Genomic DNA, 121,706 nt, shown 5'->3' on the forward strand with positions numbered 1-121,706 from the left:
GTAACTTGTTAAAAAATCTCTTTTACTGTCGCTATCAATATAAATAATTGAACAAAAAAATTAATCAAAACCTGTTGAATACTTTCTTAAAAACTCCAACCCTACTTTGTTTATTTTTATTTTTGGTACCTATCAAACTTCATTATTTTTTCGACCTACCGGCCTGAATTATTTGCCACGAATGCTGAACCTCCCAAGAAGGCTGGCCTTGCTAGATCAGTATCGTACTGATATATGTATCACGTCCATATCAAGCTCCAGCTCCCACATTATTAGTTGTGAGTGAGTGAGTGAGTGAGTGAGTGAGTGAGTGAGTGAGTTGAGTTTAACACTTGGTACAGTATTTCACCCAGTATATTTGCTGGATGTTGGGGGGAAAATGCCATGTTATTCAGGTCACAAGAACGGGTATGGTGCTGACATATCGGAAACATGTTAGGGTGAATCTGGGATCTGAAGCCATGATCATAGGTTCCTGGCGAACCAAGGGGACACAACTCTGCTCAATATTTTTCAGCTGAGCCCCCATTTCCCCCGACATATTAGAAGTACATACACCATGACACTGTGACACGACCCAATGCTTGTGTAGGTCATTAGATGGCGTCAAGGAGTTGCACTCTGTCTTGAGTTATGACATAATGTGTCGCAGACAGCCATAAGAGGCTACAAGTGATCACACCTCCAGTTTTTAAGTGAATGTTTTTATGATTAGAATCATGAAGTTTTCCTGTCTGTCAGGATGAGATATGACTACAAAGAAGAAACCACTTGCTCTCCAACTGGATTATATTTTCCCCCGACTTAGAACACTTGCCAGTAGCTGTTTCCAGTGTTTGTTGTGACTTGGAGCCCGACTTAGAACACTTGACAGTAGCTGTTTCCAGTGTTTGTTGTGACTCGGAGCCCAGTAAGCTCCAGAGGCTCATGCCACACATTGGGTTATTCGTTGAGTTTTATTTATGTCTTCCGATAAGACCTGAACTGTACTGTTTATGATTTAGTCAAGGTTTAAACTACTTGGTGCAAACATTCACAGTTCAAACTTGTAGCTCATTTGTGTGTGAAGGAAACAAGCCTTGGTGTTCAGTGGGCATTCTCTCTGTTGTGGAGGCCAGGTGGTGGTCAGGTATACAAAACATTCAGCAGGTGGCTGAGATCCAGGTGGTGGTCAGGTATACAAAACATTCAGCAGGTGGCTGAGATCCAGGTGGTGGTCAGGTATACAAAACATTCAGCAGGTGCCTGAGATCCAGGTGGTGGTCAGGTATACAAAACATTCAGCAGGTGCCTGAGATCCAGGTGGTGGTCAGGTATACAAAACATTCAGCAGGTGCCTGAGATCCAGGTGGTGGTCAGGTATACAAAACATTCAGCAGGTGCCTGAGATCCAGGTGGTGGTCAGGTATACAAAACATTCAGCAGGTGGCTGAGATCCAGGTGGTGGTCAGGTATACAAAACATTCAGCAGGTGGCTGAGATCCAGGAAGTTCAGGTGGGTGGGATAGAGGTGGATGAGAATAATTCCTATCCATTCCTCTGACAAGCTATGACATTCCTCTGCATTCCTCTGACATGCTATATGACATTCCTCTGACATGATATGCCATTCCTCTGACAAGATATGACATTCCTCTCTATTCCTTACACAAGCTATGCCATTCCTCTGCATTCCCCTGACATGCTATATGACATTCCTCTGACATGATATGCCATCCCTCTGACAAGATATGACATTCCTCTCAATTCCTTACACAAGCTATGCCATTCCTCTGCATTCCTCTGACATGCTATATGACATTCCTCTGACATGATATGCCATCCCCCTGACAAGATATGACATTCCTCTCTATTCCTTACACAAGCTATGCCATTCCTCTGCATTCCTCTGACATGCTATATGACATTCCTCTGACATGATATGCCATCCCTCTGACAAGATATGACATTCCTCTCCATTCCTCTGACAAGCTATGCCATTCCTCCCCATTCCTCCTACAAGCCATGCTATTCCTCCCCAGGTGGACTGGTCACTTCAGACTTACACACCAGTCTGACATGCAATGATAAAACTGAATCACTTAAGAACTCATTTAAATATTCTTGTGTTTATGGAAGTGAAAAGCTGTGTGCATCCTGTGTACATCCTCGTTTACATTTATACTCCGTTAACAGAAGAACATATTGAAATCAGTTCTTATAAATAGGTGAGTTAACAATGATGGCTTCACAGACTGTTTGTTTCATAATTAACACACAAAGTACTGTAGACAACAATACGAATCAGTGACATTGTTCACGACAATAATGCAACACAAGCCCTGCCCATTCTATCATCAGCCAATCAGAAAACAGTACTTCATTAGTGGGTGTGGCCTAATGTTTTTTTCAGTTTATGGACAGATAAACGCAAAAATGATTGCTTGTTAAGCCAATAAAATGCAATGGATACAATTGCAATTTATTTACTTGGCATCAAATTGACCACCAGTTTTGACCCGAGGATGATGGCACGGGACTACCTGCAGCTGGAGAAGAGGTTGATGTTTGGTCAGCAGGCGCGGACAGCGGACGGATCTGAGAACAGTAGGGCAGTGGAGGAGGTTGTGCAGACGGTCCTGGAGGGAGGGGGGAGGTTCCAAATAGTAGATGGCGCCATGAAGATCGTGGTTTCAAAAGTTTCCAAGTTTGCTGAAGAGATCAGGAAAAGTGAGTACAATTCTTGTTGTAGACGTTCACAAGTCAGGTGAGTTAGCCGAGTGGGTAATGCAGCTGCTTGTCATGGTGGGGACAGGGTTTGTTTCCCAACCTTGGTTCAGTGCAATAAGCCCATCCTGGTGTCCCCTATGATTGCTCAAATATTGCAGACACCATATATACAGACACATGCTTTTCATCCATTTCCAGTTTTAAGTATATTAGTCATTGAACCATCAATATGTATGTTATGTGTTTACATGTGTATGTATCAAGTCAATACATTTTTCTTGATACCCTTATGTTTTAAAGAATTGTTATCATTATTATTATTATTATTATTATTATTATTATTATTATTATTATGTACAGATTAAATGAAAAAATGCAGCAAAGAGGGTTTGGGTGATCCTGGCACAGTCAGGCTGGTTAGGCTTATCATCAGCTCAGGGCCCTTGCCCCCTCTACACGCAGCCAAGACAGTTACCAGAACTTCTCCCAGGAAAAGCTGCCTAGTCAAACCCACCCAGAACTTTTTGGAGAATCCGAGTACTCTCCCAATGTCAGTCAACAGATTGGGAGGTACCAAACCTATAGCAAATGGATGATGATGATGATGATGATGATGATGATGATGATGATGATGATAAGTAGTTGTAGTAGTAGTAGTAGTAGTTCGCAAATTTCCTATTGACAGAAAATATAGAAATATGTATCATTAAAGAAGTAATTAAGATAGTTAACAACATACTCATGGGTTAATCTAACATTATATCAATATGACCTGCCACAGAACTCAAACTCCATCAATAAAATGGAAACAAATTATGTGCAATCTCAACTTGTCCACGTTTAATACGGCTTCAGTGGCGCTGGTGATAATTAAGCCATAGCGGCATGTGATGTGATGCTCGTATAGATTTGTATTGATTAAACTGCTGCCGTTTGTAGCAATTCCAATATAGGTCTGTTATCTTCACACCAAGTGTCACCAACATCATGACTGTGGCCAATATCTGTGCCTACTGCCTGGGTGTTATATCTCATAATGTCCACCTGAGACATGGCGGTAATGGTTGTAGATCTCGCTATTGATCACTGCTCATCGCTGCGCCTGCGTCGCTGGTTACCCTGGTAATCACAAACACTTATTTGCTAAATAATTAAAAAGTAAACATGGTGGATTGTTGAAGGTTTCTGTGCACTGTGACGTGATGATGGGATGTATTGATTGAGACTGTTTTGTTGGTGGTGCTGATGTTGTGACGGCCGTTGACTAGGATGCTGCTGGAATGGTAAAGCAGCAGATTACAACCGGCGTACTTACCTGTGTAGATGGAGTATTGATACATTCACGTGATTCAATGGAGCTGCCGTTCACTCTGTTCAGTTTGGATTACTGATACAATCAGGTATTTTATACAATGTTGCTGGCATTTGTATACAGCTGTCTATTACATATTGTCCTTTAACAGTTTAAAAGATAGTTCGAAATGCTGTAGCTTCTCAGTATTGTCAGGTCTTTGGTGTCAGTCCAGTCACTGACGTGCAGTGGTGAATGGACATGGTGTTTCTTATCTTACAGCTGCTCTATCTGTTGAATTCATGGAAAAGTCATTGTTTATTTTAAAATATAATGCTTCTCAATGCTCATCCAAACATCATTCAAACCTTTTCTTTGTAATATTATTGTTTAAGGAAAAGTCTGATCAATGAATGGAGTGTTCTATCTGGTGACTGTGTTACAATAAGGGTAACGCTATTTTTCAGGGCATTATCATTTGCAGAAGCCCGAGGTCTTCCATTAACTGCCCGACAAAGGAGGGCAGTTGAAAAGACCGAGGCAATATTTTTATTTTAATAGGCAATATTTTTATGTCATATGCGTCTTTGTTTAGGAAGAATTTAGTCGAATTTGTGTTAATATTGATCTGACCTTTGTATATTTCCTTTATAATGACAAATGAGTTGAGGGAAAGTAGATCCTTTAATACACAACGGCTATATTGGGGTATTGTGTATAAGATGAAGGAATGGAAGCACACATTCTAAAAAAAATATATCATCTACGTAGATGATACCTCTCACATCTATATAGAAAATACTTTCATCTACGTATATCATAACATCATTGTGGGTATCATTACTCATACAGGGACATTGTCTTGTGAAGTTAGGCCCTAGTTGGATATAGGTTATACCAACATTTATATTATAAATAAAGGTGATTACTTAATTACCATTAATTTATTTAAATATATTTAGGAGCATGATCGTCATTTATTTTCATTTGACCTTTTCCATATTTTTAGAACATACTAATATCATTTCAAATTGTCAAACTCTGGGAAACAATTGTTCCTTCCATGCTTCATATGATGATGATGATGATGATGATGATGATGATGATGATGATGATGATGATGATGATGATGATGGTCAGTATTGGTTGGATACAATGTTTATACTTTGAGTGATTCTCACCCCTTCATATTCACGTTTTACCTCTTAACCCTTATTTGCTTATAGAGAAATCATGAGAATCAACAGATTTGGGAGATGTCTCCAACATAACCTTGTTATGGTTGATAGATCATTAACTACAATATGCATAATGACCTATAGTTGTGTCAGGTTTACTTGCACAAGCTACACAATCAGAATGGCCAGTGAATTCCTCAGAATCAAATGTAACAATGTGACGTCATAATGGTTTCATTTCAAAAGAGTTTAAGAACAATTTCAAATCTAAGTCGACTTTGTAGTTTGGAGAACATTTTGTACTCTCCCCTCTGCATTAATGTTATAAAAGAGGGTGAGGCGGGCATCATCCTTCTCGCTGTCTGCTCGTGGATGTTAACCCCAAATATTAATGTGGATCCATTAACAGTCCTTCAAATAAGAAAATCGTCTAATCAGAAAATATTTAGTTGGTCAAATATCACATGACCTGGTGCTAGTTTCTCTTTCTTACTTGATGGGTTAGATAGTGCCTCAATGGAGACATGTCAAGGCTGAAAGTCAAACAGTTCAGTCATTATTTTAATTAAGCCAGAGGTTATATAAACTGACCTGGAACTAATTACTCGAGAAAATATTGTAACCAAAGTCAATAATTTGAAAGAAGGGGATAGAGGTTATCACGTGAGGGCGTTTGGGGATGGTAAATATCCTGTATTAGGAGCATGTAAGTATCGTCTACGTAGATGAAAGTGATACACTTCGGTATGAGGGTCATATTTGGATTGTGACATCATATCATATGGCAGTCTCGTGGGAAATTTATATAATACTTTTTTTAATATTTTTAATGGGTAAATTCATGGAAAAGTTATAATAATATTGGAACCTGTTTTTAATTCCTCAGTATGTGAGATTCCTGACCTGTCTCTGCTGGGTTAGGTCTCTAGTAACGGTGTCCCAGGACAGTACAGAAATGTGTGTCCACCTAGCGATGTGGCATATCAAATTGGCCCAGACTATCTGAACGATCATCGAGTTTATGTGCAGTGTGTTGAGAAGATCAGCAACCCTGTAGAGGCCTTCCATTGGATGAAGTCGGCTGGCCTGAAAAGTGAAACAGAAGGCTTTCTGTTTGCTGCTCAGTCACTTCCCACTCAAAACCGTCAGTGTGTGATTTCGCATCAAAATGTAAACATGAAATGTAGATGATGTTATGAATTAAATGAGACTGTCCAACACATTGTCAGTGGATGCCCAGCTTTGGCATAAACACAGTATCGTAAGCAACATGATGGAGTAGCTCGATCATTTTAGTACCATCTTTGCCATGCTTGTGGTTTCAACACACAGGTCCATTGCTTTCGAGATGTCACACTTGCATCCCAAGTACCAAGTTGTCCAACTCCCCATTGTTCTCGGTGCCTTTGGTTTGGTACCTCCAAATCTGTTGAGTGACATTGGGAGAGTACTTAGGTTTGCTACCAGGAATACAGCCCTTCTGACAATCTGGGTAATGCAGAAGGCTGCAGTGTTAGGGAGTCTTCACATTCTCCAAAAAGTTCTGAGTGGGTTTGACTGGGCAGTGCTGCCTGGAAAAAGTCCCTTTTGCTGTCTAGGCTGTGTGTAGAGGGGGCAAGGACCCTGAGCTGATGATGAGCCTAACCAGCCTGACTGTGCCGGGATAACCCAGACCCTCTTTGCTGCAATTTGTATTTTAATCTGTACATAATAACAATAATGTGGCTTCTGTTTTTGAGTTGAATTTGATCTGATTAGTGCACAAAAACACAACTATTTCGTTGTTTTATACAAAACATGTTACACTGGTATACTTATACACCTTCATGTAGCTTCATAACAACATTCAACATTTAGCATGTAACAACATTCAACATTTGGTATGCAACAACATTCAACATTTAGCATGTAACAACATTCAACATTTGGTATGCAACAACATTCAACATTTAGCATGTAACAACATTCAACATTTGGTATGCAACAACATTCAACATATAGCATGTAACAACATTCAACATTTGGTATGCAACAACATTCAACATTTGGTATGCAACAACATTCAACATTTAGCATGTAACAACATTCAATACTTAGCATGTAACAATGTTCAACATTTAGCATGTAACAACATTCAACATTGGAAAATTCAACATGTAACAACATTTATCAAATGTGTATCCATTTTGGTTTAATTAAAACAAGATTTGAAAAATTCTATATTTCTGACTATTTACATGGCATTGTTTCACATGTCAGGGGTTTAGGCACCCATGCTACTTTAAAATATTGTTCAAATCTCCCTTCACAGGTGAGTTAGGATTGTCAAATCTCACTCTACACTTTCTATGTTGTTGATCTCATAATTCAGTTGACATTTCTATCAAATCAAACACGGTTTAAAAAAGTCAGATTGGAAATCAGAGAAATAGCTATCGACAGCAATATCGTGTTGGACCCACTTAACTTCTTAGACTAATATGGACTTGAGTAATTAAGAACACACAACACAGCAGAGTAATTAAACCCCGAACTCCCAGATGCTACTTGTCATGCAAGCACTTCTATCTGAATCTGTGTTATGTCTCCACTGGGACAGGACGAGTTGTGGAGTGTCAGGCTGCATCTTGACTGGCATTGTGCCTGCCTTGTGTCTGTGGTGTGTCTGTGGTGTGTCTGCCTTGTGTCTGTGGTGTGTCTGTGGGGTGTCTGCCTTGTGTCTATGGTGTGTCTGCCTTGTGTCTGTGGTGTGTCTGTGGTGTGTCTGCCTTGTGTCTGTGGTGTGTCTGTGGTGTGCCTGCCTTGTGTCTATGGTGTGTCTGCCTTGTGTCTGTGGTGTGTCTGTGGTGTGTCTGCCTTGTGTCTGTGGTGTGTCTGTGTTGTGCCTGCCTTGTGTCTGTCTTGTGTCTGTGGTGTGTCTGTGTTGTGTCTGCCTTGTGTCTGTGGTGTGTCTGTGTTGTGCCTGCCTTGTGTCTGCGGTGTGTCTGTGGTGTGTCTGTGGTGTGTCTGCCTTGTGTCTGTGGTGTGTCTGTGGTGTGCCTGCCTTGTGTCTGTGGTGTGTCTGTGTTGTGCCTGCCTTGTGTCTGTGTTGTGCCTGTCTTGTGTCTGTGGTGTGTTTTTGGTGTGTCTCTGTTGTCTGGTGTGTCTGGTGTGTCTATGTTGTGTCTTAGGTGGGACTGTGGTGTGTCTCTGTTGTGACTGTGGTGTGCCTGTGTTGTGTCTGTGTTGTGCCTGTGGTGTGCCTGTGTTGTGTCTGTGCTGTGCCTGTGGTGTGTCTGTGGTGTGCCTGTAGTGTGTATGTGTTGTTCCAGTGGTGTTTCTGTTTGTCTGAGTTCAGTCTGTTGTGTGCTTCTGTTGTGTCTGTGGTGTGTCTGGTGTGTCTGTGTTGTGTCTGTTGTGTGCCTGTGTTGTGTCTGTGGTGTGCCTGTGTTGTGTCTGTGGTGTGCCTGTGTTGTGCCTGTGTTGTGCCTACATTGTGTCTGAGTTGTGTCTGGTGTGCCTGTAGTGTGCATGTGTTGTTCCAGTGGTGTTTCTGTTTGTCTGTGTGGTCCCTGTGTTGTGTCTGTGTTGTGTCTGTGTTGTGTCTGTGTTGTGTCTGTGGTGTGTCTGTAGTGTGCCTGTATTGTGCTTGTATTGTATCTGTACAGCAAGTTCTGCAAGTTAGTCAGCTTCTGGCAGCTATAATGTCCACGTGCCTTGATGACAAGATTAACCATGCATGTATTGATTAATTGTAATGAGGGCCGACCTCATTCATGTCTCTTGACAAACCGGTACATAATGAAGGGCTATAGTCCTTGGAAGATGGATTAAATAAACAGGACTGATAAATGGCGCTTTCATGTTCCATGGTGGTCTGGGTGAGTCTGCCATGCTGCTACAGTAATGGGATATCACAACACTGGTGGAGCATGGTGGTCTGGGTGAGTCTGCCATGCTGCTACAGTAATGGGATATCACAACACCCATGGAGCATGGTGGTCTGGGTGAGTCTGCCATGCTGCTACAGTAATGGGATATCACAACACCGGTGGAGCATGGCGTGATGTAGCACCATACTGTCTATACAGTGGCAACCTGGGATCAAGTCTTGACTTGACAAACTAGATATTGATATTATGAACAACATGTCGCACCATCAGAGTACAATGATACACAATCTCACACAATCAGGAAGCCTGACAATCCGATCCAACAAGTCGCTCCATACAAGCATGGGTTCCTGGAGGCTGGTTCTACCCTGGCTGCGTCCACAGGGGAAGCAATGTTAAGAAACTAGTCAGGGCTTTCACACATTGCATCCATGTTGAGGTTCAAACCAGGGGGTTCAACTGAACAATAGACTGCTTCAATCCCCTGGGGATTCCCGAGTAGAGTGCCCCCAGCAGCCTGTGTTTGTCTGAAGTGTCAGCCTGTATGGAACACATGGTCTGGTGTCTTGGCTTGTCAGTTTGTACCCAACACAGCTCATGAAGTTCGCCTGTATGGAACACATGGTTGGGTGTCTTGGCTTGTCAGTTTGTACCCGACACAGCTCATGAAGTCAGCCTGTATGGAACACATGGTTGGGTGTCTTGGCTTGTCAGTTTGTACCCAACACAGCTCATGAAGTTCGCCTGTATGGAACACATGGTCTGGTGTCTTGGCTTGTCAGTTTGTACCCAACACAGCTCATGAAGTTCGCCTGTATGGAACACATGGTTGGGTGTCTTGGCTTGTCAGTTTGTACCCGACACAGCTCATGAAGTCAGCCTGTATGGAACACATGGTTGGGTGTCTTGGCTTGTCAGTTTGTACCCAACACAGCTCATGAAGTTCGCCTGTATGGAACACATGGTCGGGTGTCTTGGCTTGTCAGTTTGTACCCAACACAGCTCATGAAGTTCGCCTGTATGGAACACATGGTCGGGTGTCTTGGCTTGTGAGTTTATACCCGACACAGCTCATGAAGTCCGCCTGTATGGAACACATGGTCGGGCGTCTTGGCTTGTCAGTTTGTACCCGACACAGCTCTTGAAGTCCGCCTGTATGAAACACATGGTCAGGTTGTTGGCTTGTCAGTTTGTACCCAACACAGCTCATGAAGTCAGCCTGTATGGAACACATGGTCGGGTGTCTTGGCTTGTCAGTTTGTACCCAACACAGCTCATGAAGTTCGCCTGTATGGAACACATGGTCGGGTGTCTTGGCTTGTCAGTTTGTACCCAACACAGCTCATGAAGTCAGCCTGTATGGAACACATGGTCGGGTGTCTTGGCTTGTCAGTTTGTACCCAACACAGCTCATGAAGTCAGCCTGTATGGCTCACATGGTCGGATTGCTGGCTTGTAAGTTTGTACCCGACACAGCTCATGAAGTCAGCCTGTATGGAACACATGGTCGGGTGTCTTGGCTTGTCAGTTTGTACTCGACACAGCTCATGAAGTTGGGCTGACTTCATGAGCTGTGTTGGGTAAAAACTGACAAGCCAAGACACCCGACCATGTGTTCCATACAGGCTGACTTCATGAGCTGTGTTGGGTACAAACTGACAAGCCAAGACACCCGACCATGTGTTCCATATAGGCTGACTTCATGAGCTGTGTTGGGTACAAACTTACAAGCCAAGACACCCGACCATGTGTTCCATACAGGCTGACATCACCCATTGAACCTGAAACAGTGAAACAACCTGTGAGATCTTCATGCATAGCATGAACCCCTTTAACTGTGACAGTGTGACCATGAACCTTGTGACCGTGAACCTTGTGACCTTAAACCTTTTGACCGTGAACCTTGTGACAGTGAACCTTGTGACCGTGAACCTTGTGACAGTGAACCTTGTGACAGTGAACCTTGTGACCTTGAACTTTGTGACAGTGAACCTTGTGACAGTGAACCTTGTGACCATGAACCTTGTGACAGTGAACCTTGTGACCTTGAACCTTGTGACCATGAACCTTGTGACCGTGAACCTTGTGACCTTAAACCCTGTGACAATGAACCTTGTGACCGTGAACCTTGTGACCTTAAACCTTGTGACCTTGAACCTTGTGACCATGAACCTTGTGACCTTGAACCTTGTGACCGTGAACCTTGTGACCTTAAACCTTTTGACCGTGAACCTTGTGACAGTGAACCTTGTGACCTTGAACCTTGTGACCGTGAACTTTGTGACCGTGAACCTTGTGACAGTGAACCTTGTGACAGTGAACTTTGTGAACCTTGTGACTGTGAACCTTGTTGTGACAGTGAACTTTGTGACCGTGAACCTTGTGACCATGAACTTTGTGAACCTTGTGACCGTGAACCTTGTGACAGTGAATCTTGTGACCGTGAACCTTGTGAACCTTGTGACCGTGAACCTTGTGACAGTGAACTTTGTGACCGTGAACCTTTTGACCATGAACCTTGTGACAGTGAACCTTGTGACCGTGAACCTTGTGACCATGAACCTTGTGACAGTGAACCTTGAGACCGTGAACTTTGTGAACCTTGTGACCGTGAACCTTGTGACAGTGAACTTTGTGACCATGAAGCTTGTGACCTTGAACCTTGTGACCATGAACCTTGTGACAGTGAACTCTGTGACAGTGAACTTTGTGACAGTGAACCTTGTGACCATGAACCTTGTGACCATGAACTTTGTGACAGTGAATCTTGTAAGAGTTGAGGGTTTACTGAATCAAACTTTGTAACGGATGTCTTGGCTATTGTGGACCTTATCCAGATGAAACTTTTCCTGCTGATTTTTAATGCATAACATTTAAATGTTGTGAAAGCAGACTGTTAAAGCAGACTCTCTTACAGACACATTGTGCTCTGCGGTACTTTCATATTTCTTTTATGATAATACACCTGTTACTGACTTTTACTACAAATAGAATAACTAACTTAACTTGAAATAAGATTAAGTGAGATATATTTTAAGGAATTTATCAAATCAGAAAATTTTATTGGTGTCCTCAGAAACTATCCTCCACCAGCAGTCTCTGTCAGTGCATGAGCCGAGGCAACATAAACCAGCGCTCGCAGTCTTTGCAGCAGCTTTCATGGATTCAGGGAGGAAGAGGATGAGGAGGATAGGGGAGCTGATGGGGGAAGAGGATGATGAAGGCATCGGGGTGGAACTGGATGAGGAGGCTAAGGGTAGGTACGGCTTGTGGAGAAGAGACTAGGAGGAGAGATTCATGGCTAGATACAGGTGTGGCTTGGGGAGGAGAGATTCATGGCTAGATGTAGGTGTGGCTTGTGGAGAAGAGACTAGGAGGAGAGATTCATGGCTAGATACAGGTGTGGTTTGGGGAGGAGAGATTCATGGCCAAATGTAGGTGTAGCTTGGGGAGAAGAGACTAGGAGGAGAGATTCATGGCTGGATACAGGTGTGGTTTGGGGAGGAGAGATTCATGGCTAGATGTAGGTGTGGCTTGGGGAGAGACTTGGAGGAGAGATTCATGGCCAGATGTAGGTTAAGCTTGGGGAGAAAAGACTAGGAGGAGAGATTCATGGCTAGATACAGGTGTGGCTTGGGGAGGAGAGATTCATGGCTAGATGTAGGTGTGGCTTGGGGAGAGACTTGGAAGAGAGATTCATGGCTAGATGTAGGTGTGGCTTGGGGAGGAGAGCCTCGGGGGAGAGATTCATGGCCAGATGTAGTTGTGGCTTGGGGAGAGACTTGATGGAGAGATTCATGGCTAGATGTAGGTGCGTCTTGGGGAGGAGAGACATGGAGGAGAGATTCGTGGCTAGATGTAGGTGTGGCTTGGGGAGGAGAGATATGGAGGAGAGATTCGTGGCTAGATACAGGTGTGGCTTGGGGAGGAGAGACATGGAGGAGAGATTCATGGCTAGATGTAGGTGTGGCTTGGGGAGGAGAGACATGGAGGAGAGATTCATGGCTAGATGTAGGTGTGGCTTGGGGAGGAGAGACACGGAGGAGAGATTCATGGCTAGATGTAGGTGTGGCTTGGGGAGGAAAGACATGGAGGAGAGATTCATGGCTAGATGTAGGTGTGGCTTGGGGAGGAGAGATTCATGGCTAGATGTAGGTGTGGCTTGGGGAGGAGAGATTCATGGCTAGATGTAGGTGTGGCTTGGGGAGGAGAGACATGGAGGAGAGATTCATGGCTAGATGTAGGCTTGGCTTGGGGAGTAGAGACTAGGAGGAGAGATTTATGGCTAGATGTAGGCTTGGCTTGGGGAGTAGAGACTAGGAGGAGAGATTCATGGCTAGATGTAGGTGCGTCTTGGGGAGGAGAGACATGGAGGAGAGATTCATGGCTAGATGTAGGTGTGGCTTGGGGAGGAAAGACATGGAGGAGAGATTCGTGGCTAGATGTAGGTGTGGCCTTCGGGAGAAGAGACTTGGAGGAGAGATTCGTGGCTAGACATAGGTTTGCGTTTGGTAGGAGAGACTTGGGCCTAGAGGTGGAAGGTCTTGTGGATTAGAGACTTGGGCTTAGAGGTAGGTGGTAAATGTAGAGGTGGGGAGAGGCTTTGAGTGAGGGGCAAGAGCATTAGCAGAGGATTTGGAGATGTGGAGATTTAGAAGGGGAGATGTGAGGACCTCAGAGAGAACTTGGGATGGGGAAGTAGGAAGGAGAATTTCTGGGAGGAGATAAAATTTGTAAAGTGACCCGTGCTGTCACAAGGCCAATATGTATCATATCTTACATATTACGTAAATGGTCTGTTCACAGTGATCCAGGTGTATGACCCATATCTTGGCTTAACGGCACTGGAGAGAGAACTGCTGGAACGGAAGCCTATCATAGCCCCAGACGGTGAGTCACCACTTGATAGATGGAGTCGACCATAACGTACATTGTAATGAATGTTTCTGCCTGGATATTTTCTACATGGGAGACTGATGGCGTTCTTGTTTTAGGTGTTGGATGTTGGCTATTGTAGAGATGGATTCTTCATGACACAGGAAGACCTGTCATGAGGTCTTACTTTGAAATAAAACTTCACAAATGATAAATAATTGTAGAACATGTATAAGACGCAGTTTTATTCCTCTTCCCAAGACAAGGGAGTTAACTGACTATAAAAGTTCAGTTTCGACCCATGCCGAGCTAGGCTGCAATTCTGGAGTAACATCTTGGCTGGATTAACGAGTCTATGCATAGTCCAATCAAAATCGCGTAACAAACTAGACACCTGATTCGGAAATAACATGGATTTCAACATGCAGATTTTGGTCAACTACAGCATTTGCAAAGCATTTGTAGCAAAATGGGCGTCGACAGATATTTTGCAAATTCGTTCATGTTTTTAATCATGGTGCTTGTGTGATTTGATGCACTTCGTGGGGTAAGACCCGTTTTATTACAATGTAAATCTTGATTATCAAGCAGATCGTCTTGACTGGGCAACACCATTTTGTATGAAACAAATGCAAGTGATATGAGCGATGGAATCTGATTGGTCAATAGAATGGACATAGAAGGGACATATCTCATAATAGCCACTGGTGGCGCTACCATCGAGCCAAGAAATTCCAGGCTAGTTTGGCAAGGGTGGAAACTGGACTTTTATAGTCAGTTAACGCCCTTGTCTCGAGCAGATGGTTTTATTTTGAATAATGGAGTCAGTTGAAATCAAATGTCAAACAGGACAACATTAGACGTCTCTGCAGGTTCATCCTCAGGCAAGCAGCCTGCCTTCCGCTCATCATTGGGTCATTTGAAGATCCTGGTAGCTTTGGGTTCTCAGGTCTCAAACATTTAAAGATTTAATTGCAGAGATTTCTACAGGTTCAATAAAGCATGCATCCTTCCTTTAAGAATCAGGGGCACTGAAGTTTAAATATACATTATAAGTTGTAGCAGTATCACACAGGGTACATGTGCTTGTATGCGTCCCTTGTTAGGTTTTATACCACGACCCTGTCGGAAAAGGTTGACCATGGTTGATGTATGAGACACAGTTTCTGTCCTTGAACAGGTTACATCCCTAATTCTGTGATACGAAAAATTCTGGGACAGGGTCGTGCCACTGACCAACAAACTCTGTTACCATGGAAACCAAGACGGGTAAGTTATTCTAGATCAATATGCAGTCCTGTTATGAAGACCTATAAGAATCTAGATCAGATTTGCATATGGACTCATATAGTTGAACATCATTTATCTAAGATACTTGGATTTTATTGTGGCTTAATTGTATAGGGAGAACTTGTTTGGATAATTGAGTTTTCTGATCTGACAATGCCCACTGATGTCACGATGTCCATGCTGTTGCTGCAGGTGCCGAGAGCTGATCCACGCCACCTGCCCCCAGGGTGGGAGGCGAGACTCCGTGCATATGAGGAGGAGATGGAGGCAGGGAGTCAGCGGTCTGTGTCATCGACTGAGGTCAGTATGTTCTCCACTTGACCTTGCTCTCCACACAAATGACCTTGCTGTCCTCATGACCTTGCTCTATTAATGACCTTGCTCTCTACATGACCTTGCTCTCCACATGACCTTACTCTCCACTTATCCTTGCTCTCCACACAAATGACCTTGCTGTCCTCATGGCCTTCCTCTCCTCATGACTTCGCTCTTGACATGACCTTGCTCTTGACATGACCTTGCTCTCAACATGACCTTACACTCCACATGACCTTGCACTCCACATGACCTTGTTCTCAACATGACCTTGCTCTCCACATGACCTTACTCTCCACATGACCTGGCATTCCACATGACCTTGCTCTCCTCAAGACCTTGCTCTGAACATGACCATGCACTCCACATGACCTTGCTCTCCACATGACCTTGTCCTTCACATAACCATGCTCTCCACATGACCTTGCTCTCCTCATGGCCTTGCTCTTAACATGACCTTGCTCTTGACATGACCTTGCTCTCCACATGACCTTGCTCTCAACATGACCTTGCACTCCACATGACCTTGCTCTCAACATGACCTTGCTCTTCACATAACCTTGCTCTCAACATGACCTTGCACTCCACATGACCTTGCTCTCCACATAACCTTGCTCTTCATATGACCTTGCTGTCAACATGACCTTGCTATCAACATGACCTTGCTCTCCTCATGACTTTGCTGTCCTCATGGCCTTGCTCTCCTCATGACTTCGCTTGACATGACCTTGCTCTTCACATGACCTTGCTCTCAACATGACCTTGCACTCAACATTACCTTGCACTCCACATGACCTTGCTCTCCACATGACCTTATTCTCCATTTGACCTTGCTCTCCACTTAAATGACCTTGCTGTCCCTGTGACCTTGCTCTCCACATGACCTTACTCTCCACATGACCTTGCTCTCGTGACTTTGCTCTCCTCATGACCTTGCTCTCTACATGACTTTGCTCTCACTATGACCTTGCACTCCACATGACCTTGCTGTCCCCGTGACATTGCTCTCTACATGACCTTGCTCTCCACATGACCTTACTCTCCACATGACCTTGCTCTCATGACTTTGCTCTCCTCATGACCTTGCTCTCTACATGACCTTGCTCTCAACATGACCTTGCACTCCACATGACCTTGCTCTCCTCAAGACCTTGCTCTCTACATGACCTTGCTCTCTACGTCACCTTGCTCTCAACATGACCTTGCTCTCCACATGACCTTGCTCTTCACATGACCATGCTCTCCACATGACCTTGCTCTCCTCATGACCTTGCTCTTAACATGACTTTGCTCTTGACATGACCTTGCTCTTGACATGACCTTGCTCTCCACATGACCTTGCACTCCACATGACCTTGCATTCCACATGACCTTGCTCTCTTCATGGCCTTGCTCTCAACATGGCCTTGCTCTCAACATGACCTTGCACTCCACATGACCTTGCTCTCCGCATAACCTTGCTCTTCATATGACCTTGCTCTCAACATGACCTTGCTATCAACATGACCTTGCTCTCCTCATGACATTGCTGTCCTCATGACCTTGCTCTCCACATGACCTTACTCTCCCCATGACCTTGCATTCCACATGACCTTGCTCTCCTCATGACTTTGCTCTTGACATGACCTTGCTGTCCACATGACCTTGCTCTTCACATGACCATGCTCTCCACATGACCTTGCTCTCCTCATGACCTTGCTCTTAACATGACCTTGCTCTTGACATGACCTTGCTCTTGACATGACCTTGCTTTCAACATGACCTTGCACTCCACATGACCTTGCTCTCCACATGACCTTGCTCTCCACATAACCTTGCTCTTCATATGACCTTGCTCTGAACATGACCTTGCTCTCCTCATGACTTTGCTGTCCTCATGACCTTGCTCTCAACATGACCTTACTCTCCACATGACCTTGCATTCCACATGACCTTGTTCTCCTTATGACTTTGCTCTTGACATGACCTTGCTGTCCACATGACCTTGCTCTTCTCATGACCTTGCTCTCAACATGACCTTATTCTCCACATGATCTTACTCTCCACAGGACCTTGCTCTCACACACAGGACCTTGCAATCCATAAACAATTCAACACATTTAATTTTCTTGTTTAATTTTCTCTCCACTGTATGTTGCCTTGAGTGTATCTGGCAGCTCTTCAAAGAGAATGTCAGTACTCATCAGAAGATGGATCAATCAAGGAATCAAACTCAGACCTCCTATGTCCCAGATAAACCCATGAAACACCATGCTACACCTCCAGCTGTGATGAGTCCCGTGAAGATCAGGGGTAGAATAGGTCTTCTGCAACTCAAGCATGCCATAAAAAGGGACAATGCTTAGCGTAAGAGGCAACTAATGGGATCGAATGGTCAGGCTCGTTGTCTTGGTTGATGCATGTCATCATATCCCAATTGCGCGGATCAATGCTCATGATGTCAATCACTGGAATGTGTGGTCCAGACTCGATTATTTACAGACCGCCGTCATATAGCGGGACTATTGTTGAGTGTTGCGTTAAACAACAAACAAACAAACAAAAGCTGTAATTAAGAGCAGAAGGAGTAGAATGCCTTCAGAATATGACATTAGGGAGAAAATGTTTTCTAAATCAATGTCAGGCTTGTCATTTGCTTCAAATATTCATGATGGAATATTGAAAGACTTAAAGGGGTGCCTGGCTCCAGTGATGTGTTTACCTTGGTGCAGCTTTATGGAGTCCCACGTTGAAAATCGTTACAAGTGAGGATTAACTATTGATTCCCAATTGACTTGGGTATTAAAGCTTGGAATATGTTATTTTGGATTAGCACTCATTAACTATGTATTACTCAATTACTGATTTTATCCGGCATGTCATTCTGAGAGTATCCATGAGGACAAATTACATCTGGGACAATACTGGTCCTTCTGACAGATAGCACTGACTTCAGTGAGGCCTAGTGTCATCAATATCCTTACACCTACATTGTCTATTGACGTCTCATCATAATTAAGAGGTACATTTTTAATATATGTCTTACTGGTGTGTGTTGCCTCTTGCCCCAGTGCTATTGATTGTCATGGACACAATGAGAGGAACTGGAGTAGCACGGGTGGGGTGATGTAGCATAACGAGGTGATAAGGGTAGCACAGCGAGGTGATGACAAGGGTAGCACAGAAAGGTGATGACAAGGGTAGCTCAGCGAGGTGATGAGTGAGGTAGCACAGAGAGGTGATGAGTGGGGTAGCACAGAGAGGTGATGAGTGGGGTAGCACAGAGAGGTGATGAGTGGGGTAGCACAGCGAAGTGATGAGTGGGGTAGCACAGAGAGGTGATGAGTGGGGTAGCACAGCGAGGTGATGAGTGAGGTAGCACAGCGAGGTGATGAGTGGGGTAGCACAGAGAGGTGATGAGTGGGGTAGCACAGAGAGGTGATGGGTGAGGTAGCACAGAGAGGTGATGAGAGAGGTAGCACAGAGAGGTGATGAGTGGGGTAGCACAGAGAGGTGATGAGTGGGGTAGCACAGCAAGATGATGAGTGAGGCAGCACAGCGAGATGATGAGTGAGGTAGCATGGTGAGATAATGAGTGAGGTAGCACATGGAGATGATGAGTGAGGTAGCACATGGAGATGATGTGTAAGGTAGCACAGCGAGATGATGAGTGAGGCAGCACAGCGAGATGATGAGTGAGGTAGCATGGTGAGATGATGAGTGAGGTAGCACAGCGAGATGATAAGTGAGGTAGCATGGTGAGATGATGAGTGAGGTAGCACATGGAGATGATGAGTGAGGTAGCACAGCAAGATGATGAGTAAGGTAGCATGATGAGTGAGGTGGCATCATTACTGGGCATCATCTAGATAGGAAGTTTGTTGCTTATTGTTCATATTTTATATTTGTCAGAGATAGATTCTTGCATGTTTATGTTGTGTTTTAGAACAGTTATGTCATAGAAACATTGAAACAGATTATTGCATATGTGGGGAAACATTAAATGGATTCATCCCTATGTGTTTAAAGATGATTATTTGTGGGATTCCCTATATGTTAGAGGTGGAATGGTACTGCCTATATGTAAGGGAGGGGTATGGGACTCCCTGGAAGTGTATGCAGCCTTATACTGTACGTGCTGCTTTGTCTCACAGTCAAGGAAGACATTCCTGTGGGATGATTATGATGATGACGAGGGGGAGAATGAGTCGAAAACCTCACCGTCCCCGAAGTACACCACGTCCCCCGTCCCCTCCCTCACCAGGTCCCCCGTCCCCTCCCTCACCAGCCGAGCCTCCAAGATCCACGTCAAGCCTGCTGCAGGAGACAGTACTAAACCCACACGTGAGTATACAGCTGGTGTTAGTGACTGAGTCAGTGGTGTTTCACTCCGCATATAACAATGTGTCAGCGATACCATGCTAGAGAAAATCCATGCATGGTCTCCAGAGTTTGTTACCCTTTTGGATTAAGTATTGAAGATTTCAATTTCAATATGTGTATCAAAACATATATTCCTATGTTAGCTAATAGCTAATGTAAAATGACATTGGAAATGTTGATAAACTGTTCATGAATGTCAAATGTACTTAACAAACCATCATTGGCTTTATTGTAGACTTATATAGAGCCTCATCATGCATCACTGCAGAACACAATAGGTTTACTTGATTACAATGGTGAATTGACAAGAAAATTGAATTAGTTGAATTAATTAATTTGAATTCACAATAATGCATTCAGTACCAGTTATTAGTGACAGAAGCAGAACACCATTAGCTAATTTGCAGGACAAGAACACCACTAGCTAATGTACAGGACAAGAACACCACTAGCTATTTTACAGGACAAGAACACCACTAGTTAATGTACAGGACAAGAACACCACTAGCTAATGTACAGGACAAGAACACCACTAGCTAATTTACAGGACAAGAACACCACTAGCTATTTTACAGGACAAGAACACCACTAGTTAATGTACAGGACAAGAACCCCTCTAGCTAATGTACAGGACAAGAACACCACTAGCTAATTTACAGGACAAGAACAACACTACCTATTTTACAGGACAAGAACACCACTAGCTAATGTACAGGACAAGAACACCACTATCTAATGTACAGGACAAGAACACCACTAGTTAATGTATGGGACAAGAACACCACTAGCTAATGTACAGGACAAGAACACCACTAGCTAATATACAAGACAAGAACACCACTAGTAAATGTATGGGACAAGAACACCACTAGCTAATGTACAGGACAAGAACACCACTAGCTAATGTACAGGACAAGAACACCACTAGCTAATGTACAGGACAAGAACACCACTAGCTAATGTACAGGACAAGAACACCACTAGCTAATGTACAGGACAAGAACACCACTGGCTAATGTACAGGACAAGAACACCACTATCTAATGTACAGGACAAGAACACCACTAGTTAATGTATGGGACAAGAACACCACTAGCTATTTTACAGGACAAGAACACCACTAGCTAATGTATAGGACAAGAACACCACTAGTTAATGTACAGGACAAGAACACCACTAGTTAATGTATGGGACAAGAACACCACTAGCTAATGTACAGGACAGGAACACCACTAGCTAATGTACAGAACAAGAACACCACTAGCTAATGTACAGGACAAGAACACCACTAGCTAATGTACAGGACAAGAACACCACTAGCTAATGTACAGGACAAGAACACCACTAGCTAATGTACAGGACAAGAACACCACTAGCTAATGTACAGGACAGGAACACCACTAGCTAATGTACAGGACAGGAACACCACTAGCTAATTTACAGGACTAGCCATCTAGAACAGCCGATGCTAATGTACAGGACTAGCCATCTAGAACACCACTAGCTAATGAATGGGACAAGAACACCACTAGCTAATGTAGAGAACAAGAACACCACTATCTAATGTACAGGACAGGAACACCACTAACTAATGTACAGGACTAGCCATCTAGAACAGCAGATGCTAATGTACAGGACTAGCCATCTAGAACACCACAGGCCAATGTACAGGACAAGAACACCCAGAACACCACAGGCTAATGTACAGGACAAGAACACCACTAGCTAATGTACAGGACTAGCCACCAAGAATACCACTAGCTAATGTACAGGGCTAGCCACCAAGAACACCACTAGCTAATACAAGAATACCACTAGCTAATGTACAGGACAAGGTCACCATTAGCTAATGTACAGGACAAGAACACATGTAGCTAATGTATGGGACAAGAACACCACTAGCTAATGTATGGGACAAGAACACCACTAGCTTATGTACGGGACAAGAACACCACTAGCTAATGTACAGGACAAGGTCACCACTAGCTAATGTACAGGACAAGAACACCTGTAGCTAATGTACGGGACAAGAACACCACTAGCTAATTTGCAGGACAAGAACACCACTAGCTAATGTACAGGACAAGAATACCACTAGCTAATTTACAGGACAAGAACACCACTATCTAATGTACAGGACAGGAACACCACTAGCCAATGTACAGGACAAGAACACCACTAGCTAATGTACAGGACAAGAACACCACTAGCTAATGTACAGGACAAGAACACCACTAGCTAATGTACAGGACAAGAACACCACTAGCTAAAGTACAGGACAAGAACACCACTAGCTAATATACAGGACAAGAACACCACTAGCTAATGTACAGGACAAGAACACCACTAGCTAGTGTACAGGACAAGAAAACCACAAGCTAATGTACAGGAGAAGAATACCACTAGTTAATCTACAGGACAAGAACACCACTAGCCAATGTACAGGACAAGAATACCACTAGCTAATGTACAGGGCAAGGTCACCATTAGCTAATGTACAGGACAAGAACACCTGTAGCTAATGTGCAGGACAAGAACACCACTAGCTAATGTACGGGACAAGAGCACCACTAGCTAATGTACAGGACAAGGTCACCACTAGCTAATGTACAGGACAAGGTCACCATTAGCTAATGTACAGGACAAGAACACATGTAGCTAATGTATGGGACAAGAACAACCCTAGCTAATACAAGAACACCACTATCTAATGTACAGGACAAGGTCACCACTAGCTAATGTACAGGACAAGAACACCACTAGCTAATGTACAGGACAAGAACACCACTATCTAATGTACAGGACAAGAACACCTGTAGCTAATGTACAGGACAAGAACACATGTAGCTAATGTATGGGACAAGAACACCACTAGCTAATGTACGGGACAAGAACACCACTAGCTAATGTACAGGACAAGAACACCACTATCTAATGTACAGGACAGGAACACCACTAGCCAATGTACAGGACAAGAACACCACTAGCTAATGTACAGGACTAGCCACCAGGAATACCACTAGCTAATGTACAGGACAAGAACACCACTAGCTAATGTACAGGACAAGAACACCACTAGCCAATGTACAGGACAAGAACACCACTAGTTAATGTACAGGACAAGAACACCACTAGCTAATGTACAGGGCAAGCCACCCAGAACACCACTAGCTAATGTACGGGACTAGCCACCAAGAATACCACTAGCTAATGTACAGGGCTAGCCACCAAGAATACCACTAGCTAATGTACAGGGCTAGCCATCCAGAACACCACTAGCTAATGTACAGGACAAGAACACCCAGAACACCACTAGCCAATGTTCAGGTCTAGACATCAAGAAGGCCACTAGCCAATATACAGGACTAACCATCCAAAATGCCACTAGCCAATGTACAGGACTAGTCATCCAGATCACCACTAGCCAATGTACAGGACAAGCCACCCAGAACACCACTAGCCAGTGTACAGGACTAGCCACCCAGAACACCACTAGCCAATATACAGGACTAACCATCCAAAATGCCACTAGCCAATGTACAGGACTAGTCATCCAGATCACCACTAGCCAATGTACAGGACAAGTCGCCCAGAACACCACTAGCCAATATACAGGACTAGCCACCCAGAACACCACTAGCCAATATACAGGACTAACCATCCAAAATGCCACTAGCCAATGTACAGGACAAGCCGCCCAGAACACCACTAGCCAATATACAGGACTAGCCACCCAGAACACCACTAGCCAATGTACAGGACAAGCCGCCCAGAACACCACTAGCCAATGTACAGGACAAGCCGCCCAGAACACCACTAGCCAATATACAGGACTAGCCACCCAGAACACCACTAGCCAATATACAGGACTAGCCACCCAGAACACCACTAGCCAATATACAGGACCAGTCACCCAGAACACCACTAGCCAATATACAGGACTAGCCACCCAGAACACCACTAGCCAATATACAGGACTAGCCACCCAGAACACCACTAGCCAATATACAGGACTAACCATCCAAAATGCCACTAGCCAATGTACAGGACAAGCCGCCCAGAACACCACTAGCCAATATACAGGACTAGCCACCAAGAACACCACTAGCCAATGTACAGGACAAGCCACCCAGAACACCACTAGCCAATGTACAGGACTAACCATCGAAAATGCCACTAGCCAATATACAGGACTAGCCACCCAGAACACCACTAGCCAATATACAGGACTAACCATCCAAAATGCCACTAGCCAATGTACAGGACAAGCCGCCCAGTGCACCACTAGCCAATGTACAGGACAAGCCACCCAGAACACCACTAGCTAATGTACAGGACTAGCCACCAAGAATACCACTAGCTAATGTACAGGACAAGCCACCCAGAACACCACTAGCCAATGTACAGGACTAGCCACCCAGAACACCACTAGCCAATGCACAGGACAAGCCGCCCAGAACACCACTAGCCAATATACAGGACTAACCATCCAAAATGCCACTAGCCAATGTACAGGACTAGTCATCCAGATCACCACTAGCCAATGTACAGGACTAGCCACCAAGAATACCACTAGCTAATATACAGGACTAGCCACCAAGAATACCACTAGCTAATGTCTGCTGTGTGATTTCATATCATACTCGATCAATGAACAATATTAGCTTTTTGTGAATTTACAAGCAAAGTCAACACAGTTCCCATGTACTCACTCACTCACTCACTCACTCACTCACTCACCCAACTCACTCACTCACTCACTCACTCACTCATTGGTATGTAATATATACTTCAGCCTTTTTCAAATAGCCTTTACAAGAAACTTCTTGTATATCTACTGCATGAATAGAAAAACAGTTTATGTTTGTCAGTGTTTAGCTTCTACAAGCCCAGAATAAAATCTTCATTTCAGTTTTATGACATGAATTTTATTCCTCAAACAATATAATTTTCAAATTCTTATGTCCAACACTATGTACTACAGCTTCAACATCCTAACATACCTGCCAACTCATTTATTATTCCGGTTTAATAAAGTCAGTGCCAGTCAGTTCATTCCGTCATTTGTCTCCCCTGTCCCTCTGTACCGCATGTCACATGTCTATTGAGATAAACATCAGGGTAGACACCCTGCCCCGGAGCTGATTGTATAGAGTCTGTGATGGGTCATTCAGTCACACAATCAGCTGGCTGTCAATCACACCTGATATTGATTAAGGCATGGAAATTATGACCGGTGAGATATGATCAAGTCATGAGTCGGTAACCATGTTATATGTTACAGTTTGTTTCACAGTAAACCTTTCAAATGTTGAGACAGCAAAATGGTGCCTTGAACCGTGAGGGACCGACCATCTAAAATTCTTTGTGGGGAGGGGATTTGTATTAAAATTAGATATTTTTCAGCTACAGCTAGAAAAAACAAAAAACTTTATTTAAAATCATGAGCCTGAATTTTTTTTGAGAAACACACCTTGCAACAATGTAATATGTATGGCAATTTCTTTCAACAATCTGAAGCATAATCATTTTTGTCAAGAATTTTTGGGAACTAGTTTGTTTTTTCGATAAAATACCAGACCCCCGCTGAATATCAAATGATCGTTTCCTAAGAAAGACTTATCCAAACAGACAGGCATGTGCAAAACATAATTACTTTCAGACCTATTGTTTTAGTTACTTTGCATTTTGTCTCACTTTTTATCTATGAGAAGGAATGAGCGAAACACCATGTGAGAGGGGAAAACATTTGGAATGCTAGAAAAATGTTAAGAACATCTGAGAATATTACCGGACTACATCTGGTATTTGAATGCAAGTATTTTACTGAAAAACGGTTGTTGAATTATCCTAATAAAATATAATAACCAGGAGCAGAGAGTATCTTCATATAAACAGGAGTTATCTAGACTTGCCCACTATTATAGACTAGGACAGACTAGGATATTCATTTCATTAGTTAGTGATGATGCCAAGAAACACAAAGCTTTGGCAGAATGGTGAAATAGCATAGAAATTATATAGTGTGCGAAAAGTGAGTCTCTTGACTGGTGACATGAAGTTATTTAATCACAAGTCACCAAATTTAACAGAAAGACAAAATAGTGTTTTCTTTATTTTTCTTTCTTTCACCTTAATTAATTAAAAAAAGACCTAGGTCTGTAACCTGTGAACCAAGTCTGGAAGTAATTAAAACAAGACGACTGACAGAGTGGGGCCAGCCACCATTGTAGAAGGTTTACTGGCAGACTGCAATTTGTCATTTGAATCACATATCCAGTGCACTTTCTATGAAGTTGGAGTGACGTGGAATGACACGCCTTGTAGTACAGCCACACGTCCTTGCTGATGTCCTAGCTGTTACTTTGTTCTGAGGACGGAGGACAGGATTATTGTCTTCCCTGGTATGAGGATTGTATTGTATTTGCCGAGTGTGGAAGGTAGTTTATCCATCTTTATTTCAGAAACACATGTCGCTTTCATCCCCATTTACTGACTCCTACAGATTTCTATTTTTGCGGTGACCATTTAGTTATTCCTTATCAAGTTCCTTTTTATCATGTCTTAAATTTGTGCTCTCCATTTTAAGAGAAATATTAAGAAAAATAATTTCTGCCAATTTGTTTCCTGCCTTTCAGTCTCCAATGACACCAGACCCTATCACCATGTCCTCACTGGCCGTTAACTCTCCACATGACACCAGACCCTATCACCATGTCCTCATTGTCCGTTAACTCTCCACATGACACCAGACCCTATCATCATGTCCTCACAGGCTGTTAACTCTCCACATGACACCAGACCCTATCACCATGTCCTCATTGGCCGTTAACTCTCCACATGACACCAGACCCTATCACCATGTCCTCACTGGCTGTTAACCCTCCACATGACACCAGACCCTATCACCATTTCCTCACTGGCCGTTAACTCTCCACATGACACCAGACCCTATCACCATGTCCTCATTGGCCGTTAACTCTCCACATGACACCAGACCCTATCACCATGTCCTCACTGGCTGTTAACCCTCCACATGACACCAGACCCTATCACCATTTCCTCACTGGCCGTTAACTCTCCACATGACACCAGACCCTATCACCATGTCCTCATTGTCCGTTAACTCTCCACATGACACCAGACCCTATCACCATGTCCTCACAGGCCGTTAACTCTCCACATGACACCAGACCCTATCACCATGTCCTCATTGTCCCTTAACTCTCCACATGACACCAGACCCTATCATCATGTCCTCACAGGCCGTTAACTCTCCACATGACACCAGACGCTATCACCATGTCCTCACAGACCGTTAACTCTCCACATGACACCAGACCCTATCACCATGTCCTCACTGGCCATTAACTCTCCATATGACACCAGACCCTATCACCATTTCCTCACTGGCCGTTAACTCTCCACAAGACACCAGACCCTATCACCATGTACTCACAGGCCGTTAACTCTCCACATGACACCAGACCCTATCACCATGTCCTCACAGGCCGTTAACTCTCCACATGACACCAGACCCTATCACCATGTCCTCACAGGCCGTTAACTCTCCACATGACACCAGACCCTATCACCATGTCCTCATTGGCCGTTAACTCTCCACATGACACCAGACCCTATCACCATGTCCTCACAGGCCGTTAACTCTCCACATGACACCAGACCCTATCACCATGTCCTCACAGACCGTTAACTCTCCACATGACACCAGACCCTATCACCATGTCCTCACTGGCCATTAACTCTCCATATGACACCAGACCCTATCACCATTTCCTCACTGGCCGTTAACTCTCCACATGACACCAGACCCTATCACCATGTCCTCATTGTCCGTTAACTCTCCACATGACACCAGACCCTATCACCATGTCCTCACAGACCGTTAACTCTCCACATGACACCAGACCCTATCACCATGTCCTCACTGGCTGTTAACCCTCCACATGACACCAGACCCTATCACCATTTCCTCACTGGCCGTTAACTCTCCACATGACACCAGACCCTATCACCATGTCCTCATTGTCCGTTAACTCTCCACATGACACCAGACCCTATCACCATGTCCTCACAGGCCATTAACTCTCCACATGACACCAGACCCTATCACCATGTCCTCATTGTCCGTTAACTCTCCACATGACACCAGACCCTATCACCATTTCCTCACTGGCTGTTGACTCTCCACATGACACCAGACCCTATCACCATGTCCTCACAGACCGTTAACTCTCCACATGACACCAGACCCTATCACCATGTCCTCACAGGCCGTTAACTCTCCACATGACACCAGACCCTATCACCATGACTTCATTGTCCGTTAACTCTCCACATGACACCAGACCCTATCACCATGTCCTCACAGGCCGTTAACTCTCCACATGACACCAGACCCTATCACCATGTCCTCACTGGCCGTTAACTCTCCACATGACACCAGACCCTATCACCATGTCCTCACTGGCCGTTAACTCTCCACATGACACCAGACCCTATCACCATGTCCTCACAGGCCGTTAACTCTCCACATGACCACCCGATTCCCTACACTGAAGGTAGTTTCAGAGTATGAAGTCTAAGATTCATTCTTGTAACAGGTAAACTGCCTATTCAACCAATCAGTGCTGAGGGTTCTACTCGAGGAAATTTTCTTCTGTGTAAATCAAATTTTCTGATTCAAGGTGGCAAGGAAATGAATCCAGATCATTATAGAAAGCAGACATCTGATTGTCCAAGAGCTAACGCATCCTTCATTTAGATTTGTCGGTCAATGTTCAGGGTTCACCGGATGACCTCTGGTTCTTCACACAGAGAGGTACCATGCTGGGGTAAAACATCTGATTTTAATAAGATTATCTAAGATCTGATATTCATTCCATTCAATTCCTCCTTAATTCGGTGGTTAATTTTGCCACCTCTTTTTTTCCAGACAAGCCTGCAAGCCATGGCAAACCTCCTCCCTCACCAAAGTCAGACAAACCTTCCAGCAAGGTGGCGCCGGAAGTCATGGCAGCACCCAAAGTTGTCAAACAGAGGTCATCACCCAGACAAATTTCACCAGTGGTAAAGACCCAGGTTCCAACACAGGTGATCTCAAAGGCTTATATTGCTCTGTTACCTCCAAGATGGAGAAGCTCTTGCTTTCATCACAGGATGGCCTCACATACTGATAAGACAGCGCCAGCAGCCTTTATGCTTGTGTGTTGAAATCATTCAGTCTACCGGCCAACAGTGGGTTTTGTTCTGGCTCAGCTGTGATATGTCCAATTAAATAGTAGAACTTAAAGTCATTATGTATTCCAGATAGTTCCAGATTAGCTGAATATTTGCATAAATAAGAAAACTGAACCACCATGACCCCATTCATTTTGAGTAGCTTTCGTACAAATACAGTAAAATACGTTGATAACGAACACGCTTGTAATGAACTGACAGATAGAACGATCTTACTTTTTGGTCCTGGCCATTTGCTGTATAGATGTTGTTCATATGCTTATAAGGAACTACGGTTCTAACGAAGTAACATTAGTGGTCGATTTGAGTTCGTTATAACCGTAGTATACTGTATGCATGATTAAATTGAAAACCCAGCAGTGTAACAACACTGTGCATGATGCCCAGACCATCTCGCGGTCTGAGCGTCTGACCAGAGAACGGAAGGTCTGGGGTTCGATCCAAAAGACTTTAAAAGATGGTACTTGTTGTTACCCTGTTTGGTGCTCGGCATTAAGGGCAACATCTGTGTCCAGAGGTATTGAGATTTACTGTTGTAAGAGAGGTCAAGTTTCTCCAGGCTAAGATGCACTTCCCCAGTGTTAATCACATCTACCCGAGGCAAGTGAGTTAACTTATTCTAAAAGTCCATTTTCCACCCTTGCCGAACTAGGCTGGAATTTCTCAGCTCGTAGGCCACCAGTGGCTATTACAAGTTATGTCCTTTCCATGTCCCTCCTATTGACCAATCAGATTCCATCTCTCATTTTTCTTGCATTTTCTAAAAACAAAATGATGGCTCCCTGTCAAGACGATGATCAAGATATATATTGTAATAAAATGTGTCTTACCTCGTGAAGTACCTTGATTTAAAACATGAAAGGATTTGGAAAAACATCTGTTGATGACCAGTTGACGGGACACATCCTTTGCAAATCTTGCAGTCAAGTGAGATCTGCACATTGAAATCCATGTTGTTTACAAACCAAATGTTGACTTTGTTACGAGAAATCGGATTGGGTTATGCATAGGCTTGTTAGTCCAGCCAAAATATAACTCCATAATCCCAGCCTAGTTCGGCAAGGGTGGACACTGGTAACTCTCTTGTGTCAGGAAGATGTGTCAGTGATAACATACTCAAAGGCTCCAACTGTTATCCCTCTGTGGTGTTTGTGTTGTAGTCTGAAGACACAGCAAAGAAGGAGGAGGACACGCCGAAACGGAAGCCCAGGGTGGAGGTCGACATGAACCTGCTGCAGCGCCTCCTGGCAGAGGATTGGTTCCCAAGTGACACTCCACTGGAAGTCAGCCCCGCAGTAGAAAAACTTCTTGAGATGCTGGCAGCGTTCGGGAAGACACCTGTTGTCCATGGAACGATCTGCGACTACATTGTTGCTCTGCAGGAGTAAGAATACCATTATTGTTGTAGAGGCCCTGAAGGAATTCAAGCCCTCTCCCCACTCCCCACCAGAACATCTATATCCCAACCTCTTCCCCCCTCTCATCCCCCCTCTCCCCTCTCCCCACCCCAACCTCAATATCCCATCCTCTTCCCCCTCTCTTCCCCCTCCCCACTCTAACCTCTTTATCCAGACCTCTTCCCCCCTCTCTTCCCCCCTCCCCACCCCTACCTCTATATCCCAATCTCTTCCCCCCCTCCCCACCCCTCTCTCTTTATCCAGACCTCCCAACCCATCCTCTCACCCAATCACCTCACTAACTCAATGCTGTCCACCACAGGGAAACTCCGATGATGAAGCCGATGATAAAGAAGTTCCAAGAGTGTCTTCTGGACCAGCTGACGTGTGAGATGAGCGAGATCCGCTCGGATTGTGTTCGTACCCTCCGTGATCTCGGCATGGACTCCAACGACATCATCACCGCCATCCTCCCCAAACTGGTGGATCCATCAGTAAGTAGACTGGCCTAGTGTAACTAGCAGGGTCGGGGATATATAGTGACATTTATGTGTGCATGTGTGAATGTGTGTGTGTCTGCATCTGTGCTCCTGTGCGTATGTGTGTGTGCACGTACATAAGTACGTGCATGCATGTGTGTGTGCGTGCCTGCATGCTTGTGTGTGTGTGTGTGTGCATGTATATGTGAGTGCATGAGTGTGTGTGTGTGTGTGCGTGTGCGTGTGTGAGTGTTCATGCATGTATATGTGAGTGCATGAGTGTGTGTGTGTGTGTGTGTGTGTGTGTGCGTGTGCGTGTGCGTGTGTGAGTGTTCATGCATGTGTATGTGCATGCCCATCTTCCCGACGCAAGAGAGTTAACTGACTTTAAAAGTCCAGTTTCCACCCTTGCCGAACTAGGCTGGAATTACTGGGCTCGATCATAGCGCCACCAGTGGCTATTATGAGTTATGTCCTTTCTATGCCTCTCCTATTGACCAATTAGACTCAACCTCTCGTATCACTTGCATTTGCATCAAACAAAATGGTGGCGCCCAGTCAAGACGATCTGATTGATAATCAAGATCTATATTGTGATAAAATGAGTCTGACATCGCGAAGTGCATCGAATCACGTGAGCACCTTGGTTAAAAGCATGAAAAGATTTAGAAAATATCTGTTGACAACGAGTTAGCTGTGCACATGCTTTGCAAATCCTGCAGTCGACAGAAATCTGCATGACACTTTACGAACCGGATTTCGATTTCAGTGCACGATTTTGATTGGACTATGCATAGACTCGTTAGTCCAGCCAAAATGTAACTCCATGATACCAGCCTAGTTCGGCAAGGGTGGAAGCTGGACTTTTATAGTCAGTTAACTCACTTGCCTGGGCAGGATGGTGCATGCATGTGTGCGTATGTTTGTTTGAGACGGAGTATTAACATGGGCCATGTTTCCTGTGTTCTTCAGACAGTATATTGGCAACTAATCATCCTTGTTTGTCCAGCGCGGCGTCCGACAAGAGTCTGTCATCGCTCTGGTGGAACTGACTGGTGTGAAGGACAAGGAGAGTCTTGCTGACCTCCTCCACAGGCTGGGGGTCACACGGCCCCTGATGTCATCCGAGGATGAGGTAACAAACACGTTTCTATCATTACAATATATAACCATTACAGAAATAACTCCCACAAATATACTGGACCTCAATAAGTTGTAAATGGAAGAACTCTTTGCATGGCATTACACACAGACAGTGACAGGAAATACTTTGCAATTTTTTGGCCCCCTAGGAAAATGCCCTGAAGATTTTGCGGGACAAGATTGGCCTGACGAAGCAGCAGAGTGCCACTGTGATAGAAAGTTTCCACGACTGGGTGAGCGACTGGGTCAACAGCTCCATCCCCGGGGTGTTTGAGGGGGAGGAATACATGACCTTGAGGGTGAGTAGTAGTGGTGGCAGTCTTAGAAATCTTGTACATTTTCTATTTGGCATTTGGCGACGCTTTGGGGTTTTGTTGGTTAATGTTCCATGTTTGATAAGACAAATTATAAGATGCAACTACAAAAATCATACCCAAATAAAATACCGTATTTTCTCAATAAACGCAGGGAATCAAAGAAATGCAGGGATCTCGATAAAATACTGGGTATCAATTAAACCACATGGTCGTTTTTAGGCAAGTAGTTTGCCCTGTTGTTAAAGTTTATTGATTAAACGCTAGAGCTAAAGAGTGTATGAGAGACATATACGCCCATAGGATCAAATGTTTGATGGTTGTGCCCCGTCACTGCAAACCTGTTAGAACAGGAACCAAGCAGTCTCAGAAGTCAACAGTGACTGGGTGAGGGAGTGAGTGAGTATGGTTTTACGCCGCTTTTAGCATTATTCCAGCAATATCACTGCTGGGGACACCAGAAATTGTCTAAACACATTGTACCCATGTTGAAAATCAAACCCAGGTTTAAGGCGTGACGAGCGAACGCTTTAACCACCAGGCTACCTGACCACCCCTCAGAACTGCAAATAAAAGGGTTCACCTATGTGTGATGGTGGCTAAACATGAAACAAACAAGAAATGGCTATTCGATGATGATGTATTTGCTATGAGTATCAAAGTTGTGTTTTGGACCTTAAGTTTGCAGTGTTTCAGCTACTGTTTACAACCTAGTAATTGTTACGAAAATCTTTTTTATAAGTGTATACTGTCTTTAGCCCAGCAGTTTTCATGATAATTACTGCAGAAATACGAACATCTTGCACGTTTGACAGTTTTGCATTTATTTTACCCCAAATGACTTCATGACAAATATATCACACAAATATTGAACTACATATATTTATTGTTATTTATATTTTGACCAACAGAATTAATAAGTTAGTCCGTAGACCATGGCAATAGAATTGACTGATTGTTTGTTTGTTGTTTAACAAAACACACAGCAATATTCCAGCTATATGACATTGATCTGTAAATAATTGAGTCTGGACCAGACAATCTGGTTATTGACATCATGAGCGTCGGTCCATGCCATCAGGGTACGATGACATACATCAGCCAAATCAGTGACCACCTGATTCCGTTTGTCACATCTTACGACAAGCATGGTTTACTGGAGACCTATTCTAACCCTGATCATCACTGGGATCTGGGTTGTTAACTATACTCACCACCAAAAGAAACGCAAACCAGAGAAACATATATGAGGAGTATGAACGTTAAGAAGAGATGTGTCCAATGTGTACCACTTCCTGACAAAACAAACTCTCTGTCAAGTGTTACCACAGAGTATCTTTATTCTTACTATATGCTGCACGTGATTTCCAAACGCTAATCCTTGACTCATGACGTCACATGTGATGCCTTCATGAGCATCAGTTCACACACCATAACAGTATGTTCGTTTGTGTGTCCAACCTATCTAATAGCTTACCTGTCTAACATTAAGCAACATGTATGGTAGTTGCGTTTCTTATGTCAGTGAGTATATTTGCTGTATGTACAGGATGGAGAGGAAGCGGGCGTGGCCAAGAGAGTGAAGATTGTGTCCCCAGATAGTGAGGAGCAAGACAGCTCTCTTGAGAAGGAAAGAAGGGATAGCACATCTTCACATCGGCAGAACGCTTTCTCCAAAAGGCGTCCAAGCAGATCCGTAAAACGTGAGTTGTTGTTGTCAGTGTTTTTCTGTGGGTGATGAAAGGACATTGAAAGCACTATACCAGTCTGTTGTCTTTTTTATCTGATTTGTGTTTTAGATGGGAAAATGTACCAAATATGTGAAATAATTTGTTACTTGTAGAAGATCCTTTCATTATGGAGGGGATGGATCATAGACTATTCACTCAGAGACAGGTGCTTCATAGATAGAATACTCAGCAACAGAAACTAACGTCAGTTGAAGTTCATATTGAATATCAATGTTCTTCTTCCCCAGCTGGGGGCAAGAGTTCCTCCGCGTTGGAGGAGAAGAAGCCAGACGTTACAGAGGAACCCGCTCAGACCCAGCACATGCCAGGGCAAGGGAGACAACCCACCGAAGTATCAGATCAATTGTCAGGAGGAAGAAAGCCTATGTGTGCCCAGTCTCCCATGTACCAGAACCGGAACACTCCAGAACCCGATGCCTTCATTCAGGACAAGAATCGGTTGGTGGATGGAATCCTGGAAGAAGGATTTGATGATTAGCTATTTTGAAAAATTCTGACAGAAAATATTCCCTTATAATTCAAAATGGTTCCCTATCTCTCAGGAGTGAAGCTATTTTGTCAACTGTTTCCGTTTGGTTGCCATCAGTTTGATCTACCCCATTTACTGAGTGAGTGAATTTGGCCTAATGCTGCTTTGAACAGTATTTCTGTAATCTCATGGCCCCTGAATGCTGGAGGTGGTAGGCCTGCCAGTCACTGGACTCATCTCGGTAGCTAACGCTAAATTACCAAAGTAATATTTTTAGTGCCAACTTAATTTTTTCAAAGATCAAATTCAAAATGCTAAAAGACCAATCAGGTACATGTAATACCTCAGATGTATTTTACATACATTTGAAGGAACATCATTTACCTAGTCAAAACATTTCACTCACTTAAACACTCACTCACTCACTCACTCACTCACTCAACCCCTCTCTCACTCACTCACTCACTGCCTCTCCTGTGACATTTCAGGGGCAACTGGACGTCTGAGACCACCGTCCTGCTTCGGGTGGAGTCAAGGTCAGTATTTAATGCATTTCTGTGTTGCCATAGTAACTATTGCATTTGTTTGTGGTTGTGATTTCTAGTTGGCATTGAAACATTTGTGCTGTTGACACTGTATGCCTGCAACAATGGTGTGTGTTGGTAGTAAAGTCATTAGTAATGCAGTAGTAGTAATTAATGCAATTCTGTGTTGCCATAGTAAGTGGTCAGATGTAACAAATGTTATCTTTGGGATAACACTTTCCTAGTAAAGTACAGTTTCTCGCACTTTATGGGTTGAGTCGTATCCGGGATTCAGACTCACAGTACGAGAGTGAGGCACCTCCCCTCCATCTCGTGCCTCCCCTCCATCTAGCCCCTCCCCTCCATCTCACCCCTCCCCTCCATCTTGCCCCTCCCCTCCATCTAGCCCCTCCCCTCCATCTAGCCCCTCCCCTCCATCTCACCCCTCCCCTCCATCTTGCCCCTCCCCTCCATCTAGCCCCTCCCCTCCATCTCTCCCATCCCCTCCATCTCACCCCTCCCCTCCATCTCGCCCCTCCCCTCCATCTCACCCCCTCCCCTCCATCTCAACCCTCCCCTCCATCTCGCCCCTCCCCTCCATCTCGCCCCTGCCCTCCATCTCACCCCTCCCCTCCATCTCGCGCCTCCCCTTCATCTCACCCCTCCCCTCCATCTCGCCCCTCCCCTCCATCTCACCCCTCCCCTCCATCTCGCCCCTCCCCTCCATCTCGCGCCTCCCCTCCATCTCACCCCTCCCCTCCATCTCGCCCCTCCCCTCCATCTCGCCCCTCCCTTCCATCTCGCCCCTTCCTTCCATCTTGCCCCTCCCCTCCATCTCGCCCCTCCCTTCCATCTCAACCCTCCCCTCCATCTAGCCCCTCCCTTCCATCTAGCCCCTCCCCTCCATCTCAACCCTCCCCTTCATCTAGCCCCTCCCCTCCATCTCAACCCTCCCTTCCATCTCCCCCTCCCTTCCATCTCAACCCTCCCTTCCATCTCCCCCTCCCTTCCATCTCAACCCTCCCTTCCATCTCAACCCTCCCCTACATCTAGCTCCTCCCCTCCATTTCACCCCTTCTCGCCCCTCCCCTCCATTTCGCCCCTCAATGGGACATGGACTACAAATGAAAGTTACTTAAAGTTGTAATTCTTCAGGTTCCGTCCCAAGGGAGGTTCTGGAATCTCATACCCAGAGCCCCATACTGAAGGATCTGGAAGGAGTCGCGCCGCCGCCACGGACAGTGGTAGAGCCACCCTCAAAGGTAAGTGTTAACTACATGACCCTACCCCTTGTTACCATGGACACACTGCAATTATTCCCATTTTCCGTTACTCATTTCTCGTTTCCCAGTCACAAAACTTACTTGTTTTTCTGGTAAAGAAGTCCAACAAATATGGTTCTCCAGGTAGATAAATAAATTTGACATAACTTTCTTTTCTTTTAAATAGATTAAGATGACATTGACCTTGACAGTGGAATGATCTTTGCACTAAATATATATTGCTGGCTGATGAAGCTGATATCATGCTCCATCTTTTGAACACATCTTTGTATCATTGTAATTCTAGGCTGAAGCATCATCAAATTATATCTTCCTGATTCAGGTGAGCTACAGTGCCGTGGCTGTACTTTGTTAACCCCATGCTGTTAAGGGTGTTCTGTGTGCCCACCATCAGGAGATGTGACACATGGAGAGATATAAATGTCTTGTTGGCCATGAGGCTCAATGTGTTCTTGTGCCACTACTGCCAAGAAAACACAACTCTGATACAGATGATCCTTGATTGGTTATTGTCAAATAATCCATAATGGATAAAAACCTGGCAATATTTCAGACTTCACACAATATTGCTGTTGTAATGATCTGACACCAATACCTGGTATCACACCAGCTCAGTACAATAACAAAAGCAGACTTGTCCGTATGATCGCCCTGATCACAAACCTATGTCACAGTACCTACGTCCACCAATTGAGCTTGACTAATTGCCATGTTGTTGGTGGAATATAACAGACACGCTCCAACTAGCCCAGTAACGCGATCAATCGGGTGATCCTCCCTTGGTCAGCAGGATTAGGTTAATCCCTGTTAATCTTGGAGTGTCTATCGTAAACTCCTTGCAGTTTGCTGGGATCCCAGCCCGAGGACAATACGGGCGTGATGGACGTGAGGGCAGAGCGTAGATAACCTTGTCAGACAGGTATCATGGCACAGGCTAAGTAGCGCGGGAGATGTGGGATCACTCTTATCTCCGAGTTCCACAGTAGGCTAATACCCCTTCACCCCACCTGTATGGGGATGAGGTGAGGGGGGGGGGGGGGGGGGGGGGGGGGGGGGGGGGGTCCTCCTTGTCGTTGCCTGGGAGGGTCACAAGTACAAATTGAGTTTATAGATGTGTATGTATTAATGGTGAATTAAATATTGTGCTCTTTCTGGAGTTTTATTATGAAGTAATATTGGTATCATGAATAATTTGTTGGTGAATTTTTTAAATTTTGTTCACAGAAATAAATGAAAAAGTGACATTTCTTTTAGAATTATTGAAAATGTCAATTGTTGTGTTCCCGGAGATGGTTACATAGTGTGAACATCAATTAGAAATATTGGGATAAATGACAACAATACACTAATATACATGTACATATAGTTCGTAGTATTTTAGTCAAATATGTGCCTGTAATGCCCCAAGCCTGTGTAGACAGGATGTGCTTCTTCATGAGTACAGTGTGACTGGCGTGTGGCCGCCTGCGTGTGAACTGCTACCAGTGCCCCTCGCCACCCCGGTCTTACCCTGATACCTGTCAGGTGTGAAGCAGTCACACACAGCCACCCTCTGTACTCCCCACCCCCCTCAACTCACATTTCAAACTGCAGATCTTCATTCCCAAATCCTCACCTGGGATTAGACATGTAGCCATTGTTGTGCGAGACTGGCGTGTTTGGCAGCAGTTTCAAGGTACGCTAACAGACTACTGCCCGACCGCTCATCAAAAGACCAGGTCTCTGATTAGTCGATAACTGTGCTCATGGGGGCATTTGCCCTCTGTGACTCCTCAGTCGTGAAAATAGAGACTGTTTTAATTATGTGACAGGTAGAGGGGCTTGTTATTCATGGCATCGCCATCACATTCAGCAAACAGGTAGGTGCTTACTCTGTGATGACTGTATACTCACCTAATACTTACGTTGTAGATTCTGTGGGGGTGTATATATTTATTTATATTCATAGCATGGTACAGATATGATGGAAGCTGTACAGGTCTGTTGAGTGTTGGGTAAACTGCTACAATTGTATAAGGTGTCCTAGCATTGTGTCAGGCTTGAGATGGTTTCTGAAAACTACATTTAAATCATACCTTGAGTAAAACACAATTTGTTGTTTGTCATCCTTTTCGTAAAATAATAAGAACAGATGTAATTATTTTCTGATAGTCTGACAGTAATTAATTGTTTAATATTTTATGTGAACGTTTCTCAACATTATAGGGATATTGATGTTAATATTCTGTTGGTAGTAGTTTGATTCATGTGGTTCTAATTGTGTTGAATTACATCGATTCAATGCTGTTTTTTCACAAAGAAACACACTGTTGTGGTCCATAGGCTTATATCAACTTTTTCTAAGTTATCATTTGGGAAAGGTAATTTGGATTTGTCTCCTTTAATATGCTTAATATGTAAATAAAAACATTTTGGTAAATTTGTCGTATATATTAGTATATGTATCAGTATACAAAAATAGTGTAGAAAATGTGTGTGTTTCTAATTTAAACAATATTTATTTCCCCAAAAAGTATGGGATTGTGAACAGGTTAAACCTATTTAAACACCTCTACAAAGGACATTTAACAATTAATGAGAGTAAACTGTACATAAAATAATAAATTTAGATTAATTGCACTTACTATTGCAAATATTTTAATGTGAATATACAAGTCACACACAACTATATATCGGCACATAACCAAACCGTTGCATCCATGCACATGTGCGTATACTCATATATGCTTGTACACCTATACCTCTACATACCAGCATGTCACGCACACAAACAACTATTTCATTGATGTCATCGCAAAGAAGACATATTTAAAATTTAAATCTTCTAGATTTTGCAATGAACAAAAGGACAGATTGTACAATAGCAAGGTTAGTATCAGTAGATGTAGCATTTCCATATAAGACTGAATCCAAGTCATATCCCTGTATGTAGTACATGTTATTCTGAAGATAACTGTAGTTGCGAGGTGTGTGTTTCTGATATATACTCTATTGCAATAGTTAAACCTATATATGGACATGCAGCCGAGTCTAAGACACAGGTGACTGGTTAAATGAACATAGACTGACATTTAGTCCCACAAATGTATTAAAAGGCAAAAGAAACGTCACTTCTGGAAATACTGATAAAACTTAACAGACACTGGCAGTTACATGTTCTGTGGTCAATACACTCATTTATCGTTCTACTGCTTCTTTTTCGTTGCCTTAAAGTCCATTTAGCAATTGAGTTTAAAATGGAGTGCTTTGCCCATACCCAGCCTACAAAAGTGCAATGGGACTCAGTTGCGGAAAAGTCTTGTCAAAAACATGATGCACATGCATATCGTTGATGGTATTGGTACAAAAGACACCCAAAACTGTTAAGCTGGCTTTCGTTATTTCGATTCATCAGCCATGCCAAGATTATCAGGAAATGAGAGACAACAAGCAATCGGAAGACTGCAAGCAGGCCAGAGTGCACAGGTCGTTGCAAATGCATTCAATGTCAACGTCAGAACGATATATCGTTTGCAACATCGCCACAACACCACCAACACCACGGACGACCGACCGCGTAGTGGTCGTCCTAGAGTCACTACTCCCAGACATGATCGGTTCATGATACGCCATCATCTGCAGAACCGAGTCCGAATGGCCACAGAAACAGCTCGGCAAACCATTGGCAACCACCAGCGTGCCATCAGTGATCGTACAGTCCGACGTCGCCTAACTGCCAACAACATCTCGTGCCACCATCCTGCTCGTGTACCCATCCTGAGAGATCGTCACCGACAGGCCCGACTGCAATGGGCCAGGCAGCATCAAAATTGGCGTCAACAGCAATAGAGCAGAATCATCTTCACTGATGGAAGTCACTACTGTGTTTCAACGGTGGATGGCAGAGTCAGGGTCTGGCGAATGAGGGGCGAACGTTATGCTGATGCTTGTGTTATGGAACGAGACACGTGTGGCGGCCCAAGCATCATGGTTTGGGGTGGAATTGGATTGAACCAGAGAGTGGGACCTGTGGTCTTTCAGAATATTGGTCCAGGCCTGGGTTATGGCATCACAGCTCTCCACTACATTGACCAAGTCATTTGCCCGTCATCAAAACCACAACTTTCAGCAAGACAACGCCCATCCCCACACTGCCAGAGTCACCAGGGACTTCCTCCAGCAGCACAACATCCAAATCATGCCTTGGCCTGCCCTCAGTCAAGATTTTAATCCCATTATACACTTGTGGGATGAGATCCAACGCCGACTCAACGACGTACCGTATATGTCCATAGATAAGCCAAATTTTGAGGACCAGAAAAAAGAATCTGTAGAAAGGGGTCGGCTTATCCACGGGATACACTTTCATGATAGTATTTTCAGATTCGTGATCTGTCAGAAACATCGCCTGAATGGCGATCCGATAGAATTCCAACTTCCCTAATTTGGAAGTTGACACGACTAGAGCCATTATTGTTATAAATCATCAATAAAGTTATTATTATAGACCAATGTTGTCATTATTAAAAAAATGTTATGCATGTTACTACTTCCGATAATAAGTTTTCAAAGTTCAAAGTTTATCATTCTTCATAAACTCCACAATCTTTATGTGTAACAATATATGGAATCCACAGCTATAATATATAATCCACAGATAAAATCGCCAATAGCTATTACGTACGTTTACAAAGTTCATAAATTGATCGTGAACAAGTATCTACCTTTATTGAAAGAGGCAAATAAATAACTGTAACGGCGAGTTATTCTGTTCGCCATTTGCGAAAACATGTGATAAGCTGTTTCCTGTGATGTCACAAAAGGTTACCACTGTGATTGCTTCCTGTTGTTTACGCCCAAGGCCGACAACTGCAGCAGAACTGCGTGTAGCGTTCCTGAGGATATGGGCCCATATCCCAATGGCCTTCATCAACAGGCTAGTCCACTCCATGTACAGGAGATGTTTGGCTGTAGTCAACGATGCCACCAGGCACTGATTTTGAACCCCCCAGCTGTGATGTCTTCTGGTGCCTCCCAAAATTCACAATTCGCAAAAACATTCCCCAGACTTTTAATTTCATGTGGGTCAAACACTGACTTTCTCCGATGTCTTTACTTACATATAAGCATTTGAAAATAAATAGAGGTTATCACGCGAGTGTGTTTGGGGATGGTAAATATCCTGCATTAGGAATAAACATTGTATTTAGCGAGCCTTGGCGAGCTAAATACATAGTGTTTATTCCTAATACAGGATATTTACCATCCCCAAACACACAAGCGTGATAACCTCTTTATCATATAATGTCATTCTTTAATTCTGTGCTTCAAAATCGCTTTCCCTCACTCACAAACATTACCGAAACATTGCGAGTTTTCCTGGAATGCGCGCATTAATATTTATTACGTCACAGGGTAAGTGATATGTCAGTCGGACAGTGACAGTAGCCAATATAGTTCCAACTGAAATCTGTTTCTTATACAGTGGCGAAGCAACATATACGCAAAACAACAATTGTTTTTAATTGCCTTTCGCGGCAATCCATCGGTCTGTCCGCTAGAGCAACTGCCCTTTGTCAAAGGGAAGCTACTCTAACCCTAGTCTATGAGACGTCACGGCCACGGTCAGACGTTGAAAGTCGGTCTGTCCTGTCATAACGATAAGAAGTGTAGTCAGATGTACACACAGCGACAAAACGAAACAAGGTAACAATTCAAACATATTTCCGCCAAATCCAACTATTTTAATTTGTGGAGGAGGTTTCAAGCCGCAGAGGTCTACAAGCACAGATATGGCTACTGATCCCGCTTGGCTAGGCCACGTGCCCTCGTCAAATTGTTTCGAAATTTATATCTCCAAAGTTGCCAAAACTTATAAAATGACTTAGCTACGTTACAGTTAGACACAGATTTTCAGTATATTAGACTGTTCTTTTGATAATGATAGCAATTATCCCTGTTGTTTATCCAGATTCACGATGGTTAATTCTGACTCGATCGCCGAATGACAAGGGCGACGCCATGTTTGTTTATAAACAGTGAAAGTAGTCCCTACTTGACCTTTGATATTTGCATCTCTATCCGCATATGACCCCAACGGATATCGTTTTTATCCGTTGGCTTTATCCTGCCGAGAAACCTACCCATTATATGATAAAGATATTTATATGATACATCCACATGACGTTTCTTTTGCCTTTCAGTGTATTATTTAACTATATATAGCTACAAATCAAAAAATATTATCCAAAGGGAGCCCAGAACAATGCTTAATTTCAGAGCCAAGGCAGATCTAGACTTACCAAATTATTCTAGAGGTGGACTCAATTTTTAATGTATTCTCTGCATTTTTAGAAATAATGGACAATTGGATACCATATTTGAGTCTGTTTTTCTCATTTACTTCCCAATAACTATAATGTTTCAGAAGAAATTCCAGGTAATTATTTAAATTTCAGGAAATTTTCTTATTTCTACAAACAATCTGGTTGTGGTTTGCCTGTTAGTACCGTATTCGATGTAATAAGCGCCCTGCTCTAATAAGCGCCTACAGCGATATTTGCTAATATATTGGCTAGTGAACAATCCCAATTAGCACCCCTTCCGAATGATCAATGTACACAAGACTTATTTATTCGTGTATAATACGTGTATTATATAAATCCTTAATTAAGGGAAATTAAATTCTGGGAAAATATATCTGTTGTATATTAACATTTCAGGCTGTCAGCATAAACCATGAAATTAACGATCTTTCAACTCTGTTCTTTTTCACCAAAATAATGTTCTGATAAGAGCCCACTATTTCTAATTTTGAGAGCTCCATGGGCGATTATTATGTCGAATACAGTAATCAACCTACATGAGACACTGCTGACAGCACTCATTGACCTACTCTACTACTCATTAGTGACAATATATATTTAAGCTTACATTGTTGATCATCTTGAATAGCGTGTGCAGTTTTAAAATATTCATTCCATTATGTTTTGGTTGACCTCATGGTCGGTTGTGTACCTGGCATATTTTTCATCTTGTTGTTTGAGATGAAAAGATTGGCTAAGCCACAACAAGTTATCAAATTTTCGTCAGACGTTTTCGGGAGACTTGATATGTTTGTATATTGTTTTGATGAATTCACTGCTCAAGGCATCTGAGCATTAACTGTTTATGGGTCCTATTCACATGAATACGGGCAGGAGGAAGATTGGAAAAGAAGACTTTAAAAAAAACAATGACAGTAAATGCTCTGTTCAGTTTTCACCTTTGTTATCGTGTTACTATTGTAGTTTTTACAGGTACATATATATGGTCTCTGTTTTATAGCATTTATTCACCTGATGAAAGAGTAAGCATATACTCCGAAATGTTGTGTTCCTCATTATAAAGAAGTTGACATCCATAAATTCTCTTCCATAAAGACAGAAGTTTATTTCATGTCGATGTGAAAGGTCATTATGGAATGGGAACATTTTTCTGATATTGTGTGTTTTCTTGCTCTGATGGTAGCTCTCAACAGCATGGATAGAAAGCAGGGAGACACTCACAGCTGTTGGTTGAGAACACCACCATAGCACCACAGCCACCACAGCAACATGATCACCCATCCAGTCACATGACCATGTCTTGATATACTGTTGGAAATGAATAAGTGAACACTTAGTTTTAGACACAGTACAATGATATGCTATCATGGGTTCCAGCCTCGTCTACCAAATACACGTTGGAAACATTGCACACAAACACATCTCAACATTAGATTCTGACATGTGTTGAATTTGTATGTATGCGCGGTATTTCAAATGTACCAACAGTAAAGCTGATTTCCCTATTTTCATTGTTCCCTTATTCATTTCCATCAGCATATCAGCATGTCATGGATTTACCAGACATTCCAACAAATTTGACTCTAGCTGAGCTGGTATTTTACTTGAAGGTCAGCGGGATTCAGGGCAGGTGCTCAGTAATCGCCTGATAGAGTACGCCAGGATGAGTTCGGACAAAGACTCCGACCTTCACTCTCTGTCAATGTCTGGTGACTCGGACCATCAGGACATCGTCATTCCAACTGAGATATCACAACAAGTGAGTTGTCATCCTGACAATGTATATCATTGTTCGCAGCACTAACAGGCCCTCCTATCTACTGGAATAAAAAGTGTTGATTGAGTTAAAAATGAAGACATATTGGTAATATAGCTTCCTTATTGGAACCAAATGCATTTATTATGTTTTGTGCTCTGTGGCGACAGTTAGTGTTGTTGTAGTTGTCGAAATGCGGAATTTAACGGATATGAACGGATGTGTTCGGTTGCCAATGCTTTTAGTTTCAAAAGCGGCCTTGTGGTGATTCCAGTGAGAATCGGGGGCACGGGTTGGCCCAGTCGTCTAAGGTGCCGCGATTCGCTGTGCAGAGTTGCGTCCCTTGGGCTCGCCAGAAACCTATGATTGTAGGTTCGAATCCTGGTTCGCCCCGATTATGTTTCTAGGTTTGTCAGCACCATACCCATGCTCGTGGGTTTCACCGAAGTGGTAAACATCTGACACCTGCATCACTTGGGGCTTTCCTCCCACATTAAGCTGACACCCCGTGATATAACTGGAATACTCAGTCACTCACTCCAATGAGAACCGCTGTTATGACGATAGTTACTGCATTTATATCACATTTGAAACTATTGCTTCGCACTTGGTAGCTATACACACGGTATTGCCTTTCATTCAAATAGATAGGGGGGCCTGAGGAGGCTAAAACTGAAAAAGGTTGTTGGTGGTCCTGCGAAACAGCCGTGACTGACACTTGATAATAACAGAGGGTTAGGCTCTCCATTTGTCATCTTTAACTTTTGTGCTCTAAATACATACCCCCATATTACTCTTATCATATTGAACTGGATGAATCAATACTTACAGGTCCCATCCAAATTCAAATAATGATGATAGTAGTCGATTAGACAAACATATAGTCTTTAACTATAATTATCTATAAGGTTAAATACTGATAATTCAATAACAAACACCGCCAGTATTAAGGAACCCTCAAATCTCTTATAGAGAGTTGAGAATGGGATGAGTATAGGCTGCTTGAGAATGGGATGATTATAGGCTGCTTGAGAATGGGATGAGTATAGGCTGCTAGAGTATGGGATGAGTATAGGCTGCTTGAGAATGGGATGAGTATAGGCTGCTTGAGAATGGGATGAGTATAGGCTGCTTGAGAATGGGATGAGTATAGGCTGCTTGAGAATGGGATGAGTATAGGCTGCTTGAGAATGGGATGAGTATAGGCTGCTTGAGAATGGGATGAGTATAGGCTGCTAGAGTATGGGATGAGTATAGGCTGCTAGAGTATGGGATGAGTGTAGGCTGGTAGAGTATGGGATGAGTGTAGGCTGGTAGAGTATGGGATGAGTGTAGGCTGCTTGAGAATGGGATGAGTATAGGCTGCTAGAGTATGGGATGAGTGTAGGCTGCTAGAGTATGGGATGAGTGTAGGCTGGTAGAGTATGGGATGAGTGTAGGCTGGTAGAGTACTGGATGAGTGTAGGCTGCTAGAGTATGGGATGAGTGTAGGCTGGTAGAGTATGGGATGAGTGTAGGCTGCTAGAGTATGGGATGAGTGTAGGCTGGTAGAGTATGGGATGAGTGTAGGCTGGTAGAGTACTGGATGAGTGTAGGCTGCTAGAGTATGGGATGAGTGTAGGCTGGTAGAGTAGGGGACGAGTGAAGGCTGCTAGAGTATGGGATGAGTGTAGGCTGGTAGAGTATGGGATGAGGAGTGGAATGAAATGGGGTGATTGTTTTATGAAATATATGCTCTTGGTTCTGTAAGAGAGACTAGTAGTTGTAGATATTGCTGCAGAACATAAGCAAGCCCTTCCTCCCTTTGGTTTGAAGCTGCCTGAGGGACGAAGCTTTGTTGTGATGAATCATTTATGGCTGAAGGGAATCACCATGGAATCTCCTGTCATGGAGAAGGGCTTTTTTTTGGGGGGGGGGGGGGTGGAGATTCAAGTTAAAGAGGGATTGTGATTTTGGTCTTCTGTTTCTGCCAGAACGCTTTTATAGTTTATGTACATCACATCTTGATGTTAACAGTCTCATTAGAGTCGGACCTTACTTCTCACAACTGCAAAACAAAGATCTGAGGACATCCCATTACAGGTTACGTCTGAATGGCCTTCTCGCGAACTTTGACTGACAATGAAATGACTAACAAGTTGACATTAGCCAATCAGGAAGCAGCTTTCTTTAGCTATGAGCCACAAGTTTCAGACTGGCTACATCCATTTCAGACAACGCTTTTTAAAATATTCTGACAAAGTTCTCGATTCATAATTTGAAAACTGAACAAAAGAACATTCTAGAATGCCTTATAGATTGCCGATATTGTTTGGCAGTACTTCCCTCAGGCTATGCAAAGTCCTGACATGACCCGCAAATGGGATGTCTCCAGATCTTTGTTCAGTGGTAGAGAACTAAGATCTGATTTGAATGTGTTTGGATGTAAAACCATGTGACTGTTGGTGTTGTAGACGGAGATTCACTCCCAGGAGGGGCTCAGCTTCTACGACTCCGGCATCGGCATCTCAGACTCCTCCCAGGGCAACCGCGTCGGCCCGGGTGGCGTCATACAAGAAGAAAGTCAAGCAGCGGCAGCTGTCACCAGTGAAGTCATCGTCCAATGGATCGTCACCGCCTCCTAAGAAAGGTAGGAGTCAATATACTTATCTTGGTTGTACCTCACTGTCTTGGAGCGTTGATGTACTCGCTTCCATGCTAATCCACTCTCTTTGTAGGATTGGTGATGTCACAATGCAGTGGGCTGGATGTCTCAAACTAGTAGAAGTATCAAATGTATTGAAGCAGATAAATTATCTTTCTTTAACATTAATAATTACAGAGATCGATCGTCTCTTCACTGTCCTATGTACACCCCTACCTACCATCACCTCTCAAGGTGCAGTCCAGTCAGACTATGAAACATTACAAATGAAACAAAATACAAACAGTTCTATTGTTACAGGAAGAGATTGTAAGGAATTATTTCAGTTCTATGGTTGGAGGGAAAGATTGGAAGGAATTCTTTCAGTTCTATGGTTGGAGGGAAAGATTAGAAGGAATTCTTTGAGTTCTATGGTTGGAGGGAAAGATTGGAAGGAATTCTTTCAGTTCTATGGTTGGAGGGAAATACTGGGAGGAATTATATTACTTGAGTTCTGTTTTTGCAGGGAAAGACTGGAAGGAATTTTTTGAGACTCCCACTGCCATGGAGAGACGCAGGATGGGCATGGTGAAGAAGGACTTTGAGGAGGGCAACATGAAGAAGATGTCCAGCCTGCCACCAATCTCCTACATCAGCTCCGACTTCCCCACATACCCGGGGGAGGCTGGACTCCGATTGCTGCACACAGTCCGGGTGGCGGAGAAGGTATGTGGGCAGCTGAGTGTCAGCCCAACGCTGTAATTGTATGTCAAAGTTCAACAACGGTATGATTTTGAAGAATAATCAAAATCCTGTGAGTGGATGTAATGTTTGAGATCGGTATGATTTGGAAGGTTAATTTTAAAGAAATGATGTACTGCACATTGTATATCTCTTAAACCATTTGTTTTCAGGACAAGTCAGACTCAGAGAAACACAAGGTGGAGGCAGTTCCCGGGCGACTCAGTGTCCACACGCAGAACGTGTAAGTGCAGCAGGAGGTCTTCATGGACGAAATAGATGACCTACAGCTGGACACACATGCATGGAATTGTTACAAAAATAAATATAAAAAGTAATAAAATATAAGGCAGGGTGTTTGCTACTGAGATGAGCCGGGATGAATGTGTACTAATTTATATAGTATGTCTGGTTCGTATTTCTATATGAAGAAGGTTAAGCATCCTTTGACAATAACACAATCACGGATTTGACGTCCCCCTGTTGTTGACCACACCTCTCCATCTGTTCCAGAGACTCTGGCAGAAGTAACTTCGGTGTCCTCCAGATGCAGTGGACAACCAACGTTCCCATCATCCCTGTGTCCGGCTCTCGCCATCGCAGGAACAAGCCTAGTCACATGACAAGGTCACATGACCCTGACCTGACCCTGCCTCCACTGGACAAGTCCGGGAACATCCTCTACAAACCACAGTAAGTGGCCAAAGAAGTTGCAGTGTATAGTTTGTCATGACTCTCGGAAGATGATGTTGGTCTGGGGAATCTTGTTTTGTTGCCAGAAAATATGGTGGTCAGGATTTTTTATGAGATTTTCGGAAAGGATAGATTTCATGTCAGATTTTTCAACAGAGGTCTTGTGTTCTTTTATTATTCCCCGCCCAACAAAGTTGGCGAGGGATTTAGAAACGGGCTCCGTCCATCCGTCCGTGTGTCCGTCACATTTCGTTTCCGGAGCATAACTCAGAAACCGTTCAATATTTTTTCATCAAACTTTGCAGGTCTGTCAAATACATGCTGAACTGGTGCCTTTTGCTATTCAGATATTTTAGAAATTGTTATTTTTTATGTTTCCATGGCAGCAAGATGGACTTAGGTTCCAAACTCTTCTTTTTTTTAAAATTTCCATGACAAGCTCCACCTCGGTTAAAAAAGGTTAGGGTTTCTTTAGATTTAATTATGTCATAAATTCTGCAACAGGGGCGGGGTATATAGCCACGTTAGTGGCAAACTCTTGTTCTGGTGGCTATGGGGCGTGTAGTCTCTCCAATATATTTGTCTCCACAATGGCATGAGATCTCAAACACAGTTTTGGCCTTCCTTCCTTCTAGCATCACTCACATGGACGAGGTGGACACCAGGTTCCCCATGGTTCAGTCAGCCTTTGAGAATGACTACGTCTGGGAGAAGCCCATGCCACCTCCGCCCATCACCAAGTCTCGCACAGTGATCTCCCCTGTCCGCAAGATGGCGCAAGAACACATGTGTCGCCATTACAGGCTCGCCAAGAAGAAACTGCATCACTATATTTCTGTAAGTATTGATGGGAGTCACATGTGTGTTTATTAGAACAGTTATACATGATTTATCTGTAAGTATTGATCGGAGTCACATCTGTGAAGATTAGAACACTTATACACGATTTATCTGTAAGTATTGATGGGAGTCACATCTGTGAAGACTAGAACACTTATACACGATTTATCTGTAAGTATTGATGGGAGTCACATCTGTGATTATTAGAACATTTATTCATGATTTATCTGTAAGTATTGATGGGAGTCACATCTGTGATTATTAGAACATTTATTCATGATTTATCTGTAAGTATTGATGGGAGTCACATCTGTAATTATTGGAACATTTATTCATGATTTATCTGTAAGTATTGATGGGAGTCACATCTGTAATTATAAGAACATTTATTCATGATTTATCTGTAAGTATTGATTATTGGAACATTTATATAATAGTAATTAGAACATTTATACATGATTTATGACACTATATATTGCAATACAAGTGTTTTGCCAATACAATGCCTTACATATTAATATTAAAGAAGTGAAGGATCTAAATTTCTGCTGTGAATAATTGAATGATTCAGCACGAAAAAACTTTTAGACTGTTTAGCAAGAGTGTGTGTGAGCTCAGAATTGTTGTTGGTAGATTTCAAATAGTACATACTTGAAATGATCACAAAAATATCTGCCAAAATCATTATTCAGTGCCAAACTATTCTCCAGAGATGAATGAATGTGGACTTCTCTAGGTGTTCCAGCGGACCCATAGTAGCCAAAGTCTAAAACAAATATTGGTCAATATTAGGCTAAACAAAAATGGTGTTATGGTAATGGCGGCAATAGGAGTTTGTATGGTTGTTTATGTAGGGATGCCCTTTCCCAAGTTGATGGTACACAACTGTTTATTTGGTTACATACCAGTTTAAACTAGCAACAACCAAAAAAGCACCACCCACCCGCTCTCTATATTTTTTTTTTCACCTTACAAATTTCAAATGACAAATCTTCCATTTCATGTTATTGTGATTTTAACTTCTGTTTTAGGTTGCAAAGGGACATGTAAAAAGACAAAAATGACTCATTTAGTTCAATGCAATACTTGAATATGTCTGAAAATAAGGACTTGAATATTTCAAAGTTGTGGACAAAATAGGTTTCTTGCCAGTTTGCCTGCCACAGATATAAATAGAGAATCTCACCCGAGTGTCTTTTCATATCAAAATATATCAACGCAAGTTGATAAAAGTGGTAAAAACTCTGAGGCTTGTCAAGAACTTTTTCCACTTTTATCAACAAGTGTTGATGTATTTGATAACAAAAGACACTCGGATGAGATGGTATTTATCATCCAACATCATTCTTCCAACTTTTTCAGTTTGTATACAGTAAAAAGCAGTGTCTGAAGTGTAAAAAGTACTGCTAACAGCTTCAGTAGCAGAGTCATTAGTGATGTCATTTGATTGTGACATCATGGTAACCAATGACGTCACAATGGTTTGCAAAGTATTGTGATGCAATTTCATTGCAGCGATATGTGCAATGTAGGTACTGCTTGATCTCACCCAAGTCATATCACCTGTGGGAGCCAGTTTGAGATGATAAATACCTGGGTACACACAGTACACCACTACAATGGCGAGACTTCTGGTGGTACAACTCACCTATCTGCTTCACACAGTGATGTGTTTAATGATGTCTCACACCTTCAGTCTCAAGCAGTATCAGGAATGACATAACAAAGAGCTTGCCTTGTTCCACCATGTTGCAGGCTGACCTCCTGCATTACTACATGACCGGGTGAACCAGGTAGACCTGATATGGAACATAACAATTACTAATATATGGCTTTTTTAATGAAAGAATGTTTTATTTTAATGCTTACCTAAAGATAACCAAGTATTTGGCTAATGTGGACTTAGCTAATACTATACTACCAACCATGGATAGAAATGGTATGACTATATATGTATGTGTGTGTCAGTCACTAGCCAGATGTTGTACTCTTGGATGTTTTATAGCCTTTTAGTTTTCTCCTTTCTACTCACTGTTATTATTTGGCTGGCCTGTGGCTTGGATTCTGTTGTTGGTTAGGTGAGCTACAGAGGCTATTACCACCCACCCCTGCCCAAACCTTTTAAAAATAACACATTTCTAAGGTGGACCCCCCTACTCACTCCTTTTCAAATTCACACATTTCCAAGTGGACCCCCTCAAATTCTTCTTAAATTAAAACATTTCCAAGTGGACCCCCTCAAGTTCTTCTTAAATTAAAACATTTCCAAGTGGATCCCCCTCAAATTCTTCTTAAATTAAAACATTTCCAAGTGGACCCCCCTCAAATTCTTCTTAAAGTAACACATTTCCAAGTGGACCCCCCTCAAACTCTTCTTAAAGTAACACATTTCCAAGTGGATCCCCCTCAGACTCTTCTTAAAGTAACACATTTCCAAGTGGATCCCCCTCAAACTCTTCTTAAAGTAACACATTTCCAAGTGGACCCCCTTCAAACTCTTCTTAAAGTAACACATTTCCAAATGGACCCTCCTCAAACTCTTCTTAAATTAACACATTTCCAAATGGACCCCCCTCAAACTCTTCTTAAAGTAACACATTTCAAAATGGACCCCCCTCAAACTCTTCTTACAGTAACACATTTCCAAGTGGATCCCCCTCAAACTCTTCTTAAAGTAACACATTTCAAAATGGACCCCCCTCAAACTCTTCTTAAAGTAACACATTTCAAAATGGACCCCCCTCAAACTCTTCTTAAAGTAACACATTTCCAAATGGACCCTCCTCAAACCTTCCTTAAAGTAACACATTTCCAAGTGGATCCCCCTCAGACTCTTCTTAAAGTAACACATTTCCAAATGGACCCTCCTCAAACTCTTCTTAAAGTAACACATTTCCAAATGGATCCCCCTCAGACTCTTCTTAAAGTAACACATTTCCAAGTGGACCCTCCTCAAACTCTTCTTAAAGTAACACATTTCCAAATGGACCCTCCTCAAACTCTTCTTAAAGTAACACATTTCCAAGTGGATCCCCCTCAGACTCTTCTTAAAGTAACACATTTCCAAGTGGATCCCCCTCAAACTCTTCTTAAAGTAACACATTTCCAAGTGGACCCCCCTCAAAATCTTCTTAAAGTAACACATTTCAAAATGGACCCTCCTCAAACTCTTCTTAAATTAACACATTTCCAAATGGACCCCCCTCAAACTCTTCTTACAGTAACACATTTCCAAGTGGATCCCCCTCAAACTCTTCTTAAAGTAACACATTTCAAAATGGACCCCCCTCAAACTTTTCTTAAAGTAATACATTTCAAAATGGACCCCCCTCAAACTCTTCTTAAAGTAACACATTTCCAAATGGACCCCCCTCAAACTCTTCTTACAGTAACACATTTCCAAATGGACCCTCCTCAAACTCTTCTTAAAGTAACACATTTCCAAATGGACCCTCCTCAAACTCTTCTTAAAGTAACACATTTCCAAGTGGATCCCCCTCAGACTCTTCTTAAAGTAACACATTTCCAAGTGGATCCCCCTCAAACTCTTCTTACAGTAACACATTTCCAAGTGGATCCCCCTCAAACTCTTCTTAAAGTAACACATTTCCAAGTGGATCCCCCTCAAACTCTTCTTACAGTAACACATTTCCAAATGGATCCCCCTCAAACTCTTCTTAAAGTAACACATTTCCAAGTGGACCCCCCTCAAACTCTTCTTAAAGTAACACATTTCCAAATGGACCCTCCTCAAACTCTTCTTAAAGTAACACATTTCCAAGTGGATCCCCCTCAGACTCTTCTTTAAGTAACACATTTCCAAATGGAGCCCCACAAACTCTTCTTAAAGTAACACATTTCCAAGTGGACCCCCCTCAAACTCTTCTTAAAGTAACACATTTCCAAGTGGATCCCCCTCAAACTCTTCTTAAAGTAACACATTTCCAAGTGGATCCCCCTCAAACTCTTCTTAAAGTAACACATTTCCAAGTGGATCCCCCTCAGACTCTTCTTTAAGTAACACATTTCCAAATGGACCCTCCTCAAACTCTTCTTAAAGTAACACATTTCCAAGTGGATCCCCCTCAGACTCTTCTTTAAGTAACACATTTCCAAATGGAGCCCCACAAACTCTTCTTAAAGTAACACATTTCCAAGTGGACCCCCCTCAAACTCTTCTTAAAGTAACACATTTCCAAGTGGATCCCCCTCAAACTCTTCTTAAAGTAACACATTTCCAAGTGGATCCCCCTCAAACTCTTCTTAAAGTAACACATTTCCAAGTGGATCCCCCTCAAACTCTTCTTAAAGTAACACATTTCCAAGTGGATTCCCCTCAAACTCTTCTTACAGTAACACATTTCCAAATGGATCCCCCTCAAACTCTTCTTAAAGTAACACATTTCCAAGTGGACCCCCCTCAAACTCTTCTTAAAGTAACACATTTCCAAATGGACCCTCCTCAAACTCTTCTTAAAGTAACACATTTCCAAGTGGATCCCCCTCAGACTCTTCTTTAAGTAACACATTTCCAAATGGAGCCCCACAAACTCTTCTTAAAGTAACACATTTCCAAGTGGACCCCCCTCAAACTATTCTTAAAGTAACACATTTCCAAGTGGAGCCCCACAAACTCTTCTTAAAGTAACACATTTCCAAATGGACCCCCCTCAAACTCTTCTTAAAGTAACACATTTCCAAGTAGACCCCCCTCAAACTCTTCTTAAAGTAACACATTTCCATGTGGACCCCTATTGAAGCTTACAAATGAGAATGTGATGCATCCAGAGGTGCACCTTTCTCTCCCGAGTCTGCATGGCCTGGTAACCTGTGTGATGAGACTGTCAGCAGCATGACTTCTATTCTTGTATTATTCTTTAGTTGATGGGTGCATCTTTCATTTCAGTTTCACAGATTGTCCATTTTGCATGTCAAATGACACACTCTGTTGTTATGGCTGTCATTTATCAGACTGTAAACAGATTTAGTTTGTGTAGATTGTAGCTTCAGCCGTCAGGCAATTGCATAAGGGCAGACAACCTCTTTCCTCATACCCGTATGTGTTTGAAGAGGTGGAGGTGTGAGTGTTGATAGTGAGGTTTGGGGTATGGCAGCAGTTGCTGGTAGTGGATGGGGGTGTTTAAATGGGTTTTAGGGTGGGTGTGATAGATGGGGTTTGAGGGTGGGTGTAATAGATTGGTGTTTGAGGATGGAATGTGATAGAGGGGGGTTGAGGATGTGGTGTAATAGAGGGGGGTTTGAGGATGAGGTGTGATAGATGGTGGTTTGAGGATTGGTTGTAACAGATGGGGTTTGAGGATGGGGTTTGAGGGTGGGTGTGATAGATGGGGTTTGAGGGTGGGTGTGATAGATGGAGTTTGAGGGTGGGTGTGATAGATGGTGGTTTGAGGATTGGTTGTAACAGATGGGGTTTGAGGATGTGGTGTAATAGAGGGGCGGGATAGATGGGGTTTGAGGGTGGGGTTGATGGTGGATGTAATAGTTTGGGTTTTAGGATGGGGTTTCAGGGTTGGTGTGATAGATGGGGTTTGAGGGTGGGTGTGATAGATGGGGTTTGAGGGTGGGGTTTGATGGTGGGTGTAATAGTTTGGGTTTTAGGATGGGGTTTCAGGGTGGGTGTGATAGATGGTGGTTTGAGGATTGGTTGTAACAGATGGGGTTTGAGGATGTGGTGTAATAGAGGGGCGGGATAGATGGGGTTTGAGGGTGGGGTTTGATGGTGGGTGTAATAGTTTGGGTTTTAGGATGGGGTTTCAGGGTGGGTGTGATAGATGGTGGTTTGAGGATGGGGTGTGATAGATGGTGGTTTGCTTATGGGGTGTGATAGATTGGGTTTTAGGATGGTGTTTGAAGGATGGGATGGGATAAGTGGGGGCTCAGGATGGGGTGTGACAGATGGGGGTTTCAGGGTGGGTGGGGGTTAGATGGGAGTAGGGAGGGGGTGTTAGATGGGGGTATTTGGGGGGAGGGGGGGGGGGGGGGGGGGGGGGGGGGGGGGTTGATCAACACATGTGGAAGCTGAACGTCTTAGTGAGGAGAATAGAATCTCTGTTGATTTATTTTTTTCTTCCTAACTATGAACGATTATAGAATGTGCCCTGATTGTGTTAACACAGCACCACATTTTTCATGTAAATGATTTTCTTAATTGTCAATGCCAGTGTATCGATTTATATGCCTCAATATTCTTCAACAAATAAAAAAAAAGCAAAATATCAGTACTTGACAATGTCATTAACTATTGATCTTGAAATAACTTTTTATGATAATTTTTAATATTCTGTGTTGTTTACTGGTGTACTAGTTTTATGGTTGTGTTGAGCATCTGCATCATGCGTATCATCATCTCTTCCAGGACAAGTCTCCAAGTCACTTCCCATACGCAGCTAAGAGATCCAGTGTGCATGGCCTTCACCGTCCCAAACTCAACCATTCTAAACCTACCCATCATGCAACCTTGCCACCCCTTCAGCTGCGGACGCTCATCAGTTGTATCAGAGTGGATACCTAGTCTGTTGCAGGCCTGCTACAGCTTGTTGCAGACCCGCTACAGTTTGTTACAGACCTGCTACAGCTTGTTGCAGACCCACTACAGCTTGTTGCAGACCCACTTCAGCTTGTTGCAGACCCACTACAGTTTGTTACAGACCTGCTACAGCTTGTTGCAGACCCACTACAGCTTGTTGCAGACCCACTTCAGCTTGTTGCAGACCCACTACAGTTTGTTACAGACCTGCTACAGCTTGTTGCAGACCCACTACAGCTTGTTGCAGACCCACTTCAGCTTGTTGCAGACCCACTACAGTTTGTTACAGACCTGCTACAGCTTGTTGCAGACCCACTACAGCTTGTTGCAGACCCACTACAGCTTGTTACAGACCCACTACAGCTTGCTACAGCTTGTGTAACCGGCCTGTTTACCATACTAGCCTTGTTATTACAGACTGGCCTCACAATACAGGCTTGCCTTCATTTGTCATAGGTTTCCTCCAGCAGAATTTTGTATAACCTCAATTTTCATATTTGTTTTATTATTTTCATATAATTAGAAAAAAATCAAAATTTATCACGCAACTGATGAAGTCTTTTCGAGTTTATAGATGTATTATGATGAATTTTACTATTTGTGTTGTATGGATTAATGTTTTTACTCATTTGATTGCAAAAAACAATTTGTATCCCAATCAATGTAAAGGAAGTGTTATAAAATCATTAGTACGACCCAGTGTCTCGGTGAGACAGGAGCAGTGAGGGGGGAGGGTCTGTATGTCCACAAAGACAAAGAACATGCAAGGCATCATGGGCGACGAGTGCCTTATGCTGGCCTTTAAGACTGATATTTCAATGCTGTAAATATGTATATGAATAATTTATACACTGTAATTCGAACAAGGAAGTAATTGCTATTTTTTCTCCAGGTTTTGAGATTAAACTTCTTTCATAATTGTTGAGAGGACAAATAATGCTTATTTCAGAATTATTTAGGATATATCATGATTATGTTTTGATTACTTGAGATAAATAATAATTATTTCTCACTGGTTTGAGATTAATCATGATTATTTCTCAGTGATTTGAGACACATTATGACAGAAATTAACATTTTGTGTTTTTGAAATACAGCCTAGTACTGGGCCCTAATCAAGTTTTCAATACTTTTGAAAATTGTTAACATGTTCAAAGTCATATCAAGATACTCATATTTCGCCTGTTTCGCTATGATAGATTGATATGACATAAGTTGTATTCACTACTGTAATCAAAGAATGACATAATTCTTAAATCCGGATAATACATTGGTATAATCACCAGCTAAATTTCAAACTTATATTTTCTTCAACATACAAAGTACTCTGAAGATATTATGATTGGTAATGTTCACAATATTACAACCAAGTATGTATATGTAACAAGTATTATCCTCTGTTAGTCACAACATTGTGCAATACATTTACTGCTGATCTCAGGGTCCTGGTTCAGGATACAGTCTGGTACAGAAAACCTTTCACCAACTGGCTCATGGAAAACAATAACTCCTCAACACATTTAAATCTGTACAATATATTTGATTGAATTTACACCTTTATTTAAACATGCTGGATCAAAAATCACTGATTAACTGGCTATTCCAAAGCTGTCCAGCCAACAATTTATTTTTTAATCTTCCAGTTCCAAGTTCCAGATTTAGGTAGATTGTTAATTCCATGTTAAAATATTTCTTAAGGACCTGACCTAAATTTGAAATGACAAGCAGGTCATCAGTAGTCCATGCTGTGTTTTCATGGCAACAAGTAGGTGCTGTGGAGCTGTACCTTGATATAAGCTTCACATTCTCAGTACAAAAGATGTCTATATACGCCTCTGATATGGAAACTGGTGTTCTATTTTCCTTTGTCCTATACTTGCCTCTGTGAATGAGAGTCAACATCGGGTCACACAGATATGGCTTGATGTGTACAAAGCTGTGATATTGTTGTTATCTGTGATAGATCAAGGTATTAAATATTGCTCTTTGCAGTGATCAGTTCATGTGTTTATTTGTTTGTATACATAAGCAACAGAAATATCATCCCTATAAACATTGACAAGATATGGTGGTTACATGGTGGATTTTACATCTGTGAGAGAGTGAGTTAGGTGTAACTACATTTAGAGTGAGTGAATATGGTTTTACGTCGCTTAATCAATATTCCAGCAATATCACGGCCGGGGACACCAGAAATGGGCTTCACACATTGTACCCATGTCGGGAATCAAACCCGGGTCTTCATGGGACGAGCGAAGGCTATAATCACTAGGCTACCCGACCACCCCTATAACACTTAGAACAATATATCATTCTATGGTGTCAGCTCGTTGTGAGAGGAAAGCCTGAAGGAGTTTACAACTTCAGGTAAAATCCATGTGTCGCTAGTGCTGAGAACCTGGATTCGAACCAACGATCGTGGATTACTGGCACACCAAAGGGACACAACTCTGACGGGACCATTCTTGTGAATGACTTTTTCACATAGTTTGTCTCTATAATCTGTATCATTGTGGTGACATTGAATTTAAGGAGAGATCTCTTGATGATCAGGGGGCTAATGATGTGTGTGGTTAATGCTGAGAAGTGCATTCGTCTTTCTAAGAGATGGTTTGCGATGCAGGTGCTGTTGTACAAAGGGATCTTAGCGCTGAGGTGATCATAACTCCCATACTTTAACATAAACTTATGTTCATTGCTAAGGTTGTTTTTTACAACGGCACCCGGAGAAACAAGTCGGCCATGTTTTGGTGGATTTATTTCCCCTACCCTACAACAACGCTCTCCTCAAACACCGGGGCAATGAGGTACCCCGAGAATGTGCAGTACACATCGTCACTGACGCCGTACAGGTTCGACTCCTGGTCTGGCTCGGCATTCACCATCACCGTATCCCCCTTAAACAAGTGGAGGATGACGGAGTTGCCAGCAGATGCGTAGTCGCTGTCGGTGTGGGCATAGGCTGACGACACGTAGTTGTAGTTGTGGTAGAGTTCTAGCCACAGCGTATCGTCACTCATCGACAGGCCGTGGTACTGGAAGACGTAGATGCCGGTCTGGGGGCAGGTAAACACACCAGTTTTGTTGTCGTAGGCGTTGCCAATGTTGGTGAAGACTTTGTCATATATGACGGTCGCTCCGGCTTGGAGGGTGAGATGTGTTGTCAAGCCGGCGCTGAAGGCGGTCTCAAACTGGCTGACATCCTGTGCAGCTGCAATGTAGTGATACAGACATGCTCAGCGACACGTGCTGCACAATGACACTATTTCTGTTATAAGGGGCTATGGTCAGGCTTGATGGCTTCAGGGGACAGGGTGGTCAGGCTCAGTGACTTGAGGGTGCTGGGTGGTCAGGCTCATTGACTTGAGGGGGCTGAGTGGTCAGGCTCATTGACTTGAGGGGACAGGGTGGTCAGGCTCAGTGACTTGAGGGGACAGGGTGGTCAGGCTCAGTGGCTGAGTGGTCAGGTTCAGTGACTTGAGGGGATTGGGTGGTCAGACAGTGACTTAAGGGGGCTGGGTGGTCAGACTCAGTGACTTGAGGGGACAGGGTGGTCAGGCTCAGTGACATGAGGGGACAGGGTGGTCAGGCTCAGTGACTTGAGGGGACAGGGTGGTCAGGCACAGTAACTTGAGGAGACTGAGTGTTCAGGCTCAGTGACTTGAGGGGGCTGAGTGGTCAGACTCAGTGACGTGAGGGGGCTGAGTGGTCAAGGTCAGTCACATTAGGGGAGCGGGTAGTCAGGTTCAGTGACGAGGGGATTGGGTGGTCAGGCTCAGTGTCTTGAAGGGATTGGGTGGTCAGGTTCAGTGACGAGGGGATTGGGTGGTCAGGCTCAGTGTCTTGAAAGGCCTGGGTGGTCAGGCTTGATGACTTGAGAGGCCTGGGTGGTCAGGTTCAGTGACTTGAGGGGACAGGGTGGTCAGGCTCAGTGACTTGAGGGGACAGGGTGGTCAGGCTCAGTGACTTGAGGGGACAGGGTGGTCAGGCTCAGTGACTTGATAGGATTGGGTGGTCAGGCTCAGTGACTTGATAGGATTGGGTGGTCAGGCTCAGTGACTTGAGGGGATTGGTGGTCAGGTTCAGTGACATGAGGGGGATGGGTGGTCAGGTTCAGTGACTTGAGAGGCCTGGGTGGTCAGGCTCAGTGACTTGAGGGGAGTGAGTGGTCAGGCTCAGTGACTTGAGGGGATTGGGTGGTCAGACTTGATGACTTGAGGGGACAGGGTGGTCAGGCTCAGTTATTTGAGGGGACAGGGTGGTCAGGCACAGTGACTTGAGAGGCCTGGGTGGTCAGGTTCAGTGATTTGAGGGGACAGGGTGGTCAGGCTCAGTGATTTGAGGGGACAGGGTGGTCAGGCTCAGTGATTTGAGGGGACAGGGTGGTCAGGTTCAGTGATTTGAGGGGACAGGGTGGTCAGGCTCAGTGATTTGAGGGGACAGGGTGGTCAGGCTCAGTGATTTGAGGGGACAGGGTGGTCAGGTTCAGTGATTTGAGGGCACAGAGTGGTCAGGTTCAGTGACTTGAGGGGATTAGGTGGTCAGGCTTGATGACTTGAGAGGCTTGGGTGCTCAGGTTCAGTGACTTGAGGGGATTGGGTGGTCAGACACAGTGACTTGAGAGGACTGGGTGGTCAGGCTCAGTGACTTGAGGGGACAGTTTGACAGTTGGACAGCTGTGATGGTTCTAGTCAGATTTTTCCAAGAGTGGTATGAGGATGTGAAATGGGATGAATTTGTTGGTTGTCCTCTTGTACAAAGTGGATAAGGTAACGTGTGTTGGACCACAACAGTCACAATGCTCTACTTGATATGGAGGCCGAGGATTATTTCCTTGAATAGTTTGCCAGATTTCCAGTAAATAAGGATAAAAAAAATCTTAATATGTACCACGAGTTTGAAGGGCATTAAAACACACCGTACATTCCAGAACACTTACCACACAGGGTCACACCAAGAAAAAGGATTCCCTTAAACAGACCATCCATGGCTGGAAGCACACTTCGTTCAGCTGACGCTTGCCCTTATCATCGGTGTGAACATGTGTGTGGTTTGAGGCACGCCTGGCATAACCTGTATGCTAGATCTACTTGCGCTGAACAGTTTCATGCCCTAGTTCTCACCATGTGGGTAACAGCGTTTTCTTATTTTTATGTAGGGTATCAAATTGAACGTGTTTTGGTACGGATTCTTGTAGGTAAGTGGGACTAGATAACGCAGTTTTATATATACCGGGCAAAAGAAAGTTTCAACAACTTCACTTGACCAAACACCAAAAGCAAAGGCATTTGTGAGATTTATGATGATTATTTAATAAACAGAAATAATTTTCCATGAATTAGAATGAAAATGCACTGTAATGCTGATATTGCATTCTCCACAATACACAAAGAAAGAGTCAAGGTGTCCAAATTAAAAACTACACAAATCAGAGTTCATTGAAAAAGTGCATGAAGAGCCCATTACTGACACAGTAGTCAGGTAACACGTCATCAATAGCGAGTGTGACCACCCTGGGCATCCATGCACGCCAACACACGCCTCCTCATTGACGTTGTCAGTCGGCGGATAACGTCAACAGGAATCCTGTTCCATAAGTTCCATAGAGTCTGTTCAAGTTCCTGTCGGTTCGCTGGAGGCGGTACATGTTGTCTCAGCTGACGATCAAGATGATCCCAGAGATGTTCAATGGGGTTCATGTCTGGAGAACAAGGTGGCCAGGGCAATACGTTGACGTTAACGTTGTTCAGGTAGTCTTGAACAATTCGGGCGGTGTGAGGCCTTGCGTTGTCTTGTTGCAATGTTAATCCTCTTGGCTTCCACTAGATCAGTGCCAACACAGAGGAAACACCATCATCACTGGTAACGCAGATATTCAATTGAACACAATGTAACATTCCAGAAGGTTCGAACTGTACCCGACCCAATCCTCGATGATCCAGTGTGTTATACCACCATTCTTATATAATAAATACCTTCAACCCATTCGCTACCATAGATTCGTCGTGAATCACACATGTGCCGTGATTATGTTTCTATGTCTTTCAGCACCATACCCATGTTCGAGGGTTTACCCAAAGTGATAAACGTCCATCTGGCCTTATAACCGAAATACTGACACTTCCCGATGTTGCTGATGCACGCAAGATCTAGAATAAATAAGACAACCATTATTCGCAAGCGGCCCGTCCGGAAAACATCCAAAGCAGCCCCATGTTTGTCGGAATGGATCCCCACCCTCCAATGCTTGTAGAAGCCTGTTAAAATGGGGATAAAGTGTTCGAACTATGTGACCTGGCGTGTCCTGGCGTGTCATGTGGCCGACTGATAGAGTGTCAGCTTGACCCAACTGCGTTGGTTGTTGCTCATGCTATCAACCCCCGCTTTGCGATTATGTAAGACCACGTGATATAACATGGGTATTTCTATCTGACGCTAGCAGTAAGCACTGTGACGGCTTGCAGTGCTGTAAAGTAACACACGCGAGAACTAAGCTTTGAACCCAGCAGAAAGGACCCTTCGCAGACACACATGTTGACAAAACTAAATGTTTTTAAAACTTTTCTATACGATAAGACGAGGGTATAGATTTGCATAATAGAGTGGACACTCTCGAAAACGGCTCAGCTCTTCGATTGACGTAGCTCTCATACTTTGACATAAGGTTACTTGGTGAAACGGAACTCGAATAGTGTCAAATCATCTTTTTTTTTACCGTGTCACTCGTTTTAACAAATATTTACCCACATACATACCAAATCAGCTCCGTAACACTCTACAAGTTCCCAAGCCAGACCAAGGCCAGTGGGTCGAGGTTCGACTCCCATACAGACGCGTGTTGTGAGACGGCTGAACGTGTACACGTGGGCGTCACCGGCCTGGTGATCGGTATGGATCTGTTTGGATCCTTCTACTACAGTCAGCCAAGAGTGCGTGAGTGCGTGAGTTAACAGTTAACGTCGCATCGGCATTATTTCAGCCATATAGCGACGAGAACAAGTTGATACATGCACAAGTGAGTCATGAATACAAAGATGTATTTATAAACACAGTCAGCCCAGAAGCCGTACTTGTGTTTAATACTGTTGCCAGCAGCGTTATATACACCTTTTCGAGATCGTTTTGTTTTTGTTTTGATAACTGGAAGTTTCTAATACATTTTTGTATAAATTTAAGGATAAATAGGTTCTGTTGCATTTGTGATTTTAAGGGTTTTTGAATTCATTTTACATCAGACTGCTTCGTCAAGACAAGTGAGGGTCTCCACTCTCATGCTGCTGTAGGTGAGCTCAGTGACGGCACGTGGTCCTTTGCACAGAGCAAAGGTCACAAATCAGGTAAAGTTAAGCAACGTCGGTCGCTGAGAGTCCTGGGATGGGTGGCCGCATTTCGGGAGCTTGGCTCCTGAGAGTTTCCGGGTCTTCGGTTTGGTCCTACCCCATACTGAAGCACATGTAACACACCTGGTGTCTCCTTGGGCAAGTGACTGTTCAAAAGGTGACTCTAGCAGTGAATGGGTCCCCGGTAGGATGAGATGACAATGTGGTTGTTTACCTTCTAGCGCCTACATGCATCTCGGGTTATGTACTCCCTAGGGAGATGAGAATGTTGAGTGCAAACTGATAAAGTGGTAGGGTTATTATAGCGTTTTGAGCATACCCCTGAGTGTTGTGGAAATGTACGCAAGATATTTTTTTATTATTATGTGTATCAGGTACCAAGTACGAGCTGGAGGGTCACCTTGGCCCTATGTTTGGGGTCGGACCAATGGACACGTCAACGAGTTGATCACCTGCCTGTCCCATCTGACAGAAACAATAAAACACCGGAAACTGAAGTATGATGCTTTGTATGTTTTATTCACTGAATCACGAGGATGCTGAGATCAGAAAACCAGAGAAGGTGGAGTACACCTCGTATATTTGACCGTACAGGTCCGTCTGATACCCCGCGGCGGCCTTGACGCTGACAGTGTCCCCTTTGTTGAGTTCAAGGATCCCGGAGTTGCTGCCGCTGGCGTAGTCTGTTATAGTATGGCCGTAGGCGGAGCTGATGTACTTGTCGTTCAGGTAGAGCTCGAGGTACAATGTGCTGTCCTGTCGGGACATGGCGTGGTACTGGAAGACATATGCGCCGCTGATCGGACAGGTGAAGACGCCCGTCGCCGGGTTGTACGCGTTGCCAACGTTGGTGATGATACGGTTGTAGACAACCGTTTGACCCCCTGTGAGAGACTGATGGTGACTGAGACCCGCCGAGAACGCTACCTCTGTCGCGGCATCTGCAACAGTGTGGATGATTTTAGCTGATAGTGTACTCCATTGTTCAAATATAAATTGTGACATGAATTTGTCATATTGACCACGAGACAAGTGCATTTTGTTGTTGATTTCCGAGGACGACAGATGAATTCATATTTAATTTGCATATTGTTTCGGTAAAATCAGCATAATACCTGGAGTGAGTGTGTGAGTAAGTTGGGTTTAACGCCGCTTTTAACAGTGTTCCGGTTAAATCACGGAGTGTCAGGTTAATGTGGGAGGAAAACCCGAAGTGATGCAGGTCTCAGACGTTTACCACTTCGGTGAAACCCATGAGCACGGGCATGGTGCTGACGAACCTAGAAACATAATCGGGGCGAACCGGGATTCGAACCCATGATAAAATGTTTCTGGCGTGCTCAGGGGACGCAACTCTGCACAGCGAATCGCGATGCCTTAGACGACTGGGCCACTCGTGCTCCCCCCCCTCCCCCCCCCCCCTACCCCCCCACCCCCACCCCTGCCCCCTCCCCCCCCCTGCCCCCTCCCCTACCAGATTGGAAGATACCAAACCTAAGGCACGTTTTTGCCATGTTTTTCCTCACTCTTGTTAATCACATTAGTGTCAAAAGGGAGAGAAAATTCAATGATGTAAAGGATTTCATTGGATTTGTAAAAAAAAAAAAAAAAAAATAATTATCATTATTATTGTTGTTGTTGATGTTGTTGTCATTTTTATTATTCTATAATTCTGTTACTTATTTATTTATTATCAATCAAACGTGTTGAGAAGTATACAGATGTTTCAGTATCGTGTTCCGTGTGGAATTTTATTTACCCGCCAATCTTGATGACATGTCAGTACATGGGAACAATACATGTGACCGATATGTGCCTAGACTAGGCCAAGTATCGCGGTTACTGAACTGAGACGTACATCGCAGAGAGAACTGATCCTCACACTATCGTCCTAACAAAACACACTCACTCACCCACTCTCTGTAAATGACAACAGTTGTTATGACTGGCAGATCCAGAATACTTGAACAAAATGGAAGTTGGTCTGATCCATTCTTCATGGCAGGATCACAATGACTACACACGTTTTCTTTTGCGAATAATATTTGTAAACATCACGCTGTTCGCTGTTAAATATGTGTAAATATTAGTGATATATTATCATCCTTGTATAGCATTTCAACCATGATATATTTATCATATTTTGACTGTTTACCTGAGTCGCCTGCAGCCAGGAGGGAGATGGCAATAAACAAGAAAGACATGGTGTTGACGGTTCCCGGGACCGGATATGTCGCCTTCAGTGTCCCAGCGTCAGGCGTGCGGACGTGGGAGATAAGCCTTCACTTCCACCAGGATCCAGGTCGACGCACCTTGCAATACTGATAGGTTCTGGAGCTCACCTCATATATCGCTATCATCTCTTTGTCAGTGGAGGTAAAATATATTATATGTATTACATATGTCACATGACTGCGGTGTAGCTAATGTTCGGTTTCGCTCACTGGAACAACCGCATGACGTACCAATACATGACGTACCAATGCATTACGTACCAATACATGACAGGAGGGTCGGTCCAATACATGTGAGCCTCCATACAGATTAATAGGGATCCCAAATTGCTTCTCATTATAATACCTTGGTTTGTTCATACACGCGCGCGAGGGTTTCATCAACGTTGAACCAGTAGCAATATTACGAGGTCGGTTCCAAGTTACTTCTCATTATAATACCTTGGTTTGTTCATACACACGCGCGAGGGTTTCACCAACGTTGAACCAGTAGCAATAGCACGAGGTCGTTTCCGAATTGTTTCTCATTATAATACCTTGGTTTGTTTATACACGCGCGCGAGGGTTTCACCAACGTTGAACCAGTAGCAATAGCACGAGGTCGGTTCCAAGTTGCTTCTCATTATAATACCTTGGTTTGTTTATACACGCGCGCGAGGGTTTCCCCAACGTTGAACCAGTAGCAATATTACGAGGTCGTTTCCAAAATATATATTGCCTATATGGTAGTCAATCCACTGTCAAAACAACATGTGTCACTTGGAACTATATTGTCTGTTGTCACTGGCCGACTGATCTCTCCTTGAGCTTGTGACGTAATATATTGATGCGCACGTTCCAGGAAAACTTGCAATGATTAGGTACGATTTTGTGAGAGTTATTTTTCGATTTAGAATTTAAGAATGATATTTTGTTATAAAGATATTGCCACGCTAAATGCTTTATTCCTAATACAGGATATTTAACATCCCTAAACACTTAGGCGTGCTAAGCTCTAAGTATGTGCAGTGTGGAATAGGGTCAGTGAGTGGATAGTTTCCTTCTCGTCCTGGTCATGTAGAAGGTCAGGGGTCGAAGCCATTTGTGTGCGCATCCGTTATATTCATGAAGTTGAATAGAAAGGCGTAAAACGGTGTTCACTTACTCAAAAGATCCATTTGTTGTATTTACTGTGTTAGGAGAAGTATAGAGTAAAACAAATTATTTCCAAGTCCTGTTTTATTGATGCATCAACCAATGACAGGCGTTTCTTCAATAATGGGGGAGATAAGATAACCCGAAAAGGTGCAGTAGATGTCATCAGGCGCACCGTACAGACTGACTCCGTCATCCCCCTCCGACTGAATGCTCACGTGGTCCCCTCTCGTCAGATGGAGGACGGCGTCGTTGCCGGCAGCGGCGAAGTCGTTTATGGTGTGGGCGTAGGCTGTGTTGACGTACATGTAGTCTTGGTAGAGGGAGACCCACAGCGTCTTGTTGCTGCGGCTAAGTGAGTGGTACTGAAAGACATAGATACCCGTCTGTGGGCAAGTGAACTCGCCCGTCGTTGGGTCGTAAGCGTTGTCGATGTTGGTGAAGACGTGGTCGTATTTGACGGTGTTGCCGCCAGGAAGCGTCACGTGATGGGACAGTCCGGCAGAGAAGGCCACCTGATACAGCAGGTCAGACTTCTCACCAGCTGAAAGGAGATCGGTACATGAATGGGTTATCGATGTATAGATATGTTATTGATATATTGATGAGTTATCGATACATCAACAGGTTGTCAATGTCTTTGTACGTTACCGTTAGAATGGTTAATGATACACTGATGGTGAATGGTGGCACTTGGTCTTTTGCACAGCGCACAGGTCACAAACCAGGTGAAGCTAAGCAACGTTGGTCGCGGAGAGTAGGTGGATGGGTGGCCGTGTCCGAAGGCTTGTCCCCTGCACTTCGGTCCTGCCCCACACTGAAGCACATGTAAGACATGTGGTGTCTCCTTGGGCAAGCGACTTTCATCAGTTCACTTAGCAGTCAATGGGTACCCGGTAGGGTTGTTAACATTCCAGGGCCTCACAGGTAGTTTATTTTGTCTACTCCCCAGGGAGCTGAGAATGATTGTTGAGTGCACACTGATCCATTGACCGGGGTTAATAAGTGCGCTTTGAGCAACTAAATAGTGGATGGAAGACAACACCTAAGAAATACACTTATATTGAGTGTAGATCGATATGTAGCGGGTTTATTGATACAGTAACAGGTTATCGAAATATTGATAAATGTGTAAAGAACACATAAACGTGATAGAAAAAAGCTTACCTGTCAGTGCAACAAGCAAGCAGCACGCACCAGCCCACAGAACGGCCATGTTCACTCCGACTGTAGACTGCTCACTGTGGCAGGGGTTGTCTCCCTTGTGCTTTACTGGCTAGACCAGAGCTGACAGATCTTATTTCCAAACGCAGTTCCTGATTGTAGTCAAGTTAGTGAAAATAAATCTATGATTGTTTATGATATTAGCTGTCAAAGTATTGACTTACAAAGTACTTTCATTGTTTGTTTGCTTGTATCCAGTGTACTACTCCAGGTCATGAGGCGTGACAACAGACAGCACAGTGTGGCTACTTGGAGATAAGGCGTCGGACAGGTCGGTCCTCCAGGTGTTGAAGGAAGGCGACATCTCATGACACAGATCAGACCTAGCAAGTCGACGATTTCACAAAGTAGGTGATCATTTTGCTCCTTTTGTTATTCCGTTCATGATTTGTTACTGATATATGTCATATGTGAGTGAGTGAGTGTGGTTTTACGCCGCTATTAGCAATATTCCAGCAATATCACGGCGGGAGACACCAGAAATGGGCTTCACACATTGTACCCATGTCGGGAATCGAACCCGGGTCTTCGGCGTGACGAGCGAACGCTTTAACCACTAGGCTACCCGACCGCCCCATGTCATATGTGGTGAAATGAATTTACCCTTAAACGCTGCTTAACCTCAAATACACAAACAAATTACTTCCATAGAATTATGATAATAGTTTTATCAGGTCAAGCCTCATCGTTCGATTCGCAATTCTCCTAATGATGAAAAACGGGGTACTTTATAAGACGTCGATAGTTTTGATTGGACCTCTTGCACAAAGCGATCTTAATGCAAGTCAATGCTATCACAACTGTCTTAGTGCTATGATCGTATTGTGCAAGTGTGCATGGCGACACGGGCAGTTCAGCGGTGTAAGGCTGAGCAAGAGTTGCTTCCCTTATCTGGAGCAGAATCTACTGATTGAGGGGTTGAATGCTGGATTCGTCATGGTTATGACAGTTAGTTCCTCTGTAACTGTTGCCTTTGTTCAACAGGATGGCTACGACAACGACGGCGTTGCTGTGTCTGTGTGCTGTGACGCTGGTCGCCTCCATCGGTGTGGGTAAGTATCGGGCACGTCGGGGGTGATGTAACTTAGCTCATCGTCTCCAGGGGTGTGTTCTCGGCCTGTCAGCACAATGTATTGTTGCACGTGTGCGTGCGTGCGTGCGTGCGTGCGTGCGTGCGTGCGTGCGTGTGTGCGTGCGTGTGTGAGAACGGGCTGTAAATAATCCAGTTTTGACCAGGCAGCCCAGTGATTGATAGTGTGAGCAATGATCCACGCTGTTGAGGTAAGATGGCACCAATCAACCAAGTCACTGGATCTGACTACCCGATCCATTAAGTCGCCTCTTACGACTGAGTGAATGAATATTGTTTTATAGCAATATTCCAGGAATATCACGGCGGGTGACACCAGATATGGGCTCCACATATTGTACCCATGTCGGGAATCGAACCCGGATCATCGGCGTGACGAGCGAACGCTTTAACCACTAGGCTACCCGACTGCCCCTCACAGTTTACACCCCACGGTGTTTATCTCCCACACGTTAGGGGATTCCGGGTTTAATACAGTAGGTCCCAGCAACCCATGATGGTCGTAGGAGGTCACTGCATGGATCTGGCACTCGTTGCCTTCAGTGAAAGGTCTCTTCGTTCCACGTCGGCGTGGGCCGCTGCTCATAATATCAACCACTGGTTTGTCTGTTCCGGACTTACGGTTGGTACATTATTACTGCGTGTGGCGAAAAATACATAAACAGTAGCCTGCCTTACTCGTACAGTAGGAATCCATGATGGTTTCATTAAAACAATTAATTGATGCCAATAACATAAACTCAATGGAACAAAAAGGCAATATATATATTTGCAGTGGCCTTGTTAGTTTTCCCAAAATATGCACTTTCACTTTTTAGTTTGTAATTCATTTTACCAATTACTTATTGTTATAAAATCTCTTACTCTTTATTCCAGATATCATAAAATGATTTTCAGGCATCAAATATTTGTAGCTTTTAATGGCATCTAAACTTGGATTTCTGTGATTCGTGCAACTGTACACAGCTGTGAGAACTAGATATAGAACGAGTCTGCTATTGTAAAATGAGTTTGCTATTGTAGAACGAGTCTGCTATTGTAAAGTGAGTTTGCTATTGTAGAACGAGTTTGCTATTGTAGAACGAGTCTGCTATTGTAAAGTGAGTTTGCTATTGTAGAACGTGTCTGCTATTGAAGAATGAGTCTGCTATTGTAGAACGAGTCTGCTATTGTAGAACGAGTTTGCTATTGTAGAACGAGTTTGCTATTGTAGAATGAGTCTGCTATTGTAGAATGAGGCTGCCATTGTAGAATGAGTTTGCTATTGTAGAATGAGTTTGCTATTGTAGAATGAGTCTGCTATTTTAGAATGACTCTGCTATTGAAGAATGAGGCTGCTATTGTAGAACGAGTCTGCTATTTTAGAATGACTCTGCTATTGAAGAATGAGGTTGCTATTGTAGAACGAGTCTGCTATTTTAGAATGACTCTGCTATTGAAGAATGAGGTTGCTATTGTAGAAGAGTTTGCTATTGGAGAATGAGTCTGCCATTGTAAAGTTAGTTTGCTATTGTAGAACGAGTCTGCTATTGTAGAATGAGGCTGATATTGTAGAATGAGGCTGCTATTGTAGAATGAGTCTGCTTTTGTAGAATGAGTCTGCTATTGTAGAATGAGTCTGCTATTGAAGAGTGAGTCTGCTATTGTAGAATGAGTCTGCAATTGTAGAATGAGTCTGCTATTGTAGAACGAGTCTGCTATTGTAGAATGAGTCTGCTATTGAAGAGTGAGTTTGCTATTGTAGAACGAGTCTGCTATTGTAGAATGAGTCTACTATTCTAAAACGAGTTTGCTATTGTAGAACGAGTCTGCTATTGTAAAGTGAGTTTGCCATTGTAGAACGAGTCTGCTATTGTAAAGTGAGTTTGCTATTGTAGAACGAGTTTGCTATTGTAGAACGAGTTTACTATTGTAGAATGAGTCTGCTATTGTAAAGTGAGTTTGCTATTGTAGAACGAGTTTGCTATTGAAGAATGAGTCTGCTATTGTAGAACGAGTCTGCTATTGTAGAATGAGTTTGCTATTGTAGAACGAGTCTGCTATTGAAGAATGAGTCTGCTATTGTAGAACGAGTCTGCTATTGTAGAACGAGTTTGCTATTGTAGAATGAGTTTGCTATTTTAGAATGAGTTTGCTATTGAAGAATGAGGTTGCTATTGTAGAATGAGTTTGCTATTGTAGAATGAGTCTGCTATTGTAGAATGAGTCTGCTATTGTAGAACGAGTTTGCTATTGAAGAATGAGTTTGCTATTGTAGAATGAGTCTGCTATTGTAGAACGAGTTTGCTATTGAAGAACGAGTTTGCTATTGTAGAATGTGTCTGCTATTGAAGAACGAGTTTGCTATTGTAGAATGAGTCTGCAATTGAAGAACGAGTTTGCTATTGTAGAACGAGTCTGCGGCAAAAACAATGTCCATAATCATAAGAAATATACTACAAGCGAACGTCTATGTAGGAACCCGACTATATGTATCATAAGCATGTGTTTATTAATCATTCGAAAGTTTGAATCTGGGCATCTTCTATTTCTGCCATTACTTGAGTTTGTTGTGATACATACATTTACTTAAACTGATACCCTTCAACAGTATGCAAGAATCAGTGAGCGGTCCCGTTGGTTTACAAACATATCTCGAAAGGTTAGTGTTCATATATTTCTGAGCGGCATCACATGTATGGGACTAGATTCATACATATTGTTGAACCTCACATTTTAAAGATGTTATTTAAAAAAGGAATCAGAAAAATAACGCTACTGGATATGATCGAATAATGGTTTTGAAGAATAATTCACCTATTGAGTAAATAACCAGCAAATTAAGGCTGTTCATGTGTTGTACCATTTTGTGTATAAGTGAGCTTCAGCACTTCTTGTTTTCGTTTAGCTGATATCTTCCAGGAGTAGTGCTGACCTGAATCCTGGGAATACGTGTTCCTGGGTTAACATGGTTAACGCCGCGTGTTTGTAGTTAGCAGCTTCACCCGTACCCCGTCGTCAAAATGAATACTGACGTCATGGTCGCGTGGAGATCCCGAAGCGGTATATGCTCGGTCATTACCCAATGGTTGCCGCAAGAGACGACTAAAATTGGCATCGGGTGTTCACAGTCTGTTTGTCATTGTTCTCAATGTCAACCACTGCCCGCCTTACACTCAAGTATTACAGATTGCCGGACGTGTTGTCTGCAAGGTAATAATTACATTGGCTCGCGAGTACAATATTTATTTGTTTGGTATTCCAGATATTACAGAACACCTGAACAAACGAGCTGGGTCATCCAGGGTCGCATTCTCTGCCGGTTTGACGACCAATCTCGAGCTCCACCAGCCCGTCAACATCACCTTCGACAAAGTCTTCACCAACATCGGCGACGCCTACGACAACAACACGGGCGAGTTCACCTGCCCGGCGGCAGGGACTTACGTGTTCCAGTTTCATGGTCTGACCGAGTCTGACGGATCCATCTGGATGGAGCTGTTTAAGAATAACGCGTACGTCATCTCCGCCTACTCCCACTCTGCCAACGACTACGGTGCTGCTTCCAACGCCATCGTCCTTCAACTTGCCGTCGGCGACGTCGTACACCTCCAAGGTCACGGGGACGTTTATCTGTACGGCGCCTCCGATGAGGTGTACGCCACGTTTAACGGCTTTCTCCTATACCCAGCTAAAAGCTCGTAAATAAATAAGCTACGACACTGTTCGCTCTTTTGTGAACTGCACTGCACTGGTCGAGGTTTGGGTTTGAGTGCCTTGTGTCTTGTGCCTTCTATCGATTGTCTTGTGTCGTGTGTCGAGAGTCTTGTGTCTTGTTACGTGTGTCGAGTGTCTTGTGTCGTGTGTCGTGTGTCGAGTGTCTTGTGTCGTGTGTCGATTTTCTTGCGCCAAGTGCCTTGTGTCGTGTGTCGAGTGTCTCATTTCGAGTGTCTTGTGTTGAGTGCTGTGTCGAGTGTCTGGTGTCGTGTGTCGTGTGTCGAGTGTCGATTGTCTTGTGTCGTGTGTCGAGAGTCTTGTGTCTTGTTACGTGTGTCGAGTGTCTTGTGTCGTGTGTCGTGTGTCGAGTGTCTTGTGTCGTGTGTCGATTTTCTTGCGCCGAGTGCCTTGTGTCGTGTCGAGTGTCTCATTTCGAGTGTCTTGTGTTGAGTGCTGTGTCGAGTGTCTTGTGTCGAGTGTCTTGTGTCGTGTGTCGAGTGTCTTGTGTCGTGTGTCGTGTGTCGTGTGTCGAGTGTCTTGCGCCGAGTGCCTTGTGTCGTGTGTCGAGTGTCTCATTTCGAGTGTGTTGTATTGAGTGCTGTGTCGAGTGTCTTGTGTTGAGTGTTTTGTGTCTTGTGTCGAGTTTCTTGTGCCGGGTGTCTTGCGTTGAGTGTTTTGTGTCGTGTGTCGGGTGTCTTGTATCGAGATTCTTGTGTCGTATGTCTTGTGTCGAGCGTCGAGTGTCTTTTGTCGGGTGTCTTGTGTCGTGTGTCGAGTGCCTTGTGTCGGGTGTCGGGTGTCTTGTATCGAGATTCTTGTGTCGTGTGTCGGGTGTCGTGTGTCGAGTGTCTTGTGTCTTTTGTCGATTTTCTTGCGCCGAGTGCCTTGTGTCGTGTGTCGAGTGTCTTGTATCGAGTGTCTTGTGTTGAGTGCTGTGTCGAGTGTCTTGTGTCGAGTGTCTTGTGTTGAGTGTTTTGTGTCTTGTGTCGAGTGTCTTGTGCCGGGTGTCTTGCGTTGAGTGTTTTGTGTCGTGTGTCGGGTGTCTTGTATCGAGATTCTTGTGACGTATGTCTTGTGTCGAGCGTCGAGTGTCTTTTGTCGGGTGTCTTGTGTCGTGTGTCGAGTGCCCTGTGTCGGGTGTCGGGTGTCTTGTATCGAGATTCTTGTGTCGTGTGTCGGGTGTCGTGTGTCGAGTGTCTTGTGTCTTTTGTCGAGTGTCTTGTGTCGAGTGTCTTGTGTCGAGTGTCGAGTGTCTTGTATCGACTGTCTTGTGTCGAGTGTCTTGTGTCGAGTGTCTTGTGTCGAGCGTCTTGTGTCGTGTGTCGTGTGTCGTGTGTCTTGTGTCGAGTGTCTTGTGTCGGGTGTCTTGTATCTTATGTCGAGTGTCTTATGTCTTGTGTCGAGTCTTTTGTGTCGAGTGTCTTGAGTCTTGTGTCGTGTGTCGAGGGTCTTGTGTCGTGTGTCGAGTGTCTTGTGTCGGATATCGTGTGTCTTGTATCGAGATTCTTGTGTCGTGTGTCGTATGTCGGGTGTCTTGTGTCGCATGTCTTGTGTCGAATGTCAAGTGTCTTGTGTCGGGTGTCTTGTATCTTGTGTCGAGTGTCTTGTGTCTTATGTCGTGTGTCTTGTATCGAGTGTCGTGTGTCGGTTGTCTTGTGTCGTGTGTCTTGTGTCGAGTGTCTTGTGTCGAGTGTCATGTATCTTGTGTCGAGTGTCTTGAGTCTTGTGTCGTGTGTCGGGTGTCTTGTGTTTTGTGTCGTGTGTCGAGTGTCTTGTGTTTTGTGTCGTGTGTCGAGTGTCTTGTGTTTTGTGGCGAGTGTCTCGTGTCGTGTGTCGAGTGTCTTGTGTTGAGATTATTGTGCCTTATGTCGTGTGTCTTGTGTCGAGTGTCGTGTGTCGGGTGTCTTGTATCTTGTGTCGAGTGTCGTGTGTCGAGTGCCCTGTGTCGGGTGTCGGGTGTCTTGTATCGAGATTCTTGTGTCGTGTGTCGGGTGTCGAGTGTCGAGTGTCGAGTGTCTTGTGTCGAGTGTCGAGTGTCTTGTATCGAGTGTCTTGTATGGAGTGTCTTGTGTCGAGTGTCTTGTGCCGTGTGTCGTGTGTCTTGTGTCGAGTGTCTTGTGTCGGGTGTCTTGTATCTTATGTCGAGTGTCTTATGTCTTGTGTCGAGTCTTTTGTGTCGAGTGTCTTGAGTCTTGTGTCGTGTGTCGAGGGTCTTGTGTCGTGTGTCGAGTGTCTTGTGTCGGATATCGTGTGTCTTGTATCGAGATTCTTGTGTCGTGTGTCGGATGTCTTGTGTCATGTGTCGAGTGTCTCGTGTCGTGTGTCGAGTGTCTTGTGTTGAGATTAGTGTGCCTTATGTCGTGTGTCTTGTGTGGAGTGTCGTGTGTCGGGTGTCTTGTATCTTGTGTCGAGTGTCTTGTGTCGAGTGTCCTGCGTCTTGTGTCGTATGTCGGGTGTCTTGTGTTGAGATTAGTGTGCCTTGTGTTGTGTGTCGGGTGTCGACTGTCGGGTGTCTTGTATCTTGTGTCTTGTGTCGAGTGTCTTGCGTCTTGTGTCGTGTGTCGGGTGTCTTGTGTTTTGTGTCGTGTGTTGAGTGTCTTGTGTTTTGTGGCGAGTGTCTCGTGTCGTGTGTCGAGTGTCTTGTGTTGAGATTATTGTGCCTTGTGTCGTGTGTCTTGTGTCGAGTGTCTTGTGTCGGGTGTCTTGTATCTTGTGTCGAGTGTCCTGCGTCTTGTGTCATGTGTCGGGTGTCTTGTGTTGAGATTAGTGTGCCTTGTGTCGTGCGTCTGGTGTCGAGTGTCTCGTGTCGTGTGTCTTGTGTTGAGATTATTGTGCCTTGTGTCGTGTGTCTTGTGTCGAGTGTCTTGTGTCGGGTGTCTTGTATCTTGTGTCGAGTGTCCTGCGTCTTGTGTCGTGTGTCGGGTGTCTTGTGTTTTGTGTCGTGTGTTGAGTGTCTTGTGTTTTGTGGCGAGTGTCTCGTGTCGTGTGTCGAGTGTCTTGTGTTGAGATTATTGTGCCTTGTGTCGAGTGTCTTGTGTCGGGTGTCTTGTATCTTGTGTCGAGTGTCATGCGTCTTGTGTCGTGTGTCGGGTGTCTTGTGTTGAGATTAGTGTGCCTTGTGTCGTGCGTCTGGTGTCGAGTGTCTCGTGTCGTGTGTCAAGTGTCATGTGTCTTGTGTCTTGTGTTGTGTGTCGAGGGTCTTGTGTCGAGTGTCTTGTGTCTTATGTCGTGTGTCGTGTGCCCGGTGTCTCGTGTCTTGTGTCGAGTGTCTTGTGTTGAGATTAGTGTGCCCAGTGGTCTAAAGGGACACAGCTCGATCAGTTGTATCTGTTAGCTGCCAGGATCCGCTAATCGCGGGTTCGAATCCAATCATCCTGATTACGTCACCTCAGACCTTTGCTTGTAAGTTATAACGCCTGCACTGTGTACAATGTCGCCCCGCCTGTTACTGAACTGTTACAAGTCGCCTTATGTATAATTGTTAGAGTGTTCCATGCCTTAAACTAATCCGATAAACCTGGTCTTGTGATCTTGTAAATATGCAAATGAGGCTACTGATCAGGATGCACCAATAATAAGCCCTCTTCATGATGTGGGTTTGCTTTTTCCAAAAGTATTGCATAAAGTTCCCTAAATGATAAGATAGTGATTCTCGGATGTTTGAGCACTTATATAAACAGCCAAGGCTGAAAATAATTTGGCACTATATCATAAATTGCGAATGTTCACCCAGACCTTGTATTCCTACGCGTTTTCTAAAGTTCTAGTGAACAGCAATGCGTCAAGCTTCGACCGTTTTAAGAGTGCCCTAGCACTCGACTAAGAATCACTATTTAACAGCATCTTATTCGGCCAGGACCTGCGTGGATTGTGTGGCATCAACAAAACCTGACAGTATGGAATACATTTTCAGTTGGTGAGCAATGTTTCTAGCAGGACATATTCTTTAAGAAAACAAGTATTTCTCAGAATTAAGATAACGTCGGTGTTTTGACACCAGCTCTTGTTACCCTGCCGTTAAGGACGTTGTAAGGAAGTATATTTGTGAAAGTGACTACACCACTGTTACATCCAACAATTTCACAATGTTATACAAACACTGGGAAACAGAAACCTCCTCATTAAAGGGGGTGGGGGGGGGTGGGGGGTGGGGGGCTTTACAAAGTGGTTTATAGAGCCACAATGAGCTGTGTAGAGTTGCGTCCCTCTGATGGTGGGTTCGAATCCCGATTCAGTATTCTTTTGACTTGGTTTGTCTGAACCATATCCTTGCTCGTTGGTTTCAGCAATGCTGTTAAACGTCTTAGACTTGTCTCACTTCGGGTTTTCCTCCTACATTGGGATGACATGCCGTGGTTTAACTGAAATGCAGGTCAAAGCGGCCTTGAAGCCAACTTATTTACTTAGTCAGGGACTTAACAGACCCAGAACAGGTAAACCATGATTTGTACAGCTTGCACAGGTTGACGAAACCACGTAGTTGAAAATGCATATTTTTCAAGTCTGTCATTCATTCAGTGAGTGCCTTGTCGCAACAACGGCAACTGGGACCTCATGCTACAAGCGTTCATCACCTTTAATGACGGGGTTGCAACACGCGTCCACTCTACACGAACAGCTGCACATGGTCTCATTAAGCCGTGTCCGTCCGGAACAATATACAGTTAGTTAAGTACGTTATGCTTGCTGTAGGAGCCTAGAGAGAGATAGTGTGTGTGTGTGTGTGCGTGCGTGCGTGTGTGTGTGTGTGTGTGTGTGTGTGCGCGCGCGGGCGTGTGTGTTGTATTACTCTAGGTATATCCCAACGGCCTTTAAATAATCGAGTTTGGACTAGACAATCGATCCACGCCTTCGGGGGACGGTGACACACAATCAACCACGTCACCAAGCATACGTTACTGGGGACCTATTCTTATGCGAGCGAGTTAGCACATATTATTGACCAAAGAAATTAATAATATAATATATCAATTTGGTCTAGCCTAAACAAAAAACAAGTCCAACTGAAAGCAACACTGTGTCGCTAGTCGCAGCGTGTGACATGACAGATTGTAGGTCGGTTTATCCCGACGGCGTGCATGGTGGTCATACTCCGAGAACGGTGCTCATGCTGTCAACCACTGGTTTACCTGTTTTAAACAGACTATATATTGCTGTGACTACAGCGATAAAGAACATTCACTACACAGAGGCAATGTACAGGAATCGTGCTGTGTAACAGGTGCTCGTTCATCCAGTAACGCAAACACGCGCTACGCTTGATGTATTTATTCTTGAGTAAGCAAACATTACATGACATTCAGAATAAACTGTCACTCGTTCCATCCTGATGTACAACAACATGTTTAACTATAGTCTATAATATGAACTAAACATTGAGTGTGGATACTGACATGCAAGGAAAACTTTTCATAGTATGGTATGGGAGATGGTTCGTCACGATATGAACCTCACAGCTACAACACTATCTTAGTTGTGTGGAATAACATCTATAACACTGTCTCAGAGGTGTGGAGCAGCATATGTATACACAACAGCAAGCTACTGACCTCAGCTACAACACTGCCTAAGAAGTGTCGAAAAATATCTATATACACAACAGCAAGCTATGAACCGCACAGCTACACCACTGTCTCAGGCGGTGTGGGTAACATCTATATACACAACAGCAAGATATGAACCTCACAGCTACACCACTGTCTCAGACGTGTGGCAACGTCTATATACACAACAGCAAGATATGAACCTCACAGCTACAAGACTGTCTCAGACTTGTGGAAACATCTATATACACAACAGCAAGATATGAACCTCACAGCTACAACACTGTCTCAGGCGTGTGGGCAACATCTATATACACAACAGCAAGATATGAACCTCACAGCTACACCACTTTACAAAGTGGTCTATAGAGCCACAATGCGCTGTGTAGAGTTGCGTCCCTCAGAGATGCCCGGAAACTATATGATGGTGGGTTCGAATCCCGATTCAGTCTGCTTTTGACTTCTGGTTTGTCTGCACCATATCCTTGCTCGTCGGTTTCAGCAATGCTGTTAAACGTCTAAGACTTGTCTCACTTCGGGCTTTCCTCCTACATTGGGATGACATGCCGTGATTTAACACCACTGTCTCAGACCCGTGGAAACATCTATATACACAACAGCAAGATATGAACCTCACAGCTACACCACTGTCTCAGACGTGTGGGCAACATCTATATATACAACAGCAAGATATGAACCTCACAGCTACAACACTGTCTCAGGCGTGTGGGCAACATCTATATACACAACAGCAAGATATGAACCTCACAGCTACAACACTGTCTCAGGCGTGTGGGCAACATCTATATATACAACAGCAAGATATGAACCTCACAGCTACAACACTGTCTCAGGCGTGTGGGTAACATCTATATACACAACAGCAAGATATGAACCTCACAGCTACACCACTGTCTCAGACGTGTGGGCAACATCTATATATACAACAGCAAGATATGAACCTCACAGCTACAACACTGTCTCAGGCGTGTGGGCAACATCTATATACACAACAGCAAGATATGAACCTCACAGCTACAACACTGTCTCAGGCGTGTGGGCAACATCTATATATACAACAGCAAGATATGAACCTCACAGCTACAACACTGTCTCAGACGTGTTGGCAACATCTATATACACAACAGCAAGATATGAACCTCACAGCTACAAGACTGTCTCAGACGTGTGGGCAACATCTATATATACAACAGCAAGATATGAACCTCACAGCTACACCACTGTCTCAGACGTGTGGGCAACATCTATATACACAACAGCAAGATATGAACCTCACAGCTACAACACTGTCTCAGACGTGTGGGTAACATATATGTATACAACAGCAAGATATGAGCCTTACAGCTACAACACTATCTCTAAGACATAAACATACAGTACTTGTCCGGATAGATGGGTTTCCAGCCTTACGTTGTGTATACATAACAGCAAGAGATGCACATTACTGCTGCAGACACTGTTTCAGACGAGTCCAGAACATACACCTGTGTTCTTCTTCCCCCGGCCACTTGATGTAGGTTGTCGTCTGCAGCAGTGCGTACAGTGATGAGGTCATGTATCGGTCGTCCATCTCCTCCAGGACAACAACAACCACGTAGAACTCTCTCTCCAGAGCACGTTTCTGGACCAAGGTCAACTCAAACTGGCACCACGGACTCTGACTGAAGTTGTTTGACAACACAAGAACAACCTTTCTGCTGTTTTCTAGATTATCCATTATGTTGTCCACAATGTAGCGTCCAGGTGTGAAGTTCCTCTCGTGGATGCATAGCTGTAGACTGTCGTCTGCTTCAACACTTGGTAGAAGATGATGTCTCACCCAGCTGGAATCTTCATCACAATAGAGAACAAACGCGTCAAATGTGAAGGTCATCTGCACGTCTTCATTATTCCTCTTCTTGTATCGCAGCATAAACACATAATACCGGATGTGCCAGCGCCACCTATAGGCAAGGGAGATAAGAATGAGTAGCACGAGAGTGGGGACCGAGAGTCCGAAAATTATTGGGAACGTCAAGGGGGACATCCGACAGTGTTGTTCAGACACGCCAGCGTCAAATATGGAAATGGACTGCAAGTTAGGCGGGTAACCACACCTGTAGGAATCGAGATTGGAAAACTTTTCGGACCGTGAAACCCATTCTATGAACCACAGATTTACGCACTTGCATATATAACTGTTGTATTCTAATTTTACTTTAACAAGTTGGTTTCGAAGATTTAGTGGGAACACCGATTCAGGCACCATTAGCAACGCATTTTTTGAAACATCGATGGTTTTCAGATTCTTCAAATTATCAAACATCCCATCTTCTAACAGCAGTATGCGGTTTCCGTGAACGTCAAGCTTTTGCAACTGCAAGAGGTTGGATACCACCTTCGGTAGAAAATACAATTGGCAATGTGCTAATCTCAAGGTCTGAACAGTATTGAGATTTCCAAGAAGTGTATCAAAATAGGTATTATTTGAATCAGCCATGTCATTGTAGGACAAAGACAGTTCCAACAACCCACCACACCCTCCTAAACATGCAGGGTCCACTGTACCGATGAAAGAACCATATGCAGTAAGGCTATTCAGAATCAGCGATTTAATAACGCTGTTATTAAAAGCATAACTGTAAACATGCCCATTGGCGTTTTCGAAGACGTTCTCCAGGTAGATGACGCCAAGTCGCGGCAGCGACGTAAACGTACTGGATCCAATCGTCCCCACTCGGTTGTTCGTGATATAAAGATACTCCAGACTTGTAAGACATTCAATATATTGTCGTGGTAGGAGGTAGATGTTGTTGTCACAGACGTCGAGGTATCTGAGCTGGGAGACCTTGGTGTGATTGCTACAGAATCTGGGCAGGTGTCTTAAGTAGTTGTCACGTAACGTGATGTTTGTCAGGTGTGAGGGCACATGACCAGTGGTTGTGTACAGAGCGTTGTGCCCCATCGATAAAACACGCAATGGCTTAAGCAAAGAAAGTTCGGAAAAGTTTAACTTTTGTTCGATACGACAGTATTCCAGAGTGAGTGTTGTGATGTTTTTTCCAATGAGGACGTCAACGAAACCATTGAACCTTACCAGTCTGTTTTGCGATAAGTTGATGATCTGAATATTGTGGTCTAAACTTTGGAATGCGAAAACAAGGTCACGTGGATGGATAAAATTGTATTGAAGATCGAGGTATTTTAAAGATGTAAGATTCCTGAAGGCATAACTTGATATGTTCCGGATCTTATCATTGTGAAGTATTAAACTTCTTACGAAGGTTATGTTTTTGAATGTTTCGTTGGTTATATTTCTTAGGGTGTTGTTTGAGAAGTTCAAGCAATCGCATGTGATATTTATCCTTGGGATGTAGGTGAGGTCTCTCCCTGTTATATGGCAGCATGGAACGGTCCAGTTGTCCTCAGTAGCGGCATCGAGTGCTGCATCAGACCCCGACAGAACGGAACACACCAACAGAACCCCAGCACACAGCCTCCAAAGGGACATCCTGGAGCCTTTCCACGCAGCAACCACTCTCAGTCCGCGGAAACTTTATAGTCCTGATTCTGAGAGCGTACAAGACGGAACAGTTTAGATTAGAAATTACAGAAAACCATCATGCGCTAGGCAAAGGTTGGGAAGACAAAAAATAATTAACGATAAAGTAACTTAAAGCGCTTGATGACAACCTATAAATGGGGATAGACAAATTGGCTGCCTAGATACCTTTACGTTAATTGAGGTAAAGCGAAGATCCTGTTTCTAAAGATAATGTTGGCTGAGGCGTTGGAGAAATTCACTCACTCACTCACTCACTGAATGATGTGACCGCACATTACCTTGTCTGCTTTGGCCCGTACACCAAATGTCGTCCTCCACACTGTACGTGATGTTCACCAAAAGTCGTCCTCCAGACTGTTCGTGATGTTCACCAAAAGTCGTCCTCCACACTGTACGTGATGTTCACCAAAAGTCGTCCTCCACACTGTACGTGATGTTCACCAACTGTCGTCCTCCACACTGTACGTGATGTTCACCAAATGTCGTCCTCCACACTGTACGTGATGTTCACCAACTGTCGTCCTCCACACTGTACGTGATGTTCACCAAATGTCGTCCTCCACACTGTACGTGATGTTCACCAAAAGTCGTCCTCCACACTGTTCGTGATGTTCACCAACTGTCGTCCTCCACACTGTACGTGATGTTCACCAAAAGTCGTCCTCCACACTGTACGTGATGTTCACCAACTGTCGTCCTCCACACTGTACGTGATGTTCACCAAATGTCGTCCTCCACACTGTACGTGATGTTCACCAACTGTCGCCCTCCACACTGTACGTGATGTTCACCAAATGTCGCCCTCCACACTGTACGTGATGTTCACCAAATGTCGTCCTCCACACTGTACGTGATGTTCACTAACAGTCGTCCTCCACACTGTACGTGATGTTCACCAAAAGTCGTCCTCCACACTGTACGTGATGTTCACCAACTGTCGTCCTCCACACTGTACGTGATGTTCACTAACAGTCGCCCTCCACGCTGTACGCGATGTTCACCAAATGTCGTCCTCCACACTGTACGCGATGTTCACCAACTGTCGTCCTCCACACTGCACGCGATGCATTCGATAGACACGCGACACCGCAAGGTCGTTTCACCTATCATCTTCCGTCTAACGACAGATCTAGTTTGTGCATCGTGATGTTTAAGAGCAACAAATATCAGCTCTGGCTTAAATAGGATGTATTGAAACCGGACATTATCTTAAGATAGTGGGATTACCATCGCAGCGCTATTTAGAGACTGGAGTTCTCAGGAAATATATAGTATCATAAGGAAGTGAACTCAACGGTCAACAATGTTCCTGTAATATCATGGCGGTCTGAAAACAATAGAGCCTTGAGCAGAGAAACAAATAACTGAAAAAATAACCAATGGGTACACGCCGTCAAGGCAAGATGACACGCCGTCAGGGCAACATGAAAAGCCATCAGGGCAACATGACACACCGTCGGGGGAAAATGACACGCTGTCAGGGTAACATGACACGCCATCAGGGCAAGATGACAAGTCGTCAGGGGAAGATGACACGCCGTCAGGGCAACATGACAAACCATCAAAACAGGATGACAAGTCGTAAGGGGAAGATGGCATGCTGTCAGGGCAACATGACACGCCATCAGGGCAAGATGACAAGTCGTCAGGGCAACATGACACGCCGTCAGGGGAAAATGACACGCTGTCAGGGCAAGATGACAAGCCATCAGGGCAACATGACACGCCATCAGGGCAACATGACAAGACGACAGGGGAAAATGACACGCCATCGGGGCAACCTGACATGCCATCAGGGCAACATGACAAGTCGTCAGGGGAAATGACACGCCATAAGGGCGAGATGACACGCCATCAGGGCAAGATGACAAGTCGTCAGGGGAAGATGACACGCCGTCAGGGCAACATGACACGCCATAAGGGCAACTTGACACGCCATCACGGCAAGATGACAAGTCGTCAGGGGAAGATGACAAGTCGTCAGGGCAACATGACAAGTCGTATAGTTTTTTTGTGCATGAGTCAGTTCAACAAGGAACGGAGGTGTATATTAACTTTGTTTAACCTTGCTAGCAACTGAAGTATATATTGACGTTGTTTAACATTGCTAGCAACTGAAGTATATATTGACGTTGTTTAACATTGCTAGTAACTGAAGTATATATTGACGTTGTTTAACCTCGCTAGCAACTGAAGTATATATTGACGTTGTTTAACCTACCTAGCAACTGAAGTATATATTGACGTTGTTTAACCTAGCTAGCAACTGAAGTATGTATTGACGTTGTTTAACCTCGCTACCAACTGAAGTATATATTGACGTGGTTTAACATTGCTAGCAACTGAAGTATGTATTGACGTTGTTTAACCTCGCTAGCAACTGAAGTATGTATTGACGTTGTTTAACCTTGCTAGCAACTGAAGTATATATTGACGTTGTTTAACCTTGCTAGCAACTGAAGTATATATTGACGTTGTTTAACCTCGCTAGCAACTGAAGTATGTATTGACGTTGTTTAACCTACCCAGCAACTGAAGTTTATATTGACGTTGTTTAACCTAGCTAGCAACTGAAATATGTATTGACGTTGTTTAACCTTGCTAGCAACTGATGTTTATATTGAAATTGCCACAACTGCGATGGAAACACGTTTGGTTTAGTGACGAATCATGTTTTATGCTTCGCCGTGCGGATGTTAGACTGACAACAGCCTTCAACTGAAATAACAACATCCAAGTTCTGTCTTGGTCCTCCAGATCTCCAGATCTAAAACCAATTTAAACTGGATTAACGACTGCGAGCACGTCAGCAACAACCCCAGAACCTCCGACCGTTGGCCGAGCACTGCAGGCAGAATGAGTAAACATTCGGCGTCTGATTACTTCCATGGGACGACGATGCCAGTCAGTTTTGGACTCTAACGATGGCCATACAAAATATTGATAGATAACCTTCACCTTGAAAATCCACTGTTCCATACGTGCAATATGGAACCTCGGTCAATGACAATGGTGTGTGCCAATTTTGAACAATCGATTCCATCTGCTTATTATTTAAACGATATATAAAATATATATCTAAAATTACTTTTGCGGGGTTTTTTTGCGAGTATGTGTAGAAAGGGTACTGTTTTTAAGTGTAAATAAGGTTTTATGCTGCTGAAACTTAAGTTATTATCTATTCCTTTCTTTCCAAATGAGAATGTTGATGCGTTGTAGAGATGTTTTGACCCGAATACATGACAGTTCTCGCCAAGTGGCTAGTTAATAGGACTTTTAATTATTTCAGGCCTCATGGAGATTGCTCCTACTTGTGGTTTGCAACCCAGTCAGGCAATACAAACTGTAGTGAGGTCGGGCACAGTGCTAGACGACTGGGGCATGTGCATAGTTGGCGATAGTTTGGTGAAGACTCCAAGCTTGTGTGAAACACTGCCGTGTTCACTATATTATTTTACATAAAGTGAAACAAAGCTGTCCTGACTATTCCATTTAACCTTGTGTGAAGCAGTACTATTGATCTTGATAATGGACTCAAGCGAAAGGGCTTCACGTCTTTGAAAGGCATTTAGAAGTGACATTAGGAAGATACTATTTGTATGTCAACTTCTTTATTATTGGATATATATGGGAGAACCAATATGTTATTTGCCCCGAATCATTTATTTCCGAATGTGACGATCGGTTAAAATTTGCTTACGAACAGGATTGGCATTGGTCTTTAGCAAATAGTTCTAAAATGTTCCATTATACACTTTTCAAAAATTCATTTAGTCTAGAGTTGTATTTGTCTGCTATGACTATCGACAAATTTCGTGTTGCACTAGCCCAGTTTCGCTGTAGCTCCACGCTCTCCACATTGAGACTGGTAGATACGTTAATACTCCACGTGAGCAGAGATTGTGCAATAGTTGCAACCAAAGATATTTCGAGAATGAATATCATTTTTTTATTAATTTGTAACGCTTATAGTGAACCTCGTCTTAAGTATTTACCACAGAAGTATTTTGTACATCCTACTCTTGCTAAATTCAATACGCTTATGGCGGTGAACAATGAAACTGTTATTAGAAATGTTGCAACTTTTATATACCATGCTATGAATGTTAGACTCCAAACACTAAGCCTATAAATGTTAATGCTGGACCAAATAGTGTACCATGGGCCGCTGGCCCACACATGTACATGAATAAAGAATTGAACTTCTTTATTATGAGGAACACAACGTTTGGGAGTAAGTGCCACCTGATGAAGGAGCAACATATACTCCGAAATGTTGTGCTCTTCATGATAACGAAGTTGACATCCATATATTCTCTTCCTCAAAAGAGTTTCCTTTATTTGTAATATGTACTGACTTTTCTTGTAATTAGTTCTGCTTTTGATATGTGACAACAGCGTTCCACCAATGGTTGAATTAAAAAAGGCGCTCCTGGAGAAGATCTTGGGGGCGCGGCATCCAAATGATGTTTATGATAAACTGGAGACTGAAGTGTGGGTAACCACCATATCGGTAGAGGAGAATACCATTTCAGAGGAGAACAGAAGACTATTAACTCTTTTGCTGGTCATGACATAGACTAACGTTGCGTGTCTGAAACTATATGATTTGGATCGAAACAAGCAACTACATTTAAATTGAAAAGGAGCCCTGAATTGGGAACCTGAACCTAGACTTGCTTTATTCAGGGTTTTGGCATTACAGTAAGGGCTGGGCAAAAGGAAAAGGACATGGTTCAGGGGCGGTGCGAGAGACTAGTAATGACACTACTCCGTTAATTAAATAACAGAAACATATGTCTTCTGTACTGAGGTCACGTAAGCACATCACATAAACGGACAACGTCATTGTGTAGGGAAATACTGTGTTTTAATACAGCAGCAGACAGGCACTCCGTGATACTCAGGTCTGTCAGTCACTTCGAAGCAGGTAGCCGGAGAACTGCGTTCGCGCTCCACTTGAAATGGGGGTGGCGCCGCCATGGAGGGTCTTCCTGACGAGCACGTGTTCTCCGGCGTTGACGTGGAAGATGGCGCTCGTGAACTTGCTGCTCCACATACGTTGAATGGACAGCTCCGACTTGACGACGCCCTCGCACACCAAGCAGAAGACAAACCCGCCAGCGCCGGATGATTCCAGCTGAACTTTGAACTCGTAATACCCTGCAGGAATTGAACAAAAAGAAAATGTGAGAAAGTTACACGTCCGACGGTTTGTTACATACACAGAGATGATGGGGTGATCAATAACATTTAACTGACTCTCCCTTCCCTTGTATCGCATAATTCCGAGATAACGTCATTTGATTTACTATGGGGTCGTTAAGAAACCTGTGAACCGTAACAGATTCCAAGGTACTAGAATGAAAATTAAATCAACCTGCCTTGGAACGGTATACACCATTTGGCAGGCCGTCAGGTAGTGACTCGTCATGTAGCTGAAATATTGCTGAGTGCGGCGTTAAACAACAGACAACCATACCTGTGTCTTGTCCTATAAAATACCATTTAGCATGCAAGGTCAACATCTAAGGAAACATCACTTTTCCTTCAACAAATGTCCCTGTGAAAGTAAGTTACCATTTAACATGTAAGGTCAACATCTAACGAAACATCACTTTTCCTTCAACAAATGTCCCTGTGACAGTAAGTTACCATTCAACATGTAAGGTCAACATCTAAGGAAACATCACTTTTCCTTCAACAAATGTCCCTGTGAAAGTAAGTTACCATTCAACATGTAAGGTCAACATCTAAGGAAACATCACTTTTCCTTCAACAAATATCCCTGTGACAGTAAGTTACCATTTAACATGTAAGGTCAACATCTAACGAAACATCACTTTTCCTTCAACGAATGTCCCTGTTACAGTAAGTTACCATTCAACATGTAAGGTCAACATCTAACGAAACATCGCTTTTTCCTTCAACAAATGTCCCTGTGAAAGTAAGTTACCATTTAACATGTAAGGTCAACATCTAAGGAAACATCACTTTTCCTTCAACAAGTGTCCCTGTTACAGTAAGTTACCATTCAACATGTAAGGTCAACATCTGACGAAACATCACTTTTCCTTCAACAAATGTCCCTATGACAGTAAGTTACCATTCAACATGTAAGGACAACCATGTACGGTCAGCATCTAAAGAAACATGACATCTACCTGACACTGGGGCATGGAACACTCCGGAGGTTGGATTGTACCCCTTCCCGATGTTTGCTTCGCATTTGTCAAATATCACCGTGCTGTGAATCCCAAAGGTTTTGCCCTTGGACAGCGACGCTTTGAAGTAAACCAAACGGCCTGAAAATAAAACATGCCGATTGTACGTTTCGTTTAGGGTCAGTTTGTAAAGGACATCCATTGCGTTGGAAAGTGTATGTTGTTGTGGGTCAGTTTGTAAAGGACATCCATTGCGTTGGAAAGTGTATGTTGTTGTTTTTACAAAAACCCTGCTGCTTTGAGTATGTAAGAGAATATTTATATGTGTCGAGGCACTTGCAGCATATGCGGGAATATTTACATGTACCGAGGCACTTGCAGCATGTAAAAAAGATTTTAAATGTGTCGATGCACTTCCATTATTCATTCAAACGAGACACCATGACAGGCATTAACATGAAGTTAACACAAGTTTCAAATTCTACGAAGCACTAACCTTTGTGTTCCTGGGCGTCATGGCATAGCACCGTACAGAAAAACATGAGAGTGTATACACTGAAACCCATGACGTGTGTCACTGATCACTGCACTATATCTGTGTGGGATTTGCTATGACTTTACATAGACATATTGCAAGTGATTCCATAGCATTTGATTATCTAACCAATCACTTTTGTTTACGTTCATGTTCCGTAAATCTAAAATATTTAGTCCACGCCCACTAGCGACTAGCGGACAGCTGTTTCCGGACTGGCTAATAATAGAATGGTATATTTTTCTGTTTAAAATGTATTTAAAATGTATGGAAACGTCCTGGGAGCCCTGTCAAAGAGCAGAAGAAAATATAAGTTGTGATTATATGATAATTATTAAATTACAATATGACACCGTCATACCTTAAAGATCTAGTACCTCAACATGGCGGGGACAACGTAACACACAACCTCAGAGCTGCTCATAATATATTTTAGCTATGCCTTTATTACGTTAATTCTTTTCTGAATCCTCGTTTATACCATCATCTTTTAAATTGTGGGACACATTACTTATTCAACAAAGGAAGATTTAAACCTACTTTCGATCTTAATCCAGAACAAAAAGAACAAATAAATCTACAGACCCTTATTTCTCATATGTTCTCAGAAAAAATACATACAAAATATAGACATGATGATAGTGAATTAAAAAAATGATTTAGAAAAAGTTTAAACGGGAATCCTAAATGCCGATGTGGCAACCCATTTGAAAATTCACATCATTTGTTTTCATAAAGTGTACATTTTTTAAATTGGTTAGAAACGAACTGATGCACTCACTATTGTTAATTGTGAAAGATACTTGTGATGTAAATATTGACCTGGTGCTAGTTGGTAATGCAGTTTTACCTAATCACGATAACATTTTCAGGAATGCACATACATCTATAATGAAAACAAAATAGGTTTGAGGGAGCAATGTTAATGTACATACGTTTTTCTGTTTCTCTTCAATTCCCTTCTGTCGTGTAATTTATAAATTGTAAATGTGCATAGATGTAAATCTATGGAAGAGGGCGTTCTGATAGCCTGTGCCCTAACCTTTTCATGAGGATAAATTATGTTTAAACTAAAACTAAACATAGAAAGCTCGGGGTGTGTGATGCATTCTGTCACTGCATTATGTGATGTATCTCGTATTGTTGTCTACAGTTGTTTTGTATTGATGATTAAATAAGCAGACTGTGAAGTTGTTATTGTTGACTTATCTCGTTATAAGAATTTACTTCAGTAATACATTTGCACCTTTGGAGATATAGATACGAACAACGGTGTACCCACTGTGCCTGGCTTAGATAAATATCTCCTATAACTCACGAGGTGAGAAAGGTTTGAGAAGGTTTTCATTTGTGGGTTGGTATTTACTTTGCAGTTTACGTTCATTGTTCTTGTTTTGAGGGGTTTCATATTGTTCATAGTGCTTGCTTACCCTTGAGGGGTTTCATATTGTTCATAGTGCTTGCTTACCCTTGAGGGGTTTCATATTGTTCATAGTGCTTGCTTACCCTTGAGGGGTTTCATATTGTTTATAGTGCTTGCTCACCCTTGAGGGGTTTCATATTGTTCGTAGTGCTTGTTTACCCTTGAGGGGTTTCATATTGTTCATAGTGCTTGCTCACCCTTGAGGGGTTTCATATTGTTCGTAGTGCTTGTTCACCCTTGAGGGGTTTCATATTGTTCGTAGTGCTTGTTTACCCTTGAGGGGTTTCATATTGTTCATAGTGCTTGCTTACCCTTGAGGGGTTTCATATTGTTCATAGTGCTTGCTTACCCTTGAGGGGTTTCATATTGCTCGTAGTGCTTGCTTACCCTTGAGGGGTTTCATATTGTTCGTAGTGCTTGTTTAGCCTTGAGGGGTTTCATATTGTTCATAGTGCTTGCTTACCCTTGAGGGGTTTCATATTGTTCGTAGTGCTTGTTTAGCCTTGAGGGGTTTCATATTGTTCATAGTGCATATTGTGGTTTGAGGTTTTCATTTGTGGGTTGGTATTCACTTTGCAGTTTACGTTCATTGTTCTTGTTTTGAGGGGTTTCATATTGTTCAAAGTGCTTGCTTACCCTTGAGGGGTTTCATATTGTTCATAGTGCTTGCTTACCCTTGAGGGGTTTCATATTGTTCATAGTGCTTGCTTACCCTTGAGGGGTTTCATATTGTTCGTAGTGCTTGCTTACCCTTGAGGGGTTTCATATTGTTCGTAGTGCTTGTTTACCCTTGAGGGGTTTCATATTGTTCATAGTGCTTGTTTACCCTTGAGGGGTTTCATATTGTTCGTAGTGCTTGTTTACCCTTGAGGGGTTTCATATTGTTCGTACTGCTTGCCTACCCTTGAGGGGTTTCATATTGTTCATAGTGCTTGTTTACCCTTGAGGGGTTTCATATTGTTCGTACTGCTTGCCTACCCTTGAGGGGTTTCATATTGTTCATAGTGCTTGCTTACCCTTGAGGGGTTTCATATTGCTCGTAGTGCTTGCTTACCCTTGAGGGGTTTCATATTGTTCATAGTGCTTGCTTACCCTTGAGGGGTTTCATATTGTTCATAGTGCTTGCTTACCCTTGAGGGGTTTCATATTGTTCATAGTGCTTGCCTTCCTTGAGGGGTTTCATATTGTTCATAGTGCTTGCCTACCCTTGAGGGGTTTCATATTGTTCGTAGTGCTTGCTTACCCTTGAGGGGTTTCATATTGTTCATAGTGCTTGCTTACCCTTGAGGGGTTTCATATTGTTCGTACTGCTTGCCTACCCTTGAGGGGTTTCATATTGTTCGTAGTGCTTGCTTACCCTTGAGGGGTTTCATATTGTTCATAGTGCTTGCTTACCCTTGAGGGGTTTCATATTGTTCATAGTGCTTGCTTACCCTTGAGGGGTTTCATATTGTTCATAGTGCTTGCCTTCCCTTGAGGGGTTTCATATTGTTCATAGTGCTTGCCTACCCTTGAGGGGTTTCATATTGTTCGTAGTGCTTGCTTACCCTTGAGGGGTTTCATATTGTTCATAGTGCTTGTTTACCCTTGAGGGGTTTCATATTGTTCGTACTGCTTGCCTACCCTTGAGGGGTTTCATATTGTTCATAGTGCTTGCTTACCCTTGAGGGGTTTCATATTGCTCGTAGTGCTTGCTTACCCTTGAGGGGTTTCATATTGTTCATAGTGCTTGCTTACCCTTGAGGGGTTTCATATTGTTCATAGTGCTTGCTTACCCTTGAGGGGTTTCATATTGTTCATAGTGCTTGCCTTCCCTTGAGGGGTTTCATATTGTTCATAGTGCTTGCCTACCCTTGAGGGGTTTCATATTGTTCGTAGTGCTTGCTTACCCTTGAGGGGTTTCATATTGCTCGTAGTGCTTGCTTACCCTTGAAGGGTTGGGCTTACTAACAACAGCATTTTCATGGTTTTCTTTGTGCAGAGCCCTGTTACACAGATTTCAGAAAAGCTTGGGACATGGAGAACGACATCTGGCTGGGTTGGGTCTGTGGGGTCACCCCGGGGTGGCGTCTGTGGGGTGGGACTGGGGCTGGCCTCGTCGTGAGATAGTGGTGAACCATGCATCGATATTAAATTTGTAAGGAAGTAAACTGCCACCCACAAGGCTACCCGACCGCCCCAAATAGGATTAGGATCAGGATGTGTACTATACAGTAGGCTGGTTGAAGCTGATTTACGACTGACGTGGTATGACACACGCGTGTTATCCCGGATCGGATGTTTTGATACTTAATAAAATAACTTTTCAGAAAAATGTTTCACAGAGTTGTCTTCGTTGAACATACTGTCATTGACACATGGCAATATTAGATTGTTGATCTGAACAAGATAGAGGTGGGGTGAGGTGAAATTGGGTTTAACGTAGCGTCAAAGATTATTGCACTCATATAGCGACGTGCATTCACGTGTGTGTGTGTGTGTGTGTGTTTGTGTGTGTGTGTGTGTGTGTGTGTGTGCGTGCTTGTCCGGACTGGTGCCAATTTATAGTGCTATCACACTGAGATACCATGCCGCAGTTTATCATGAATACCCCATTCAGACACAGTATACTGACACCGAGCCTATATATGTCTACAAAATATGATATAAAATACAAATAGACAATGCTTGATTCAGTGAGGCAATCTAGAATACCAAATAGTTCTAGAATTGAGTTGGATTTATTTCTTAATTCATTCGATGGGATCTAGGGGACAGTCCAGACGCAACACCTGTTGGGGCTACCGTCACACATGCCGTGAGCGGTGGTGGTAGGAACTGAGAGCGTATTGTGAGTGTTCCAATCACCGTCACAGATGTCGCTGATCGAGTAGACGGTGTAATGAGAGAGGTGTTACATCCTTGACGAACTGATCAGATATCAGATTTATCCCATATGTATGTTGGATGACATTTGAAAACAAGAAAAAGCACTTGTTCAATTTTAGAAAGGCAACATTGTATGATTATTATGTTTGATAGAAGAGCATCGGCGCAATAATAATGATGATGATAATAATAATAATAATGATAATAATAATAATAATAATATTTTGTGAGTGGATGGCCAGCTTTGGCACAAACACAGTATCTTAAACGACATGATGGTGTAGCTCGATCGTTTGATTACCGTCTTCGCCATGCTGGTGGTTGTGACACTGAGGTCCATCCATGGTACGACTCGGAATATGTAGAGGGCGTCATGGAAAATGACAAATACAATATTCTTTGGAATAGGCCCATTTACAGCCTTAGACGTATCCAGGCCGACAAACCTGATCTTTTGCTTTTTGATAAATCCAATGATTGTATTTTCTGTCCCTTTTGACACTAATGTGATTGACAAGATTGAGGAAAAATATGGCAAATATACTTTCGAAATGTCACGCTTGCATCCCAAGTACCAAGTTGTCCGACTCCCCATTTTTCTCGGTGCCTTAGGTTTGGTACCTCCCAATCTGTTGACTTTGGGAGAGTACCCAGGTTTACTACCAGGAATACAGCCTTCTGACAATCTGGGTAACGCAGAAGGCTGCAGTGTTGGGGAGTCTTCACATTCTCCGAAAAGTTCTGGGTGGGTTTGACTAGGCAGCGCTTCCTGGGCCCTGAGTTGATGATGAGCCTAACCAGCCTGACTGTGCCAGGATCCCCCAAACCCTCTTTGCTGCATTTTTTATTTTAATCTGTAAATAATAATAAGAAGAAGAAGAGGAAGAAGAAGAAGAAGAAGAAGAAGTCCATTCATACTGCGCCAGATTCCATTCACCAAGTTAATGCTCATGTTGCTACATAGTTTTAGCAAATAATGCCAAATACCTCAGCGAAACCTCACTGCGATTGTCAACTATTTTGGCCGCCAGGAGGTAGCATCGCGGTCGCATTGTCTGTGTGACTCAGGCTTAACCAAGAGAGTAGAAATAACTGGACCATTGATGGGCATGACAACTAAATACAACTACAGTAGACTACGGATATAACAAACTCAAAGGGAGCTCTAATTCTAGTTCGTTATAACCGTAGTTCGAAATAAGCATGTATACAGTATATATACAGCAAATGGGACCATAAAAGACAGTTCCTTATATCCGTCAGTTCGTTAAAAGCGTGTCAATCAATCAATTAGTTTATTCGGTAATAAGGCCTCAGGCCCACGTACAGATATATACAGATTAGTTTCACATCTAGTGCTGCATGAAATAATATTTACAGGTAAGAAGAACAGATAGCATTTTTAACATAATTGGCTAAGTTCTCAAGGCGGTTTACATCAGAAGAGTTTAACATTCTAACCAGTGTGTCTTTACGATTATTACCAGTAATGAAGTCTAAATATGGGAAATATTTTGAGCGAATATCTTCATAAATAGGACAAACAAGAATGAAATGAATTTCATTTTCAACTGCCCTTAACACAATGGACAAAACCGGAGTGTCTTATCGATGCCATCCCTCCTTCCTATGTTATGCATAATTCCCAGTTCTCCAATACGTAAAAGGGTAAGCATACGTCGCTTTTCTTTTGATAATATATTTCATAGATATGGTTCAAGTGATAATGATGTCTTAAATAATGAATACACTTATAAGCGTGTCCGTTATAAACGTAGTTTAAGCCTCAGTGACACAGACAATGCGACCGCGATGAAACCTCCATTCATGGGCCAGCTCAGAATGGAGCATCGGGCTTTCCTCACACATTAAGCTGACACGCCGCGATATAACTGGAATACTGTTAAAAGCGGCGTTAAACCCAACTCACTCATTCACTCACTCCTCATCAGGTGTCCGCCTCTTCTTTTGTTGAGATGTTGTTGGCTCTGGCTCCATTGTAGCAGACCTGTGCACCACAGCAGTTGTCTCTAGTGTATCTTCTACAGTTTCTGGTTCTTTTGTGTTCCTGCCTTTACGGACCATAGTGATGAATGGAAATAATTGATGTGAACTCTCTGAGTACTTATGACAAAATGATGATGTAATGCACAGACAGGTCTTTCTCCGGACGGTGACATGTTGCATACCCAACGGCCAGTGATCGACGCACGCTTGGAAACCACTTTGCAACCAATCGACAACCAGTCACCGATGATAAGCCGGTGGATCACTGCCTCATCACTGATCAATCACCGATAGGTCGCCACTAGGTTGCAAAGAGTCAACACCCTTGTGTGTAGACGAAACCGATCGCCGCACAGTGGAAACCAATCTGCGATTAGAATAACACCACTTGGGGACCTCCAAGCGACCAAATCGGTCGCAGCCAGTCTTTTGTGCATGTTCAAAAGACTGGTTGCGACCGAATGGGTTTTGCGACCGCTCTGAAACCTTGTAGCGACCTCAGTGAAACCTTTCAGAGACCCTTGAAACCTCATTGCGATTGTCAATTATTTTGACTGTGTTCATGTTTAAAATTTCAGTCGATAATGTGCCAAATCATATATCCAACAAGACTGAGTATTTGTGTCTTTACATCTTATATACTGAACAACAAAAGTTCCTGTGACATTGAATAAGAGTTAATGCAAACTTCTGTTTTTTACCAAATCTGAAATAATTTCGGTTTGCAACAGATAAAAGACTCCTGCATTAAGTGTTCAAATGGTTTAATTTGCCTTACTGACTTCAGAAAATGCGTGATTTCATAACAAACATGAACATGCCAAAATGTCAATTTACAAATCAATAGCGTGTGCAAGCAAGCAACACATCTTCGTCTCATGGAATGGACCAGGCGTCGCACAAAGTCCTGTGGGATACTTGTCCATACCTGCTGGAGCATGTTTCGAAGTTCCTGGAGTGTCTGTTGAACACGTGGTTGACGTCGAAGGCGCCGATCCATCTCTTTCCACATGTGCTCGATTGGTTAGAGATCAGGGGAGCGAGCCGGCCAGGGTATTTACATTCACGTTGTTTTGTTGAAGGGAATCCTGAACAAGTCGAGCAACATGAGACCGGGCGTTGCCATGTTGAAAGGTAATGCCTGGGCCATGACGACGCAAAAATGGTAGCACAACAGGGCCGATGATCTCGTCGCGGTTGCGCTGTCCATTGAGATTTCCCTATCAAACGGGTCCTCTGTCTTGCTGTAATCCCACCCTATACCATAACGCTGCCGCCCCCGAAACGATCTTCTTCCACGACACAATGATTGACGTAACATTCACCCCGACGTCGGAACACTTGAATCCGTCCATCGCTGTGGCTGAGGTGAAAACGAGACTCGTCAGTGAATAGAACTTGTCCCCACTGCATGGCCGTCCAGCGTAGACGCTGTCTGCACCACCGTAGACGTGCTTGACGGTGGTTCCCTGTCAAAATGGGACGTCTGGCGGGTCTTCTGGCGACAATCCCTGCACATCTGAGGCGACGACGTATGGTCTGTGAAGATATTCGTCGAAGGCCAGGGATGATTCTTGCAGTCACTGTTGCTGGCTGGAATCGATTTCGTCGATTATTGGTTACGCATGGCCTGCCACTCTGCGTATGGTCTCTGACTGCATTCGTATGTTGCCAACGTTGCCATAAACACCAAATGGTGTTTCTGTGGACGTTAAATTCTCTTGCAACATTACGTTGACTCGATCCTGCTTCTAGCATACCAATGGCTCGCAGACGCTCATTTTCGGACAGTCGTGGCATTTCGTAATGTTGAATAATTGCATAAGTTTGTTGTTTTTCTGAGTGGTTGTTGTCAGCACGATGCTAAACAATGCAAATGGATTCCCGTTAACGCATATGTTTTTATATCCATTCTTGGGTAGTGAAATGCATGAGGCTTGCATAAAAGTCGACTTTTGCATGGAATGCATGCTTTAATGTAGCAGTTGCGTTTTGGTAACTTGATTCCATACATGTACTACAATATTGAAAACCAAACTTTATTTGTTTGAAAAATACACTAAAATATTGGTGTCACAGGAACTTTTGTTGTTGAGTATATTTTGTTTCTTTACTTCTGTAAATATGTTCTAAATGTTACAGGTGTATTTATGTAAACGGATTGTGTGTATGTCCACTACATTGTCTTTGTTCAGTAATTACTAGATAGATATACTAGTAGATAGATATTTTATTCGGTATTTAAGGCCAGATATTACTCATTACTATTCATATTGAGAATCTCACCCAAGTGTCTTTTGATATCATCATTTCATTGTGACGTCATGATAACCAATTGCGTCACAATGGTCTGCAAAGCAATTTCATTGCAGCGATATCTACAATGTAGATTATATAGAGAATACTACACTCATTCTCGTTAGATACCATTTTTACGGGTTTCGTAAAAATGGTATCTAACGATAATGAGTGTGGTATTTCATCTATTACCCACGTTAAATATATATTTAAGTGTAAATAAATAACAACTTCCGTTCGTTGACAGACCAAACTGAAACCGGTTGCAAAATCTGGTTGCGCATGAATATTGACATATGCCCAAGTATCGGCATTATTGACATTTCTATGCATACGAATTAACAACATAGGCCTGCAGTTGTGTTGCAAACAAAACAGCACCGACGCTCAAGATCCTTTTGGAAGAATGTCTTCAACTTGTGGTAGGTAATTCAAGCGCATTGTCGTTATTACGCAGGATACCTATAAGAAAATTGTAAAAGTCACATTAGCGCCGCGCTTTGAATATCGGACCAACGATCTGTCCACAGGAACTCGTTATTGGTCAGTAAATAAAAATATATACCCCCTAGTTGTAAGTAGAGATATAGGGGGCATATATTTTTATTTACTGACCAATAACGATTTCCTGTGGGTCTTTCGCTCGCACTGCCGGGGGTGGGGGTAGGGGTGGGGGGCCCGGCTTTACAATCAAAATGGTTCGGTTTCCTTGATCTATTAGCTGAATTTATATCCTGTCCGTACCATTTTGGAAGAGGGGAATCAGAGTGTTCGACAAAGACATTCACTTCTATGGAGTTTTCGAATGATTTGTATCGTAAAAGGTTCACCTTTAGTGATGTGATCGTGCAGTCGTCTATGTTCATTCATGAACAAACACCTCCGGGAGCAATGTCACAAAATACGCTTCGAATGGCGACACTGATGGCACAACCGGAGCATCGAACGTAAGTCTAGATATATGTCCAGATAGTTTAAACTGACATCTTTTCACCACGCTTAAACTTTTACGTTAAATCAAATTGAAAGTCGCGAACGTGATCGGACGTGCGTCACGCTCATTGGGACCCTCGATCCATCGGTAGACATTGCATATGGATATGCATGGCTCGATTATATAATGTCTGCAGTAGCTCTATGCATAACTAATATAGAATGCAAAGCGAATTTAATGCGTGTGACTATCTTGTTTGGTTTAATAAAGTGTGTGTAAATGTCTCTCGCTTTCGTGAGATTGTTTAGTTCTGTTTGGTAGTTGAGGAAACGAATGACGCCTCGCGATTTTTTTATGAATGAAAAAAGTAGTTCCGGTGTGACAGAGGCCCCGGTTATCCAATCAAAACGAATAAAACGAGGTCAACCTTGTACGACACACGTGTGACGTACGGATTAAGTATCTTACCACCTGTACCTTCACCACGTGGATAATAAATTACTCTTAGCTGACCTGTGTATATGTTGGCCACACGGCCAATTCTTGTTGTGTTTCTTGTTAAATTAAATTTCTTGATAAAATCTTCTCTTTTATTTTACTTTGTATCGAAACCTATGAAGTATTTAAGCCTGTAAGTAACAGACTCGCCGTTGTGTCGGGGAGTGTACGTGGGAAGGGACATAACTCTGCACGCTACTTTTCCTGATGATACATCTGTTTGTATGTCAGTGAGTCCCCGCGATGTCAGAAGCCGCCCTCCCCGCCACCGTTGCCGACGTCCCCACCCCGTGTCTGCTGGTGGACATCGACAAGGTGAACAGGAACTGTAAGAGAATGACTGACACTGCCAGGAATATGGGAGTCCAGCTGAGACCGCACGTCAAGACCCACAAGACCATGTAAGTAGAGCCGCCATCATACACGCCGTGTCGGCCCCCTTTCTCTGTCTATCGAGCTGTGAGTACATTGTCACGGACACTGTCTGGCGACACGGGCAGGTGACTTTGTCAGTCGCCGTGTCAACTAAATTGACAGGATTTTGAATATTCAACGTATCGGGGCTTCAAGCATACTTCGACTGCTGATCCCGTGTCACTGGGAGAGCCGCCCTCCCGCTCAGGGCGTTGACATATTTTAAGGCTGCTTCGTGTGGAAAAGTTGATAGATCAAATCAGACACCGTAATTGGTATATGATCTCCGATTCAAATCAAACTGTAAGTCCGAAATTGATTAAGTCACCTAGGTTTTTTTCAATGTAGGCAGAACTGGATGCTAGTTCTGCTGTACATACCCGCAGGGAGGTTGGTACGTCCCCTTTCAGTGGATTAACCTTGGTAAAGAACAATGACGAAAAATATCTTGAGACTGGAATCATGGCAGTTTTTTTAGTTGGAAATAAAACTACAAAGAAAATTGCAGTCAATAAAGAATCGGTTTATAACAACTAAAAACAATATATACACGTTTAAAACTTGTAGATATTGATGAACAGAGAATTCCATCAACAGCACGTATCCTGCAAAGTATCGTAGGCAGTTTGGCAGGGTATAGGTTTTAACAGGGAGTCTGTATACGTTTAATATATTCCCTCAGTTAAGTAAGTTGATTATATCTATTTAAGTATTGAGAGTGATGCCAATACAAACTAGGGCAGCAGCTGGGCTTTTATTCCTATGGCCAACAGCACGGAGTCATTGACATTGTGGATGAGGTGCGGGATACTCGTGGCAGCTGGTCAGTGATCCCATGAAGCTGGCGCGGGGATATATAGGTAATAGTGTTCTAAGCTTTGTTAAGCCCGCTTGAACCAGCCGCCGTCCTACAATCACCGGATGTCTGTCTCCAACCATCAGAAATATCATCTCCACATCAGCTTTGTACAATGAAGCCAACCAGTCATCAATTATTTCAAGGTTACATTTTCATTAATGCGGACGAGTTAGTGAGAATTGCTTTATGTTGTTTTCGGCAATATACCACGGCGGTCCATAAATACACTACTCAAACGGGGTAGATCGACACCCGATTCTTTCATATTACTGTAGTTAATCTGTCATACCATTAACTATTATTACTTAAAACAAAGTTACGTGAACTTTAATGACAGTTGGATAGACGCAATCATTTTGCTAACACTCCAATAGTTCGAGTATGGGTACTAAATCCTCCCATAGTTTTCCTTGAAACTTCCCCCCCCCCCCCCCCCCCCCCCAATAGTTAAACAAGAGCGGTCACCCTCCAAAGGTAGAGCATAGTATAGTGAACATCACTTGAAGATTAGTTTGGGACATTAACTTGATCGAACTTTGTTATAAGTAGGAGAAAGTCCTCAATCCCGCGATTATTTTCGGACATTCTCCTAACATAACTACCGTAATATGGAAGGATCGGGTGTTACTTCACTCCTTTTGAGTTGTATAATTTAATCTGGTGCAGGCAAATTAGGTGATGGTATGAAAAGTGGTTATCGGCAACATCAATTCATCACTCATTAGCAACCGACCCGTGAAGATCCGGGGTAGAATCGGTCTTTAGCAACCCATGCTTGCCGTACAAGGTAACTATGCTTGCAGTAAAAGGCGACTAAGGGGATCAGGTGGTCAGATTCGCTGACTTGGTTGATGCATGTCATCGTATCCCTATTGTGTAGATCGATGCTCATGGTGTCCATCACTGGATTGTCTAGTCCAGACTCGATTATTTACAGACCGCCGTCATATAGCTGTAAAATAGCTGAGTGCGGCGTTAAACAACAAACAAACAAACATGAGCCGGCCCCAATCCCTCCGTGTTTGTCCTCCAGAGAGGGCGGGGACATCACGACTGCCGGCACCAGGAGGAAGATCGTTGTCGCCACTCTCAATGAAGCGGAATTCTTCGCTGCAAATGGCTACGATGACATTCTTTATGGTTTCCCGATATCGAAGGAAAAAATACCCAGGTGAGACATGTGAATGCTTTAGACCTTACAGAAGACTTAACAGATCCATGAAATCGTTTATTATATAATACATTTCTCTCCTTTAAAACATAATTCTTTATCGGAATTTATAGGAGCTTGATTTTTGTAATCTAGACTGAGTTTTGTTTCATAAAGTACATTCATTGCACAGCCAGGGAGGATAACGAACCTGATGACAACCATCTATTGCCTTTCCGCAGCACTGAGCGTTAATTGCCTGTGTTGTGTACTTAGCCTTGCTCCAAGACTGTACTGAAAGAAAAGTCCATGGATGTGTAGTAATTCTATCCTCCTAATAGGCAAGTCTAGATACGTGGCCACGAGGATGGTTTTCTCTTATAGGGACAACATGTTCTTATCATTTACATAATCAAGAACTTTTGATTTAAGCTAATCATTATTGCCTTAGGGACTTGTGCCAGTCTAGGTTGTACTCAACTCAACAAAGTCAGTTTACTGCTGCCTCAGATCATACAGTGACTGACGAAGCGTGACATTAATGTAAATTTAAATTGACGATGTCACGGACAGGTGGCGGTGTGTACATAGTCTGCATCAGCAACAGCAGCTATTGTTGTTGAAGGATGCTTTCCAATATAACAGCAATAAATCTACTAATAAGGAACAGATAACATCTGTTCTAAATTTAACAACTGGTATAATTATCCGAGGTGGGAGATTTAGGAATATAGTCTTCAAGTACATTCTTTTTGAAGAGCCTGTAAAATATACCGTAAACGGAGATGGTTATGTCTGTTTAGACTGATCAGAATAGCAAGCTCAATGGTACATTTTAAAGGGTAGAAAACATTGTTCATTCCACACGTAACTTCAACCAAAATTATTCAGAGAGTTTCTTATATGTTCAGTCCAGTTATGTTTAAACATATCATCGAAACTCATTCTATACAATAAAGCAGATACTTTAGTATGTTCGCCAGTTAGAAATTGCCCAGAATAAGATCATTCTTTGCTGGATAACAAATGGCCACCTTTCTAGTACTTTAAAAAAGTCAGTATATATTTAAGGAAATCTGTAAGAAGTTTTTTAATTAAATCCAATGTTCTAATCCCAATATTTCTGATGCAGAAGTGAATGTTGGTACAACCCTTTGGTCAAATAACTGTCGGTCTATTGGTAAATTCAGATTTCTCAATCTTACATACAATAAATACAATTGTTTTCGCCCTGTGCAACAAGTGCATTTTTTGCTGTTAGAAAGTTACATGACTTCTTAATACAATTCCAAGATACTTATACTGGTCAACAATTTAGGAAGTATAACACCTAAAAATATAATTCTCAAAGGACGTTCCTGATCCAAAGATGACAACGTACTTTTGATTTATCTTCATTTACAGATAAAATATTTCCAGGTTTAACAGCAATCAGCAAAATTATTCAAGTTATGCTGTAAATCGGAAGTACTTTCTGCAATCAATACAGTATCATCAGCATATGGTTGTTTTATCATATTTTTGCGTAATTCTATAGCATCATCATCAACTATTTTAACTACGGAAGCATTTAAGGGCCATTTATTTTTTTATTTTTTTATTGAAATTTCAAGATATTAAGTTGAAATTTCAAGATACATACTAAGTTGAAATTTCAAGATGCTATGTTGAAATTTCAAGAAAAAAAATATAAATGGCCCTAAAAGGCTTCCGTACCATCACAAATATATAAATAACCTTCCAGATCATACAAATAAGGTGCAGACAACACAGGTGACATGTTTCCCCCATGTGAGAGGATTTACGTTTACTGGAAATACAAGACTTGATATCCTCAGATTTAAACACTTCCCATGTTTATTAGACTTAGGTAATGTTTTTTTGCAAAAGACTTTGAGTATTTTTAAATAAATGTACAATATACTTGAATTGTATATTACTTAGAAGTTGGGGAATGACGAAGTAGACACAATTAAGGATAACAACTTCTTTATTTACTGTTAAGGCAACGGTATAGATCCCTATACCTTTGTCAGCCTGATCACTAGGATAATATGTGAAGTACATCTCGATTCCTGTTGCTATGGTTACAGGTGTCAGAAGCTGGCCAATCAGCTGTCCGAGTTCCACATCATGTGTGACAGCGTGGAGGCCATGCAGTGGGTCAAAGATACCCCGCTCAACCCGGACAAGAAGTGGTCAGTCATCATGAAGGTGGACACAGGATATGGGCGAGGTGTGTGTCGAGTTGTTGTCTGTAGGAATATAGTATGGTGCATGAATATATATATTTACACATCAAAGTGACGGTATCCCTCACTCTCCTACCCAGAGTTCCATGCGACCACCCTAGTCCCGCTGCAACAGGCCAGCGCCATACACTTCAGTCATTTAAAAACCTTAACAGAATCTTTAAACAATCTGAAAAATACAAACAAAAGTAATGACAGATGTTTGAGGTCACTAAAATTCTTTATCATATATTTGGATATGATAATATACAAAATCAAATTTAAAAAACATACGATGCCGGTTTTGGAAGCGAAAGAATACAAGTCTCGATTGGCGAGTTAAATGATAAATTCACAGTTTATAACGAAACATTGTCAAAAGAACAACTAACGACAAGAAGCGATTTTAACTCCACAAATGACCATCTGTCATTATTTTGCCTTGCCAATGTGGTACTAACGTAATTAGTAACAATTTGTGTACGGGCCAGACCCTTACGAGGGGAGACAATTTACGGGGATGTACATTGTAGCTCTTGCATGACATTACTTCCTTCAAAGTGTTATGTTCACTTAAATGAAAATATCAATTCCAGAAAACTCAATCTTTCACACTGAAGTATATAATAAAATGCTCAGCGAGAATTACTGAAAACGATGGTACCCATATGTGTGGGTAATACTATTTTTGATTCTATTGTCTATGTAAAACACTGCTGTACGCATGTCTGTGTGGCATACAGTCACACTGTGGTACTTCCTTTTTAAGGATCAAACACGACTCCGAGGTTTTGGTTGAACATGTAAAACCGCCAGCGAGGGAAGAGCTTTCCCCAGCTCGAGGTTTTACATTTTCAATCAAATCCGTGGAGGAGTGTTTTATCCAACATGAACCGTCTAAATGCAAGAAATGTCAAAATAAAAAACAACATCGAGATACTTTACTGTGAAACAATAGTTTGTGGTGGTATATTAGGAATTTGATGAAAGCGTGCAAGGGAAAAGACCACGTAGAGCATGCACACAACTGAAGTCATGACATGTAAGAGTGAATAACCGTTCATCACCTGCCCCGGTGGCTCAGTGGGAAAACAATTGGTTACAAAACTTAAGTGTGCAGGCTCGATTCACATCGTGGAATTTTCATGTAAAAAGCAATTGTGGCTTTTAACCAATCAGAGTTTCATGTCAAAAGGTCAGTTTATGAAACTTCAAATGTAAAATCTATGGATTGCAATTCAAATGTAAAATCTTAAGGCAGGTCTTAAAAAATGTAAAACCCCTAAGCAGGTCTTAAAATTCAAATGTAAAACCTCTGTGCAGGTCTTACTTGAAAGTAGTAACTCTACAATAGGCACAAATGGCAGGAAGTTTATAAGGAGAGTCAAATGGGAATGAACGCCTCACAAATCTTGTCGCTGGCTTGAGCTTTGCCGGTCGGTCTGGTAATACCGAAAGTTACTACAGCTTCGTACAGCGGTTTAAGAGAGAGGGAAATGCTGAAGAGGAAAGTAAAGAGAGAGTTTAAGGCTGAGAGGGGAAAGTAAAGAGAGAGGGAAGGCTGAAGAGGAAAGTAAAGAGAGAGGGATAGACTGAAGAGGAAAGTAAAGAGAGGGATAGACTGGCTGAAGGGGAAAGTAAAGAGAGAGGGATAACCTGAAGGGGAAAGTAAAGAGAGAGGGAAGGATGAAGAGGAAAGTAAAGAGAGAGAGGGATAGGCTGAAGAAAGTGAGGAGAGAGGGGAAGGCTGAAGAGAAAAGTAATGAGGGGGGAAGGCTGAAGGGGAAAGTAAAGAGGGAGGGAAAGGCTGAAGAGGAAAGTAAAGAGGGAGGGATAGGCTGAAGGGGAAAGTAAAGAGAGAGTGATAGGCTGAAGGGGAAAGTAAAGAGAGAGTGATAGGCTGAAGGGGAAAGTAAAGAGAGAGGGATAGGCTGAAGGGGAAAGTGAAGAGGGAGGGAAAGGCTGAAGGGGAAAGTGAAGAGAGGGGAAGACTGAAGAAGAAAGTAAAGAGGGAGGGGAAGGCTGAAGAAGAAAGTAAAGAGAGAGGGGAAGGCTGAAGAAGAAAGTGAAGAGAGGGGAAGGCTGAAGAAGAAAGTGAAGAGAGAGGGGAAGGCTGAAGAGGAAAGTAAAGAGAGAGGGATAGGCTGAAGGGGAAAGTGAAGAGAGAGGGATAGGCTGAAGGGGAAAGTAAAGAGAGAGGGAAAGGCTGAAGGGGAAAGTGAAGAGGGAGGGGAAGGCTGAAGGGGAAAGTGAAGAGAGAGGGATAGGCTGAAGAGGAAAGTAAAGAGAGAGGGAAAGGCTGAAGGGGAAAGTGAAGAGGGAGGGGAAGGCTGAAGGGGAAAGTGAAGAGGGAGGGGAAGGCTGAAGGGGAAAGAAAAGAGAGAGGGATAGGACAAAGGGGAAAGTAAAGAGAGGGGGAAGGCTGAAGGGGAAAGTAAAGAGGGAGGGGAAGGCTGAAGAAGAAAGTAAAGAGAGAGGGGGAAGGCTGAAGGGGAAAGTAAAGAGAGAGGGATAGGCTGAAGGGGAAAGTGAAGAGAGAGGGGAAGGCTGAAGAGGAAAATAAAGAGAGAGGGATAGGCTGAAGGGGAAAGTGAAGAGAGAGGGATAGGCTGAAGGGGAAAGTAAAGAGGAACGGGAAAGCTGAAGGGGAAAGTGAAGAGGGACGGGAAGGCTGAAGGGGAAAGTGAAGAGAGAGGGATAGGCTGAAGAGGAAAGTAAAGAGAGAGGGAAAGGCTGAAGGGGAAAGTGAAGAGGGAGGGGAAGGCTGAAGGGGAAAGTAAAGAGGGAGGGGAAGGCTGAAGAAGAAAGTGAAGAGAGGGGAAGGCTGAAGAAGAAAGTGAAGAGAGAGGGGAAGGCTGAAGAGGAAAGTAAAGAGAGAGGGATAGGCTGAAGGGGAAAGTGAAGAGAGAGGGATAGGCTGAAGGGGAAAGTAAAGAGGGACGGGAAAGCTGAAGGGGAAAGTGAAGAGGGACGGGAAGGCTGAAGGGGAAAGTGAAGAGAGAGGGATAGGCTGAAGAGGAAAGTAAAGAGAGAGGGAAAGGCTGAAGGGGAAAGTGAAGAGGGAGGGGAAGGCTGAAGGGGAAAGTGAAGAGGGAGGGGAAGGCTGAAGGGGAAAGAAAAGAGAGAGGGATAGGACAAAGGGGAAAGTAAAGAGAGGGGGAAGGCTGAAGGGGAAAGTAAAGAGAGGGGGAAGGTTGAAGGGGAAAGTAAAGAGGGAGGAAAGGCTGAAGGGGAAAGTAAAGAGAGGGGAAGGCTGAAGGGGAAAGTAAAGAGAGAGGGATAGGCTGAAGGGGAAAGTGAAGAGAGAGGGGAAGGCCTAAGACGAAAGTGAAGAGAGTGGGATAGGCTGAAGGGGAAGGTAAAGAGAGAGGGAAAGGCTGAAGGGGAAAGTAAAGAGAGAGGGAAAGGCTGAAGGGGAAAGTAAAGAGAGAGGGAAAGGCTGAAGGGGAAAGTAAAGAGAGGGGAAGGCTGAAGGGGAAAGTAAAGAGAGAGGGAAAGGCTGAAGGGGAAAGTGAAGAGGGAGGGGAAGGCTGAAGGGGAAAGTAAAGAGAGAGGGATAGGCTGAAGGGGGAAGTGAAGAGGGAAGGGAAGGCTGAAGGGGAAAGTAAAGAGAGAGGGGAAGGCTGAAGGGGAAAGTGAAGAGGGAGGGGAAGGCTGAAGGGGAAAGTGAAGAGAGAGGGATAGGCTGAAGGGGAAAGTGAAGAGGGAGGGGAAGGCTGAAGGGGAAAGTAAAGAGAGAGGGAAAGGCTGAAGGGGAAAGTAAAGAGAGGGGAAGGCTGAAGGGGAAAGTAAAGAGAGAGGGAAAGGCTGAAGGGGAAAGTGAAGAGAGGGAAAGGCTGAAGGGGAAAGTAAAGAGAGAGGGGAAGGCTGAAGAGGAAAGTAAAGAGAGAGGGATAGGCTGAAGAGGAAAGTAAAGAGAGAGGGATAGGCTGAAGAGGAAAGTAAAGAGAGAGGGAAAGGCTGAAGGGGAAAGTAAAGAGAGAGGGAAAGGCTGAAGGGGAAAGTAAAGAGAGAGGGGAAGGCTGAAGAGGAAAGTAAAGAGAGAGGGATAGGCTGAAGAGGAAAGTAAAGAGAGAGGGATAGGCTGAAGGGGAAAGTAAAGAGAGAGGGAAAGGCTGAAGGGGAAAGTAAAGAGAGAGGGAAAGGCTGAAGGGGAAAGTAAAGAGAGAGGGGAAGGCTGAAGAGGAAAGTAAAGAGAGAGGGATAGGCTGAAGAGGAAAGTAAAGAGAGAGGGATAGGCTGAAGGGGAAAGTAAAGAGAGAGGGAAAGGCTGAAGGGGAAAGTAAAGAGAGAGGGAAAGGCTGAAGAGGAAAGTAAAGAGAGAGGGATAGGCTGAAGAGGAAAGTAAAGAGAGAGAGGGATAGGCTGAAGAGGAAAGTAAAGAGAGAGGGAAAGGCTGAAGGGGAAAGTAAAGAGAGAGGGAAAGGCTGAAGGGGAAAGTAAAGAGAGAGGGGAAGGCTGAAGAGGAAAGTAAAGAGAGAGGGATTGGCTGAAGAGGAAAGTAAAGAGAGAGGGAAAGGCTGAAGGGGAAAGTAAAGAGAGAGGGAAAGGCTGAAGGGGAAAGTAAAGAGAGAGGGAAAGGCTGAAGGGGAAAGTAAAGAGAGGGGAAGGCTGAAGGGGAAAGTAAAGAGAGAGGGAAAGGCTGAAGGGGAAAGTAAAGAGGGAGGGGAAGGCTGAAGGGGAAAATAAAGAGAGAGGGATAGGCTGAAGGGGAAAGTAAAGAGAGAGGGAAAGGCTGAAGGGGGAAAAAGAGAGGGATAGGCTGAAGGGGAAAGTAAAGAGAGAGGGGAAGGCTGAAGAGGAAAGTAAAGAGAGAGGGATAGGCTGAAGAGGAAAGTAAAGAGAGGGGAAGGCTGAAGGGGAAAGTGAAGAGGGAGGGGAATGCTGAAGAGGAAAGTAAAGAGAGAGGGAAAGGCTGAAGAGGAAAGTAAAGAGAGAGGGGTAGGCTGAAGGGGAAAGTAAAGAGAGAGGGAAAGGCTGAAGGGGAAAGTGAAGAGGGAGGGATAGGCTGAAGGGGAAAGTTAAGAGGGAGGGATAGGCTGAAGAGGAAAGTGAAGAGAGGGATATGCTGAAGGGGAAAGTGAAGAGGGAGGGGAAGGCTGAAGGGGAAAGTAAAGAGAGAGGGAAAGGCTGAAGGGGAATGTAAAGAGAGAGGGGTAATGCTGAGAGTTTTGATGAAGATGGTTAATCAAGAGAGGAAAACCGAGGATTACTACGTAGAGGACGTGGGGGGATTAATACAGGGGTTAATTCAGAGCGTTGATATACGGAGGTGTATTTCGGAGCGTCACTAGGGAGAGTTATTTGGGAGAGTTAATACGTAAGGTAACTTCACAAATGTTGTAGCCGGCGTGTTGTGGGACAGTGATGACGTCGTTACCGTCGCTAAAGCGGCCGTTGACGCCGACAACGTGAAGTTCCTCGGCATCTACACCCACTGCGGGAGCTCCTACGACTGTACGGGTGTAGACGAACTGAAGAAGTTTGGCACCACCAACACAGACAGACTGACCACAGTGAGAGACAAGTAGGTAACAACCTTAAAGGGGCAATCGTGTACGTGTAGCAATGATTTAACACTGGAAGTAGTACAAGACATAGTTAAACATTTCCTGTCGACCGGCGGCGTGCGGGACTTTCACAGGACAGCTGTTTCTTGGCGACAATTTGCATAAAGCACGACCGGTATTTACATCTAGGTAAGAGTTTCATGAAACTATATTAATGTCTTCCAGGCTGAAGTCGGCGGGGATCGCCTGTGAGACGGTGGGGACAGGCTCCACTCCTTCCTGCAGTAAACCTGCAGACAACATGGCCGCCCTGACGGAGTTCCATCCGGGCAATTACATCTTTTATGGTAGGGACTTACATTTGTTTGTTTGTTTGTTGTTCGACGCCGCACCCAGCAATATTCAAGCTAATTGACGGCGCTCTGTAAAAAATCGAGTCTGGACCAGCCAATACAGTCATTGATATCATGAGCATCGATATGTATACGCAATTGGGATACAATGACATGCATCAACCAAGTCAGCCAGCCTGACCACCCGATCCCGTTTGTCGCCTGTTACAACAAGCTTAATCACCTTTTACAGCAAGCATGGGTTGCTGAAGACCTATTCTACCTCGGATCTTCATTGTCCGGAGGGACTAACACTTTGACAATCTATCTCACTATCAGACAATAGTAAACCGATATCAGTAGAAGAATGACACATTAACTGCATAATGAACAACGCTCGTCACACAAACATCTGTTTGCAGCATTCATTATTATGTGCATCACTATCAGCGCCAGTTGCAGCTCATAAATGATACAACACCAGGCTGAAGGTGTATGCCTATGAAGCGACATGTTCAATACAATACAAGGCCATCCTTGACAACACTGGCAATGGGTTGTGTGTTTCAGACTACGAGCACGTGCGGATAGGGGCGTGTACCCTGGATGACGTGGCAGTACGTGTCGCCACCAGGGTCATCAGTCACAAGCCCTCCAAGAACCAGCTTGTCACAAACAGCGGCTTCACATCAGTCTCACACGACGGGATCAAACAAATCGGCGAGGAGTTCTGTGTTGTGCAGGACCACCCCAATCTCAGGTCTGTTTTATTTTGTACGTTTAACGCCACACTCAGCAATATTCCAGCTATGTGACGGCGGTCTGTAAACAATTGAGTCTGGACCAGACAATCGAGTGAATGATGTCATGAGCATCGATCTACCCTATTGGGATACGATGACATGCATCAACCAATTGAGTATCATTTTACGCCGCTTTCAGCAATATTCAAGCTATATCACGGCGGGGGACATCAGAAAAGGGCTTCACACCAGTCGAACCAGTGGTTGTTGCTATGATCAACGTCCTGCACGACGTGGTAGGATGAGGCGTAATCGTCCACGAAGCCTGACCACCTGACGCTCCTTACTGGGATCGTATTCTGACATTCTGAAGAAATTCGAAATAAATCTTCTTACAATACTTGGAACTGATATTGAAAATCACATTTACTCTCAGGATCATACACCCAAATATTTAATTATTATGTTCATGATAACTCAGAAAGGTGTTCACTGTGATAGAATGACACTTCCGGGTTAGAATAGGTCCCCAGCAACCTATACGTGGATCGTTGCTCATAATGTCAATCACCCGGTTTTCTGGTCCAGACTCGATTAGTTACAGGCCGCCCTTATATCGCTGGAATATTGCTCTTCAGATATGTGTATATGTGTATATACACGTAAATAGGACACCGGAGGTGACATGACTTTGTAATAAAGTTAGCTGGACGGAGGATATTTCTGTTTTACAAATTGCGCTGCAACGCGTGTTTATAAAACCGGAAGTGTTGTGTCGGCAAAGGTACAAGAAAATTCCTCATTGGAAGCTTGGTCGGAAAATGCCCTGTGTCTTGTGTCACGCCCAGCAGTTACATATACCTAGTGTACATCATTAAGTACCTGTTCCGACAACGAGCGGAATTGATGTCATTCCAATTATGACACAGTCCTGGTCTTCTGTTTGTAGACTTGTCGAGATGAGTCAGGAACACGGAAAGATCCGACCTGCCACGGGAGATCTTGACTTCGGAGAATACCCGCTAGGAACCATGTTGTTTCTGTACCCGTATCATGTAAGTTGACCAATCAGAATATTTATATCGATAATCAGTATATTAGTATATTAATTAATAACAACTAACGATATCAAATACGACAGGAAAGTATCTTCTGTTCAAATTTCAAATGTAGGACATTGTTAAGATAATATAACACGTACTTCTAATACAAGTCTCTATGTCTGCTCATTGCCTGTATCTCACCAGCGTTCGGGGTGCACGGGTGGCCCAGTCGTCTGAGGCGCCGCGATTCGCTGATCAGAGTTGCGTCCCTTGAGCACGCCAGAAACCTATGATTGTGGTTTCACCCCGATTATATTTTCTAGGTTTGTCAGCACCATACCCGTGCCCATTGGTTTCACCGAAGTGGTAAACGTCTCAGACCTGCATCACTTCGGGCTTTCCTCCCACATTAAGCTGACACGCCGTGATATAACTGGAATACTGTTAAAAGCGGTGTTAAACTCAACTCACTCACTCACAAACTTTGTGTCTGTCAACAGTTTGCGTGGCGCCATTTATTTCCAAATCAGACAATGAATGATTACCAATTACACACGGTTAGGGAACAAACTCCCCCTTTAAGACAGTAAAACCAAAATATCTGAAGGACTGATATAATTAGATGCATGGCTGAAGTATCTCACTAAATGCTGACCTTGTGTATGGTGTGAACACAGCTACTGTCGCCAGGTTAAACTAACAATACAAGGTGAGCTTCTGTACCCCTGGCATTCTTATTTACAGGTGATAGGTGGTTCCGTTTAAAGCTTGACCACATGTATGACACGTGCCTTGTTTGTTGCAGTCCTGTGCCACGGCCTACAACCACCCCCTGTATTACGTCCACTCCGGGGAGACGATCGTGGGGGTGTGGCGTCCAACCCGTGGGTGGTGATAATCAGGGTAGAGGGACAAGATTATTTTTTTTGTAATTGACATTTTACTCGTCCCCGTTACAGATAATGCCTGACATCCATGGTGGTGCCTGGCGCAAGTAAGAAAATATAAACAGACACCTCTAGAAAACACAGGCAAGGTTATTGAATGGGTTTCAGAAGCTAGATAGTCCAATCAAAATCGCCGAACCAAATTGACATTCGGTTCATTAACAACATGGCGACTGCCGTGTCGACTGCAGGATTTGCAGAGCATGTGTACCGTCAAATAGGTGTTGACAGATGTTTTCCAAATCTTTTCTAGTTTTTCTCAAGGTGCTCAAGTGATCAAGTGATCAATCAGATTGTCTTGACTGGGCGCCGCCATTTTGTTTGAATCAAATGCAAGTGATGTAATGCGGTGGAATCTGATTGTTCAATAGAAAGGACATGTAAGTGACATACAACGCTACGATCGAACCAGGAAATTGGGTGGAAACTGGACTTTTACTCATTCACACACACGTCCACTCCATTTCTTTTCTAACCCATAAGAGCTGAGCTCTAGAAGCAAACATATCTACATTAGCTAGTTCATGGTAAAGCATGGAAGGAGATCGCCGTGTGTGCGTGCGTGCGTGTGAGAGAGAGAGAGAGAGGGGGGGGGGGGGGGGGGGGGGGGGGGGGAGAGTTGGAGGGTGTCTCTATTAACTGTAGACGTATAGAATTTGGAAAATAAAATCTCAGATCCACGACCAGTGTCATATTTTTAATGCATTTACTTGTACAGGAAATGGAAAGTGAACAAGAACTAAATAACATAGCAGTGGAGCTGACATGGGACAACATTTACTGCGTTTGCTAATTGGGCAGGTGTAATGGGGCCCCTCCAGTTCTGGGGCAGTCTGCGGAAATCTTTGTATAATTCTGATTTACGGAGCTCGAGACCCCAGAAGCCTCTTGTGCAAGTAACCCGCTGTTACTTCCTGCCTCGTGAAATGTTTTAAAGTTATCAAGTTCGGAATATAGCTTGGAAACATTTTGTTAATAATCGTAAATATTTCCGGAGCCTTGTCTTTAAGACGATTGATATGAAGAAAATTAGTGTAATAATAGTTAATAGAAGTGAGCTGTCATAATCATCATAAACAAATTTAGAGGGCTCTCTCCTGATTTTCTTACCCAATTGTGTTGTGTTGGCTTTAAATGATGGCGCCCAATAAGGGGACGCTAATTAACGTGACGAGATGAAGGTTGTTTTTTTTAAATAACAATCTTCCCCTGTCGCTTATGATACTGTTTAACTAGTTGTGTTGCAGCCTTTTTGCATATTTCAGAAAAATCAATTAAACATTATCATGGGTTCGATAGTAGCAGCAAGAAGGACAACACTGTCACCACAAGCTTTTTCTGTTAAACAAAAGTAAACTTTTAAATAGTAGCGCGACCTCAAGTCATTGTCCTCCAACCATCTAAGTGTGGAGTGGCAGTCTTTGTAGAGGACAGATGTGACTTTGTCAGTGTCCCTTTGGGAGGACGACAGCGTGTTGTTATGCACACAAAGGATACTCACACATAACATTCAATGAAGGTTCACAAGCAAGAGACACATCTAAAGACATTTACAAGACTAACTTTCAATAAAGTACCAACAATTCCAAACGTACCAGTTTCTCATCATGAGCACAGTTGTACAATCAAGACTCACCCAGTGAATAAAATATCTCATTTCTACAAATTCTAAATAAAACGGCCTTAAATAGAGCCTTGAGGTATTTATTTGATTATATTGAGCCAAGTCACCGAGCCTGACCGCCCGATCCATTTTGATGCGTCTTGCAACAAGTCTAGGTTGCTCGGGGCGTATAGTCTCGCCCGGAATCTAGACGGGTTCGTGTTCAGTGCGAGTCAGACCCTGACAAGATCAAGATGGCGGGAGCATGCTGAGGTTTCGTCGAGCTGCAATAAGTTACATTAATTGGACACCTGAACATACATATGAATGTCTACTGACCAAGAACAGAAAACGTAAGAAGCAGTCCTCCACGTCGGTGAGCACAGCTGAGTCTGACACGAATACATGTGACACCCCAGAACGCACAGTCCTACAAGTCACGATAAGCGCTGGTACAACAAGTAGCATTGTAAAGCAGTCACTAGACACACTGGATGACTCTTCACTTGAATATTCCCTACCTCAACCAGCACAAACTAACGATAATCAAGTATCCCCAACTGACTTTAATTCTCACATCCTGGCAACGCTGAACACAATGAACAGCAAGCTCTCAAAATTGGATTCCATTGCAGTTTCAATTGCAAACATGCACACAAAACTCCTCCATCTTGAGCTAAAAGTACAAGAAGTGGATCAACTGAAAGAAAAAGTAAACATCCAAGAAGAAGGCTTAAACTATGTGGGCTGAAGTTTTGATGAATGGAGAGAATGTAAAGTTCACATGGAAAACGACATCAAGTCATTAAAAGATTCAGTTTTGGCTCACACCCCACTTATACAGAAACTGCAGCCAGAGAACACACACCTCAAGGAAGCTCTCATCGACTTGAAATGTCGTTCTGTGCGAGACAACCTGATCTTGAACAACATACCAGAGTCAGAAACCCAATCAAACTTCGAAGAATGTGAAAAGCTCCCCAGGAACTTTATATCGACAGAATTAAAAATGGACACACAGCAATCAAATTCAAACGTGTTCATCGCATTGGCCGACCACGCACACAAGCTAACCCAGGAGGCCGTCCTCGACCAAGCGCCATGATAGCCAAATTCATGTATTCATCTGAGAGAGACGCAGTGAAAAGAGCAGGGAGGAATTAGACAGTATCCAGGAGCAGCTTCCGGAGGCGGTAAACTCCTATAGGCGGGAGGTACTCATGACCCTGCTCAAGACGGCTAGGTCACAGAACAAAAGGGCTGTCACCAGTGTTGACAAACTCTATATAAACAAGAATCTTCAGAAAGTAGCTCCTCACCCATATAGGTCCCAACAGACAAGTGTGAACCAGTCACAGGGACCCCTTTAGAGATGCGAGGACGGGCAGGAGTCTACATTAGATGTAGGTAGAACAGAAGCACTAAAATTGTTTACTGAGGAAAATGTAATTAGTAAAGCAAGAGATTCTAAATATGACATGTGTAGTATAACCTGCAGCAGGACTGATGTTGATAAAGATCTAGTCTACCACAGTGCATAACACCAAATATACTTAGTTAAACATACCATGTCATTCCCCAGTTAACATAGATGTTGTAGAATAGGTCTTCAGCAACCCATGCTTACCGTAAGAGGTGACTATGCTTGTCGTAAAAGGCGACTAACGGGATCGGGTGGTCAGGCTGGCTGACTTGGTTGATGCATGTCATCGATCCCAATTGCGTGGATCGATGCTCATGATATCAATCACTGAATTGTCTGGTCCAGACTCGATTATTTACAAACTGCCGTCATATATCTGGAATATTGCTGAGTGCGGCGTTAAACAACAAACAAACAAACCAATCATCACTGATAAGTCTAAGGATGCTGAAGGAAACCTGTCATGTAATACCAATACAAACACACATCCTGTGGATGTTGTAAATATATTTGAAATCCATGTTGCTGTCACAGAGAGGACTCACAATGATGATGAGGTAGCTGGATTCTGTACACTAAGTGTAAACACAGATGCTGATGCTTCTGAATATTATGCTTGTATCACCATGATCACGGGGAAGCCTAACATAACTGATGTTGGTCTTGAAGATCCCCCTCAAAGTCAGATGAATATATACTGAGTCAAATTAAAAACTTCACATTTCTAAAAGTAATCCCATATACGATATACAACGGACATATGTATCAGAGAAGGCACTTTTTAATCATTGATGTCCAAAGAAGGATTTTAATTAACGGTGGTAACCATAATTTGTTCCAAGCACCAACGGTATTCGGTAATACCGTTTAATTTGACTCTGTATAATCTCTTCTCCATGCAACAACGACGTCTTCATATCCCAAATAATTGTTATATCTGGCCAAATATGTGTAAACGAGGTAAAACGTTATCACCTAAAAAATATCCACTTTAAAACTTGCCCTGATTCAATGTACATATGAACACATTGTTACGTTAAAAGTTTAAATCACTCAAGGCCTGTTACGATTTTCATCTTCATTGAATACATATTATATCTCGTGGCTGCAGGGGATGTTCAGAGGAATAAACTGAATTTAACTGTTATATTCCCATGCATACCCGGATGATATCCCAATATGTTTGTTTGTTATTAAACGCCACACTCAGCAATATTCCAGCCATTTCACGGCGGTCTGTGAATAATCGAGTCTTGGCCAGACAATCCAGTGTTTGACATCATGAGCATTGATCTACGCAACTGCGATACGATGACATACATCCACCAAGTCAGCGAGCCTTACCACCCGATCCCGTTGGTCGCCTCTCACGACAAGCATAGTCGCCTTTTATGTTAACCATAGGTTGCTGAAGACAAATTCTAACCCGGATCTTCACGGGTAGGATGATATCCCAGGAACCTCGACTAGTTCGCGACCTGTGCTGCGCCACCCGTAAACGCATTTGTTTCTTTTATTGACAGTATAAAGGTGCATCGTAACATTGATGAACAAAATGAAATACAGTTTTGTCTTCGTAATAAGAGAGAAATCTAGGCATCTTTTGGGGTTGGGTAGCATCGGTAATGGTGACGAAGTTTTGATAAGTAACTTGCTTACGATTTCTTTTACCCTATTTTGACTTGTAACCCAAACTAAATATATCACCTGAGCATTGCTATTTTAACGTGTGTGTGCGTGCTATGGTCAGTGTGTAAAATGACTAAAATTTTCACTTAAACAATTTATTAAACGCTTAAATATTAAATTATTCTATAAATTAACTGAAAGAGTTGTCCATCAATTTTTATATGATGACGAATTCCAAACATTTTGAGGTTTAGTTTCATCACCGAGTCACTGAAAATGATTAAAAGAAAACGAAAGTCAAAGTACATTTGTATATTTTTTGGCTTCTGATCACAGCATGATTAGTCTATTGTGAACGTCCTTTTGAACGTCTTAATTTATAGTCAATCTGTTTAAAAACTGAACAGATATATCAGTCAATTTGTAAAATGACTGAAATATGTGGACATTTTATAAATTGCCCGAGTGACTCACCATTGACATATTGACGATACACGCCGACAAACGGAGCAGGCTTGTGAAAACAAGGACTCAGTGTTGTCTGTCTCGCATCGAAGGACATCCCAACCAAAACAGAGGAACAAGAATGATTCTGTTCAATACTACAGCAAATGAAAACAAAATGCAAATATCGTAATTACAACCGACAAAACTTGTATGTATAATATCAGGCTAATACCTTATTCGAGGAATGTATCCGTAAATATCCACATAAAGGAACACTATCCCATACGTCTGCAACTGTACAAAACACTTTTTAGATGCCAGGTGATACTGTAAAAATCTAATATTTTTAAACATAGATAACTTTTATGGATAATAACTGATCACGACAGTTTGTGTCGGATGTTTCACATAGGTTTCAAGTCTCATTGGTCAGTCGAAATAGCACACGTGACAACTAGTTTCATGATGTCCACGGTTCTTAAAAAATCCATTGAGCTATAAGATAACACCGAGCAATCAATCAACGTATTTTCGGTTAGTCCTTAGAACAAAGTATGTTTTTATATCGGCACTCGTCTGCTTTAGTAAACCTACACATGTAAACACTTTCACAGTGATTAATCAGTGAACGTATTTTCGGTTAATCATTTAATGGGTGGATTTAATTTTTAGTAACTCAACTGATCATTCTAGTTGTTTCGCTGTCACGTGCATATCACATAACATACATTTCACCCCACTTAAAACCTGGATTTAGATTGAATAATTGCCCCAGACACAAGAAATGTCAAATGAAATCCTTTCTAAGGTAATGTGAGTGGTGCTACCTACAACTAATCATACCAATAATAAATACATAAACTGAGCATCAGGTGAATGACGACAAATACACAGGTGTAGGGTCATACCAGGATATATGGATGACAACAAGGGAGTAGTCATGTAGCCCAGAGTTTAAAGCGTAAGCTCGTCACACCGAAGACCCGGGTTCCATTCCCAACATGGGTACAATGTGTGAAGCTTCAATATTGCCAGGAACTCATTAAAAACTCCATTACTTTTCTCCAATACAGTTAGATGCATTTAGACTTTTGGTTTGTCGTTAAACACCGCATTCAACAATATTCCACCTATATGACGGCGGTCTGTAAATAATCGGACCAGACAACCCAGTGATTGACATCATGAGCATCGATCCACGCAGTTGGGATACGATGACATGCTTCAACCAAGTCAGCGAGCATGACCACCTGATCCCGTTAGTCGCCTCTTACAAGCATTTGTTGTTTGGTTTGTTTTTTAGTTTAACGCCGCACTCAGCAATATTCCAGCTATATGACGGCGGTCTGTAAAATAATCGAGTCTGGACCAGACAATCCAGTGATTGTGAGCATGAACATCGATCCACGCAGTCGGATGGTTGGTTGTTGGTTTGTTGTTTAACGCCGCACTCAGCAATATTTTAGATATATGACGGCGGTCTGTAAATAATCGAGTCTTGACCAGACAATCCAGTGATTAATATCATGACCATCGATCCACGCAATTGGGATCGATGACATACATCAACCGAGTCAGTGATCCAGACCACCCGATCCCGTTAGTCGCCTCTTACGACAAGCATAGTCGCCTTTTATGGTAAGCATGGGTTGCTGAAGACCTATTCTACCCGGATCTTCACGGGTCGTCACTGCCACTCAAGTCTTCAGGTTCATCATCATGCGCAACGTTTTGGCAACCAGAGCAGGTGCAGAGATCAGTAAGTGGCAATCTTGGCATGAGACAAGGACACTTTCTGGAGACGACATATGATCGGTCACTGCAGATAAATGATGTATCTGCAGCCATATTGTCGTCTGAAACATGGCTCTCAACATGTGTTGCTTGAAAGCATCTTCTGTAGAGGGAACATTGTTGCTGCCTTGTCGGTGTTGGAAGTCTGGACATAGCCTAGGTCACCAAGGGTGTTCAACATATCGCAGGAGTTCTGCAACATGTGTCAGCGTCAATTAACAGTTGGCTCCCTTGTTGAGTTCGCACCTTTGTTATGTTATTACGTTTGCTGTTCATACAAGAAAAGGGGCGGTCGGGTAGCCTAGTGGTTAAAGCGTTCGCTCGTCACGCCGGAGACCCGGGTTCGATACCCGACATGGGTACATTGTGTGAAGTCCATTTCTGGTGTCCCCCGCCGTGACATTACTGGAATATTGCTAAAAGCGGCGTTAAACTATACTCACTCACTCATACAGGAAAATATATATGTTTTCTGCTTCATAGCATGAATTCACCTGATGAAGGAGTAAGCATATACTCCGAAACCTTGTGTTCCTTCCGAATGAAGGTGGTGGCATCGTAAATTCTTTTCCGTATACCTTTGTGTGTATAGAGATTGAGTCCAGAGTATCATCTGCTTGTCCGTTTGAGGGAGAGCAATAACGTTGATATTGTTGTGCACATTTTTAGTTTGTTTCTTCGTATACTCTAATGGGCTTTACGAAGCATACCCAGAACCATGACAGCTGTATGTGCACCAGTTGCATTTTTATACGTTTATGTATTACTTATGACTTGACCTTCAAAGTGATATTGACCTTCAAATTTATCTCTTAGTTGGTTGGACAAATCATTTATTTCAGGTAAACCTTTAATTATATCCGATATAGAAAAGGTATTTGCAAACGGTGATATGTATGTTTTGTATAAAGTTATTTTTAAATGAAATTAACAATGGGAATAAATTGACAAAATGGGGTGGTGGGATAACACATAACCAAATTCTTCGAACATCATAAAAGTGAATATGAACATTGCCATCTCGTCATAAGACGTGTCGGCTCATTATGAGATATCAAATGGCTTGGTTGATAATACTAATAATTTATAATAGAAATGTGTAATGTGTATAGAAATGGTTTATTTTTCAAACTATGGAAGGGTGGTATCAAGGGACGAGTATTTAGAGTTCTTAAAAATATGTATAATTCTGTCAAATCTTGTGTTTCATTGGACTGTGGTCTTACAGATTTCTTTGATTGTATGTCAGGTGTTAGACAGGGATGTCAGCTGTCTCCACTTTTATTCTCATTTTTTATTAATGACATTGTCGAGGAGTTAGAGTGTGATGCTCATGGTGTTACCTTACATACTCTAGAACTGTTCATCTTGTTGTTCGCCGATGACATTATTTTAATGGACGTGCCAGTTGTTGGTCTTCAAAAGCGACTTGATAAACTATCTTTATATTGTGATAAATGGAAACTTACTATTAATACTGATGAAAGTAAAGTTGTCATTTTTAGAAATGGCGGAAAACTTAGAAATCAGGAAAAATTTAGGATAGGAAATGATGATGTCACCACAGTATCGAATTATAAGTATCTCGGTGTCCAGTTATCCTCTTCTGGCTCGTGGAGTTTAACTCAGAAGACATTAGCCTAGCAAGCTTTGAAGGTAATTCAAATCCTCCAGTCTAGACTAGGTAAATTCTCATATCTGCCACCAGATGTCTGTTTCAAAATTTTTGATGTAAAAGTGTTACCAATTTTGACATATGCATCGGAAGTTTGGGGATTCCATGCATCACCTGACATTGAAAATGTGCACAGTAAATTCTGTAAATTGACTTTGGGTTTGAGTAGAAACACACCAAATAGCTTTGTAAAATCTGTCTTGATGAGAAACTCCGTCAAAGTGTCACATTATTTAAAAATTATAAAATTTTGGCTTCGATTATTGATACAAGATAATAATTTGATTTTGAAAAAACATATAGTTTTCAATATAAAAGGGCAGAGAATGGCAACGCTTGCTGGGCACTCAAGGTTAAATCATTGCTGTTTTCCTACGGATTTGCAGAGGTATGGCTACAACAGGGTGTTGGTAGATCTGACTTATTCTTACATCAGTTTAGGCAAAGGAGCGTAGACATTGAAAATCAAGTGTTGCACAATAATTGTGAATCTTGTTCTAAGCTTGAATTGTTCTCTGCAGTAAGGGATAAATTTTCATATAATACCTGGATTCGATTAATTGATGTAACATTATTTCGAACTAATATCTTGAATTTTATCGGATCCAATCATCGTCTTATGGTTGAAACAGGCAGATATCATAATATACCAAGACATGAACGTTTCTGTCCCCTCTGTGTTGTAAGTGCTATCGAAGATGAGTTCCACTTTTGTATGGTGTGTCCGTTCTATCTTGATCTGCGGTCTAATCTCATACCCAATTATTATCACATGTTTCCAAGTCGTGAGAAAATGTTCTTATTATTCAGCTCGACTAATCAAAGTATTTGCAACAATTTAGCAAAATATGTATTTCCTGCTGGTAAGAAACGAAATTCTATTTTCAAGGGAATACCTGTGTCATATAATTAACTCCAATATTAACAGTTTGAATACTGCATTGTAAATCTTATAATTCAGCGCTCTGTCATATTTGTATGCCATCATGCTCTGCACGTGTATAATGGGCCGGTGGCCTCATTACCTGAATAAAAGCATCTATAATAGTTCATTTTCCAATAACTGGAAATGAAAATAGAGCGAAATTTACCATTTTTTCGGCTTATTTTTTATCACAACTAAGTCTGTGAAAGGCTGTAAGTAATTATTGTTCTAATTCAAGTCTACTATGTGTAAACTATCACAAAAATGATAAAAATAAGGACTCAATGCATACACTGCTTTTTTAGGGGACTTTATGTGATAATGGGTTTTTTAAAATCCAATACTATCACAAGGCACCATTTCACCACTAGACCTAGAACGAAACGTGGCGGACAGCACCCATTCCTATA

The 121,706-nt window shown here is 43.1% G+C and overlaps 12 protein-coding genes and 1 pseudogene across 14 annotated transcripts; 7 read left to right on the forward strand and 6 right to left on the reverse strand.

Annotated features, from left to right (window-relative positions):
• The first annotated feature begins 3,892 nt into the window (after positions 1 to 3,892).
• Positions 3,893 to 15,536, forward strand: LOC139463679 (uncharacterized). The gene is made up of 5 exons (XM_071244936.1): positions 3,893 to 4,109; positions 12,127 to 12,306; positions 13,857 to 13,940; positions 15,106 to 15,194; positions 15,408 to 15,536. Exons 2-5 carry the CDS (start codon positions 12,210 to 12,212, stop codon positions 15,534 to 15,536), a joined length of 399 nt encoding a protein of 132 aa, XP_071101037.1. The 5' UTR covers positions 3,893 to 4,109; positions 12,127 to 12,209.
• LOC139463678 (uncharacterized protein slr1819-like) lies at positions 10,872 to 11,855 on the forward strand. Its single transcript, XM_071244935.1, has one exon. The coding sequence runs from the start codon at positions 10,872 to 10,874 to the stop codon at positions 11,853 to 11,855; it is 984 nt and encodes a 327-aa protein (XP_071101036.1).
• Positions 15,537 to 19,576: 4,040 nt separating the features above from the next.
• Positions 19,577 to 47,809, forward strand: LOC139463680 (uncharacterized). Its single transcript, XM_071244937.1, has 13 exons — positions 19,577 to 19,853; positions 28,849 to 29,006; positions 30,314 to 30,537; positions 30,873 to 31,044; positions 32,039 to 32,164; positions 32,322 to 32,471; positions 34,036 to 34,189; positions 34,465 to 34,675; positions 35,195 to 35,242; positions 36,386 to 36,492; positions 44,429 to 44,577; positions 47,028 to 47,203; positions 47,724 to 47,809. The coding sequence occupies exons 1-12, from the start codon at positions 19,577 to 19,579 to the stop codon at positions 47,196 to 47,198; spliced, it is 1,947 nt and encodes a 648-aa protein (XP_071101038.1). The 3' UTR covers positions 47,199 to 47,203; positions 47,724 to 47,809.
• Positions 47,810 to 49,272: 1,463 nt separating this feature from the next.
• Positions 49,273 to 56,118, forward strand: LOC139463551 (uncharacterized). Of its 3 annotated transcripts, none has more exons than XM_071244825.1 (3): positions 49,273 to 49,468; positions 51,227 to 51,264; positions 55,848 to 56,118. In XM_071244825.1, exons 1-2 carry the CDS (start codon positions 49,277 to 49,279, stop codon positions 51,257 to 51,259), a joined length of 225 nt encoding a protein of 74 aa, XP_071100926.1. In that variant the 5' UTR covers positions 49,273 to 49,276; the 3' UTR covers positions 51,260 to 51,264; positions 55,848 to 56,118. The 3 variants fall into 3 exon arrangements, with proteins under 3 accessions (XP_071100926.1, XP_071100925.1, XP_071100924.1); XM_071244824.1 differs by lacking the exon at positions 51,227 to 51,264 and adding an exon at positions 51,347 to 51,410; XM_071244823.1 differs by lacking the exon at positions 51,227 to 51,264.
• Positions 56,119 to 58,761: 2,643 nt separating this feature from the next.
• LOC139463681 (complement C1q tumor necrosis factor-related protein 4-like) lies at positions 58,762 to 68,040 on the reverse strand. Its single transcript, XM_071244938.1, has 7 exons — positions 67,894 to 68,040; positions 66,834 to 67,270; positions 66,377 to 66,438; positions 65,514 to 65,638; positions 63,889 to 64,299; positions 60,958 to 61,041; positions 58,762 to 59,229 (listed from the first exon to the last, which is right to left on the reverse strand). Exons 1-7 carry the CDS (start codon positions 67,940 to 67,942, stop codon positions 58,784 to 58,786), a joined length of 1,614 nt encoding a protein of 537 aa, XP_071101039.1. The 5' UTR covers positions 67,943 to 68,040; the 3' UTR covers positions 58,762 to 58,783.
• A 149-nt stretch (positions 68,041 to 68,189) lies between these two features.
• LOC139464055 (complement C1q-like protein 4) lies at positions 68,190 to 72,744 on the forward strand. Its single transcript, XM_071245580.1, has 3 exons — positions 68,190 to 68,297; positions 68,935 to 69,002; positions 72,285 to 72,744. The coding sequence occupies exons 2-3, from the start codon at positions 68,936 to 68,938 to the stop codon at positions 72,722 to 72,724; spliced, it is 507 nt and encodes a 168-aa protein (XP_071101681.1). The 5' UTR covers positions 68,190 to 68,297; position 68,935; the 3' UTR covers positions 72,725 to 72,744.
• A 319-nt stretch (positions 72,745 to 73,063) lies between these two features.
• LOC139463682 (uncharacterized) lies at positions 73,064 to 74,281 on the reverse strand. Its single transcript, XM_071244939.1, has one exon. It carries the CDS (start codon positions 74,279 to 74,281, stop codon positions 73,064 to 73,066), a length of 1,218 nt encoding a protein of 405 aa, XP_071101040.1.
• A 148-nt stretch (positions 74,282 to 74,429) lies between these two features.
• Positions 74,430 to 75,035, reverse strand: LOC139463684 (uncharacterized). The gene has a single exon (XM_071244940.1). The coding sequence runs from the start codon at positions 75,033 to 75,035 to the stop codon at positions 74,430 to 74,432; it is 606 nt and encodes a 201-aa protein (XP_071101041.1).
• A 4,706-nt stretch (positions 75,036 to 79,741) lies between these two features.
• Positions 79,742 to 80,326, reverse strand: LOC139463685 (toll-like receptor 2 type-2). The gene has a single exon (XM_071244941.1). The coding sequence runs from the start codon at positions 80,324 to 80,326 to the stop codon at positions 79,742 to 79,744; it is 585 nt and encodes a 194-aa protein (XP_071101042.1).
• Positions 80,327 to 80,712: 386 nt separating this feature from the next.
• On the reverse strand, positions 80,713 to 82,186 carry LOC139463553 (leucine-rich repeat-containing protein 15-like; annotated as a pseudogene).
• Positions 82,187 to 83,441: 1,255 nt separating this feature from the next.
• Positions 83,442 to 83,924, forward strand: LOC139463686 (autotransporter adhesin BpaC-like). Its single transcript, XM_071244942.1, has one exon. The coding sequence runs from the start codon at positions 83,442 to 83,444 to the stop codon at positions 83,922 to 83,924; it is 483 nt and encodes a 160-aa protein (XP_071101043.1).
• A 2,832-nt stretch (positions 83,925 to 86,756) lies between these two features.
• Positions 86,757 to 88,587, reverse strand: LOC139463554 (uncharacterized). The gene is made up of 3 exons (XM_071244826.1): positions 88,505 to 88,587; positions 88,009 to 88,149; positions 86,757 to 87,007 (listed from the first exon to the last, which is right to left on the reverse strand). Exons 1-3 carry the CDS (start codon positions 88,572 to 88,574, stop codon positions 86,757 to 86,759), a joined length of 462 nt encoding a protein of 153 aa, XP_071100927.1. The 5' UTR covers positions 88,575 to 88,587.
• A 10,199-nt stretch (positions 88,588 to 98,786) lies between these two features.
• LOC139463555 (D-serine dehydratase-like) lies at positions 98,787 to 112,370 on the forward strand. Its single transcript, XM_071244828.1, has 8 exons — positions 98,787 to 98,972; positions 100,878 to 101,015; positions 103,088 to 103,230; positions 108,572 to 108,752; positions 108,961 to 109,082; positions 109,638 to 109,827; positions 110,760 to 110,865; positions 111,659 to 112,370. Exons 1-8 carry the CDS (start codon positions 98,815 to 98,817, stop codon positions 111,746 to 111,748), a joined length of 1,128 nt encoding a protein of 375 aa, XP_071100929.1. The 5' UTR covers positions 98,787 to 98,814; the 3' UTR covers positions 111,749 to 112,370.
• The last annotated feature ends 9,336 nt before the right edge of the window (positions 112,371 to 121,706 follow it).

This window comes from Haliotis cracherodii, unplaced genomic scaffold (genome assembly GCF_022045235.1).
Source record: "Haliotis cracherodii isolate W230 unplaced genomic scaffold, xgHalCrac1.p SCAF_16, whole genome shotgun sequence".
In the NCBI taxonomy this organism is placed as follows: domain Eukaryota; kingdom Metazoa; phylum Mollusca; class Gastropoda; order Lepetellida; family Haliotidae; genus Haliotis; species Haliotis cracherodii.

Bases quoted from the DNA above. Each gene is read 5' to 3' on its own strand.
- LOC139463678 (XM_071244935.1), top strand. From the start codon at position 10,872: ATGAACCCCTTTAACTGTGACAGTGTGACCATGAACCTTGTGACCGTG.
- LOC139463679 (XM_071244936.1), top strand. From the start codon at position 12,210: ATGGATTCAGGGAGGAAGAGGATGAGGAGGATAGGGGAGCTGATGGGG. The intron at 12,307-13,856 runs GTAGGTACGGCT...GTCTGTTCACAG, and splicing joins ACTGGATGAGGAGGCTAAGG to TGATCCAGGTGTATGACCCA. The intron at 13,941-15,105 runs GTGAGTCACCAC...GTCCTTGAACAG, and splicing joins GCCTATCATAGCCCCAGACG to GTTACATCCCTAATTCTGTG.
- LOC139463680 (XM_071244937.1), top strand. From the start codon at position 19,577: ATGGTACTGCCTATATGTAAGGGAGGGGTATGGGACTCCCTGGAAGTG. The intron at 19,854-28,848 runs GTGAGTATACAG...CTTTTTTTCCAG, and splicing joins AGACAGTACTAAACCCACAC to ACAAGCCTGCAAGCCATGGC. The intron at 34,676-35,194 runs GTTGGTGGATGG...GTGACATTTCAG, and splicing joins TTCATTCAGGACAAGAATCG to GGGCAACTGGACGTCTGAGA.
- LOC139463551 (XM_071244823.1), top strand. From the start codon at position 49,277: ATGGACGAGGTGGACACCAGGTTCCCCATGGTTCAGTCAGCCTTTGAG. The intron at 49,469-55,847 runs GTAAGTATTGAT...CATCTCTTCCAG, and splicing joins AACTGCATCACTATATTTCT to GACAAGTCTCCAAGTCACTT.
- LOC139463681 (XM_071244938.1), bottom strand. From the start codon at position 67,942: ATGGCCGTTCTGTGGGCTGGTGCGTGCTGCTTGCTTGTTGCACTGACA. The intron at 65,639-66,376 runs GTGACAACAGAC...GTGGAAGTGAAG, and splicing joins AAGGAGAGATCAGTCGGCCA to GCTTATCTCCCACGTCCGCA. The intron at 61,042-63,888 runs GATTCAGTGAAT...ACCGATGATAAG, and splicing joins TCTGATCTCAGCATCCTCGT to GGCAAGCGTCAGCTGAACGA.
- LOC139464055 (XM_071245580.1), top strand. From the start codon at position 68,936: ATGGCTACGACAACGACGGCGTTGCTGTGTCTGTGTGCTGTGACGCTG. The intron at 69,003-72,284 runs GTAAGTATCGGG...TTGGTATTCCAG, and splicing joins GGTCGCCTCCATCGGTGTGG to ATATTACAGAACACCTGAAC.
- LOC139463682 (XM_071244939.1), bottom strand. From the start codon at position 74,281: ATGCGACACAAGACACCCGACATACGACACACGACACAAGAATCTCGA.
- LOC139463684 (XM_071244940.1), bottom strand. From the start codon at position 75,035: ATGACACAAGACATCCGACACACGACACAAGAATCTCGATACAAGACA.
- LOC139463685 (XM_071244941.1), bottom strand. From the start codon at position 80,326: ATGTCCCCCTTGACGTTCCCAATAATTTTCGGACTCTCGGTCCCCACT.
- LOC139463686 (XM_071244942.1), top strand. From the start codon at position 83,442: ATGCTGTCAGGGCAACATGACACGCCATCAGGGCAAGATGACAAGTCG.
- LOC139463554 (XM_071244826.1), bottom strand. From the start codon at position 88,574: ATGGGTTTCAGTGTATACACTCTCATGTTTTTCTGTACGGTGCTATGC. The intron at 88,150-88,504 runs GTTAGTGCTTCG...TTTTATTTTCAG, and splicing joins TGACGCCCAGGAACACAAAG to GCCGTTTGGTTTACTTCAAA. The intron at 87,008-88,008 runs GTAGATGTCATG...CAATTCCTGCAG, and splicing joins GTTCCATGCCCCAGTGTCAG to GGTATTACGAGTTCAAAGTT.
- LOC139463555 (XM_071244828.1), top strand. From the start codon at position 98,815: ATGTCAGAAGCCGCCCTCCCCGCCACCGTTGCCGACGTCCCCACCCCG. The intron at 98,973-100,877 runs GTAAGTAGAGCC...TTTGTCCTCCAG, and splicing joins GTCAAGACCCACAAGACCAT to AGAGGGCGGGGACATCACGA. The intron at 101,016-103,087 runs GTGAGACATGTG...CTATGGTTACAG, and splicing joins TCGAAGGAAAAAATACCCAG to GTGTCAGAAGCTGGCCAATC.